This window comes from Solea senegalensis, linkage group LG1 (genome assembly GCF_019176455.1).
Source record: "Solea senegalensis isolate Sse05_10M linkage group LG1, IFAPA_SoseM_1, whole genome shotgun sequence".
Classification (NCBI taxonomy): domain Eukaryota; kingdom Metazoa; phylum Chordata; class Actinopteri; order Pleuronectiformes; family Soleidae; genus Solea; species Solea senegalensis.
In genome coordinates, this window is record NC_058021.1 from 42,202,633 (window position 1) to 42,313,007 (window position 110,375).

Genomic DNA, 110,375 nt, shown 5'->3' on the forward strand with positions numbered 1-110,375 from the left:
TGTGTCTATTTAAAAACTAGCAAAAAGCACAAAAATGTCAGTTAAAAACAGCATTTTATGGCTTATTTATTACGTTTAACCCGTTAAATAATTAAAAAAAGGAGGCACACCTATTACTTGAAAATTGAGTTCACGTTCATAAATGAAAGTAGAGTGAAAAACAGCTGTAACATGTCAACAGAAACAAGTACACCGTCTATACATTGTCTACACGTCATAGTTAACGTGAACATGAGGCTGAAATCAAAGTCAATCAGGCGCGCGCGTGTGCGTGTGTGTTTGTGTGTGCGTGCGTGCGTGCGCGCGCGCGGGTCACTTCGCTGCACGGCTGCCTGAATTCCCCTCTTTGTGTTTACACATCCGGGTATTTCCCGGGTCTGTGTGCAGCCCATTCCCCATTTAGAAGCCATTTTGGACACAGATCAGTAACATGCATGTAAACCCCGAGCGACCTCCCGACGCGGCGCCGCTGCTCTTCAAGTGAAACGTGCGTGAGACACAGCGTCGGGCCGTCGCCTCGGACCGTCGCCTCGGACGCTTCCGCGGGTTCGCCGCCTCGGACGCTTCCGCGGGTTCGCGTTCGACGTTTGGACTCAGTCTTCGATGCGAGACGCCGTTCTCAGGGGCGGACCAAGCGGCTGGCGGTCAATTCAGCGCTCCCGTCTTTTCTTGCAACATTGTTGCACCGTCGCGGCCACTGACACGCGCTGTGGTGGAGGAGGAAGAGGAAGAGGAGGTGAAGGTGGTGAAGGTGGTGCTTGTGGTTAGACGCTGCTGGAGGGACCGGAGGCCTGTGGTCGTTTTGATCCCGCGGACCGATGTTTCGGACAGGCTGAGTTTTCACGTCGTCGGCGGCGGAACGCGGGCTGGCGGAGGGACGTCTGTCTGTCTGTCTGTCTGTGTGTGCGCGTGTGTGTGTGTGTGGGAGAACATGTCTTTTTCATGGCTGACTTGTTCACTTCTTCTGGGAACTTTGTGCGCAGGTAAGCGGCTATTGTTGCCCCGCAAACAGCGACACTTTGAAGTTGCTTGTGCTGTTTTGTTATTGTGCTACACTTGAAACTTTGTTGGCAGGCTATGCTAACCGTTTAGCTACAGGGAGATTTCACTCCACTCGTGTTAATCCCCTTTTCTCCTCATAAACACGTCCATTTCCTCCTCGGACATTGTGTTTACGGCAGGAGCTGCGACTCTTTTTATTCTCGTGGTTTTAAATGTTTTCTCACAAAAACAACACGTTTAAAAGGATCAGGTGTAACACTGTTGCGTCCCCTCGCCCTCATTATTATTATTATTATTATTATTATTATTATGATTCTTGTCACAGTGGCAGGAATAGAAGCAGCAGCTGCATCAACATCGTGAAACCGTATCGTCTGCATGTTCACGTCTTGTTTAGTGACACCAGTTCACTTCACTTCCCTGTGTTTGTTCTTTAAATAAATCAATGGCGTGTGATTTGAAGAGACATCAGCTCGTTACTGTTACAACTCGGACTTCAAACGCTTGGACTTGGTACCACGTGAAATTTGAGCCTGAGACGGTTTTTCTTTTGTTTGGCTTTTTATTTTGTTATCCCCTGTAACTTATGGGATATTCATGCTGTGCCTCACACATTAGTGGACACTTACTTTTGCGTGTGGCTAATACAAATATCAATATTTCTATTTCTTTTCCTTCTTAGAACTGTAATAAAACTGAATTGAGGTACATTTGTGTGGCGAGCAGCAGCGCGGATGATTCCTTTATGGTTTATAGATCAGCACTCGGGAGTGAGGGCTATATATATATATATATATATATGTATATGTACAGTATATATATATATATATATACACACACAGATATATCTATATATATATGTGTGTGTGTTAAGCTGCTTCTCCTGGATCCATGTTGTTGTAGTGTAAGCCTCTCGCTTTAGTGACAGAGGGAGGGGGTGTGGGGGGTTGGGGAATGATCTTGTAGTAAAAGTCCTCCCAGATCACGTGACCACAGATATCAGAAATGCCATCTCGGCTCTCAATGGAGCATCGAACCCTGTGTGTGTGTGTGTGTGTGTGTGTGTGTCTTTATCACCTTCCTTTATTATTGAGCACGATATTTGGCCATTGCATATTCACTCACACACCTGTGTGTGTGTGTGTGTGTGTGTGTGTGTGTGTGTGTTGTTTTGTACGCAATAATGAAGTCCATTGTGCTCTGCTGGACAACCCAGTGCATGTATGTGAGGATGTGTGTAATGGGTTAGTGGGGGTAACACTGGGGGGATGGGCAGCCTCCTATAGGCATGGATTTAAAGAGACAGGCTCTATTTTTTCCCCGTGAACAAAGATTTCAGGCATGAATGTCCAGCAGGTTTTTTTGTGAATGACACACACATGTTATGTTGTTTGTCTGCTCCACTGTCTTTTAAATACTCGTCTCCTTTTTAATTTCACTGCGCTCCACGTTAATCCACAGATGAGGAGGAATAAATAATAATAATAATAATAAAACATTATGTCTGACAGATATATATATATATGTGTGTGTATATATATATGTACAGTATATATATATATTTTTTTTTTTTTTACTTCACCTTGGCTTGCTCTTAAAGAAAGAAAGTCTTATCTGTCTTTACAGATGTGTTGCACTCCAGGAGGATACGAGGGAATCTATTATCTATAGAAGTAGCACACAGTGTGTGAGGTGTCTCTAAACCAAAGGCACGGCAGATCATTGTTCAACTATTGCTAATTAAATTCAATTTTTTTTCCTCTGATAAGACTTTGTGGGGAATTATGTTCTCATGCCAAGCTGCTGTTTCTTAGCCCAGAGGAACTCCCTTTTTACTACAGAGACTTCTCAAACTTGGCCGTGTGCCACAGTGCTGCTCAGAGAATATTGTTCCACATGAACTTATCCACACTGAAACCAAAGGAAACGTAAACAATCGTGGAATATGCCAGGCCTTTATGTGGCACTGTAGTGTGGATGCACCAAAGCCCCACAGTGTGCTACGTGTTTTTTAATATTAGCAAAAATAACCAGCCCCTATGTTCAGTGTTTTTGGCACCTCCCCTTCGGACTTAGACTCTACTCTTCCGCACAGTAGATGTGGGATAAATCATCTATTTTTTTAACAATGCACGAATATAAATGGTCTCCATCTCGAACAACCTAAATAGAGATTTACTTAAATATGTATAAAATCACAGGAACAGAGGCAGAATGAAGAAAGCCAGGGTGACTGAGGAAAGAATATGGATGAAGGTGGGATTATGACATCATCGTTTTGTTTGTGAGAGTTTTCATCACGTCTGTTGAGATGGAACAGGACAGTGATGCAGAATCACAAGTAGAAGTTCACTGAGATGCTGGTGTAAGAAAGTGAAATGACGTGAGTCTCATTTGAGCCTTTAAGTAACGTGCTGTAAATGAACCTGAAAATCATTTTTCTAAACCTTGGATTGCAGATGTCATCTTTTTTGGGGAGAAAACACATTTCAAGATGATTTTTTTCCTTCATTCCCTCATGGTAGGGACGGGCATTTCAGACAAATGTTGTACTTTGAATATTCTACAGGATTATTTGTCAAATATTCTAAACTCCAGTGCACGAGAGCTAATGAAATTAATGTGGGGGTTAGTGCACGTTGAGCTACAAGGAGCAGCCGATGAGATGCTTTTAAAGACTCTAGACCAGGGGTGTCAAACATACGGCCCGGGGGCCAGAACCGGCCCACAGGATGAATTTGTTCAAATTTCACACTAATCTCAACGTAATGTCAAATGCTCCAGATACCCGTGACTAAATGTTTGTGCCTTTATAGATCCAGTGTGCTGTGTCAATAGTACATTTAGGCATGATAGTGTTGAAATTGCACTTAAATGTAAAACAAAGGAGAAAAAACAAAGGGGTTCTTGTTGTTCATAGTTTATTATGCTATTATTTTAAAATGAGTTTGACACCCCTGCTCTAGACTCTACTCTTCCTCACAGTAGAGGTGGGATAAATCATCTATTTTTTTAACAATACACTGTGATTCTCTCAAACGATTAAAACCGTAATGTCATCACACAGTGTTTCAAGTACAGGCGCCCACCGCGCGCATCACTGCGGCGTTATGTCCAATAAACGTGTTACCCGCCACACAGAGTAAACGTTCACGTCACTTCATAAACTAAAGCAGAGATGGCCGAGCGAGTGCTGTCACCCAAGTGTATAATGTGTGTGTCTGAGTTTCATGTCGTGACGTTGTGAGATGACTGCGGCGTTGTGTCCATCGCAGGGTACAGTCTGGGCGAGGCAGAGACCCGGGAGTGCATGTACTACAATGACAACTGGCGCACGGAGAAGACCAACCAGAGCGGCTTTGAGCGCTGTGAAGGGGAGAAGGACAAGAGACTGCACTGTTACGCCTCCTGGCTCAACTCCTCAGGGACCATCAAGTTGGTGAAGAAAGGCTGCTGGCTGGACGACTTCAACTGCTATGACAGGTGAGGTCGTCGTCACCACGATGCATTTATGTGTACAACAACCTCACGTGTGGTTCGGTGCACCGTCTCTTCTGCCCCCTGGGGACGTTGTGAGGGTTGAAATGGATATAAACGCTGAAACACTCGCTCCAACGTCACTGGTCGGTGCTTCTCAAATGTGGCGGACGGACATAGAAACAGAGAAAATATTCACTTTCTATTACTTTCCTGGTCAGATTAAATGAGCAAATTAAAATCTATGGAAACGTTTGTACATGACGTTGATGGACCAGCAATTGTAGAATATACTGTAGAAAAATACTTAACTCAGTTTCATCCTCAGTGCACTGTAGATAAACACTGACCAGCCATGTTTCCTGTGATATGATATAATACAATTTATATCCATTTATATCACAATATCAATCAAATCAAAAAGTTCTCCTTTACTCTAAAGTAAAATGTAAAGACTTTTTTTGTACTTTTCTTTGGTTTAAATATCTTTTATTTTTGTACAAGTTAAACATGACCACTGTGGCACTTTCTCCAAATGAATTTCAAATCAATAAAACAGGTTCATATTAACTAAAATATCAATACTGACAAGTTCAAAGCTGCAGCTTTACATGACAACAAAATAAATTCTCTAGTCAATCCTACATAAAGTCGCTATTTATACATAATATTGTGATATAAGACATCCAGATCTTGTTAAAGATCTATAACAAGATGATATGTACATAATATGATACCTTTTTATGAATGCATTAATAAGGTTTACATTTTTTCCAACATTTCTATGTTTTTAAACAATTAAAATGCAGCATCTGTGATTTGTGCATTGCATTGTTTTTAAATTCTGATTTTTAATTTGTTTTAATATATGGTTAAGAATGAACTCCCTCAACAACAGAGCCACATTTGTCTGCCACAACATTAAAAGCACTTAGTGGTTTTACTGTTGTGGTTGTTCTGTGTGCAGTTCTACTTGTAGTGCTTATTGCATGACATTTTATTCCTGGCTTCGTGCTATAAAATGATACAAGGCTTCAAATATTGATTGTTTTTGTCTTAAATTCACATATAAAATGTCAAAATAAAAAGCACATATTATTGCTGCTTGTTTTTCTAATCTAATCTCCGTAGCTCATTGATATTGACGTTGAAATCATATCAAACAATCTGTTTCTGAACATTTGACTCAGGGTCACATGGTCATGAACTTCCTTTACTCTCAAAACACTTAAAATGACTCAAAGCTTGCACGAACATCGCTGCTGGAAATCCTTTTCATGTTGTGTTTTCAAGGCTTGAAAAGTGCTTCAAAATTGGATAAACGGCTAAAAAATACTGACTGGATGGTTTGCGTAACAGATGGAGGTATAAATAATAAATAATATTAGTGTTATCAAAAATTGCAACGCGGCCTACTGCACGTTTCAAATCGCAGGAGGTGCATTTATTCTTAAAACCAAAATATGAGTCAAATTGACCATTTTCAGGTAAATATACTGTTTTCATATTCTACAGACTGAAGAAAACACTGCACTGATGCCACATGCTAATCATTTAAAACGAGAACAATTATGTAAAAAATACCTTTCCCCTGGTAACGAGAATCATGTTACAATCACAATTAGATATTTATTCAAAATCCCTAATTATCCCTGTTTATAGTGAAATGCCATCTCCTTTATTGGAGGCCTAAACGAGTGACTTAATCATGTATACGATGGACATATTCATATTCATTTACCGCAGCTGTAAAGTGCTGGGAAAGCATGAGAAATAACCTTCAAATTCAGTTTGACTGTGGAAATACCACAGCATTTAGAACCTAATAGTTAAAGGATGACAAAGCTGCACTAAACAAAGTTGAGAGAGAGCGAGAATCTCAATATCAAGGCTGCATTTGTTGAACGGCAGCTTTTTCTTGTACCACAGTGAGTAATTGTGAGTAATCCACATGTGACCGTATTAAACCCAAAAGCAGACTTTTCTTTTTTTCCTGCATGTTTTACATAGATTATAGGTTTAGACACGCCAGCAAATGTGATGACAGGTTACCAGGGAAATGACTTTGGGCCCCGAGTGCTGTTGGCTGTAATTACGGACACACAGGGAATATAATGGGACCTAGAAAAGTACATTTGCTCCTGGTCAAGTTAATCCAGGGCCAAAAGCTCCATAAAATGGTGGAACGACAATGGAAGGTGATTAAAAGGTGGGCGGTTTTGAGTTAAGAGACAATGTCAGGAGAGATTAATCATCTGCAGTTATGTGTGTGTGTGTGTGTGTGTGTTCATATAGTGTTAGAAATCCACATATTCTTTTGAATGTGGAGCCATAACTGATTTGACGTTTGGCGTTAAGGAAATTCTATATATCTATCATGAATAAATATATAGATATTTCCCATCACAAATGATGCACCCACTGTAAAAGTCTCAGCTGATACTGATCTTTAAAATTTAGCTGACGGTCAATAATTAAACCAACTTTAAATTAAACACTGGACAGATTTTCAGTCCCACTTTGAATAATAAAAGAAGCTACTTACTTACACTTTAATTATTCATTCATTCATTCAAATATAAATAACCCAGATAAACATCAGTGTCATATAACGTGTTGATTATTGGCTGTGTCCGTGTGCAGCTGATAACCTGTGCATCCCGTTTCATCTCGTATAAGATGATAAATGATTGATCTAATGTTTCAGTGAAGAACAGTGAATGCAACATTCACACACACACACACACACACACACACAAGCTATTGAAGCGTCCGTGGTGGATTTCATCCTCAAAACAAAGCAGCGTGGTTGGATTATCTCAATAGTTATCAGTGGTCACAGTTCAACAGGAGTTGATTCATTGCAACAAACACATTACTTACATTACTCATCAGTCGGTAGATTATCTTTCTTGTTTTAATTATCTGAATACGTTTGAAAATGTATTAGGACTGCAGTGAATCGTTACAAGCGAGCTGAAATCACAATTAAAATAAATCAATAAATCAATAATTGGATATATTGGTTATCAAAAGAGTTGGTGATGAATAATTTGTTGTTGCTGCACGGCTCACATCACCAGGGGTCGTTTGAGTTCAGGAAACGCTGTTTTGCTTTGTCATGGTGTTTTGATCCCCGTTGTTAATTATTAAAGCAGCTTTTAACGCGTGTTTTGTTTGAACACTTTGAGCTAACTGAGCTTCATCTGCTGTTTCAGGCAAGAGTGTGTTTCTATGGAGGAAAACCCTCAGGTCTTCTTCTGCTGCTGCGAGGGCAACTACTGCAATGAACGGTTCACTCACCTTCCTGACATCATCGGCACCGGCAACCGAGGTGAGCGCCACGTGGGTCCTGCATGGTTACATGTATGCACGCAGCAAGCAAACCTTTACTTTCCTCTCTAATTAGTGGGACGGTAAAGCTTAGTTGTGCAGTCGACCATACAAAACTAAAAGCTGGTGGTTGTGCTGTTACGATGCCACTTACGCTAAGTTAGATTTCATTTCCCCCTCAAATGTAGCTTCATTTCTTCTTCTTTCTTGTTGTGCGTGTGCGTGTTTTGCTTCATAGAACAAAGAAATCATTAAGATTGAACAGTTTTGTGGACATGAAAACATTAAACGGCATTAAAACCGTTTGAAGCTCAGCTTCAACTGTTCTCTGTGGGTTTCGCTGACGCTGAGCTTCTGCATGAGGATTGGAGGAAAAGTCTGAAAGGTGGAACCCGTTTTTGATTGACAGCGGTGCAGAAAGTTTTCTGCTGCGAGGGAAGTCTGTCGATGAATCAAAGAAGAATAAAAAGTGATTGATGCCTGAAATGAGTTTCCCCTCTTTCAAGGACCCACAACCGCCACTGATGTGGATGCACCTAAATCAAAGAATCAGGGCCACTATTGCAACCACTGCAAACATTTGGTCTGGAGCCCTGCTTGATGAAGTTTAAATGAGTGGTTACTGGACTCAGAGTTCCCATGGGTCCTTGAAAAAGGCCCTCGAAGGTTTTTGAAAATTGAGGTGGATAGACATGGGTCATTGAAAGTGCTAGAAAGAAATCAAGTTGATATGAAGGTAAATGTTTCCCTTGTTTGTTTGTCGGGTCCTTGCAGAGCAAATGTCGACTAGTAATTATTAGCGGTGTTGTGGGTGTTGTACACTGTCTGTCTGTCTCTCTCTCTCTCTCTCTCTCTGTCTCTGTCTGTCTCTCTCTCTCTCTCTCTCTGTCTCTCGCTCTGCTGTTGATGTGAGATTCCATGCAGAACAATGAGCGAGTAGAGATCAGTGACATGATGCCCACGGTCGGTCTGTGGTTCACCAAAGAAAATGACCAAGACTGGTAAACTTTGGCAAATTGATCCTGGAAAGTTCTTGAATATGACGTCAACCAAGATTTGGGAACGCTGTGGACTTTTACATTCAGTAAATCACTCACGTACAGCGTCCCTGACTCTGCTGGATGTTGACAGACTGAAATCATTTGTCAGTCAGGGGCGATCAAGGTTAGGCAGTTTTAGATTAAATCTTGCCTTGCTCTTACAAAACCAGGTCCTGGTTTGTGTCAGGCTGTGTGTGTGTGTGTGTGTGTGTGTGTGTGTGTGTGTGTGTGTGTGTGTGTGTGTGTGTGTGTGTGTGTGTGTGTGTGTGTGTGTGTGTGTGTGTGTGTGTGTGTGTGTGTGTGTGTGTGTGTGTGTGTGTGTGTGTGTGTGTGGGGGTAACATGAACGCCATAAAACATGACATAACTCTTCTGTTCCTCGACAGTGAAAATCCGACCTCCACCCCGAGTGCCGTCCCTGCTCAACGTGCTGGTGTACTCGCTGCTGCCTCTGTGCGTGCTGTCCCTGGCTCTGGTTCTGGCCTTGTGGATGTACCGCCACCGCAAACCTCCATACGGCCACGTAGACCTTAGTGAGGTGAGACACAAGATCATGGACTGCTGTTAAACTGCTGTTAAACTGCTCAGTCCTGTCGAGTTCTTCAGCTAAAATAGTGTCACATTTTGTTTCCCGTGATCCAGGATCCAGGACCCACTCCTCCATCCCCACTGGTGGGCCTGAAACCTCTGCAGCTGCTGGAAATCAAAGCTAGGGGGCGCTTTGGTTGTGTTTGGAAGGCCCAGTTAATGAGTGAATATGTTGCTGTGAAGGTGTTTCCTGTTCAGGTACGACGGCGATTAAGATCAGATTTGTATTTTTTTACTTGTAATCTTTGAAGCGTCCACAAAGAAAAGTCTGCGCTTCTTAATCTCTTGTTATTTTAGAGACAATAAAGTTTTCAAACTGTATTCAAAGTTTTAACACTAATGCTGCTCTAAACCACTTAGCAATGAAAGATATAGTAACACATTTATTTTGTATTTTCATTATAAGAAAAACATAGAAAACTCTTTTAAAACCGACAGCTATTGAATTCAAGGTTTTGGCAAAGATAGAATTTTATATGTAATGATATTTTCATGGATATATTTTCTACTAAAGGACGATTAGTGCTGTCACTGCAGTGTTAACACAGTGTGTGTGTATTTCTACAGGATAAGCAGTCGTGGCAGAATGAGCGGGACATCTTCTTGACTCCTGGAATGCATCATGAATGCATCTTGCACTACATCGGTGCCGAAAAACACGGAACCAACCTGGAGAGTGAGCTGTGGCTCATCACGGAGTTTCATGAGCGGGTGAGATTAGAGACAAATCTGACTTCAAAACTCTCATATTGCAAATTCATTGCACGGCATAAGGCGTCCGTGTTGACCCCCGACTGCTTTCCAATATCGACAGAAGCCTGCATTTACCCAAACACAACTTTTATTAAAGACAGGATTTTATTACCTATGGCAGGGCGTGCAGAGACAGCACTGTGTTGCTGGGGATATAGTCTGAAAATACTAATATTGGAAATGGTATTGACAATGCCTCAAGCCTTCCACGCCAATACCTGCCCACTGGAAATTGTGAGGGAATAAAACAACCGTTTGTGGTTTTACAAACATTTCACCCCTCTGTGGAAATAATTCAAAGCAATGCGTCATGATGTTAAAACTGAACCTTTGTGCTAGTGCTGCTCAAGTATGGCTGTAAATCATTTTAATTAGATCACACAGTTAATTCAATAAAAAACAATTAGTGCTTTTGCCAATTAAATGCAGAAAATGGTGAAAAAGAATCGTTTTCTAACCTCAAAACCATGTGTTCCATGGGTTTGGTTCACAAATCGAAGATGATTCGGTTTTTATTTGACAAAAAAATAAATAAATCCACTGTCACAATAGTTGCCCTCAGGTTTAACACACATTCAGTCAAGTGCAGCAATATTGATACTTGTGATTTATTGTTATTAGGGATGAGGATGATAAGATACCAGATGAGTCTGATACTGCTGAGGTTTTACAGTTTAAAGCTGATACAACCCAAAATTATCCATCTATCCATCCATCGATCTCTCTATCTATCTATCTATCTCTTTCTCTCTCTATCTCTCTCTCCATCTCTCTATCTATCTATCAGCAGTTGTCAGGGTCACTCTGACTGACGGTAAGAGATTTTCAGGCAGAGCTAAAGATGCTGAGATGTTTTTGTTGACCATGATCGACTGGTTTAGAAATGGACGTATTTGAGGGACAGCTCAGGTTGAAGATGTTTGAAGATGAAGTGAGAAAGTCAAGGCTGTGATGGAGGAGGGACAGTGAGGATGAAGATGGAGCTGTCAGGCAGGAGGACAAGGGGAAGACCACAGAGAAGGAGGACATGAGGACAGTTGGTGTAACAGAAGTGGACAAGATGGAGGCAGATTCAGGAGTTAATCCTCTGTCTGTGTGTGTGTGTGTGCAGGGCTCACTGACAGACCACCTGAAGGGAAACACTTTGTCCTGGAGTGAACTGTGTCACATCGCAGAGACCATGTCCCGTGGCCTGGCCTACCTTCATGAGGACATCCCCAGCTACAAGGGAGAGGGTCCAAAACCCACTATTGCTCACAGGTAAAGATGAACTGCTTTGTGCTCTGAAAACCAAATTACTCATTTGTTACATGTCAAAATAATGTCAGCATTGTACTGAATGTGAAACATGATTTTCTGCAGGGATTTCAAGAGTAAGAACGTGATGCTTCGTGATGATTTGACTGCTGTTGTTGGAGACTTTGGGCTCGCTGTGCGGTTTGAACCAGGAAAACCTCCAGGAGACACTCACGGCCAGGTATATAACGTCACAATCGCACCTTTTATTCATTTGTGTTTGTTTTGCTTTGATACAGAGTTCATAGAGCGTAGACAGTCTTTGCATTTCACATAAATAACCCACTTAAATGAGGAGAGACATCGCTGTGCTGTCCGTTTTGTAGTTTTTCGTGTTTCAGTATAAAACTTGAAAGTAGGGATGCATGATATCAGTATCGACCGATATTGGCTTCAAATTGTATGATCATATGTTCTGATATCTGATATCTAACTAATGACTAAAACAGTATGCTGAATAGGCTGCTGCCTTGACTTCTATGCTGGCGCCCTCTCCTGGTGCTGTAGTGCGTACGTCAAGAGAAAACTAAGAGTTGAACTATGTTTTCATGTTTATTTATTTTGCACAATGAAAAAAATGATGTATATTACTAAAACATAGCTGTTCAAGTAAAGAATGATGTCACCTGTGATTTCTGACCACGGTCTCTAACTCTTCTGTGTCGAGGCTCGTGCTGCTTCACAGACAGTGGGAGTTAGCCCCGCCCCCTGACGGAGACAAAAACGGCAACAATCTGTCATACAAACAGTGCTGATATTGTAGTGGTCTTAGTTATTTGCCCTCCCATTCCTGATATATAAGCAAAAAGCCCAGTGTTGTGCATCCCTACCTGAAAGAGAGAGGGCAGGAGTCTGTGGTAGGAGTCATGAATGAAGCACAGCAAGACTGTTCACTGTTGTTGGGGAAAAGATTGAAAGATGGAGCTGGTGATTCTCCATGAAGAGAACTTAAAGTGTCTGTTCAGGCAACAGTGTAACCAGAGAAGTTCTGAGACTGTAGCCTCGCTTTGAGCCACTCTCCCCAGCTGCCAACAAATTGAATTTTGTGTGACACTGACGCTTGTTTCTCATGGTTCCAACCATGTCAAGAGACCGTAAACAAAACTTAAAAAACAGACAACAGCCCAAACACGATATTAAAAAGAAGATACTCTTAAATATAACACAGAATAGTGGAGTTCCATTTCTCTCTCAATCGCCGACACGTTGTTTTAAATGTGTTTGTGGTCTCAGGTTGGTACGAGGCGATATATGGCCCCAGAAGTGCTGGAGGGAGCCATCAACTTCCAGCGGGACTCCTTCTTGAGGATAGACATGTATGCCATGGGCTTGGTGCTTTGGGAGCTGGTGTCCCGCTGCTTAGAGACCGACGGTAAGTCAAACATCAGGCTGACCTCATAAAACAAAGCATTCCTTTTCCCTCTGTGTTGTGATTTGAGTTCATGTTGGTTTTCGTTGTGTATGATTTCACAATGTTTTCCTTTCCGTGACCTCGCTGCTCCTCTTCTCTTCTCAGGTACAGTTGGCGAGTACATGCTGCCGTTCGAGGAAGAAATAGGCCAGCATCCCTCCCTGGAGGATCTGCAGGATGTGGTCGTGCATAAGAAGATGCGTCCAGCCATCAAGGAGTGCTGGCTCAAACATCCTGTGAGTAACAGTGGAAGAAACGCTCCTGCAGTTTTCAATCCCAGGATGTAGTGCATCCTTTTTTCCAGTAAATGCAGCGCGATCGCGAGGGAACATGGTTCCATGAATTACTTATGACGCTAAGTTGTTTGTGAAACTGGAGAAAGTGAGAGATTGTTTGACTTTATCTAACTTAATATGAATAGAATTGAATGTGTGTTATGTTCAAACATTGTCAAACAGTTTTTATTATGATAGCGTTGTTGTGTGTTTGTGTTGCCCAGTGATGTTCCACCACGCACAGGTAGTGATTTGTTTTGTCATGATGTCACCCATGAGAATTCTGAACTTCTGTTTGATTTGCATTTTAAACTTCTGACATTTCCCCTCATGTCTTCTGTTTTCCTCTAAACATGAACAGAATTTACAAAGCTGACATGATTTTCAGTGGAACTCTAGAAGTAGAGGCTGTTTTAGACTCAGATGCCCCCCTGGTGGCTATTTAGTATATTGTTACGTTGAAGTTGACCTCATCTGAAAGACCATGTCCAGTTTTTATACACATTTTTAAGCGCTTCTTTGTTATCTGGAGCAAAGAAACTAGAAAATCTTCACATTTTAATCAGAAATCTTGTTTTAAACTGATGAATCCATTATCAAAACTGTTGTCGATTCATTTAGTAATCGATTAATCGAGTAATTGTTTCAGCTCTACAATATTTATTTGAGCAGTATGATTTTTACAATATGATTTTGAGCAGTATTGGACTGATACCGAGTGTCATATCGGCTCATCCCTGTCTGCAAACCTCATCCAGATCATTGGTCAGACTGGTTGTAGATCTACTTGCATACAGAGCTATTTTGTTGATTAATGTTGATCTGTGTTCACCAAACCTGGAGATGATGATGTTCTTTGTCCACAAACCAAAAATGTTCAGTTATTTTCAGGATTTCTTTGTTGAACAGGAACACAAAGTCCTTTTTTTGGGTCCAACATTATGCAGACGATTAACTGCTTTAAAAAGAAAACCTCATAAGAATACGGATCCACAAACCTCACTAACTAACTACCATGTGATTTCTTGGTCATGCCCACAGGGTTTAAGCCAGATGTGCGAGACCATCGAGGAATGCTGGGACCACGACGCAGAGGCACGATTATCTGCCGGCTGCGTCGAGGAGCGCATCGGCCAAATCTCCAGAATCATCAGCAGCACTACCTCAGACATCCCCGTCTGCATCGTGACGTCTCTCACCAACGAGAACCTACCTCCCAAAGAGTCCAGCACCTGATCCGGGGGCGACACCATCCTTTGTCTGAACTCCTGACCTTTTTTCCCTCATTCTTTTAAACCCCAAACTCAGCGGATCTCCATGAATATTTAAAAAAATAAACACAAACAACTAGCAACTTGAATGCAGCTGCTATTTTATCCCAATACTGGTATATTTTTATTTTTATTTTTATTTTTTCCCCCCAGTGTTTTACATCAGATCTTACTAACACATCCGTCTGCTGTAGTTCTGTAGTAATAAGCTATGCGATGGACACATCTGATAACCCCCGTGTGTCAAATCTTAAATGTCATCATTACCTCATGTATTTCTTTGGCGTTAGTCCTTTTTTTAACGACCTCATTCGTTACCATGTTCTCGGTCATGATTGTCCGTGGCCAAATGTAAACAAACCTCGGAGGAACCCTTTTGAGACTGTTAGACAAAAATATCTATATTCATCTTCCTCAGGGGTCGAAGCTTCTCGACGTTAAAACTCAAATGTGCTCCCTTATTTTAAACTTGCAAACGCCTCAGAATGGTAACGAGAGAGAAGAGAAACCGGAGCACAGTTTGTTTTATCGTACGGGAAGGAGCTGAAATGGAAGTTGAACCGTTGCATTGGACGTTTTGAACTTTTTTGTTTGTTTGTTTTTGAAGATTGGGGACGACCGGGGAACTACCTCTCAGGTATCCAGTAGGTTTCTTTGGATCATCGTCTCAAAATGTTGAGAACCAAGCTATCGCGGACATATTCCTGGATTCTTTTGTTTTCAATCGAAGAAATTCAAGAGTTACTCCTTCACCAGTGCATTGATGGATGCTGTCTGGAGTTGCTATGTTACACATTTTTTTAAGATTTTTATGTGTGTGTGTGTGTGTGTGTGTGTGTGAGAGCGAGACGTTGAAAATGAAATGAGTTTGACGGAGAGTGTTTTTAAGTAAAAGTAGGATTTTTATCCTTGTGAGGGCCATACTTGAGTTAGCAACATGTCTTTTTTTTTTTTCTTCCTTCTCTAGTTTTCATGGGCGTTTGTTCACTAGACTCAGTTTGGACACCAGTCCCCCCCCCAGATACCTCAGTCTCACTGTACGTCATGCAAGGAGAGCTCAGATGGTTGCCTTTGTCTCAAAATGCAAATGCCATAGTTGTACCATAGTTGTACCATAACACCAACACCATACATTGAATGTCTGTTATGCTGCTGTGACTATTCCAGGATACTCAAGGATATGAAGATGTACATGTATTCTCTGTTAATATAACGCTAACATGTGATAACTATCCATGATATTATTATTTGAGGCTAATATTCAGTTGTTTTGTTTAGTTTTTTGTGCGTGTTTTTCTCGACTGGGTAAGCCCTGAGCTGCTTACTCCTCCAGACTGACCTCAGATATTCTGACAAGTACCTCAGGCTTTTTTCTACATGTATATCAAGTTGTGTTATGTATTTTATTGTGTTTTTAGTAGTTGATATATTTTATTGCCAGTGTTTGGCCTCTTTGTCTGTGGAGTTGCTTTTCTTTGAAATAGAGCCTGACCAGTCGGTGCAGTTTTAATGCTGTACACAACCTAAAACAAGAGAGAGGCAGAATCTTTGTAAATAGACATGTATACACACACACACACACAGTGATTTGTTTTATTATTATTAAAAATAAGATAAAAATCAGGGCATTACAGTTCTCAGAAAGGGATTTCTCAGTTCTACTAAAGTAGCCCTGTGATGTATACATTGGATTTTTAGCAGGAATGGTGGCTGTGTTGTTTTTTTGTTTTAGAATAATGAATAATGGTGTCAGTTCATATGGAACAGAAACTGTTTAGGTGGCAAAACAACAACAACAACAGAAGGATCCAATGAATCTGGATGAATAAGAGTGAGTGTAAATTGCCAGTATGAACAGTATTACCTCAATATTAACCTGCTGATAATGATTGATGTTCAGACCTGTTCAGTGTTCAGCCACGAGACAACACGCAGCCTCATCTGTTGTGCTGTGGAAAGATAATGCTTCTGTCATTTTCTTTCCATGTTTGAGCGTGGTGTGTGCGGAACACTTTGGGTCACGGACGCGTGGAAACACACATGTTTGTTTTTGTCAGTGTCTGTAACCACATGACTGACTGTTTTGTTTTTTTGATATGCAGCCCCATTAGGAATGATGTAAACGGTGGCATACGTGTGGTCCATGGTCCAGCAATATTTATTACACAGCAATAGTTATTTGAAAAAAAACAAAACTCTTTGTTCAAGTCATTCGACTCATCTGTGACCTCGCCGTTTTTTAGCCTGTGGATCAGTGAAATGCATCACATGTTCTGATGACGACACATGACTACGTGTCCTGATGAGTTGATTTTATTATTATTATAATAGTTTTTTGGGTTTTTTTTAAAGCTGAAAGTGACCCAGGGTGCTTTTTACGTATTGTGCCAGAAAAAAACTGATCTCGTAGGAAAAGTCTTGCAGTGACTTTTCTCTTCTGAACAGAAAAAACCACTTACCTCATGCAGTACCTCATTAGTAACACTAACACGGACTCGGTTTCATCTTCAAAAAGAAAAAAAGGACAAAAAAAAAGAGAAAAGTATCAGTTATTGTGTATATATTGACAAATGTAAAGGGTTTCTTCCTTTTCATGTGTGAATCCTGTGAAAGCAAAGTCTCTGTTTCTGAGTTACAGTCGACATATTCATTTCTTCTAGTGTGAACGGATGTTGGACTGAATCGTGAGACTTTCCCTGTTTATGTGAACTTGTGTGTGTGTGAGGGTGGAAGTGTCGTCAGTTTCACTAAAACAGTATGAATGGAAACTTATCTGTGAGTTGAAATGCGTAGAAATATAAAGTAGATGAGAATACGTTCATCTTTTTGTATAATAAAATAAAGACACACTGATTAACCATGAAAACAGAGTTTTGTGTATCTGTTTATCATTTAAGCAAGATGCAGCTGATATGAACTGTGAAAAGAGTTGGTATGTAATTAAAATACAAAAGAGCTTTAAAACGCTGCTTCTCAAACTTAATATACCAACAATCACATGAGAAAATACTGAACTCCTTTTCATAGGAGGCAGATTTATTTCATTATTTGCTCTCTCTTCCTCACAAATAATTCACACGTGAATTATGAGGAAGAGAGAGCCAAAGAAGATTAAGATGGAGCGAGAGTTAAGGTGTCTTTAATTATTATTTAATTTATATTCATCATTTTTGTTGTTGGTTTCATTTTCTTTGTCAAGATTCCTCAGCCCCTCTCTGATATCACATTTCCTGTTACACACAGTAGTCCAAGTATCACCTCAGGAAGCTTGCACACCACTGGTGGTACATGTACCACAGTTTGAGAACCATGGCTTTAAAACGTCAAAACAATATGTCTTTGAAAGAAAAATATTTGCTGTATTCTGTATAAAATGTATACACTCAACAAGATGTAATGTAAGGCTGTATGTCTGCATATGTGCACTAGATGGCAGCAGGGGCATCAGCAAATTTGGCTTTGCTTTTTTTAAAAAAAATGTTTTATTATTAATGTAAATATAATTATATACAGGTGCTTAAAATCCTTGAAAATGCTTGACTTAATGTTGTGTTTTCAAGGTTTGAAAAATGCTTGAATTTTTGGATGAAGGGCATAAAAATGCTTAAAATACTGACTGTATTTTCTTTCTTAAAAATAGCTTCTTGTTGAATGGTTTGCTTATTAGACAGAGGAATACATAAATTATCATTTTGAGTCTGTGTATATTAATATTGATTGACCACGTCTGCAAGGTGCTAGAAAAACATGGAAATGTAACCTTAAAAGTGCTTGAATTCGACCTTGGGAAAGTATATATGAATGTGTATGTACAGAGCAGAGATATGGGACTTATATTTATATTGGGCTATAGGAATCAAGAATATGTTGTGTAAAATACTATAAATGAGTATAAAAACAAGTCTGCATACTGCTTATAGTTCTAATTATTATAATAGGTTATAACATGAAATAAAATGAGCACAAAAGCATGGTAAGTGTAAATCTAAATGCCAAAAACAGTAAGCTACTTTTCCTGGTGTATGTAAAATCTATTTGACAGTAAAGGTTGTTATTTGAATGATGTTTCATCCATGAAATAATAACACAAATAATCCTTGACCTCATTTTCTCATTATTTATTAATTTGCAGGTCAATCTTTTCAATCCGACTGTATCGTGTCAGCCTTCCTTCTATGGCACGTTCACGTGTCGTCTGAACAGTCAGTTTCCAATTGACACAATGTGATAAATGACATTAAATGTGACAATGATGTTATATATCTATTTCTAAAATACAATGTTTATCATAAATGGTGTGCTACACGACAAAAGCAAGTCATGTCTAAAGCTACAACCAGTTCGAGTTCAGCTACTGGGAATTTAATTATAAACGCAAAACGTCCGTGGGCACTTGAAGGCATCACTTTAAAACCCCCTAATTCTCACCATCACAGGGGGCGTCTCGTGTGTGAAGTCGTGTCGCGAGTTGAGGGCGTGCCGTGAGCGCTGCAGGCTGTGGCCGGAAATCCTCGGGCCAATCAGAACGCGGCAGGGTGGTCACGTGACGAGTCAAACGGTGAATTACAATTGACTTGGGAGTTGGGAATAGTCGTCGACTCGTCGACGTACAGTGAGTGAAAGAGAAAAGAAGTGAGTTTGTAATGGAGGTGACGTCGAGCGTTCACATGCGCTGCTGAAGAAAGTCTACTTTGGATATTTGTGGACACGATGTCAGGAAACTGCCGAGCAGGTGAGTTTTAATGTCGGGTTTTTTGTGGCCAGTCAGCGCTAGCATCACTTTTCACTGTCAAACTGTCCAGCTAAAGCTAAACTAACGTTAAACTCTCGTTAAAGTTTCTCCTGTTGTTTTACTTCACGTCCTGTCGTTATTTGATATTTGACTTTGTATGTAAATCAGTGTTTAAAAGACTTCGAGCAGTGTTGTGATGTATTGACACACATATACCATTCAACTGGAGCGATAATAAAACTAACTAGGTTAAAACTAATAATTAACTAGGAACATTTAGATCAATTCTACCATATATATATATATATATATATATATATATATATATATATATATATATAGACATATATGTATATGTAAGGAATGTAAATGAAGGTGCAGAGGTGCTGGGATTTAGACGTTACCATAGATGACAAAAGGTTTAGTCTAGATTACATGTTTATTCTGATAATATTGATTTGTATAATCTATAATTAAATACAGATTTTATTTGAAGTGAAATTTAATCTAATTAAATGGGTTGTAACTTTGTGTAGGGAGCATCCCGAATGTTGGGGGCCCTATAGGTATTTGCCGATGATCAGCATCAGGATTTTATTTTGACATCATGATTCTGCTCTTACTGCTAATTAGAATCCATTGCCAAACACTCATATAACAGACAACAGGAAGAACCATAAAAACAAGGCTGGGGACATTAAAGATTAAAAAAATGTTTATAAAGATATTAATAATCATTTCAACAAAGTTTTCTGTCAATAAAATTAAAGATTTGGACAGACCTTGATGAATTAGAAATAATCAGATACCAGTTGACCCCTAGCTTTGTGTGTACCTAAACATACAAACTGAACTTTTCATCGTTAGTATTATTGTGGCTTGTGCGACGAACGATTGCCAGTTTCAGTCCCTGCCAGGTCAACAGCTGGGGTACCCATGAGCAAGGTACCTAATCCTCATTGTTAATTGGACATTAAAATGGGAGGAAGATCTAATGTACGGGTCATCTGCTGTGGTGACCCCGAGAGAGAGCGCAGCCGTAAGACAATGTTAAACAAGAAAAAGCTCTAATTATTGTCACTGCTTGATCTCAAGGCCCTTGTTTCAGTTTGATGGATGAATTCTCATCATGTTGTCTTTCAGCCGTCCAGCAACCTGGGCTGTCCTCCCTGTAAAGGGTGGCAGCCACAGCACTGGCTGCTGGGATGCTACGGAAGAGCAGCAGCAGCAGTGGTAGCAGTGGGACACTGCACACCAACCAGGGTCTGCCACGATACCTGTCCAAGACTCACACGGGGTCCCTGTCATCCAGGTCCACCAAGACTTTGGATACGGGCCGCGGCTCCAAGAATCCTAACCCTCTGAGCAGCATGGGCCTATTGTCCCGGCCAATGGGGGCCCCCGGAGTGGACCCCGAGTACGTAATGCAGCTAGTGAATGATGTGCGGTGGTTTGCTGATGTGCTGCTTAGCCTCAAGGATGCTTTCCACTGTAAAGGTGAGTTCAGCGAAATCAATAGAGTAATAGGAAGAATAGAAGTTTTTAATATTGTTTTATTATTTATTAATAAGTGATTTACATGTGTTGGTAGAGAACCCTCTCGCTCTGTGCTACATTGCTTTTATTCTTTGTGTATTGGCCCACCATTGCTTTAGGGATGTGTGATATGATTGGCACTATATCGGAATAGAGCTATGGAAGTATATACTAGACAACACATGAATCAATATTAGGCAATATGGCTGTTTAATCAAGTTAAGATGGTGGATAGATGTGCTGCCGTACTGTGAGTATGAAACATACTCACAGTACGGAAGCAAATGACTTTGTGGTTAACTCTTGGTAAATCATGGACTCAGACTAGATTCACCAAGAACTAGTCTGCACAGTCATTTTAACACAGCAATTAGTTTCATTACACTGCGTGTTGGTAATGCTAACACAATATAACAATATTTGACGAGTATGTATATAAAGTATTATGTTATTCTCACAACAGAAGAGACTGAATGACCTTTGACGTTTGATGTATCGGCAAAATGTTCAGTATCATGCATCCTCAGTAGTAACGATGCAGATAGCTGAAATTCTCTACTAGCAAATGGCATTCCACTGTAGATATAGTGAGAATGCATTGACAAGAAGTCAGTGTTGTTTGTCCAGCTGAACACAGGAATGACAAACATCAAAGTGTAAACATACCTTAAGCCCTTCAAACAGTGTTACAGTGAGCATTCAGGTGAACTCACAGTTTGTTTCTCATTGTTCTGCTGTTAGAAACCACACACACACATACAGAACGTACATTTGCACCACTTGCACTGTAAAGTCCTCGCTGTGTTTCTGTTACGTTACAGATAACTCAGACTCAGCGTTTGCTGGTGTCACAGCCAGCCAGAACCACCTGTGGAGTGTCACTTTCAAGTGTGATAGCAGCCTCACTGCTCACACACTGCAGCACTTTCAGCATCGTATTTAGCGTCCTGACAACCACACTCAGCCACATACTGTCGCACACAAGTGGTACAGACACCAGAGCAACCACAGGTTTGCTCACTGTCTGTCTGCGTGTCTCACTTGTGTTTAATGGCTTGGCTCTTGTAGGCAGATAAGCACTACACCCACACACACTGCTACACTGATGCCAACTCACTGCACGGTATCGTGGTCATTCCCAGAGACTGAGGATGGCACATCATTCTTTTCTTCTGATACAAATATCAGTATGTTACAGTAACTTTAAACCTTTTAAACTATAAAAGCTGTTAACAGAACCAGGTTGCGGAAGTGTACTTGCATATACTTTTATATTTAAATTTATATACATTTATATACGAGCTGCATATTCACAAACGCTGCGGATCAGATCATCTGAAATGAAAGGTAGTACCTGTGTGTGCAGCTTTATATCCCCATATATATTTGTTTTTATGTCTTACTTTGGGGATTTTCTTTCCCACTGTTACGTCTGGTGCTTCCTCTTCTGTGATCATTGAGAGACACGTTCTTACACACAAGCATGCCCTCAGGGTCCAGCTGCAGGTCTGGCAGTGGGAGCGAGTTGTTTGGCCATTCCTCTGGCTGTAGGAGTGAGACCCCCGTGAGCTGAGCCCGGGCGTGCGTCATGCTGAGTGTTGTTCTGAGCCATCACAAAAACATTTCAGATATTCGTCTCCCTGTTTAACAGCACCTCTCATTCAGCAGGTGGGATGAAATCATACCATATGACCCTATAATGTCACTTAGGTGTTGTCAGTTAGATTGATGTGTCAGAGACACTGGCACATAACTTTGTGCACGATGCTGCTACTATGCCGGGCAAAAGTAAAGTCCTTTTTTAAATGAGTAAATAAAGAAATAAAGAAAGGAGTTAAATGTACACTGTATTCTGAGGTTGCTGATAACAGCAAGAAACAAGTTTACATCCATGAGTGAATGTGATTAATGACTTGTTTTAGTGTGTGGGGCCAGGGAGGATACACAGTGTGGAAAAATCAACAGTGGAAGTTTTCTGTGCTCTTTTAGGTGGTTAGTTCTGATCAGTATTTGACTGTACTGTAACATTTGGGTCACAATGGTTTACTGTAGCGCTGCATTATCAATTTTCATTATCAAGTAATATGTAGATCATTTTCTCGTTGTTTTTTTGCTTAAAATGTCAGAAAATACAGAACAGTTTTGATCAGTGTTTCTCAAACCATGTTCTCAAATGTCTTGTTTTGTTGACAAAGCAAAATCTCTAGAAATTATTATTACATTATTCAAAATTATTGATTGATTTAATTACGGTTTTATGAGGCTATGAAAAATCAGAACATTTCTTTTAATCATTGAAAAACAACACTCAAACCAATTAATTGGGTCAAAATAGATAAGTAAAAATGTAATGATGTAATATAATGAATGTAATTTTAAAACAGTTAACCAAATGTTTGTTTTGCAAAGTTCTCTCTAAAGTAATCTTTATTTTCTTTAAAATTCAAATCCTGAAGCATTTTACCAACCAATCACAATATGGTGCATAAAAACTTCTTTTTAACATTATGGATGGTAAGACACCACTTGTTTGTCTCCAATACCGATGTCACACAGTCAATCATCGGCCTATCGTTCCAATACAGTCCTTGAAGCTGTCAGCGACACCTTTGTGCCATCAAGCCATTTCAATACAGTAATTCTCCAACTGAGTAACAAGTATTCTTCTCCCATGAAGAAGAAGAAATAAACAGCATGACTAACTAAAATGCTGTGACTGATTTTATTTACATGTTTACAATCTGTGCATTGTGAAGCGTGCAAAATATCTATAGGATAATGGATTGTATTTGTATCTGTCTGATGTCCGATGCAGTATTGGACTGATGCTGAGTATCGTATCGGCTCATCCCTACTTAACACTAAACATGTTTTAGATCAAATTCATTTGATTGCACCTCTGTTAATACATGCTCTCTTATTTAAAAGACTTTGCTGAGTTGTGTTTTTGGTGAATAACGTCTTGATCTTTCACATTAAAAGACGAGCAAAAGCTGCAGCAACAAGGTGGTGAGGAAAGTACGGAGGTGAGTGAGACACATGCCAACTCTCGTGTTGTTCTTTTCATATTTTGCAAAGCGCTGACACTGGAGTAGTGTGTGAAAACCCACAGAATGCTTTATTTTGCTGAGAGGCATGCGCCCTGTTGAGATTTGGGAGGCTTGTTTTCTTCCTGCTGAGAGGCAGGTTTGACTCAGTGAGTCACACAGTGAGTTTCTCATACATTCTAAACTTTGTGGAGGATGATTATTGTTGTTCTCCTGGGTAACCGCCAGTTCTTAGCCAGAGGCGGTGCATGCACGCAGCATGTTTAGTTATCGGGAGCCTGTTAGTTGTGTTAAGGAGAACCACTGCAGTCACCAGCACAGGCTGAAGATTCACTGGGCTCAGACTGTGGTGTAGATTTACACTTTCTATCGTCTCTGGACTCCACGTGTCACAGAATTGTCGTCTAACAATAGTAGAGCTGTCAAAGAATGTGAGGCTGTATGAGTTTTGATGGAGGGGCTCGTTCACCCCTGACCTCATGATGATCTCCGTCCTCTTACATGTCAACACACACTGTTGATCGCACAAGGTTCTGACACCAAAAATGTATCATTTGTATCAATTGCCCGATGTTGCTAGTTCAACTACTCTGTAACTGTTCTCAAATATTAAATTCAAAAATCTCAACTTAGCTCTTAACTTGGGCTGCAATGATTATTCGATTTAAATGTTGTTGTATTTTTATTCAAAAGTAAGAAACTTGTCATTTGCAGCCAAAGCATGAACTGAAGCACACAGTGGTGTGTGGTTACTATTGTGCATCTAATAATGACTTCATTTAAATGGCGTTTTGAAAAAGCAAAAGAAAGGATAAAAGGAAAGAAAGACTGATTCATAATAGTACCCAGTCACAAACAAGGAAACAAAACCACAACAGAAAATACAAAAAGTAGTTGAGGAATATTTAAGCTTATAATTGTAACTGTACAAGAGTAGCTCACCAGGGCCAACATAATAACACAAACAAATGTTATAAAACTGATATTTTCTTATTTATCCAGTTTTATTTTGGTCTGTTCAGCTTAAAACAGCTTGGTGAATGACTTTTATCACGATGAAAATAGTCCTTGACACGCTGCCGAGCCGCCGTCCCCCCTCCCATCCCCCAACCCTCCTGCATACTCTGCATTCCTTTAGAACAAATGTTCACTTGTAGCCTATGGTGCCTTCAATAGACTAATGTTAGGTGTGAGGCAGATTGACTACAAAAGACTCTGCTGAAATAAATCAAGTTCAGATTTGCAGTCATATCTGCAACTCTGGGGATTATCACCTTAAATCTGCATCACAGCTTGTTTGTGTTCATCATATGAAAATGTTTTGTTCTTCACAAAGTGCCAGTGTTGCACAAGGTTATGGACTAAGCACAAATTGTGTTACTTCACTTTTTCACATCTTTCATTTTTGTTCCCTCACAAGAACAAAGCAGCCTATCAGTGCGTTAGAAAAGTACATTGTCGCAACAACATCGGATGTTTTCCCTCATTATCAAGCCAAACATGTTTTGGAATATGCAGTGCTGAGAACTGCGCCGTTCCATTGAAGTTATTGATGGTGAACAGGACAAGGTTTCACCTCTGAATCCTTGAAGGTTTCTTTGATGAATCGTGTCTGGGTTATTTTTATTTCATCCATTAAGCCATGGGTGGAAAAGAAAAGAGAAGTGTGTCGTAGCAGTGGTGTTACAATAACACATTGGTGCAGAGCAGACATCTCAGAACAGAGCACAAGGTTGAGCAGCATGTTACCGTCCATCGTGCTGCAGAAAATGTTCTTCATATGTTGTAGTGTTCTCAGTAGAGGCATTTAACATGAGGGGGAACACACCTGCGTGATCCTTGTTTCACTTTGTTTCACAGTGTTGCCTTCTGTAGCTACACCAATACTTACGGTAAATAATTAAAACATCATCAAATGGAAACAATTTCCATCTAAATTAAGTGCCAAGAACTATGATATTTTTATTCTATTACAATGTCATTTATAAACTGCAGTAGCATGAATTATTGCAAATAATTATTCACTTTATTATAATATATACATTTTTAGAAATGATACATGTTTTATTTATAGCATAATAGTAATAGCCTCACAATTGGATCTGGATCCTGCAGCCCAGGAGTCACAGCTACTGGCAGATTAAGGACAGACACAGGCATTTTAGTGCTGTGTCACAGGTTATCTGCATTTTTACTAAGATGCCTGGAAATGTATGTCACATGACCATTTACAGATACTGGGCTGGTGCATGCAGGTGTCAACAGGAAGCAGATCTCCTTTTCTGAAGCTGCCAAGTTGTTGTGTTGTTTTGTTCAATTCCCAGCTCCGCTCATCTACAGGCCAATGTGTCCTTGGGCAAGACACCTATGCTGGCAGCATGTGACTGGGTACCGGCCGGGCTGTGCCACATTTGCTCCAAAGCTCGAGTTGAGGCCGATGACACTGGCGGCTCATTAGCAGCATTAGCTTTCAAGAAGTCAAGGCACATTCAAGGAATATATTAAATGTCTTCACTTCAGCAAACACACTTGAGATCCACCGACTAAATCCCTGCTGCTGCTACCACCTTGTGATAATAGACGCACCATGAATTGCGTATTTATAGATAAAAATCAAGGATAAAACACTAGTTTTGGATCTTTTTAATATGTTATGAATAGTCACAGTAACCGATCAACTTTTTACTCACTATTAGTGGGTGACAGTGGGGTCTTTTGGTCAATGTGGAAGGGGCTTAACTCTTCATTCATGGTACTTGATAAAAATCTTCCGGGTCCCCTTGATAGTAATTTTGAGCAAAGTGGATATAAATGGTAGTTGTAATCAAATGTTAGTCCATTCACACCAACTAAATGTGTGTCCTTTACAGGCTTATTAGTGTTAATGCTGTCTTCTCTCCTTATCATGTTATTGGAGTCCAATTTTATTCAATGTCCCTGATTGTTGCCCATAAAAACCGACACGACTCCAAAACAAATATCTCCTCTTGTCACATAATTGCCCCTGTGCCAGCTCAAGTGGCCACTTGTGGTGGTGCCTTCATTTGTGAGAGAAAAACTGAATTGTAGCACATAATGTTTTAATGGTCTGCTGCTCTTAGGAGACAGAAAGGACAGATTTGTTGGGCAGTTAGTTTCCCCTGTGATGCTAAAGGATGTTTTGTGCAAGCCTGTGGTCGGGGTGTGTTTCCTGGGGTGGGATTTATGGTTATGGGCTCTGGATGTTTGTGCAGGAGATTGGTCATGGCAAGGGGGTGGATTGGCCAGTGGAGCGGGGTCACTTGCCTGCGATTGGACAGACGTGCTGAAATTTACGACTGTTTTTTTTGTGTGTGTGTAGAAAACCAAAAGGCTAATGCTAAATGCTCAGCTTCTAATTAAGAGACACAACACAAAGACAGACATACTTGTCCCAACTTGTCTTAGAACTTTGATTTAGTAATTTCTCTGCCTGATATTTTCTAGATAATGTCATTAAATCAGATAAGTGAGGTGAGATTCATTCATAAAACCTTGTCCTGAAGTGAGTCATCCACAGATGATGCATATCTGGGTATCTAGTGAAAAAAGACTCAGTGACGATAAGGCTTTACCTGTTAACATTGCAAAATGTCTTTCTTTCTTTATTTCTTTCCTTCTTTCTTGTCATTTTGTCAAATAGTGATGGGACAATATAGGATATTATTGCTGTGACAAAAGACACTTCCAATAATGTCCATGAATGTCTTTTATTGTGATAATCATGAATGGAGAACATTTATATTTCACGTGAGTGATAACAGTCCTCATGTAAACCTGCGATGTTTCAGAGTTTTTAGTCTTTGGAATGTTTTTGTGAATCACAATTATTTTGGTTAGAATAATTGCATTTGGGGTTTTGTAGCTTGTTCCATGTCTGCTGGTCAATTGTGATTGTGCTCATTTCTGCTGATGTTTCATATCCAAACATAAGATGAAATACAGAGTGTATTTTATCTTTGTGTTCTTTAATGAGTTGGATATGAAGTTGTTTGTTAATGTGTTATGTGTAGTTGTTTTTATTCACTATGCTTTACCTGATTTCTTAATGTAGCTGACGCCTGATCCACTGTGTGTCTTGTCTTGCACCTGCTCTGAAGTCAGCCCCTCTTACGTGTAATGAACTGTTAAAGAATTAGCCTGACTGTGAAGTGCGGACCCCACAGAGTGTGTCCATCACTAATAGGCCGAGAACATGGAGCTGTTTATGGAGCGCCTGCTGTTTACTGTCTGTGTGATGTCTGCGGCCCTGCTCCGTCTCCAAACAAGGCATAGGAAAGACAGTGAGGCACCCAGGGATGCAGTGTTTGTTTGGGGGGGGGCAAACAATTCCACCTGTTGCAGATCTGGTTGCCGGCAGCTCAGCAATGCAAGCAGTACGTTCTTATTTCAGTGTTTTCTGACCTTGTGATTTGTTTGTGGTTAAATAGACTTTTTAATAATCTTGTTTTTCTTTTTTTTCCCATTTCCACTTTAGAGACATTTGACTGTACAGAAAACTATGTATCACCTGGAAGTAATGTAGACCGATATATATATGTTAAGATAGAAAATCATCTCACTCTGTGGGTGTTATATCCACCCACCTCCCTATTCCAGTAAAGACTAGACGGGGGGAGGGGATGCTGACGGGGAAATGTGGCCTCCTTGGCCTTTTAGTAAAGCCCTGTGGCTGTTTCCCAAGTAGCACTGTGTCACCAGAGCTGCCAAGGCTTGTTTCATGTCGAGCAGATCGCGTGTCCAGACAGGCCAGTTGATTGCCTGTTATCAGTGGGGGGAGCGGAGGCTGTAACCTCTGTCAGGCCACCTGAAGATTCGGATTAGAGTGGTCTTTCTCTGAACCAGACACACAATGAGCTTTGTCAAAGCACAATAGGACCTCCCACCCTCCCGCCCTCCCTCCCTCCCACACGCAGGACCATTTAAAGTGCAACATTCATTAAAAACAAAAATGTTTTTAGCTCCTCTCTTGTGTGAAACTGGAGTCTCAACTTAAACCTTCAATGTTTTGACAAAGACGATGGTTTTCGCAACATCGTCGTCAGCAGAGGAGCAGCTCACTCTGGATGATTTTCAAATTCAAATCATTATTGAATGAAAATGAAACTGTGTGGAGAAGCATCCTCAAAACAGTGGCGTAACATCTGCAGAGAGAAAGTAAATCTACTGTATTACCTCACTTCTATTCTTAATCTATTTAAGAAAATTAGGGTTAGAGGTAAACCCCGCTGTCTTCTTAATCATCAGTCTTTCTCTCTCTGTGAGTGTTATGTGACTGGGGAGAGAAAACTAGGTCATATAGACGTCCACAGGGGGTAATACTGGTTCAGCAAGCATTTGACTTTTCCCATGTCCCAAAGCATGAGTGTTCTTCTTCTTCTTTTTGTTACCTCATGTCTTCTGTCTATCATTAGATGGAAGTAAAAGAGCCAAACCACTGGAGACCAAAAGATCAATAGATTTCCATCTAGTTGGTGTTTGTAGTTGATCGTTGTTGTTCTACTTAATTAAATAAAAATTTCAGAGATGACATCTCAAAGAAGTCTAGTCTTGATGATCACTCAAAGCACAACAGGACTCAAACCCACAACCTTCCAGTTAAGAGACACCTTGCTCTACCACTGCTCCACCGTTGCCCTCTAAAAGAGCCATGCACCCTCAACGAAAGATGATGAGTCCTGACAACACCTTATCCTTAGCCTGGAACTAAATTCTATCACCGTCACAAATTTAGAATGAACATCTCACAGTGCGAGCGCTGCTATGACCCACGTCTACTAAAGAACCAATAGAAATGCAGCATAGGTCAACACGGTGCAAACTAAAGACAGCTAGAGACACTTTGTGCTTTGGCTTCATTGTTTGTCTCTAGTCTGGCACTATAGCGGCGTAGAGGGACGATGCACACTGATGTGGATGGTCTTGTGCTTCAGTTGTTGCACAGTCTGCGTACGTTTGTCAGAGGCTTAAGGAAAGTGAAAAGGTTGTGATGCAGACTTCAATGTATAAGTAGCATGACCTCTGGACCAAGCAACATGTCCATTACTGAGCGTAAACATCCTGTGTCATGCAGGCAGACTTAACAGTATTTTTCTTTGAATAAAGCTGGGCTCAGACTGCAGGGGTTTTCAAATCCCGACTGATTTAGAAAATGCTTAGCAGCACACACTTGAGGAGAAACTCCACCCATAATCTCTCTAATCTCAAACATGCACACACTACAAGATTAGAAAATAATGGCTCATCACACTACAATCAGAACAATCTCATATGAAGTCATCGTGGCAGCACATGTGAACAAAATGTATCTGTGGTCTAATCACATTTTGCAGACAAAAGAAAACAAAAGGTCTGAATGGAAGGGGTTGTGTTGTTTTGTGTGACATGTTTAAAATATATTTGAATATCAGGAGTTTGTGAACTCATTTCAGCCTCAGTGGCTGCTGTGACATAAACATCATTGTAGTTATTTGATTTCAAGTTCTAGATTTCAAACATGTTATTGATCGGGGTGACCCTAATCAGACTGATCTGTGTATAACTCTGATTCATTCATTTAGTCATTCATTGGTTGATTGATTGATCGATTGATCGATCTAAAAAAAAAAAAAGCCTTGCTTCAGTTCTGATTGCTATAGCTTGTTTCATTTCAAAGGACCCGCACTATTGCATCATAGTAGAAACCCAAGGCTTCAGTGCAGAATGTCACACCCTCACAGGATACTTGTGCAAGTTTAGCTGAAATAAATGTATTTTTTGGGGGTGGGGATTTGCTTGTGTTTACGTTTCCTTTTTCCAAATAGATTCAAGATTCAAGAGTTTGTTTGTCGCGTGCTCAGTTATACACATGTAACGTGCACTGAAATACTCCTTAGACCACAGGTGTCAAACTCAAGGCCTGCGGGCCACATCCGGCCCACCATGCAATTATATTCGGCCCACTAGATAATTTCTTTCTCTACTGACTCACGGATCAGTACCACACTTATCACGTTACCTCAGCCCCTCATTTGTATTTGGCCCCCTCTCTTTTAGCTTTATAAATCTAGTAATTATTATTATTAAGTGACGATACATGTGACTACAGGCCTGTAAGTGCTGTTCTACTGAAATACAGCAGTGGAAATCAGGCCGGACACATGGAAAACTATTGTGTGTGTAGAACGACAGCTGAGCCCATTGATGCAGCTCCATGTTTGGCTCTGATGTGGAGGAAACACAAGTTTTGAGCGAGTTTTCTTCTTCATTGTTGTCGTGTCGGACCTTTTTGAATAACGTATTTTTGATTATGTTTTGTTTTGATTCTGCACAACTGTCAGTGGGTGACAATAAACCACACTCCCTGATAAAATGCCCCGACTGTAGGCCAGCTGATTGGCACAGGACATCCTTCCTTTTTTGTTGCCACAATATCAGTCTTTTGTTTTTTTGTGTGTCGTTAGCTCCTCTTTAGAACAATTTAGTCTTAAATAAATTCTTTTCTTCTTAGAGGAAAGGGAAATGGGTGATCCCAAGTCACATTTACATCTGTGATGTGAATCCACCCTCTGTTATCTCCCACTTGTGTCATTCAAAGTGAAAATGTTCCATTGTGTTCCTGATTAGACCCTGGATTTCATATGCTAAGAGTCAGACCACTGATAATAAAATGTTCAAACAGCAGTGAAAAACAAAAATACCCCAACGACCACAACTGAGAAGGAGTGGTTGAAAGGGGCTGGGGCTGTATTTAATGATGGTCTATTGTCAGTGTGGGGAGGGAGGTGGACTTCAAAGTGTGTTTGGCTGGGTCAGGGTTTTCTCGCCTTGTGGGCAAAGACATGGCGTTAACTGAGGATTTGTTTGCTTTTGATGGATGCTGTTATATTTAAGATCATATTAACGATGTTACCACGTAAATCCCTTTTTCTCCTGATGTTCATAAAGCAACATCTCACATGGCCTTGCTTTATGTGTCAGGTGTGGATTAAGGCGAAGATAACGGAGCTTTCTCTTTACCGTCTTTTGCTTTGTTCCTCGTCAAAAAAGTGTTTTCCATAGACACGCGATCGTTTCACGAAATGTCTTCACACACGCGGAACCCCTCACAACAGCTCTGGTATACATGCAAGACCTGTATGTATGACAGTGTAATACTGTAATGCATCAAACACGCAGAACGCACATGCACAAACTACACAAATACAAAGTTTAAAAATAAAAAAAATAAAAAAAAAGTCAGCAAGGAAGTTGGACTAAGTTTTAGAATATTAATACTAATATTAATACGAATATAAATAATATTAATTTGTTTTTGTGGTGCTTGCGATGAAATCGACTGCACACAAAAAATGGCGCAAACAGATCAAAAAAACTCCAAAAACAAGAATGACATCATTGTTTCAGTGGAGTTTTGGAGATTTTTTACACTTTGGGACCCATTTTCCAAAAATAGCGTTTTAGGGCTCCCAAACACCAGCTCTGCATGAATAAAAAGCCCAAACGATGCAAAGATTTACAGATCCTCTTGAACCTGTTCTCATGGGCCCTATATGACTGTACTCTACCATGTTTTATAGCAGCCAGTTTAATTAGTGTCTATATAAATAGAAATCACAGAGGAGCAGCAAGGGTAACACACACATACACACCCAGGCCTCTGTAATTCCTTTTTAACATTCCAATAAAGTCAGTCTCTCATCTCACCCCAGCGCCTGGTTGGATGGCACTGATGAAAAGCAGACGGCCGTTACTTCCTTCAAAACAGTGACTTAGACATGAAATCACCTGTCGTCTGGTGCCAGCCTGCAGAGCTTCTGCTGATTAACCTGCATCATCACACCTTAGTGTTTGTCAGCTTTTATTTGGCCTTAAGCTTTATTGTCCTCTATTACACACAACTCACTGCCACAGCTGTGCCACAGAGAGGCCCTTCAAATGTTAAATGATGTACAGTAAATACAGGTAAATGGCACAGGAAATGCATGCCTCTCATAGCAACTCAGAGCAACTGATCGATAGAATGTGATAATGGTCAAAGTTCTAAGAAACTAACTTGAATGCATTTTGTACATTCTTGTCATCTCGTCACTGCAATAGCTGCATAATAATAAGACACTGTGTGTGTTATTTATTTCCTCATCATTAGCACCACTGCCTTTTCATTAGTAGTAACCATTTTTAAAAATTGCATCTCACAGAAAGTCACACTCGGCACAACAGTAGTATGAGTGTTAAGTCAGGGTGTCACACTCAAATCCATCGTGGGCCAATTTTAATAACTTTAGAGTGTTTATTAGAGTTTTAATAAACAAAGGTTTATTAAAAAACCTGTTTTAATTTGGCTTGTTTTTGTCTGTTCATTAGAAATCCGTAGTTTAGCTTTTCCATATGAAAAAAGACTATATTTTTGTATTAAAATTATTTCTGAAATAAATAGATTTTATAGATATAAGTTTATTATTTAAAAATTTAAAATGTTATTCAAACATTACCTCCAGTTGAAACATTTTGCGCTCGATTTAAATATTGTTAAAAAATAAATGTCCAAAAAATGAAAAATGTGTAAATGGTGTAAAGGTAGATTGTAATCTTTGATTGCGCCTCATACCACAAAAGAAATACCGTTTTTTTCTTAAAGCACAACATATTTCGCCTTTCCATTTCTCATGAAACCGTTTATTTATCTGCATCAGTCTTTTACCTCCTGAACATTTAAGGATCATTTGCGGACATTTCTCAATCTGCTTGATTCCACGAGCTAATCTGTGGCTTTTGTGTCAGGTCTGTTTTGTTTATTGATTTTAATCTCACGTCTTCTCCACCTTTACGGAAACATTACAACCACGTCAGAGACAGATGTTTATGATGCGCGCCTCTTCCGTTGTACGTGTCATCACTCTTCTGCCTGGAGGAAGTTGCACAACAGTAGTTTGGTACAACTGTCACTGTCTCTGAGCCACCGTCACCACCTGGATTTATAAAACTCAACAAAGCGTGTACTGTTTTTATTTGCCCGAGGGGGGAGTCGTCTGGTCCGGACAAAATACTGATGACAGCACAGTCTTGTTTTAAAATGACATGATATGACAAGTTGTGGCAATGACCGAAGGAATGCCAAGAATGAATTTGATGCCGTGACTCAAAAGACAATGACACAAGTGACGAAGACTAATATATGAAAGTGCATAACTGTCTGCTGCAGACTTTCCAATTTTCTGGATATGGAACTAAACCTTTGTGAATTTCTTGTGCTTCATTTGTTGGGTCCAGAAACTGTGGAAGGCCTCCAGAAGGTGGTGCAGGAGCGTTTGACAGAGTTACTCCGCGTCCTCAAGGCTGTCATCGGCAAACACCACACCCTCAACTCAGTGGACATCCTCGGAGCAGCCGGCACGGTCATCGCCAAGGTCAAAGGTCAGTAATTATTCACAGACGTACAGGTGATGATCAGAGTTCTTGCTGTGAAATGTGGCGTCACCGGTTTCATGCTGTGGCTGACGTCAGGAGAGTGAGGTTGTGAGGTCGTTGTGTGGATTACCACTCGGTTTGAATTTGCTGGCAGACGATGTCAGTGGTTATTATTCTGAAACGCAGCAGATCCGGATTTCTCAGCCCCAGAATGAAGTTGAGCTGCTGGAAATGTGATCCACCACAAGGGAAATTCTTCACTTGACTTGCACACAAGAATCTGCACACAAGAATCTCTGCAGAGGAGGCTGCACGGCTGTAATTTGCATTCCATATTGCAGCGAGTGCAGAGGCCGCTTCAGCCAAACACATCCGCGTCTCTTCATTCTTTTCCTCACGTCATGTCAAAGGTCAGCTGCTCTGTCGCTATGGCTGCGTTTTTCACTGACTTCACCACCGACTCCTGTAATAAACCTTTTTAGTTTTCCGTGCTGTGCAACTTAAACTGTTGAACTCAGGTTTCGGGTTTCGGTTGTTTTACGTATTTTCCCTCATGAATGTGTAAAGTGTCAGACTAAGAAATAAAGTTCTGTTCTATTCTATTAACACAGCCTGCAGTTGTCTGTTTACAAAATACAAATAATATTGAGATTACAAGACAGCTGCTGTAATTCTGTAATTCCTGTGTGGCAGCTGTAAGTTAGTTTAGTTCAGGGTTAAATCAGGTGGTTGATGCAAGATTTGACACTTGTTACAATGTCATTTATGAACAGTGGTCTTAAGCCTTTGATTCAATCAGATGATATGAACGTGGCTTTGTGGCCTTTCTGATGTTGTTTTGTTCTTTAGATAAAAGCTAACATGGACACTTTGATATCTTTGACAGTTATGATAGATTACTGAAAAATATCCAGCAGTCGGATGGATGTGTCTGTTTTAGAAGCTGTACTTTAAGTTTTGGTGTAACAAGGTTTTTTTTTTTTACGTGACATTAGGTTCAAGGTTCAAGGTTCAAGGTTTTTATTTGCCATTTGTGCTTAAACAGAAAGTCCAGGCACATTGGAAATCTTGTGCGGGTTCTACGAGTCAGTAGTACGAAACATAAACACACTTAAGGATAAATATAAATATAAGTATAAAAGTAATAATAAAAAAAATGTCGAAGATGTGGGGAAATAAAAATAAAGAAATATACAGTTATACAGCAGATTATTACATTAGGTCACGTTGTCTTAGTGTTGGAATCTGTAGATCGTCATTCACAAACTGAACATTTCTATGTTGTTGATCCTCGAGAAGCTTAGATACATGTGGATAGAAATGTAACTTGGATTTACGGCGAGTGGAAATAAATGTGCAAACCCTTCACACGACTCTCTGTCGCCTTCGTGATCGATGAATTACAACATTAGCTACGAGTCAAACCTGCTTACAGCTAATTAAGTTCAGGAGTTCAGGAGATAAAGGTACATTTAGTCAACAACTGGCATATTTTCTGTATTTGATAAAGGAATTCAGTCATTTCAGCTGTTTCAGGGAATCTGGTGGTTGATATTTTAAACAACTTTCTCCTCTTTCATTTATGCAGTTTAATGTATTTGTGCGTGTCACATGGTTTTAGTAGATATGTTTGAAGCCATGTGCGTGTGGCTTCTCTTGAGTCGAGGTGAATTCAACACTCTAAATTGACCGTAGGTGTGAATGTGAGAGTGAATAGTTGTTGTTGTTGTTGTTGTTGTTGTTGTTGATGGACTGGCGATCTGTCCCAGCTGTTCGCTGCCTGTCAGTCTGTGTCATCTCCCTCTGTGATCCTAATGAAGTGTTTTATGGTCTCTTAGACTCTCTTAGAGACATGTTACTAACATCTGAACATAAGACGGCACTAGTCATTACGTCCTCAACATAGTGCTGCTGTGCAAAACTGCCGTGATGTCGCTTTTATACGTGACACAAACACGTGGAGACGTCGGTTTATTTTTGTGGACAGTTTCCATGTTTGACTCTGTCCTAGAACTGTATCTGTGTCTTCAGAGTTTCTGCAGATCTGATCAAGGAACTTGTCCCCAGGACATGTTACGATCCGTCTCCTCAGCTCTGACCAATGAACCAATGAACATTTATTTTCGGCCGGTGCTTTAATATAAATACTGAGCACCACATGCTGTCTGTACAACAGCACACTGATAAAATCAACCTGACCACACTCTGCTCCAGCTCGCTATTCCTGCTCTCGCTGACATGCACACACACACACACACACACAGATATCGCAGACAGACACGTATGTGTGTGTGTGTGTGTGTGTATTATTTGGTCTTTGCAAACACACATGACATGCAGTTGTGTTTGCACACACATACACACATATGCACAAACTTAGCAGTGAGCTCTGATAACAGGTGGTTACTGAAGACTTCTCTAACCTAATCTCAATATTGGAGTTGTGACCTACTTTGGAAGAAATCTTAAGAATGCATCTCCATGTCAGCCGTGTTGAAACCTCTGACTCAAGCTTCAGTCTGCACAAAGGAAACTGGGGGGATCCAGAAAAGGTTCGTTGGTAGGGTTGTGAAGACTGACTGTAATGTCACTGACAGGAGGAAAACATGGCACCAACTAAAGGATTTTTCTGCCATTTATTCACATTTTCAAAGCAGATTGACTGATGTTTGTCAAAAAGAAAGAAAGAGGAGCATTTCTCTGCTTTTTCAGCCTCTTTAATGTGAATATGTAACGTTTCCTTTGTTCCATATGACAAAGAAAATATTCAAACTGATTGATTTTGCTTCATAGACCAAATGAGACGTAGTTTTGAGGTCTGACCAAAACAAGCACTTGATAAATGGAGGAAATAATCACCACAATCGATGTTGTCATGGTTTCTTTCATGAAGCAAATTCCAGTGTGAGTTTTGTGTCGTGATGTGGACAAGATGTTGGAAAAGAGGGACACACTTCAGCTGATTTTCTGCTGAGGTGAAGGTGAGGTAGTGAGACAGGTCAGTGTCTCACTACAGCAGTCTCACCCACACAACCATAGACATGATGTTATTACTTGCAGATTTAAATCTGCTGTAAATCATGTGTCCAGTTCACAAGTGTAAACTTGTCTTTCCACAAGGTGGCGCTTTACCTCACCACACTCCTCTGGCTGGACTGACCCTAGCGGTCAGCAGGTAACTCAGTCCTGACACAGCCAGCATGTGAGTGAGACGTCAAAGGTTTGCTTGATAACGTCTCTCGTCCTCGTCTGTCCTCGAGTGTGTCGTCCTTTCACTCGTGTTCGTCTCGCTTGTGACACTTGGGGCATTTGAACAGCTGCCAGAATTTACTGGAAAAAAAATATCCTGCTCCCGCCCTCCCTCTCCAAACACATAGTGGACTAACCTGTTTGAAATGACATTTGCATATTGCTGTTTAACCACCCACGCTGCTGTCTTTTAATTTGTCCCAGTGGACACAGAAACGTCCTCTGTTTGTGTCTCATTACAGATTTGATCTTTGCTGAAAAACTGCTGTGCACTGCAATAAAAGTGTCGACCGCTTCAAGTTATTGAGATTCTTTCTCTGCTCTGTCGCTCTCTCTGTGTGTGGAGAAGACACTGGCCTTTTTCTTTTATGATGATGACTCAGTAGGTTTCATTTAATTCATCTAAGAAAAGCTTTCTTTTCACTGATCCCTGGAAGTGAAGCTTGTATTCATCGGTAAACTTTGTGTCACTCTCTGTGATTTTATGGGTCAATTGTCCCAGTTGAGAAAACAATGGCCCCTGTACTCGAATGATGCAGTTTCCATATTTCAATTGTGACAAGTGGTGGTGGGGGCAGAGCTCTGGAATCATTGTTATGAGATCCACAGGATGTCCTGAGGAAGAAGAAGTCAGTGCAGAGTTGTACGCTAGCATTCAGGGCCAGGGAGGTGCACGGCAGGGAGGCTCGCACCACTGCGCCTCCTCTCTTTTTTTGTGGGGTTTGCCTCCCCAATGGAAAGATGCCGTGACCAGGAGTGTGCAATCATGAAGCCACCACTGATGTGGAGCGATTGTGCTTTTCTAAACGAGAGCGTAGAATCGAGAAAGCGGAACTGTTGTGAGCCGTTTTCTTCTAGTGACTGTTGAGGATTTCTGGTCCCACTGACTCAACAGTGACAAAAGGTAAGTGTGATCACAGCGATCTTTAACGTTGCATGTCACACACTGTGTGAGCGTTTCCTGTTGCGGGGCAGGCAGGAAGTAGTCGGATTTCTCTGTGGCTGTCTTTGGTTCCTCTGACTGCTCTCTGCAAATGTCTTGTTTTGTGAGAAGGAGAGCGCCCTGCACGTGTGTGCAGAACTCGCTCTGAAGTCACAGGACGTTGAAACCAGAGGAGAACGATTGTAGTTTTTTGCGTTCGACTTGTGGAGAAATGACCGACGATGGAAGTGACACGATTCTGTGGAGGAAAGGGAGGGACCATTTGGGATTGTTTCTGAATATTCTTTCTGTGGATAGTTGAAAGTTGTTGAAGCTGACCCTGAAGACATTTTTGATTTCATCCTCACAGAGGTGATAAATCAACAAGTCATTTACTTAACCATGTTTTCATAATGTCATACAGTCCCAATATTCTGCTGTTGTGATGTTAAATAACGTCTTATCTCACTCCACAGCTGTGAACTTCAAGGAAGTGAACTCAGAAAACACAAAAGCTATATTTGGAGAGATACACACATCCATTGACACCTTGGCTTTCACGTTTGGCAATGTGTGAGTACACTGTTTGTTTGCCTTTTCAACACCACTCCGCTTTTTATTACTGTTTTGTGTTACTAGTATGAATGGAATTGACAACTACAGCCAATAGGTGTGAATTGTTGCTTTGAATAACACTTGAACCACATGAAACCGACCCTGGTCTGCATCAACACATGTGCCACACAGAGTTTCTGACTTCCTTATGGGAGATGTGGATGGCGGCTCAGGGTTGGGGATCCCCCAGACCAGGAGAAGCAGGGTGAGGCACCATATTTCTTTCCATAGCTTTTTATTTATTGATTTTTTTATTTTTTCAAAGCATAGCAGTTTTCAAAAGGTTCCACTAAAGTGGTCATTTGACCGTTGCCTGTGTTTTGAAGACTCGCTCTGTGTTCTTAATTGGCGTGTTGAGAACACGGTCTGACTTTGATTGTACGTCTGCTTTTTCTTCTTAATCTAAAATTGCCTCTCTAGTCTTACGACAACCTCTCTGTGGATCCTGACGGATATGTTTCAGAGAAAAGTGACCTTGTGGGTGAGTGTTTTCGTCTCATTCTGTCATTTACGTCTGAGCGTGTGTGAATGAAAGTGTCATTCTGAAATATAATAGCTATTAACTTCTGCTTTAGAGAAGAAGAAATGAAATGACAGAGTGTTGGTTCTTAAATGCCTGAGGTAGACCCACCCTAAACCTCTGCTTCCACCCCTGTTATTTCATACTGGCTGCTGGTTTTTTCCCACTCTGTCCACATATCTGACATTCCGTCTGTACAGCTGTAGTGTTGAATTCATCATCAGTGGGTTTTACAGTTTAACCAATAATAACTAACTAATAATAATATTTTTTTTTACCTCATTGACGTTTTCTTTCTTTTGTCACTCACGTGTGTCTGAGACACAGCAATGAAGTATTTGGCAAATGAACTGATATCCTGTGTTTGGAATCTTCTTTTTTTCTTGCTCTGTTATCTCCACAGTGCCTGAGTTGCCGTTGTCGCGGGAGGAGGAGGTTGATCTGACCCTGCTGAAAAATGACAGCGGGGTGGAGTCTGCTCTGCTCTATGCCAAAGCCTGGTCCAAGTACATTAAAGACCTCCTGGCCTGGATGGAGAAGAGGATAACCATGGGTGAGACACATCAGTTACTGCATCATGACAGTGTACCAGATCATCTGAGAACTATTGTTAATAATAAATGCATATCAACTAGAGCGACGGCTGGGTGATATGGAGAATCACCATATCATCTTTTATATTTGGTATTGGATAAACTGTGTATATATAAATCAAATCACTATGTCTGTATGTCTGGGCGATGTGGCTCATCATAATGATATTTGTAGGTTTTATATAAAGCTGCACAAAATTGGTCTCTCTGGACACTAAATACACTCTAAAATCAAATATCGACTGTTGATGTTACATGATGTTTTATTTCTTGGGCTTTTTGATGTTAAAATATGGTCAAATTCACAAATAATTAAGCTTAAAATGAAAGAAGTGCTATCAAGTGACTTTTGTTGAAAATCCTTTTGTCAAATCTTTGTATTCTTTAATGAATATATAATATTTGATGTATTTGTGTTTACATTTTGCTTTTTTGTTCAGTGTAATGAATACATAGTGAGATAATGTTAAATTTGCTCTCTTGCAGATATTGAATATGCTAAAAGTTATGCCAAAGTGGCCGAGTCTGCAAAGGCGCTGGCCAGTCAACAGGTAACCAGTCTTATTTATTTTATTTTATTTAAGCTGCCTTAATTAATAACTGTGTATTATTATTATTATTATTATTATTATTGTTGATTACATTGAGGACATTTATTTCTTTATTTCATTCATTCCAAGGACTACATGCCGTTCAGTGAGATCTACATTTCCACATTCAAGAATGACATTGAGTACAACCAGCTGCTTATTCAAACTGCAATGGCTCTTCAGACCAATAAATTCATACAGGTAATTATTCATTTTTATTGAACCAAACCTCATTATTAGGGCTGCAACTCCCGATTATTTCCATTATCAATGAATCGAATAATCGTTTCAGAAAATGTTGAAACATGTTGATTGGTGTTTCTCAAACCTCCAAATGATGAAGTTCTCAAACGTCTAGTTTTGTCCACAAACCAAAATGATTCAGTTTTAATGATTTCTTTGTTTTATGGAGCAAAGAAACCAGGAAGTGATCCCATTTTTCATTTATTTCAACATGTACAATCATTTGGGAATACAACAGTCTTTAGTGAAAGGCACACAGTTATCAGTTCTTCTACACAACCAGGCTCTGGTAAGGATGCACAGATACCAGTGTTGGGTATCAGGTTGGATACTGCCTTCGTATTTGTATTCATCAAACGACTGTGACACTGCTGCACCTGATACCACTTTACATATGCAGCAATAAGAGCGGATATGTCGTAATGTCTGAAATACTTTAGGAAAAGCAATAACGACAGAAGTAGAGCAGATTGTAACCTGTGCTCTGCTGAATTGTCCAGAGGAGGAGAAAAGTAGCTCCTTCAAACTTCAGTTATTTGATAGAACATCTAAAGAACCAACGTGACGCACAGCAAAGGATTTGACACCAAATGTGTCGTATTATTCATTTAAATTCGTTTTCTATAAACAATTCTATACTTTTACTCTAAAAATGTGGCGTTCCATTGCAAACAAGGCCATCTTCTACGTTCTTTCACGTATCTGGATGTAAATGTTTGAAGCTGTGTTTCCATCATGGTACAGTTCGGTTAGGTACAGTATGGTCCAGACTGGAATGATGAAGTCCTGGTTCAGGCTTGCAGTTCCACTGAGAACACCACCTGTACTTGGTTGGTTGGTGTGTGCTGTACTTGACGGCTGCGCCAGTGAGATACGTGACGTGAAGACGCACCGGCGCGACGACAATGAACGACCAACACAAAAACCTCTCAACGGACACTAATGGAGGACGTCCAGCTGCTCGGTTTGTGGCTGAAGAGACGTTTTTCTGTCGTCCCACTGGCTGACTGTTGTGGGTGGAGCTGTGGAGCTAGCTCCACCCTGATCGTACCGTAACATTTTACCCTGGGACCCAAAGGGAGGTTGTGCCAAAGAATGGAACATTCGGGGCTGGTTATTTATTCCTAATGGAAACACAAGAAGATTTGTGTCGTACTGAACCAGATCGAAGCATCGAGTTGCCAGTTATATTCACTTTCAAATAATAATTGATAATGACAAAGACAAAGATAATGCCAGTGGACGTGAAGTGATTTTATTTTGAGTAAAGAGATTAAACTCAACTGCTGACTGCTGTCCTGTCCCGTCTTTCCTGTCTCAGCCTCTTCTGGCTCGCAAGAATGAACTCGACAAGCTGAGGAAAGATATCAAAGAGCAGTGGCAGCGGGAACTAAAGAAAATGGTACGTTAAGAAGTTCTATATTTCTTATTGTCTTACACTTGCATGAAAGGAAAGAGAGAGACTCTGCATTTTTACATTCCATTGTAAATGATCGTCACATATGTAAATGTCAACATCCATCCATCATCTACTGTCTATCTCCACCTGAGGGTCAATCTCAGCTGATGCAGTGCGACAGACGGGGTCACACTCTGGACAGCTCGCCCGTCCATCACAGACACAAACAACCATTCACTCTCTCATTCACACCTACGGCCAGTTTAGAGTAACCACTACACCACCGTGTGGCCCTAAATGTCAACATAATAATAACAAATCATTTCAAACAATCAAGCAAAAGCATTGTCAGTGTTTGGCGTCTCACACTCGAGGTTGATCATTCCCAAAGTTTCGTTGTATTTCATCTCACCCACAATTTAATGTCAGCGCTTCATGTTCGGCTGATGTTTGTGGTTTTTCCAGCAAGAGGCAGATGTGACCTTGCGTAAGGCTCAAGCATTTAAGTTCCAGAGGAGAGAGGAGTACCAGAGAGCCCGCTCGTCCAGCAGCCGCTCCCAGGAGGAGCTGTCGAACAACGCCGCTAACAAACAGCTGGAGAAGAAGAGGAGGCTGGAGGAGGAGGCACTGCAGAAGGTAGGCGAGGGGAAGGAGGCTTTCTATCACTATCAGTCTTTACTGCAGTGCTTCATCCACGTCCTCTCTTTATTCTTTGGTCAGGCGGAGGAGGCCCAGGACCAGTACCAGAGCTGTATGGCCGACGCAGGCTTCAGGAGGATGGATCTGGCTAATGTTAAGAGCACCTTCCTCACACAGATCAGAGAGATGGTCTTTCAGTGTGACCTCACCCTCAAAGCTGTGAGTGGACAGAACGGAAATGTCATTCATCTTTTCTCTTGATGTTTAAGTCAACAGATTTGTAGAACCTGAATTACAAATTGTTTAGTCTGTTGTTCTTGTCAGTTGTCACGTTATCTTTTAAATCCATGTCTATATTTATTTATTTTTCCATAGAATTAAAATAAAATGTCTTAATATCAGCTAAAGATTATGACACATTATTCCGTCATGATATCCCAAAATAAAACCACAGCACTTTCAAGAATATTGCATACTATATTTCTCTTTATATCTTTATATCCTTGTGCAATCTTTTGAATTATCCCTCCCTCCGTCCCTCCCTCTCTTTTCCAGGTGACAGTGAACTGGTTTCAGCTGCAGCAGACGCAGACTGTGTCTCTTCCTGCTCACCACCAGGCTTTGAGTGAAAGTGCTAAGTTGTACGAGCCGGGCGAATGCTACGCTGAGTTTGTCCGGAATCTGCCCAAAGAGCGGCTTCACTCTGACTCCTTTGACAACACCAGGTACAGAAGCCAGCGACCCTCAAAGTGTTCACACGCCGCGACATAATAATATAATAATATAAAAATCAAACTCCTGTCACTGTCAGCCCATGTTGACCTTGTGAGGTTACATATCAGTACGTTTGAGGTCATTTTGGACAAAAACGTTTTGAAATAGCTGGAAGTTGCTATTGAGAAGCTGCTTAGTTCTTCTTTTAGCAGTGGTAACAGTGAGTCAGAGGGGGAGGAAGTGAAAGAGAGACAGCGAGAGAGCGAAAAGAACCAAGGAGAGACGGAATGTGTGTTGAATTCGTTTCCCTTCCTCAGGAAATATCTGTGGTGCAGGCTGAATGCAGCGGGGGAGATTGTGAGCGTGAGAGTTTGGCTCGGGTTCAGGTCACTGCCATTGTAAGAAGACGCAGCGATTTATAATTTCAGTTTGTGTTTGTATGTTTATGGTGAGACGATTGATCTGGTACATACACATAACAAATCATAACAAATCATAATGACAGTTCCGCGTGTTAGGACTTGTGTTAGGACGTGGATTCACCAGTGACAGATTCAACCGGGACAGTTCTCAAGTAGAGTGTCGGGAAGCCGGTGATTATCTGAAACAGAGAGGTAACAGTGCAGTGGATATGTCTATAATATAGGGCTCTTCAATACATGGATATTATATCTGTGTTGTGACATGAGTCCAGCATTAGCTCAGAGGTACAGATTTTAGATATGAATTTCATTGAATTGATTAAAATCTGCTCTATTGCTCAATAAATTGAGTGGTATGTTTTAAAATAGATCAAGTGCTTGTTACATTAAACAGATGCATGCTAGAAAATAAATGAAAGTAGAGTAATGTCTGAGTGACTAGAGCAAACCTGCCACAGATAAACCCTGCGATTCTAATAATGTTGAGTTTTCACACTCTCAGGACAATTGAAAAATACGTCCTAGGTTATTTTATAACATAAGATTTTATTTCCCTCAGGTTTGTGTTCAACAAAAGGTCAGTGGGCAGCACTCACTCCTCCCACGGCAACCTGTCGCAGGCATCCATCACCTCCGACGTGCTGAGTGGAGATGAAGTGGACAGTCCCTTACACCGGCCACTGAAGATCAGCGAGCAGGGCTCACACAGCAGCACGGACATGCACGGTACACCATACAACCTGAGACTGACTGAAAAACACTTTTATGGACAACATAAAAAAATAATCAACAGATGAATCGATTATGAAAATAATCAATTAGACGCAGCCCAAAAAGCACGTTCACGTCTTTAAGTTCTCACCCTCGCATTTGAGTTGTATAAAGTAGGTCAGATTTCACCTGTTGTTTTCAATCTTTAACAGTGAATATTTCACTGAACTTTGGTACGAAACAAATCGCAGTTCAAATCATAAATGTTTCCTTGGTGACACAGAGAAGTAACCATGGAAACAATGGTGTGTCATGGGTTGGGCTTGAAGACTAATTGTCTGTCAGGTTTGGATCAGACCCGGGTCCGGTTCAGCCAGAAAAATGCAGTCGGAGCTGCGCTCAGAAATTCAGACACACACGGGTTATTGTACTTGTGGCATCATCATCATCATCATTATCATCATCATCGTCAGAAGCTAAACAAGGGAAGCCTTTGTATTCACAGCTGCTGTAATTATCAGTGGACTTTACAGGAGCTGTCATCCGATCCCTACTTTTACAGAACGAGTAATAACACGTGCACAAGCATATCATCAGACTCTGTCAGTAAATGATAGAATTGGGTGACTGTCTTGATGTTGTCCATTATTTTTGCTGCAAACCTGCCTGTCTTTATAAAATCTTCTCAAGGACTTGAACCTTCGATCTGCACCAAGAGACTTTTCTCAGGACTGAAGTCAAATCAGTGCGAGCCGCGTGTCGCTGAGTCATCATGTGTGACACTTTGTCCCTGAAAATAACATCGAAGAATTTGCCAAGAATATCACCAAGTGTGCAGCAGCACTTTACTACATGTCTGTTTCTTCATGTTTTCCCTCCTGCAGCGCTGAGAGGTCAGGCCCCGCTGAGAGCCTGGGCCTCCAGCAGTCAGGGGAGTCAGGGGAGTCAGGGGAGTCAGGGAGGGATGTGCAGTGACTCAGAGAGCGCTGGAGGCAGCAGCGAGTCCCGCTCCATGGACTCCCCCACTGCTAGTCCAGGTATGAGGATTTTCCAACAAGCTTTGATTTGTTCCTTAGTTTAGAAATAAACATGTATGTATATGTGTGTGTGTGTGTGTGTATATATACATAATCATCTTTTTTGTTAGGGACAAATTACATGGCACAGTACAGAAATACAGGGGTTGCCCTATTGTTTTTTGTTTTAACATAATAGGAACACGTAATCATCTTTTAATGAATGTTCCTCATCGTACACCAGACCACCAAGCTACTCCTGTCATACTGCACTTCCCTCCACAACTGAAACTCTGTGCCACACTCTGAACTGTATGACGTCGTGTGAATAATAAAAGAGAGCAGTAGATACCGTGTTTGTCTTCATGCCACATCACTGCATACTCGTCTCTGTTGTTGTTTCTATAAATATCAGTCACTTCTCTGTTATTTTTGCAGGTGACTTTAAACGTCGTCTGCCCAGGACTCCCTCGACTGGAACCATGTCCTCAGCTGATGACTTGGACGAGAGGGAGCCGCCGTCACCCTCAGATAATGGTTAGACATTTCTCACTCTAATAAATAAAGCTTTATTTATTTGCTGTGGTTTGCTACAGTCTGCAGTATTTATCATGCATCTATGACTCTGGTGGAGAATGAGGTCATGGCCTCAGGTTACACTTCCTGTGTCAATGAAGCTAGTGCACACACACTTAACACTTTTTTATGTAATTGTTTCTTACAGAATAAGATTGAATACGATAATATATAATACATTTATATATATATATATATATATATATGTGCACTAATATACGTATATACAGTATGTATTGTGTATCTGTTTTTTATTGTTGCTCTGATCACATGTCACTTCTGCCTCTGACTGACTGAAAAGTTCCGCTTTCACATGTCTAACACGTTTCCTCATGCCCTGATGTGATTTGCCAGGTCTGGCAGAGATGGTGACGGAGACGGCCAGTTCCCCCGGTCCTTTCCGAAATGCTCCCATGTCCAAAGCTGCTCAAACCCATAAGCTGAGAAAACTGCGAGCGCCATCCAAGTGCAGGGAGTGCGACAGTCTGGTGGTTTTCCATGGAGCCGAGTGTGAAGAGGTACAGTACAAATGTCAGTGTGTCTTCTTTTCTCACTTCAGTCAACCACGTTCTAAATGTTGCTACTCTTGCCAGTGCTCCTTGGCCTGCCATAAGAAATGTCTGGAGACGCTTGCTATCCAGTGTGGCCATAAAAAACTACAAGGCAAACTTCAGCTGTTTGGTATCGACTTTGCTCAAGCAGCCAAAAACAGCGTGGACGGCGTTCCCTTCATCATCAAGAAGTGCACGTCTGAGATTGAGAGTCGAGCGCTCAACATCAAGGTAAAGTGGAATTGTTTGAGACACTCTTTATAGCTTAGTTTAAAGCTAGTTAAACGATTATTTTATTTTGGTTTATAATAATAATAAAATATCAGAAAACCTTAACAAATGTTGAGCGGTGTTTGTCAAACCTGGAGATAATGATGTTCTCAAATGTCTTGTTTTGTCCACAAACCAAAATGATAAACTTTTAATGATTTCTTTGAACTATCGGAAATCTTGTATTAATCAATTAATCAATTGATTTAGCAATGCATTAATAATTGATGAATTGTTTCAGCTCGAATATTGTCTTAAATGTGTGTTTTTCTGTGAGTTTTGTGTCATCGTAATAACACATTTTAATTTCAGGGAATTTATCGTGTGAATGGCGCCAAATCCCGCGTTGAGAAGCTCTGTCAGGCATTTGAAAATGGGAAGGACTTGGTGGAACTGTCTGACCTTTCACCCCACGACATCAGCAATGTCCTCAAACTCTACCTGAGACAGGTACATGTCACATGCCTACATGTGTTAGGGGGAGTTAGGGTTAGCATGAAAAACATTTGTTTCCATAAAACCATGATATGAAGTGTTGGGCCGCATGTAATTGACTCAGGGACCGGATCTGGCCCGTGGGCCCTGAGTTTGACACCTGTGTCCTAAACCAAGGTTTTAATGTCTCCCACAGCTTCCAGAGCCATTGATCCTGTACAGATACTACAATGACATCATCGGCTTGTCCAAAGAGTGTCAGCGAGTGAAAGTAGACGAGGCCGATAAACCCCCGAGCCCTCAGACTGCAGAGAGGCGTGGCCCCAGCACACGGCTCAACAGAGTCATTTTGAAGATCCGAGATCTTCTGCGTCAACTGCCCACAGCCAACTACAGGACTCTGCGCTACCTTCTGGCTCACCTGAGCAGGTAAGAGCTCCGAGCAAAGACCCACACGTTGTCGTTTGTCTGTTGCTTTGTGAGCAAACACTGAAACGCAAACTTCCTCAAAAGACACAAAGGTAAATGGAAACTTCCCTAAAGCGGAGAGGAAGTTGTACGAAGAGCATCAAAGTCTTGCTTCATTTACGTAAAGTCTTCTTCTCTTGTTTTAGATATTTTTGAAATGAACCTTCTGTTTATTTCCAGGATGTTTGGACACAACATGACAGAAAGGTGTTTTTTATAGAAAGGAAAAACTGATTGATAATAAATCTCTCTCTCTCTTGGAGAAATACACCAATAATATCATTAATGAACTCACAGAGTGACGGAGCAGGCAGACGAGAACAAGATGACTGCCAGTAACCTGGGCATCATCTTCGGCCCCACGCTGGTCAAGCCCCGGCAGACGGACGCAGAGGTGTCCCTGTCCTCCCTGGTGGATTACCCCTACCAGGCCCTGATGGTGGAGCTGCTGGTGCGATACTTCCACATAGTCTTCGACGCATCACCTCTGTCCAGCTCTGACATCGTCTCCGCCGCTGGACACGGATCGCCCAGACTCAACACGCAAGACAAGGTGCAGCGGCTCAGCAGGAACTCAACCTCTCTGATGGACCTCAAAGAGGTGAGCAATGACTCAGGTTCTTGTTCTGAATGACGTGCTCATTAAGTGGCATGACCTCTGACCTCTTACTCAGGCATCTTCCACTTTATCCTCCAGCGCAGGGCCATTCACTCTCACACTCACACCTGTGGCCGTGTTCAATGATAAACAGGATGTTTACAGAATATACAGATATCTGCAGTGTTTTTCACGGTGACCCCCGACCTTTCACCCTGTATCCGCTGGGTTTGCTCCATCGCGCTCACAGAGAAAACTCTTCTTTCTGTTTTCACAGAGTGCCAAAGTGTACAAGAGATACTCGTCAGTCATCCCGTCCTCACACATCCTGGATGAGGTGCAGGAGGTCCAGCCAGGGACGGACAGAACCGACTGCAGCGCGTCCAGTGTCAACGGGACGTCCAGCGGAGGAGACGTCCAGAGTGCCAGCTCAGTGTCCGGCCATCCCAGCATCACCACTCACTCTGCCGCCGCCAACCTCGCACCGAAGGTCCAGCTCCGCGCCCAGCGCGTCAGACACGTCTCTCGCCCCATCAGCATGCCGCTGGAACGGCTGCCCGCGCCCGCCCAGATCAGCGAGAGGAATAACCGGAACGCCGACGCCACCGCGGCTGAAACTATCCAGGAGACGCCAGAGCCGCGGCAGAGCGGCTCGTCCAGGGTCAGCACCTACTACATCACGCCGTTCATCGACACGCAGACCATGCAGAGGAGGACGTGGGACAGGAAGTACAAGCACTATGACGTCACACCCAGAACTGCTATGATAGTGGCCAACCTGCCATCTGCCGGAGTGCAACCTCTGAAGGCGACGGTGCCCGTCTCTGTCAACCCGACTGTAACCACCGCCAGTGTGGTCTCCACCGCAGCCAGTCTGACCCCCGTGGTCTCCACCACCAGCTCGGCCCGGCCCGTCTGGACTTCTAAAAGGGAAAATAACTCAGACGATTCAGTGAGTGACTCGAGCAGCTCGCCAAACCTTCCACTGACGCTCAGGGCACCGAGGACGCTGCAGCCCCCTCCTGGAACTTTCTACAGGCCCCCGGTCTCTGTCAACAGCAGAGCTAGGACGCTTTCAAACTGGACTACTGCTGTCAGCACCATCACCACCACCTCCACACTTGCCCCCATCTCCTCTGGTGGTCAGATACTTGCCCCATCCCCTGCTCTTTCACGCCCCACACAGACACAGCTCCACAGCCAGGACTCCAGCGACTCCACGGCGGACTCGGGCGTCTCCGCCTCCCTGTCGCCCACTCAGCTGTCGAGCAGCCCCGACGACCTCTGCACCAACGAGACTAGACCTGTCAGCCAGAGACTGAGAGCTCGGCGGCTGCAGGAGTTTGAACACAGAGAGGCTCATTTTGTCTGATGCCAAAAAAAAACACATGTACATATTATTATATCTGTGCCATAGTGTACATGTGGGGAGGAGCGTGTGTGTGTGCGTGTGTGTGTGTGTGTGGCTGTGAGAATCAACCACGAAAGTGTTATAAGTACTAAAATATATATTTTAGTACTTATATATATGTATATATATATATGTATGTATATATATATATATGTATATATGTATGTATATATATATATATATATATATGTATGTACATATATATATATATATATATATATATATGTATATATATATATATATATATATATGTATATATATATGTGTGTATATATATATGTATATATACGTATATGATTCTACATGTTTGAGTCAGTGACTTGGTCTAAACATTCAAAACAAGCAAACACAAGAGCAGAGGCGCCAGCGTGAATGTTTACTGTCACATATTTTAAATATCAAATATATGAATCGTCTATTTTTATGTCAAAGAATTTGTTGTTGCCAACAATGACATGGATTTTTGTCTGTAAAGAGAATTCAGCCTCGTCATATATTATTAATATTATCACCCGATGCACTTAATACAGGTTCAAGTTGTAACGTGGCCTTTGTTGTTTCGATTTGTTGAGTCAGAAATACATCAAGGTTCTTCATGTGAAAGAAGTCAATGTGTAACCGTCGCCTGTGATTTCTCAGCATGTAAAGCTTCTATGTTTTTTATATTCATCCTTTCATAGCGCGTGTTTGTTCCAGCTGTTTTCATCTCATCGCAATCATGCAACGATCTTTGCTGCAAATTAAAAAAGGTTCTTTGTGTTATTTCTGTTCACTAATGCTGTCTTCTTTCTTTTTTTAAATGAAGCCTTGTGAGCATCTGCAGCATATGTTTATATTCCATGTTAAATTTCAGATGATTGTGTATCTCAGCCTTGTCTTGAGTTAACTTATTTACTTTTTTTGTGTTTTTTTGATCCAGGGTTGCAGCTATTGTTTATTGAAGATGAAAATAAGGTTAAGTTTTGTAAAATAGAAGCAGAACTGGTGACTAGTGAACAGTTTTTAATGAAACAGCAAAAAACCTGCAAACGCAGCGAGTTAAACGCGGTCCTTAGGATCCAGAGAGTGTTTGGTGACCGATGAGAGGATCCAGCGTTTGAATCACTTCAGTCAACAGTGACGTTCTCTCTCTCTCTCTCTGTGTCTGTGTAAAAGACTCAAAACTACCTTGTCGGCTGACGGTGACTGTGCAGGTGAACATGTGTCTAACCACCCGCCCACCTGTCTTTCTCACTTTTGGCTCAAAATGGAGGACTGTTGTCTTTTTTTCTGTCCTGCCCACGTTGAGCTGGAGATTAGAGCAATCAGATTAGGAGTTCTGCTGACCTGCAGGCACAAGAGAGACACAGAGAGAGAGAGACACACAGAGAGAGAGACAGACAGAGAGAGAGAGAAGGCAGTCAGTCTCACACACACACACACACACCTCCTCTACCTTGTCTAACGTCTTCCATTACTTCAGCTTGTTTGTGAATCTCTTTTTCTGTAGATGCCGCACAACCTGTGATATCACTCCATAAAAGGTAAGGATTTGTTTTTGTTCATATTCTGACAGAACACGTGTTGTCCACGCCTAGTTATTTATAGAATGTAAAATATATACGCCTTTAGAAATAGAAACAGTCCTAATTACAAATGTTAGTCCTGTCATGTGTAATAATAACCTTTTATTATGTGAATAATAATTTTAAAGCTCTTAGACACGTCATTAACAAAATCACATGACCTGCAGGAGCCGACATTTAAATCTGTTTGTTTATATCATAAATTCTAACTAATTCTTATTATACTGTAAAATAATGGTTGTTTATTGTGTATTATCCTCTCCACTTAGTGTATGTTGCCACATCATTTCTACACCTATCAATATTTCAAATGGAAGTCCTTTCATGTTCAATAATGACCTTTTTATTATGTGAACAATATTTTCGATTGATGGTAGAGCTCTCACACAAGTGTTTATGTCCCTGCGTCCATCTGTCTGTCTGAAAGTAATCTACTGTCCATGTCTCGCAAACAAATTACTCTTCATGTCCGAGGACACAATTTCCCTCCGAGTTGTTCCAGCGTCCACAACATTAATCTGCGAGTACTTAAATACTTAAACACCAACTATCGTTACAAGTTACAGTGTTTTAATGAAATACAATTCAACCTTTTTATTTGACTGAATAAAAACATTCAATTATATTGAATTAAAACAAAGAAACATTAAGGAAAAATGAAATGTTTATTCATTTAAAAGAAAAAGAAGAAGAAGAAAAGGGTAAAACAACAGAGAGTCAATATTAAATGGTCAATTAAAAGGTCAAGTAAGGTCAAGGTCACATCTCTGTAGCACAGTTCTTTACAGCAGGGCTGCAATCATTCATTCATTCATCGATTACTAAATTAATTGTCAACCCATTTTATAATTGGTTATTCAGTTTGAATGTTTTTATAATAATTAAAACAAGTTTTATAGGATATTTTGAGGAGATAATGTGGATATAAAGCTGCACACAGGTCGTTTCTCTGGACCAAATCATTCAACGATCAATTATGAAAATCTTCAGTAAATAAAAGATACCAAGATGTTACTGGTGTACATATACATATGTATGTGTATATATATATATATGTACAAACATTAATAAATACACTTTAAATAGATATTCCTCTCCTTCTTGTGGCTTCTTTCTTTAAGTGTCGTCACAGTGAATCATCTACCTGATCGATATTGTTCTTGTTTGACAATAAAAATAAAAACTCACAGAAACAAACGCAAGAACGCGTGAACGTCACCTGACACCATGATTACTCTGGACCATAATAATCTAATCGTATGACCAGAGTGGCCAATAACACATAAACAGTCAAGGGTAAGTAAGAGTTAGTGTAAATCCAGTTGGTCAATTAAAAGAAAATCTAAATCAGTGACAGTTCCATTGGAAACAAGAACAGTCTCAAGGAAAGAGGACATTTAAAAATAGATAAATGACTCCAGTCTCTTGAAGCATCTAAATGTGACAGTGGATGGTTGTTTGTCTCTGTGGACCTGTGAGGGAGTGGCCATGTGTCCACGCTGTACCCGCCTTTCACCACATGTCAGCTGGGATTGGCACCAGCGCTCCCCGCGACCCTCACGTGGAGGATAAAGCGGTAGAAGATGAAGTTAGACGTGGTCACTGTGTGCAGTGATGAGTGAGTGAGTGAGTGCTAAAGCAGGACAATGTGTCCATGTCTCTTCTGTTCTTAATTTGCATAAACGTGGCCTCATCGAATAATCGAATAATCGAATAATCGGTTTGAAGCTTTTTTCATGAATAAAACAAGATTTCCGATTGTTTAAGCTTCTTAAATGGGAATATTTTCTTCATTTCTTTGCTCTGGAAAACTAAGAAATCATCCAAAGTGAATCATTTTGGCTTGTGGACAAAACAAGACCTTTGAGAACATCATCATTTCCAGGTTTGACGAACACCGATCCACATTTTCTAAGGTTTTCTGATATTCACCCAACGATGAATCGATGAATCGAGAAAATAATCGACAGGTTAATCGATTAGTTGCAGCTGTAGTTTTTAACCGTGTCCTCTCCAGGGCTGCGTATGTTATACAAGCACATGTCCTTGTGGAGATGCAGTGTCAGGGCCGGCCCTAGCCTTCATGGGGCCCTGAGCAGACTTTGATCTGCTGTGAGATGCATTATTAATGCAAACAAATGAATGACACTTTTGACGCAGTGTTGCTCATCACTGATGAAGTGTTGTATGTGCAGCTTTGTCACAGACTGATGACCCCGTCCAGGGGTGGCGCTGTGGAGCAATAATGAAGACAGGCTCACAGATTCACTTGTTACTGTGGAAAAACTGGACTCTCCGCAAGAGACAGAAGGTAATTCAGCCCAGTCTGGTGTCGTGCTCGTCCACACACTCACATCACAGATATCTACAGCGGAATATGCTGCACCGGATTGTACGAGTGTTGCTATTTCTCTGGTGTTTTCCTCCAGATTCGCTTCGTGGTGGAGATCTTCTGGCCAGTGTTGTTATTTATTGGTCTGGTGTGGCTGAGGCGAGCCAACCCTCTGTACCAACAACATGAGTGTAAGAATGAACACATGAATGATGATAACTGATTACTTTTATCCATCTCACGTATCTGTTCCTCTGTCTCAGGTCATTTTCCTAACAAGGCCATGCCCTCGGCAGGAATTCTGCCCTGGGTCCAGGGCATCTTCTGCAACGTCAACAACCCCTGCTTCAGACATCCCACGAGAGGAGAGTCTCCGGGAGTCGTCTCCAATTACAACAACTCTGTGTAAGCCCTGATACATATGACAACAACATAAGAATAATAATAATGATGATACATTATGTAGGATTTTGTTCATATACTGTATTAGATTAATGTTGTGCCCCCCCCGCCCCTCCGCCCCAGATTGGCACGGTTCTATGTTGACGTCCAGGAGCTTCTGCTCAATGAGTCAGAGGTGCAGCAGCTTGGCCGACTTTGGAATGAAATGTCCTCGTTCTCCAAATTGATGGACACTTTAAGAAAGAACCCGTCTGTGGTGTCAGGTAAAGAAGAGTGTCATGTATGTCTGCCTCTCTCATTAAGTTTGATTTCTCATGACTCTTCATTTGTAATTTAAGTCTCTTCTAACTTATTTTGGCATCCGTGTTCACTGACAAGGGCTTGAAGGATATAACCAATAAGATGTTATTCTTCACATCAGGTCTTTGGTGCAGATCCACTCATCCCTTGAAGTCATTTCCTGTGAGCAGTCCAGAGCTGCTCAGGTCACTGTTGTCTTTAGTGTTTCAGACCTTTCGTTCTCTCTGTTTGTGATGTGTGCGTCCAGGCCGTGGGCTCAAGATCGATGACATCCTGAAGGATGATGAGGTTCTCACAGCCTTCCTGCTGCGAGACGGCAGCCTCTCAGAATCGACAGTCTACCAACTCGTCAATGCAGAAATCAGACTGGAGCAGGTGTGTTCGTCGCCTAAATTCCTTATTATGCAAACTTTTGGAAGGAACCGTGAATTCTATACAAGTTTATACTAGAAAATAATGATAATGGCTGAAATGTGGGAGGAGCCTGGGGTACACCACTGATGATGATATGTCCGGAAGTGAAGATCTATAGATGTCACAGAATATGCAGAATATGCACTAAATTCACCTCTTCAGCAGAATCATTACGACAGAATATGTACTTAAGTCAATGTAGGGTTAAATGTCTCGCCCGAGGACACATCGGGACATGATGGAGCTGTGCTAAGACGTCTGCCACATGTTTGTATTTTATTAGTTTCTTATCTTTACTGTTTTGTCCTGTCAGCCCGTTCACATGCTACTGTATTTCACGCCACATCTTCCACTTGTTCCCAAATGGCATCAAAACTACGTGAACACCTCTTCTCTCTTCTCTCTTCAATGGTATGCAGTTTGCCTCCGGCATCCCAGACCTGCAGCTAAAAGACATCGCGTGCAGTCAGGCTCTGCTGGAGCGCTTCATCATCTTCCCCAGCCGCATGGGCCTCCACGTCGTCCGCAACGCCATGTGTGCCCTCAGCCAGCAGAAGCTGCAGAGGATAGAGGACGTCCTCTACGACAACATGGACTTCTTCAAGATCTTCAGAAGGGTGAGTCGCCTTTTTAAAATCAACACCGAGAGCAGAGAGCAGAAGTCAGGACAGAAGACTGAAGTCTAAAAATACTGAGGATTGAACAGGCAAAAAAGAAGAGAACGATCAATGAACAAATAATAGTGTTACAGTAAATAAATGAAGTGAAATGAGCTAAGAGAGTAAACAAATAAAAATACAAAGATGTAAATAGACACACACATGAATAAAAACATGAAATAAACACTGATTTCACCGAATAAGATAAATTACAATTACTGTCAGCTGTTCATCATTTAAGGTTGTAGGTAGTAGCAAGTCAGCGGGAATATGTGTTTTATAATAATATAGAATAGAATATTCTATATTTCCAATGTCATTTTACTGGACAGTGATATGAAGATATGACTGTGGCTTTGATGTCACAGTGATTCTAGTGATACGTTACTATATCACCCAGGACAAAGATGTTGTTATTGTCACAAGGTGAATAATAGTAGAGAGTATGAACACGTTTTTTCTCTTTTTAATTACGACTTTCTTGCACTGAAACACACACACATGCTCCACTCACCTCAGAAGGTGCAGCAGAGTTGGTGTTGTGTTATTAGACTCTAACAGTCCTGGTTTGTGTTCAGTGGAGCACAGAACCAGCAGAACATGTGGGACCAGGTTTCTCTGCCAAACCGGTCCAATCAGTCACTGACTTCATTTCAGGCTGAGAATCAGAGCTCAGTCTCTTTTCCTTCCACAACAAACAGGAAACATGAAGGAATTTGCTGCAAGAAACTTTTCTTTGTTCTGTGAATGGCAACAACGTCGCCTTTTCATCAAAGGAAACATTTACTTGTTTAAATATATATTCATAAAATACTGTATATCCCATTTCTAAAGTGCTTTTCTTTACTGTATGTGTTCAGCCTATGTGAGTCAGGTGACAGGATCAGGCAACAGCATTATCCCTCTTGGCCTGTTTCCCTAATGGGCTTAGTGAGGCCCCGCCCACATCCTGTGAGGTAGACTGTAACATATAATGCTGCATCACTTATGAAGACTACATTTCAAAATGTACCGGTCTAATACGTGCTGATTATTATTGACATGTTTACAGTGTGTGCAAAGTAGTGATTTTTACCAATATCAGACCGATACACAAGTATCGTATCGGCTCATCCTTATCCATAACAGAACCATATGTCAAACTAAAGACTATTATATTATATAATATTATATTATATTATATTATGTTATATTATATTATATTATATAATATTATATTATGTTATATTATATTATATTATATTATATTATATTATATTATATTATATTATATTATATTATTTTATTTTATTTTATATTATATTATATTATATTATATTATATTATATTATATTATATTATGTTATATTATATTATATTATATTATGTTATGTTATATTATATTATATTATATTATATTATATTATGTTATGTTATATTATATTATATTATATTATATTATATTATATTATATTATATTATATTATGTTATGTTATGTGATGTTATATGATATGATATGATATGATATTATTACACTCATAAACTACAATTCTACTCTACAAAATATTTAGAGTAGAATTAACATGTATACGTATTGAAGATGGGCCACACGGTGGTGTAGTGGTTAGCACTCTCGCCTTGCAGCGAGAAGACCCGGGTTCGAGCCCCGGTTGGAACAAGGGCCTTTCTGCATGGAGTTTGCATGTTCTCCCCGTGTGTGCGTGGGTTCTCTCCGGGTTCTCCGGCTTCCTCCCACAGTCCAAAAACATGCAATGTGGGGATTAGGTGAACTGGACACTCTAAATTGACCATAGGAGTGAGTGTGAGTGTGAATGGTTGTTTGTCTCTAGCTGTGTGTGTGTGGCCCTGCGATGGACTGGCGAAGTGTCCAGGGTGTACCCCGCCTATCGCCCGATGTAGCTGAGATTGGCACAGCACCCCCCGCGACCCTCTGGTGGAGGATAAAGCGGTTAGATGATGACTGACTGACGTATTGAAGATATAGAGCGTGTATTCCTCATGTTTGTGAGGTATTGGTTGATTTTTATTGGTCCCACTAACACAGGAGCATCTTAGTGGTTTGAGCCTGTTTACATGTAAATTCCCACAGTGACTTGTAACAGCTTTGGTCCTCTCATTACTCTCTCAAACCGCCCCCCTCCCTTCCTATTCCCTGGCTTTCTCTTTCTCCACACACTGCACCTCCTGCCTCCTTCCTTCATTCATTGAAATGCGTGCAGGAGGAATGTGAGAGGAAGGATACCTCCCGTGCGTGTTTGTCTTGGCGTTCAGGCTTTTCCGTAGCTCTCAGCACTCGGCCGTGTCCTGGCGTTCTCCAACACACACACTGCTCATGAAGTCACCAATGTCAGCGTGTTTCCATGTCGATGGATTGAACGTTTGATAGAAGTTCACTGCAAGGCTTTTTCCTCTAAACGTGTGACTCGTGTGAAAGGGACACTGTGTTTTTAAGAAACTCTTATAAGCAGTTTTATTGTGTCAATTATAAAACCTACATATACATACACAGTCACATCTCATGAACTCATGTCTCCACAGATGCCACAGGTTCTGGACAGCAGGTCTCAGGGGATTGACCTGCACTTTTGGGCTGGAGTTCTGAAGGCCGTGTCAGAGAAGGTCCAGCTCGTAAGTTCTCAACCACATCAACATCAAACTCTTGTGTTCTATCTCAGGCCTGTAGGAGCAGAGGCGCCTGTATTTGTAGCCCTTCAGGAAACTCACGTCTAATGCTGCAGACAGACAGACAGACAGACAGACAGACAGACAGACAGACAGACAGAGCCAAACGGTTAAAATGAATTTGTCATTATCATTATTGTTAAAACTAGAAACTAAATAGTATAATATAAGTGTTAGTTGCAGGTCTTCTAGAATAGACATCCTGCCACAGAATACTTGGATAGAACACGTTTGAATAGAATGTAAAAAGTCACTTTTGAATGATGTCACATGACCTTTGTCACACATGTACATTCACAAAGGCAGATACAGTCACCGTGTGGTGTGTTCCGTCACGTTCACTCCATGTCCTGGGGGAGAGTGTATCCCATCATCACCTCAGCTGTGGGTGAGAGAGAGACATTCCTGTGAGGTGACACGTCCTGTAGGCGGGAACTTAGCATCACCGTGGTGACAGGAAGGCGAGCCAAATGCTCTCATTACCCACCTCTGTTTCCTTTCAGTTTGGTGACTGTGTGTAATAATAAATAAGAAAAGGGAGCAAAAGACAATCTGAGACTTGTGTGTGTGCGCGTGTGCGTGTGCGTGTGCGTGTGTGTGTGTGCGTGCATGTGTGTGAGTGAGGACAGGAGGACAGTGAGTTGTCACTGATTCTTATTTCTACGTCATGACAGTGGAGTTTTCCTGGTTCCATCAAATGTACATTTGGGATTGTAATCTGTGCGTTAGAGCTCTGTAGTTTCTAAAAGGCAGATTATTGGCAGCTTCCTCCACAGAGAGGAAATGATGCACTGGTGATAAACATGCACTTGGATGGAGCTATTTTTGTCTCATCAATCGGAGGATATTTAGTCGACCTTGGACTCTCCTCGTCGTGTGAGCAGAGCCGACGTGTTTGCTTCTCTCGATAGTTTATACGATGGAAACATGAAGAACATGCAGATTTCCACCTTGTGCACAATTATCAGAGAAAAAGGTCCAAATATTTATGGTCAGTGTTTATATACAGGTGACCACTCAAAGCTGCGTTACACTACAGGGTTTGCCATTCAGCCATTCACAGCCATTCATTCACACATTGATGCAGCACATTTTCTATCACACATCGTTGGGTTTAGAGTCGGGAATCTAACCCAAAACCTTCCAGTTGAAAGACGACTCGCTCGACCACCGATGTTAACGTTTACTTGTTTACTCGACAGATTATTGGATTATGAAGGTGAGGATTAGTCGCAGGTGCTTTGAGCGTCTTTGTAAGCATTTGGAGAGGTGTACCTAATTAATTGACCCTGAGTGTATTGTTCTTCATACTAACACGTGTACACACTTTAAACACCAGTAACTGTAGAGTAACTCCTGAATAGTGGAGGTTCATGTGGACCATGAATAGATTCATCATTTATAGCAGGAGCTTGATTCTTCTCCCCGTCTCGTGCAGCTGATGGAGCGACAGAGCTCTCAGGAGCTCCTGCAGGCAGTTTCCTCTCTGTTTCAAGCCGGAGGTCCTTCCTCCTTCACCCAGCTGATGTCCAGCGTGTCCGGCCTCTTCTGTGGATACCCAGAGGGAGGCGGCTCCAGGGTTCTGTCCTTCAACTGGTACGAGGACAACAACTACAAGGTGTTTCTGGGCGTCAACGGCACCAAGAGCCACAACTATGTCTACGATGAGTCTGCGAGTGAGTACAGAAAAGTGTTTTTCTGTTTGAACCATCGTACAAACCAAATATGTGGATCATCTGCTGTGGTGACTCTCCTGGGATTATAAATAACAGTTCATCCAATAATTCATTCAAAAAGTTACATGTTATACTTTCACATATTCAGCCTGTATTTTATTCTGAATTAAATAACTATGAAAAACAAGTCTTTCATAATCATCAGAACATAATACACGTCAGTGTGCTGATACTTGACTTTATTAATCATCTTCTGCTTCTTGATTTAGAATCATTTGAAAGTCTGTTAAACTGTGTCATCATTTGTATGATCAAATTCATCCCATAGATGATGGTTTTTTATTGACATTTCTTTTCTCTCTCTCTCTCTTTTGTAATTCTTCTCCCTGTAGCTCCATTTTGCAACTCCCTCATGGAAACCCTGGAGTCCAACCCCATCACAAAAATTGTATGGAATTCAGTCAAGCCCCTGCTGATGGGAAAGATCCTGTACACGCCAGACTCCCCTGCTGTCCACAAGATATTAAAAAGCGTAAGAGGGACCACCTCCAACCTGACCCTTCACCCCTCTCCCTCTCTTTCCCTCTCCTCCCTCTCTCTACTCACTCTCTCTCTCCATTTCCATTTGTCTCTGCACCCTCAGAATGTGTTTATATGTGTCCACCCTTCTCAGGAATGAGCTGACTGCAGAAGCAAAGGAGGGTGGAGGGAAAAAGACCGGGGGGGGGGAGTGTATGATCTACTTCAGCGTGAGGGGAATAGAAGAGGAGTGGAGAATGAAACAATGATTTACTGTATGACAGAGTGAAGAACAGAGCGCTGATTCTTTGTATTCTGTCGCATCACATTCATCATGTGAGACATCTCATCTGTCCTCAAACGACACAGCGCTCCACATCGTCAGTGTTCTCAGTGCTGTGTGTGTGTGTGTGTGTGTGCATGTGTGTGTGCGTGTGTGCATGTGTGTGTGTGTGTGTGTGTGTGCATGTGTGTGTGTGCATGTGTGTGTGTGTGTGCACGTGTCCAGGCCAACACGACCTTTGAGCAGCTGGAGCGGCTCCAGAACATGGCCAAGGCCTGGGAGGAGGTGGGACCTCAGCTGTGGGCGTTCTTCCACGACAGCGTCCAGATGAATATGATCAGGGTATGAAGCACATCCAAATACACAATCTGCACATTCCCATCAATAAGGTCATAAAGAGTGTGAAATCAAAAGCAGAAGAAAAAGTTCTATCACTTTCACAGAGGAGAGTGTGAGCATCAGTATTTGAAAGAGCAGTGTCACCCTGATATGGATCAGAGGAATCAAACAGATGAACGTATTCTGCTACATTCAAACATCATTCACTCATTCATTCATTATAAAGTCAGAAAATCATTCAACATCATTTTGTATCAGTAAATTCAAACATTCTGCTCATTTGTTTGAGGATCCAAAAAAATATCCTCCGTAACCCATCTGTGGGTCCCGAGCCAGACTTTGGGAACCACTGTATTTGAATGTTGATTCAGATACAGTGAATCAGAAGTGGTAGATGATGGATGGATGAATAAAAAGAGTTGTGAAAATGTATGATTTTGCTTTACAAAATAATATGAGATGCTGTAGAATATAAAATACACTAGAATAATCATCCAAGCAGTGAGGATGAAATGTAAACAATTCATGGATATTCTTTTGCACTTGAATGTTATTACACTTCAGTTACTGCAGGACTTTTATTATATGATGAGGAGAGAGATTTCTATTCATCTCTCGCTTACAGAAAAGAAAGAAAGTCCAATAATAAACAGTGTTTCAAGTTCATCCCATGGTTTATAGCTGTCTATAAACGTGACTGTTTCTTCTTATAACGACAGACAGATGTACAAACACTGTGTCGGCACCAAACAGCTGATTAACACTAACGCTAATGAAAAGCTAAGAAAACAAGGAAAAGCAAAACAAGTCAACAATAGAGTGAAATGAAGCAGAAGCACGACTGTTACAACACACTGCTGTTTAACAGTATAATCTATGGTTCATTAGTGTTTACATCTACTCACATGTTGACGTCCTCATTCTGTACCTGTGCCTCCATGACTGCAGGACACCCTGAGGAACCCAACAGTGATGCACTTCATGGACAACAGTCTGAGTGACACTGATTTTACCACCAAACACATCCTGAACTTCCTGTTCAACGGTCCAGAAGACGAGCACGAGACGGGAATGCCCACATTTGACTGGAGGAACATTTTTAACATCACTGACCAAATCATACGGACGTTCAACCAATATGGAGAGGTAAGAAACCGGTCTCTACCTCTGTGTTTTACTCTGCTTTAAACCCTCTGTCAGGATGTGTCACTGTGAGATTCACATAATCAGGAGCATCAGTCTTTCAGGTCTGTCCCCTGTAGATTAAACAGGCCACTTAGCACCGCTATAGAGCTGAAAGATGCTGAGAACAAGCCTCCTGTCACCGCCCTCCTTCATCTCCTTCATCTCCTTCATCTCCTTCATCTCCTTTGTGGAGCCAGTGATAAAGTAGAGTGTAGGTGGAAATGAGTCCCCGCCCCCCATTGAAACAGACCCTGTGCACTCTCTGCATCTTTCATGGCTCCCCTCTCTGCTCGCTCTTGGCACCCGGGGCGCCATCTACTGGAGGGGCCTCGGATGACAACAAAAAACAAAGAATGAAAATCCACCCACGAGTGCATTCACTTCACAAATGAACATATAACTTATGATTTAATAATAGTTTAGTTTAACAGTCATGAAGTGCAGAGTACTTCTTTACTGCTCGGTCTAATGATGACATGTAATCATCAAAACAGAATATAACACTAAATATGTTTTTGACATGAATAGATTTATTTTGCATCATAAATGTGTTTTTGTTATGGAGTGTTCATCATTCCATATCAAAACAAACACTTTTACTTTGAAATTCTGTGACACATTGTCATTTTAAGTGTGATATCGCAACGGAATATTGTGTTATTTCGTGTGTTGTGTTCCCACTAGGATATAAAAACATTTTTAAGGTTCAGACTAAGACGTGAATTGTTGTTCAATATATACAGTATATATACGTATATATATATATATATATATATACGTATATATATATATATATATATATATGTATATAATGGTTAGGTATCAACTATCAATTAGCAGCTGACGTCTCTTCTGCACAAAAACAGTGACGTTCACATGCTTTAGCCTCCAGAACTTAGGCTCTAATTATTGCGTCAGTGTCTGTGTGTGAGTATTATTACTTGTATGCAGCAGTTTGTATCACAGTATGAGTAAAATATAAAGATTCATTTATATTCTTTTATGCTTTGTAATGCTTGGTGTTGAATAAGCTTTAATCTGTGAAATACATTGAAAAAGGAATTGAAAGGTTTATTTATGTATTTACTTTATTTGTGCTTTACTTGTGCATCTCTCAATTATTAATATTGTTATTTTTATGTTATTCATATCACGTGTGTGCATGTTTTACCTATTTCATGGCAACAAATTAGTATTTGATGGCCACGAACACATCTTTATTTAGTCTGGGGCTTCGTACAAATGTGCAAAAAGAAACCAGATGAAAAGTCAACATTTATGCTCAGAACTCTGCTTGTGTGACTGCAGTGCATCAGTCTGGACAAGTTTGTGGCTCACACAGACGAGTCCCAGATGATCCACCAGGCCTTGCACCTGCTGGAGAAGAACAAGTTTTGGGCTGGTGTTGTTTTCATGGACATGTATCCCTGGACCACAAGTGTCCCGCCACACGTCAGGTACAAGATCCGCATGGACATCGACGCAGTGGAGCGCACCAACAAGATTAAAGACAGGTCAGTCCGAGCGGCCCAGAGGCTTCTGTCGGTGTCTGTCGGCCTTTGTTTGAACAATTCAAGTCATAATTCATCGTCGAGACATGAAATGAACATTTCTTTTTTATTCATTCATTGTCGTGTGACAGTCCTTTGAGTGCTTAGATTCACCGTTTCCTTTTTGTGGTGGTTTCAATATATCGTGTCCAGTGAAGGCCACATGGTGAGCAGTGGATAGGATTGTTGCCTTCATGCAGTTTTGGGAGTGTGTGTGTGGGTGTGTGTGTGTGTGTGTGTGTGTGTGTGGGTTCACTTCAGTTTCCTCCCACAGTCTGAAAACATGCAGATTAGATTCAGTGGACACTCAAAATTGACTGTAGGTGTGAATGATCGTGTCTCTGTGATGGTCATGTGATGCAGCCCAGAGGATAAACAGTTAATCCATCAGTCAATCCTGAGTATAATGTCATGACTTTATTTGATGACCACAAAGAAAATAGGGAAGATTTGTACTGTGCAAAAGTCTTGTCATTAGAATCGTAACAATGCTTAAATGACTCTACAGTATAATTATTCTTCATCACTTTATGAAAACAGTTTTAAAATAACATATTTGTCAACTTCTACAGATTCACATGTCAAGTGTTTGTTGTGACCTTTAAAAAAAAGCTCTGTTGAACCTGGAGATGGAAAAAAAAACAAAACAATATCAAAGCAAACGGATTTGTTCCATTCCTGTTTGTGTTAACAATCCCCGCCCCTTAATCCTCTCATACATTCATTTACACACAGTATATCAACAGTCTTCAACTGTTTGTAGTAAAGCAACAAACCCAGTGGGACTCGATTCAATTATCAGATTGTACCAGGGCTTTGCCTCGGACTTATCCGCTTAACTGAAAACAGTGTGCGTGTGTGTGTGTGTGTGTGCAGTGTGTGTGTGTGTGTGTGTGTGTGCGTGTGTGTGTGTGTGTGTGTGCATGCGTGTGTGTGTGTGTGTTGCTGCTTTACACACTTGAGGATGTTTTGACTCATGAAAATGCTGGAATGTTTCAGTTGTGATGTTGACACGTGTCACGGTGCGTCCTCTCTCAGGTACTGGGACCCCGGCCCCAGAGCTGACCCCATGGAGGACCAGAGGTACCTGTGGGGGGGCTTTGCCTACCTGCAGGACATGATCGAACACGGCATCATCAAGATTCACACGGGCAGGGACTGGCCACTCGGGGTCTACGTCCAGCAGATGCCTTATCCATGTTACGTGGATGACCTGTGAGTTTGTACAGAGCTTCACACGCAACTTTACAGAATAACATCAGAGCCAGACAATAATACAATGAGGACATGTCAACAAACGGCATGTAAACAAATACAAAGATAAAATGCTGATAAAATCCTAGAGAAAAAAAGACTTGTGCAAATATAAGCAGCGTGTGTCATAAAGCAGCACTGTCTGTTCTGACTTTAAAGTCTAATTACAATGTTGCCACAAGCAGACGTGTGAGTGTTCACAGCATGAATGTGTCAGACAAAGACCACTGAAAAGGATCATATGAAGAGATGCAGCGAGTGTTTCTCATCTCTGTCAGCGCTGGTGTTGTTGAGAGACCAGAGAGTAAAGTGTTACAGCATTACAAAGCATCATTCTATTCATGCAATAACTAGAGAGAAACACCAGAGAGCATCAGAAGCTTAACAAATCATTCAGTCATTATTTGATATGAGTCCTTTATTTTTGCTACTGTCGAGTGTTTGTTCTTAAGAAGCCAAAGTTCATGAATTCATCCTCATGAATACACACAATATTATTGGCTTTAAAATGTGTCCCCCAATATGATGCAAGACCATCTGCAACTATTCTATGTTTATTTATTTTACACACTAAATAAAATGTAAATCTACATTTGCTAAGTATGGAAGCCCATTTCCACCTGAAAAAAAGAGGTCAAACTTATAAACCTTGATAATAAAAATATCCTCAAAGTAAATTATGAGGCTTCACATCCCATAGTTTACATTGTATACTTTCTCCATCAACTTCCTTTTACACCTATATACGATATTTGGGTACACAACAGGGGCTACATTGATTAACATAGTGTTCAAAGCATTTACTAACTGTTAATTCATGTTTTAAGTAAATATTACATGATGTTATTCAGGTTAATGAAGGTATTATTCATTCATTAGAATTCAAAGGGTTTATAAAGATACCAGTAGTGTCAGTTAACACTGAATAAGCATTACTTAACTATAATGAAGCATTTGTTAACCTTTGTTAACCTTTGACCCTTATTGTGAAGTGTCAATAAGAAAAACATAAAGATGTTAAATTAGCCTTACATGAGCACCATGTGTTAACCATTGTTAACACTTTACAATAAGGATCACAATCAAAGGTAATAATGGTTAAAATAATGATTATTTAGTGCTATATTATACATCAATGAAGGGACTTAAACAGTTGCTGACATTATCAGTAGCTTTATAGACCCTTGAATGATTTGAACAACATTGATAAACGTTAATTAAATGCTTATGACATCATTAACGGATGTCAATGAATGTGTCCTTATTGTAAAGTGTGTTTAAGCACCGTGAGCATAAGGTATTTAAAAATACATGTCCTCCTCCTCCTCCTCCTCCTCCTCCTCCTCCTCCAGCTTCATGATCACACTGAACCGCTGCTTCCCCATGTTCATGGTCTTGGCCTGGATCTACTCCGTGTCCATGACGGTGAAGAGCATCGTGCTGGAGAAGGAGCTGCGCCTCAGGGAGACCCTCAAGGCCATGGGGGTGGACGGCAGGGCCATCTGGGCCACGTGGTTCATTGACAGCTTCATCATGATGACAGCGAGCACAGCACTGCTCACCTCCATCATCATGGTGAGGAGGAGAGAGAGATGGTGCCCCCTTGTGGGATATATATACATATACATATACAGTGTATATAAAACCACTTTTTAGTTTGCTTACTTTGACACGTTCAGACACTGACTGTCTCTTTTCCTCTCAGGGTGGGAAGGTGCTGAATTACAGTGACCCCGTCCTGGTTTTCCTCTTCCTGCTGACGTTCACTGTCACCACCATCATGCAGTGTTTCCTGATGAGCGTCTTCTTCAACAAGGCCAATCTGGCAGCTGCATGCAGCGGCATCATCTACTTCACCCTCTACCTGCCTCACATCCTGTGCTTTGCGTGGCAGGACCGCGTTACAACAAACATGAAGCTGGCTGCTGTGAGTCTACTCAACAGTACCAACAAAAAGGAGCTAATAGAAATACATATATATATATATGTATACAATTATTTCATACTACTGCATTTAACATCTGCAACGTCCGCACTTGTCCCCATTCCTTCAGAGCTTGTTGTCTCCAGTGGCTTTTGGCTTCGGGACAGAATACCTGTCACGCTACGAGGAGCAGGGTCTGGGTCTGCAGTGGGACAACATCCAGACCAGCCCGTTAGAGAAAGACACTTACTCCTTCCTCACCTCCATCCTCATGATGATGTTTGACGCTGTTCTCTATGCTGTGCTGGCCTGGTATCTGGACAACGTCTTCCCAGGTTGGCCTGTTAATATATCAACTCAACTCAACTCAACTTTATTCTATTCTATTCTATTCTATTCTATTCTATTCTATTCTATATGATATAGCACCAAGGGCAGAAACCATGTTACAATGTTATAGAGGGAAGAGAAACCTAAGAGTTGACACAATAAGTGAACACTAGACATCAGAACCAGACTGAAACATGTATATATCTGTATTTACACATAGCTGATGATGTATCTATCTTTGTGTCCCTCACAGGACAGTACGGCATCGGTCAGAAATTCTACTTCCCCTTTCAGCCGTCGTACTGGCACAGATCTGCTCCGTCTCACACCAAAATGGCTGAACCAGGTTCGTGTAGAGGTTGTCGCTCCTCGTGAAAGTGGCAGATAAAAGATTTGGGAGCCAGTTTGAGAGGAAAGATGAAGATATTTAAGTATTTAAACTGTTCTAGAAAGACGTTCATTCCCAGAGCAGGAACAACATCGGAGTCTTCTTCAGGGAAGTTTAGGAGGACGTCTCTTAACAGTTAAGATCTGAACCCTGAGTCCTTCCTCTGAAGAATGGTCCTTTTCACCATAATGTTGGAAGAATTAGACACATTATAATAATATAATAATTCTAATATAAACACAAATACAATATGCAGTAAACATACTATGTACTGCTGCATATTCTCCATATTTACATTTTATTTAAACTTCATTCTGATCAATTCAGTTGACATGTTTCCAGATGATCACATGTCATATCAGACTGGAGTCAAATGAAAACAAATGGAACATGTGACCGTCACACACACACACACACACATCCATGTTAATCCACTTATAAACTAAGACTTTTTATTCACACATATGTAAATCACCTTTTAGTTGTAGTCTATTGTGATATTATATATATGTATATATATACATATACATATATATATATATATATATATATATATATATATTTATATTTATATATATACAGTATATATAACAGTGTCATCTGGAGATGATGGAGGTCAGGATACATGTCGTCAGTGACCGTCAGTGACCGTCAGTGACCGTCAGTGACGTTTTCACGTGTGAGTGATCTGAAACCAGACGTTTCACTCTCCGCCTCCTCCAGATCCTGAGAAACTCGAGCCACAGAACGTGGAGAAGGACGCTGAGCGCAGGGCCACACCAGAGACGTACACCTGCAACGGCCCAGGCAGCAGGAAACACACCTGCAAACACCAGGAGAAGAGGGAGCAACTGGAGAGAGAGAAGGAGCTGCAGAGAAAACAACAACAACAACAACAACAGGAAAGTCCACATCAGGATGAGGAGCAGTGTCAGGACTCTGGGAAGGAAGGTGAGGAGGAAAAACTACAGAATAATACACAACTGAAGCCTGAAATCCACTGATACTGGACTGAGGTTGACATGAGGCCTCTGAGGACACCTGCTGGACAGGCAGGGTAACACACCACACCTGGAAAAAAAGGCAGTTTGATTTTCAGTTAACATGTAAACATCATCCAAAAACTTTCTTTAATTAGCCAGTCTTCTTTTCCAGAGCCAGGTAGAATGTATTTATTTATTTATTTGTTTGTTTGTTTATTAATGATTTATTGTTTTCTTTAACCATATTTGCTACCTGTAGGAGGTGATTATACTGTATGTTCTGAGTTGTTTGGTGTTTCTATATAAAACTAAATTATATGTGTGTGTGTGTGTGTGTGTGTGTCAACAAAAAAGCAAAACCAAACAAGAAAACAAAAAGGGGGAAACAATTTTTATTTAAAAGAGGTAAATAAAAAATGAAAACTTCAAAAATACGAAAAAAAGAAGAAAAGGGAAAGTTAAAAAGGTTAGTTTTAAAAATCATTAAAGACAAGATGTTTAAAAATGAATCTTCACGGTTTAGTTAAACGTAAGAACTGGACATTTTTAAGGGTTTAAGTGAAAGAAAGTTTAATAAAAGGACCCGAGATTGTTCAACCTTTTTCTATGTGTCTTCTAACGCAGGTCAGTTGTTCTATGAGCCCGAGCCCGTGGGTCTGACGATGGGAGTTCAGATCCAGGACCTGGTCCAAACGTATGAGGGAAGCTCTCGTCCAGCGGTGAACGGCCTCAACCTGAATTTCTATGAAGGTCAGATCACCTCCTTCCTCGGTCACAACGGCGCCGGAAAAACCACGACCATGTAAGTGGAAACGAGAGTTTCTGAAATAGTTGAACTCTTAGAACACAGAGCAACAGAACTTGTCTTATATCCTTTCTTTTCAGCACAATCCAGACAATATGATGATGATTATTACTATTTAAAGACACCTGAGCAAAAAGTACTCAACATGTTTCAAATCGGGTTGAATCTTTGGAACTACGTCACAGTTCAAAGTTCACTTGCTCTATTTTGTGACTTCTGCACAATTATTGTTACTTTATATCACTATTAAAATGAGTCCTAACTTTGACTGTAATAAATGTGATAATTACAAGTGAATATCTAGTTATTACTATTATAAAAACACCAATGTTTTCCATTTATAGTGTATCTTTAATTCTCTCTTTTCTATAGGAATATAAAAACGTTTTCATTGTCACACCAAACATGTGACCACGACTGTACTGTTGGACAGTACCAAACTAAAATTGTCTGTCGATGGATGAATCAGAGATTGACTTTGGCCACGCCTCTGTGTTTGCTTTTCTTTCTTAGGTCCGTCCTGACTGGACTGTTTCCTCCGACATCTGGCACAGCCTTCATCTATGGACGAGACATTAGGACGGACATGGACGTGGTCCGCTCCTCTCTGGGCATGTGTCCACAGTACAACATCCTCTTCAAACAGTAAGTTACACTGAAGATGCTTGAGGTTGACTTCAGCGTGACGACATTAGAAGACTCTCCTCACACATGTGACCATGGTGCTTTGCTTCTGTTGCAGTCTCACAGTGGAGGAGCACATCCTGTTCTACTCCCTGCTGAAGGGTCGCACCCAGGAGGAGGCAGAGCAGGAGGTGGAGGACATGCTGGAGGACCTGGGGCTGCCTCACAAGAGAGACGACGAGGCTCAGAACCTCTCAGGTCAGTTTACACTTCTGTGTGTGTGTGTGTGTGTGCGCTCTAGACGACTCCACATGTTTCATTACTTTACAGGAGGAATGCAGAGGAAACTGTCTGTTGCCATGGCGTTTGTCGGAGGGTCAAAGGTCGTCATCCTGGACGAGCCCACCTCGGGAGTAGACCCGTATTCCAGGAGATCAATTTGGGATCTTCTACTGAAGTACAGAAACGGTAACCAAACAAATATGAAAGGTTTAGCAGCGTTCACTAGTGAATGTGTTTGTTTCAGCTCAGTCTCCCTGACTTTATCAGAGAACATATGCAATCACCTACATATGTGACCATTGATATTTACATATTTATTTTAATTTTTCATTTATTTACAGCGCCCCCTCTCCCTCTTCATAGATATTTGTACATATTTTCTGTATTCTCTACGTTCTCTATTTGCTGTTGTACAAAAATATCTAAAACTTTGAATAAAATAGCAAAATAAAATAAACAGGTGGTAAAAAGAAAATGGAACAACAATAATAATCAGTCAGTGTTCAAAACATTCAAAGCAACACAAGACTGTACCTTACTGTTTTACACAAACACTAAATCATCAGAGTCATCTGAAGCTTTTGCAGCGTCTCTCTCTCTCTGTCTCTCCCCCTCTCTCTCTCTCCGTCTGTCTCTGTCTCTCTCTCTGTCTGTCTGTCTGTCTGTCTGTCTCTCTCCCCTGAGGCATTGAATTAAGCAGTGATGGGATCAAACAGAAAAATTCAGCTCCACAGTTACAACAAATGCAACACTATGTAGTCATAAAATCAATGTGTATTTTACAATCTGTTGAGAAAGACCCTTAAAGCTATGGCAATTTTTACTATAATCATTTTTATATTATATATTATATATATCCCAGCAGCAGGGCTTTTTGTCAGCATGTCACGAAGAACATTTCATTTTGTGAATACATAATATATTATATATTATTTTGAAATATAATATAGTGGTTCGTATTGTTGCCTCACAGCAGGACGGTCACTGGTTTGATGTACCGGGTTCTTCGGTTTCCTCTTAAAAGTCCAAAAGCGTGTCAACTGTACACTCTCCATTGACTGAGAGTGAATGTTTGATCATTTCTCTGATCATTGATCATCATAAAGCAGTAGACGACGCGTGATTGAGTGAAACTTGTTGTCATGCTGGTGCAGACCGCACAGTGATTCTGTCCACGCATCACATGGATGAGGCCGACCTGCTGAGTGACCGCATCGCCATCCTCTCCAAGGGACATCTGCACTGCTGTGGATCCCCGCTCTTCCTCAAGAACTGTTTCGGGGTGGGTTTCTATCTGACTTTGGTGCGACGCATGAAGGACCTGAAGAAGAAGGAGGTGAGGATTCATGACAAGTTGTTGCTGTTGTTGTTGTTGCCTCTGTTACCAACTTCCTGTTTACAGTTTGTGACGGAATTATCTGGAATGATCATATCTCATCACATCTCTGTCGATACTAATAAGATTTGATGTTAAAGATGTTATTTGTGACTCGGACACAGAAACAGTTCAAATGGTTCAGTCCATTCTAATCAGAAGTCTAAAGAACACAGGAAAAAAGCAGTCATTGAGGTAATCACAGGTACACGTGCAGGTACAGGAAGTGAAGACCCCTGAAATAAGAGAAAGGAAAACAGACAATGCACAAATAAAAATAAATGAACGAAGCCTATGGAAGCCCATTTCTGTCAGAAAAAAGAGCCTCAATAATAAAAATATCCTCAAAGTAAGTCGAAATTATGAGATAAAAAGTCAAAATTATGAGATTAATTCATAATTATGAGATAAAAAGTCTCTTTTTTTCTGGTGGAAATTGGCTTCCATAAAGCATGGATGTGACAGGTATGAACAGGTATTCTATTCTAATCCTAATCCAGATCACGGATTTGGTGGCAATGTACATTTATGTCATGTCTGAAAAGTTTAAGTCATGGTGGAGTGATGAAAACACTTTGTCTTCTCTCTCTGTCAGAATGACTGTGATTGTGCCTCCGACTGCTCCTGCGCCTGCTCCATATGCACCAGATACAAAGACCAGTCCCAGAACCAGAACCAGAACCAGCATCCCGACAGAGTCCTGGACGGTAAGAGTCTTCTCTGTAGTGGAGTACACACACACACAGAAACAACAAGACATTTTTAATGACTCCAGAGTCTTTTCTTGTCTTCCTTCTGCCCGAGGACTTGGAGTCTGAACTCCATGATGTTGTCTAACATTAATTACTCTATAATTCATGCTGTTACTTAATAATAGTGTTCGTTTTTGCATCATAAGCACTTTCTCTGTCGGTGATATTTGATATTTTGGGAAGACTTTGTTTTATTCTTTGATACTTCCTCCATTTGTGTTTTTTTTTGTTCTCTTTTCAGGGGACATAGACAACATCACCAGCCTCATTCACTACCATGTCCCAGACGCTAAACTGATTGAGACCATTGGACAGGAGCTGACCTACCTGCTCCCCAATAAAGGATTCAAGCATCGGGCGTATGCTAGTCTGTTCAGGGAGTTGGAGGAAACTCTCTCTGATTTGGGCCTCAGCAGCTTTGGCATCTCAGATACTTCATTAGAGGAGGTACACACACGCTTCTCCTCATTCACCTTAAATACTTGACTGTTGTCTACCGCCGTGGCTCTCACACTGTGCTATGTCAGCTTCCTCTGATGGAAACATTAGACAAATAACAAAATAATAATATTAAATGACATTAACTGTAATTAAATTCAATTATTCATAGATAAGTCACCTTATCTCCCACTTCATCTTCATCTAATTTCACGATCAGTTTGTGAAGTATATGTGAGGAAGAGGAGGAGGATGATGAGAGAGAAAATGATCTTAATGGGAATAAATCTGTAAGTAATGGCGTTACTTTGGTATAAAAGGTTTGACATCCACTGCTCTACTGCTTCGTTTATGTTGCCAGTGCTTTACTTGAGTTCAACTTTACAATATATCTGTTCAATATTTACCGTGTCATAAATTTGAAACAACACGGAGCATTACCAGTTAAGGTCAAATATGAAATACTCCATTTTACTGCAGTGATGAGAACCTAAACATACATAATTGTCTCTCATTTTGATGTATTGCATTTTTTATTAACTGTCATAGAATAAAACTCACAATCAAAATTCCAATTAGTCTTGATTAATCAGTTAGTAATTGATTACTAAATAATCACCAGCTGTTTTGATATTTGATCAACTGCACAAAATACTTTGTGTTTGCTCACTTCATGTTCCATGCTGCCTGGGTGCTACGTGGTTTGCAGTAACATGGGCCTTACATGGGAGCACATATGGGCAAACATGAGTGGGGTCACCATGGAAACCAAGGACAAACCTGCTTAGGAGCAATAATATCTTATGAGGGTTAGTAACTGCTCTGAAGCTTTAGTGTCGTTTCTCATTTCTCTGGACGAGAGCACGTACCCAAAGATTTACTCACCTTTTATTTATAACGTAGTTTTCACTCAGCTGTTGACCAGCATGTTTGATCATGACCATGTCTGTGTGTGTTGTTATATTTGAAGCTCGGGAGGGAGAGCACGTCGTCTTCTAACTGCAGACTCTGCACTTGAACTCAGTGTGACTGAAAACCTGCTGTATTATGTACAGTATTATATGTATGTATTTATAATCACACTGAGTGTAGAAAGGCAATTCTTATTGTTCAATGTTCATATTTCATAATAATAATAATAATAATATTAATATAAATCGGGCACCGCCATCTTAAACTAATAATAATAAATCAAATGAAATGCTGGAACTTCAGGATGTTATTTTTAATGTGTGAAAAACTTTTTCTCACCAGATTTTCATAAAGGTCACTGCAGATGGAGAAGCAGAGAATAATGCCACCACTCCTGGTAAATATCACCACTGATAATATTCTCCGTGGCCTTTTCCTGGAATGGAATCTCTGACCCGTTGTCTGTGACTGTCCTGTGTGTGTTTGTGATACATCTGCCTCACACCTTGTTGTTGTTGTTGTTGTTGTTGTTGTTGTTATGCTGCTGCCACTGTTGTGTGTGTCACCTTGGACGAACTTCACTTGTGCTGTGGTGCATGATTTGTCAGTGTTAACCCTTTAGTTTGTGTGTGTGTGTGTGTGTGTGTGTGTGTGTTGTGTGTGTCACACTCCAGAGCAGTGGATGTTACAGCGGAGAAAAAACAACAGCAGCGCTGCTGTAGAGGGAGATGAAGGTCAGAGACCCGAGAGTCTCTTTTGTTTTTCCTTCTTTTTCTTCCGTCTACTGGACCTGGTCACTTAGATGCTTTAATGTAGATGTATCACACCAGGGCACTTTCAAATATGTTTGAATTCTATGGCAATAAATCATTTAAAGGTCCAGTCGTGTAAGACGTAGCGCCATCTGATGGTGAGACTGCAGACTGTAATAAACAGAGGACTTTCCTCAGTGTTTCAGGGAACTACGGTGGCCTTTACATACCAAAATGGATGTTGACTTCTGCATCAAAATGCAAAATAAGCACACTGTGGTCGGAGATGGCGAAACAAAATGGCAGCGTGCGTAACGTAAATAGTCATTTTACACTTCTATATTAAATGTGTCTCTTATATGTCCCTTACTGGACCTTTACGGTCACATGCATGAGAGTGATCCAGGTCTGGGGAGATGAACATGTTCACGAAACCTTCAGCAATGTGTTGATGCTTCTGTGCACAGCTCTGCTTCACATTCTCATCCTCACTGGTTTAGATCTCGTTTAGAACTAATCAATAAACAACAATAATAACAATAACTTGTTAGTCGCTGAACCCAAACCTGCTTCTCCAGCTGTCTCTTTTGCAAATGTTGCTTTCCCTCCTTACTGAATAATACTTACTCTCTATCTGTTTTATTCTTCGACGCCAGAGCATAACGGTGTGAATGGTGCATCAGACAGCAGTGCAGGAAAGGGCTCCGTGCAGGTGAAAGGTGGCGCTCTGGTGTTGAAGCAGTTCCATGCACTGCTGGTGAAGAGGTTCCACCACGCCACGAGAAGCAAGAAAGACTTCCTGGCTCAGGTTTGTGTTGGTCACAGTGGACAGAAGTCCTGTAACGCGGCTGCAGCTTGTGTCCATGCGTGGACTGTAACTGTAGTGTTTTATGAAACTTTTTGATAGTTTGGCTTTCATCATAGACAAATGAAGGCTTCAGGTAACGGTTTATCTTCTCTGATGTCTGACTTTCTCCTGTCACTTGTTTCCAGATCGTCCTCCCTGCCAGTTTCATCCTGATCGCTCTGGTCTTCACCACGATTGTCCCTCCTTTTGGGGAATATCCCAGTCTCACTTTGACACCATGGATGTACGGACAGCAGCTCTTCTTCTTCAGGTTAGACCTTTTATACTTGACAGTATTACAGATTACAGATTATCAGATTAAAACTGATGAAATGTCTCGGTCTGATTTTGTTTCCTCTCATTTCCTCTTCTCTACATAGTAACGAGCGACCTTTTGACCCTAAAATGAAACACTTCACAGAGTCGCTGTTGGGCCGACCGGGCCTGGGGACTCGCTGCATGGAGGGAGAACCACTGGGGTAAGTGACCCACTGGGGTAAGTGACCCACTGGGGTAAGTGACCCACTGGGGTTAGAGAACCACTGGGGTAAGTGACCCACTGGGGTAAATCTCAGTTTGGTAGATTGAGATTTTATTATTGAATGAACCCTCCTAGAAAAAAAACATTTGCAATGTGAATGAATTATTATTATTAAAAACAGGATCGAGACAAGTGCTTATTATCCTCCATTTTGATCCATTTTGTGATTTGTTCTCTTTTGCATGTAAACACATAAAATGATGCCAGAAATAAATAAATTAAGAAATGTTGAAAAATATTAGAAATGGAATTATTTATCAATTAGTTATAACACAAATTATTAAAATGGATGATAAGCAAAAACCCAGAACATGATAATCATAAAAGGAAAATGTAATATATGATAAATAAATAAATATATATATATATATATAATATATATAGGTATTCAAATGAGAGGGTCACTGTACGTTGGCGCTGTAATCTGCCTCTTGTTACCTGTCACTTTTTCCTCTATGTGTAGAAAAGATGCTGTCAATTTATTAATTTTTCCTTATACAGTATTTTTATTCATACATCTACAGTTTTTTTGGACATTTAAAGGCAGCGATTTTGCTCGTATTCACACGTTTAACAGACTCAAACTTGCCAGTTTATTTATGGGATTTCTTCTCAGCAAATTGGTTTTTGCTTGTGAGAGCATCCCTAAATGTGGACGTGTGATTTTTAATGATTCAGTGACAATAAAGGCACTTTGAACTTTTGTGTTGTGGGGAAAGACAAATCATCTTTCATCATCCGTCGTACACTGACTTCAGATTTCTTTGGAGCAAAAATGCACATGATTATTTCTAAGACTCCACATTTAATTCAGCAGGAGTGCACACATGGAATCTCTGCTTCTGCTTCTTTCTCTTCTTATTGTGCGGTGTTTACTGCATCCATTGGCGTCCACAATGCTTCTGTGGTGTATTATGACCAACTCACATACATTCAGCACAGCTAAATGCTCCATCACATAACCAATAATAACCAACCCTTCCCAGAATGCCCTGCAGTAACGGCACATCAGAGTGGCTGTATCCTGACGTCTCCCCCGTGGTCAGCAACATCTTACAGAGTCCTGAGTGGAACCAGAGGAACCCGTCACCGTCCTGTCTTTGCAGCACCGGTAACAAGTTGACCATGATGCCGGTGTGTCCGGCCGGCGCCGGAGGACGTCCTCCTCGCCAGAGGACTGAAGCCACGGGAGACACAATTCTGGATCTGACAGACCGCAACATCTCGGACTACCTGGTGAAGACCTACCCCAGTCTCATCAGAACCAGGTTTATATTCTGATTCCATTTACATACAAATTTACATAATCAAGGTTTGTCACATGTGTTTGAAATAGAATGTTTACATTTTGATCTGGAAGACTCGTCCCCTCACGTGTCACATTTCAATGTTTTCAACGGACCCTCCGAACACGAGCCGTGGAGCCGTGGAGCCGTGTCCATGGTGGTTGCCATCCATTTTGCATGCTTCCATCTTTTCTCGGATATTTACTCCATTGTGGGAGACATCCCACAATCTCCCCGCAACAAACCATTTAACTATCGGCTTTTTACGACAGGAAGTTTCTAAATGATAAAAAGTGTTAAATCCCTCAACAAAGGAAAATGCTTCATAATCCAAAAAAAAAACTGCAGGTTATAACATTTCTCGGAACAGAACTATGACGTCTTTGATTATTAAACTTCTCCTTTTCTAATTCACAGTTTGAAGAGCAAATACTGGGTGAATGAACAGAGGTAATGGTTTTTGTTTATCTTCAGTCTTGTGCGAGACTGTACATGTGACTCATATCAGAACTTTAAAGAGAGTGTAAATCTTGCTGTGAACAGATATGGAGGTTTGTCAGTTGGAGGACAGCTGCCCGTCCTGACCCTGAACCCCCGAGACGTCCACAACGTTCTCCATCAGCTGGGACAGATGCTCAACATCACAGGGGTATTTCATGGATGTATATATTTGTTGTTTATCACATTAGTCAATATTTTTATTTATTTATTTATTTCTTTATTTATTTATTTCTTTACTTTCACAGGGCCCCTCCTCAGAACTGGCCCTGAGAGCGTTTGGTCCTTTCTTGCGATACATGGAAAGTGAATTTAATATAAAGGTTGGTGTGTTGGGAGCAGTTAACCACAAATAAACAAACATATGATGTGTTAAATGTACGTGCACTTTGCTTTCAGTTACAAACTTTTCAATTTCTAAAGCCTGACGCGTCTGTAAGTGCACGCTCTAATAGCTTTGCCTCCCACTTACAGTAATGAAGGTTTTATGGAACAGTCGACTGGCAGCTGTGTGTATTCTACATTAGGTTGTAATTATTGACTCAAAGGACAGTGAGGTGTATTTTAATTCACTCTGCTCTCCACTGTCAGGTTTGGTATAATAACAAAGGCTGGCACGCCATGGTGGCCTTCATGAATGTGGCCAATAATGCCATCCTGCGAGCCTTCCTACCCCCACCTGCCAATCCTGTGGCGTTTGGCATCACCGGCTTCAACCACCCTCTGAACCTCACCAAGGAGCAGCTCTCTGAAGTCACCGTGTGAGTGCAGATGCTCAACAATCAAAGATTACATCTCACACACACAAATCAAGCCGAACTGTAGATCAGTTAAATCTACTTAACAATCCTAAAAACGTGGCTTCAGGAGTCTGGTGTGTTCAGGGTCACCAGCACAGACTCCGCTGCTGTGTTTCAGACGGAGTCTGTGCTCCGCTCATGGAGGAAGAACTGAACTTTTTTTATAGTGCAGATGGAAACTAAACAAACGTGTCGTGCCGAGGCGAGTAGAGCCGCTGGAACTACGCCATCATTAATACAACAAAAAATGAACAGGATAATCAGAACAAGATGATTATGATTATATGATAAATAAAAACACACACATTAATCCCACTTTTCTTGATGACAGAGCAAAGCTGCTTCACACTGAAGTTCACCCTTTCACTCACACACTGCCAGCACAGCCATCAGCAGCAATGTGGGGTTAGGTGTGTTTGTGCATTAGACCAGCAGAGCCGGGAATCAAACCCACAACCTCACTCCACCACTGAACTACCGTCATCCCAAGTGTTTTTTCAACTTTCCTTTCCTTCAGTGATTGTCTCTGTTCCGCAGGTTGACCACCTCAGTGGACACCGTGGTGGCGATCTGTGTCATTTTTGCGATGTCCTTCATCCCCGCCAGCTTCGTCCTCTACCTCATCCAGGAGCGCGTCACCAAGGCCAAGCACCTGCAGTTTGTCAGTGGGGTCAGCCCTCTGGTTTACTGGGTGGCCAACTTCTTCTGGGATATGGTACAAATAATAATAAAGAGTGGATTCGACGCACAGTAAAAATGTGACTTAATGAAAGTGAATGTTCTCGTTTGTCTCTCAGATGAATTATTGTCTCAGCACTGCAATGGTGGTCGGCATTTTTGTGGCTTTTGACAAGAAGTGTTACACGTCAACATCCAACCTGCCAGCGCTCATTGCACTGCTTCTCCTCTATGGGTAAGAAATATTACTTTATTGATTGATTGATTGATTGATTGATTGACAGCTTTCTTCATCCCCAAACTGGAGAATTGTTGTGTTAAAGCATCATTTCATCATTTCAGCTGCACTTTGCAAACTATTCACATATATGAGGTAAAATATCGGGTGACAAGTGCGAGCAAACGACGTGATGATGGAGATTTCAAGTTAAAAGTCTCACATTAGCACTGTTTTAATCAGAAAATTGTCAAACGTGAGTTGCAAATAAAGTTCTGGAACAGACTGACGAGCTTGTACCTTCTACAGTATGACTACTAGCATACTGGAAATCAGACATTTTAACTGCACAGTTTTAGTCGTAATTTCAAGTTAAAAGTCCCACATCATTTCAAGATAATTGTCAAATTTGAGATGCACTAAATAAATAAAAACAAACATTTCTATCACTTCTGACCAGGACTGATGTTGTGTTCAGGACATCTATGGCTGCTGAATTGTTTTGACTTTAGTTTTACAGAAGTGTCCAGTTAAATCTGCCACATTAATAAACTTTTTCAACAATAACATGTTTTATTTATATATAGATTTATACTGAGCTGCCTCACCTGAAAACTACCTGTGAATCAGTCTGTAAAGTCTGTATGATGCTGAGTCGCTTTAGGTTTACAATATACTCACGGTGTGTAGTATTAAAGAATATGTAAATGTATATTAGTGAGTAGCAAGGAGGACATTAACACAGGATCTGTGTCTGTCTGTCTGTCTGTCTGTCTGTCTTCCCTTGCAGATGGTCAGTGACGCCCATGATGTATCCTCTGTCCTACGTCTTCAACATCCCAAGTACAGCGTACATCACTCTGTCCTGCATCAACCTGTTCATAGGCATCAACAGCAGCGCCGTCACCTTTGTCCTGGAGCTTTTTGAAAACAATCGGGTGACGACTTGTCATCAATATTATTATAGAATAGTTAAATGTTCACTCATCTTATATCAAATTTGACAAAGTGAAACTTAAACTTCATCCTGGCTTCGTCTGCAGCATGAACATCAGGAATATATAAGAATAAAAACAACAGTGAATTACACGTCATCACGTAACATTTTAAATCACCACGGTAACGTCGCCACTGCTTTCATGCAAACAACTTGAGGTTAAGTTCAGCCGGGATAACTGACAAAGCCCGGCTTCCTGACAGGATTCAGTCCATGTGAGAATTATTATACATGATTAACTGATTCTTCTTTATTATTCTGTCATACATGAAGAATATGTCTGAACAAGACGTGATTATTAAAACATACAGAGCAGCAAAAACACACAGTAAACAAATATCAAATAATCCTTTAATTCTAATCCCCAGGCTTTACAAACAAAGGAAGCCTACATTTAAACATCCATTCTCTTCTATTCTGTTGTCATCAGTGCACCAGAATATGTCAGTTATAGTGTTCTTAGAACATCACAGTAAGGACAATACAGCCATTTCACCTAAATCTCTTTTCTTCATTCAACATTTAAAATCTGCAAAACTTCAAGGTCGAGGAGACGGATTCTCGTTGTCCCTTTAACAGCGAACGTGTCGCAGACGACACGTTCGCGTAAACACACTTTACGTCAGCAAAAATTACAACAGTTTCTAAAAAGCTGACAAGTTGCAAGTGAAGGACGGAAGCCTGTGAATCAGTGTCTTTGTCACCACAGAGGAGAGAGTTGGAAAAGTTTCTATTTTCTGGCCTGTTTTTGAGACAAAGAATCAATCTAATGTTTTTTATCTCAATCTTATCTTTTACATTACATTACATTACATGTCATTTAACAGACGCTTCTATCCAAAGCGACTTACAAAAGTGCATTTAAACATTTGGGTACATATAAGAGCTAGAAGTAAGTAAGAGCTTCAAGTAGAACAAGCTATGAAGTGCTAGTCATAAGTGCGATGTACAAGTTTTTTTTTTGTTTTTTTGTTTTTTTTTTGTTTATCTTCATTTTAAATAGTTAATACACTATTTTAACATGCAGTACAATGTAAATAACTGCCAGATATTTGAAGATATTCTGAAAAAAATGGGCAAAAACACATTTTATGGTTAAAATAAGCAAAAAAAGGTGCAGACGGACATTTTGAGGTTTAGGTGTTAAAGGGTTATTTACTGAGAAACTAAGAACCACTGACTTCTTAATATATTTACTTTAACATAAGGCTCAACTCAATAATTATGCTTAATTTGAATGTATGTTCTTATTTGGGTTTTAACATAAATATGTTTGCCATTTTTCTTCAAACTTAGCCAGTAATTAGCTTGTAGTTGTGTTCTCGCTGCACAGTAGGTTATTAATGCCAATGTTTTATCACAGATGGTGTTTTTACTGTGTTTTTGCAACACTTTGAAAATGACATGATTGAAGTTAGTTCAGACAGTAACAGATTGATATTTATATGAACATGTCGTATCATTTCTGCTCTGTGGGGAAATGTGAATGTTTGAGTGTGAACAATTGTGTTTCCAGTCTTTGCTGATGATCAACGAGTGGCTGAAGAAACTCCTGCTGGTGTTTCCTCACTTCTGTCTGGGTCGAGGACTCATAGACATGGCCATGAACCAGGCTGTTACTGACGTTTATGCCAGGTTTGGTGAGTATCATCATTCCAGTGGAAACAATGGTTGACCTGTTACTCCTTTATACCCCATTTACATCTGTTTTACATCTGTTTTACGTCTGTTTTACGTCTGTTTTACGTCTGTTTTACATCTGTTTTACGCCCGCTTACGCCTGTTTTACGCCTGTTTTACGCCCGCTTTTACGCCTGTTTTACATCTGTTTTACGCCTGTTTTACATCCGCTTTACGCCTGTTTTACGTTTTACGCCCCGCTTTCGCCGCTTTTACGCTTGTTTTACATCTGTTTTACGCCTGTTTTATCTGTTTTACGCCTGTTTTACATCCGCTTTTACGCCTATTTTACGTCTGTTTTACATCCGCTTTACGTCTGTTTTACGTCTGTTTTACATCCGCTTTACATCTGTTTTACGTCTGGGTTACATCTGTTTTACATCTGTTTTACGTCGGTTTTACATCTGTTTTACATCTGTTTTACGTCCGTGCATCCCAAACATTATCTCTGTCACGACACTACATACCTATGTGTGTCTTTTGCATTGAAATGGATGTTACGCAATACTTCCTCTAGAGGGCAGTGCACTCGCAACTAGTGCTCGGTCCAAGAACAGAGAGAAATTAAAGTGGATTCACTTAAGACCACTGAATGTAAGTCGTCCTATTAATGCAATAGAACATGTCTGCAGTACTGGAGACTGCAGTTTCTAAATGTTTTTTTTGTTTAATTTCTTATGTACAGTACAATATAACGTATGAAGGTAAGACAGTTACAAAAAAGTAAAACAAAAAAATAACCCACATTATATTAATCAATCAATAATTAATATAAAATGATATCAAAATAAAAGGGTTCACAGTATCTAATGCATTATCAAGTTGAGGGTTATCTCACCTAATTACCACATTGCTCAATACTTTAAAGCTTTATTCCAGCAAAACACTAGAGTTGCATGTGGGGCAATTTCCTAATTAGCATAATTAGCTCATTATCAGGAAAATATAGATGGAATGATAATGAAAATGTGCAAATACTACATCTCAACTAGACTTTGTAACAGCTGCAGAGAGAAAAAGGATCATGTTTGTTTTATATCATTTTTCAACCTTATTTCTGCCACAACATAATCGACATTGAGAGAAAACCAAAAAGAAACTTCCACATCAAAGTTTTCATTCTTCATCTTATTATATAAGTAATATAAACTTATATAATAAGGTCAAAAACACACTGCGTCTTGATTGTGGAGAAAAACACAAACCAAATGTTTTAAAGATGAAACACCACAGGCAACAACCTGAACCCTGAGCCTGTTCAAGACTTTTATGTGACAGCTTGACTTGGAGTCATTTGATTAGTCAAACTTAAATTAAAATTCAGGTTTGACTTAATACTCATTCCAAACAAAATGTCCCCTGAGTTTAAAAAACCTGAACAGAACTGAAACAAACAAACAAACAAACAAACACTGAGTCCATGAGCAAAGACAGCGAATGATTTAGTCATTTAACAGCTGTACAAAGTCGTTCCTCATAGACAGGCTGAACAAACACTGGAGTCTCAGTTTAAACAGAAAAACACAAAGTTACAAAGATACAAAAGAGGTGAAAAGGCTTCGAGCAACTGATCTTAAATACACACAAGGAGGAAACGTGCAGGCTAAATACACAGGGATAATAATGATAAACAGCTGAAACACATCATGGTATGAAGTGGTCGAGAAGGAAGGAATGAACTATTCCGGTTTTTTCTCTTCACTTTCAAAATAAAAGGGTTCATTTCATCTCTGTTTCCAGGTGAGGCGTACACAGCAGACCCTTTCCTGTGGAACTTTGTGGGGAAAAACCTGACTTTCATGGCAGTGGAAGGCTTTGTCTACTTCATTCTCAATCTTCTCATCCAGTACCGTTTCTTCTCAGGCCTCTGGTATGAGACTGGCATAACACAAATGTTATTTACTGCTTAGAAAGTGCATCTGTCTTGTACTGGAGGACGTTCTCGTGTCCCTCAGGTCGTCACACGACAACCAGACTCACATTCAAGATGAAGACGATGATGTGGCCACAGAGAGGCAGAGAATTCTTGACGGAGGGAGCAAAACAGACATCCTGCAGATCAGAGACCTGTCCAAGGTAAAAACATGTGAAAGATCATTTTCACTCCAGGTACCAAGGGGCAGAAAAGGAGGAATATGCTAGAATATGCTGGAATATGCTAGAATATGCTGGAATATGCTGGAATATGCTGGAATATGTCAAACCAATATCAAACCAACAAACATCATCCTCGGTGGAGGTAATGAAACTGAACTGCAGCCGAACATTAGAATTAAAAAACAACCGAGGAAATTACAAAATCCATTTTCCTGGCCTGATGTCACGTAGCAGCATGAACACTGTTTATTAAGTTTTGTAGAATTGAATTTATAGCTGATTTTTAATCAATGAAAATGAAATATTTATGTGCTAGAGAAGCTTAGAGAACCTTCTGCCTGAGCTCACGTCAGTCTTGCCTGGTGTGAATGAATGAGAGAAGATGAAATGTTGACTTTGACTTTCAAAATGAACGTCTAAATGATTAGAAGAAGGTAAAACAGTCCGTGTTCACTGCACCTTCCTAAAGGTTTGGCAGAAGATTCCGTCAGACTTGGCTGAGAATCTGTCACAACTCAGAGCTTGTGTAAGTCGCTGTGCGTTAGTCGTCACGTTGTTTGAAACACATTTGTCTACGTTGAATGTATGAAGAGTGAAATGTTTGCACTGGAGAACAACCATCGACAATAGGCTGAAATTGTCGTGATTTTTCTAACTGTAAAAACAAATGTGAAGGTCGTGTGAAAGTCTTGAATTAAAGGGGATGAAAGTTCCACTTTTGCTGAACATTTTGAAATTTTAATGAAATTACAGTAACCAGTGAGTCGTCTGCAGTTCATATGAGATTCAAAAAAAGTTCAGTATTTCAGAAAATATGAAATATTGAAACATTCTGAATGGACTGAATAGTGTCCTTATTGTGCTGGACATGTTGGACGTTTGAATGAAATGTCTTTGTTTAAGAAGCTGAAAATGTGTGTTTTTGAAGAAGTTTTCAATTCATTTAAAAATAGATATGGATATATATTCATTTCTAACATTCTGAATGGACTGAATAATGTCCTGATTGAGCCGAACATTTTAACTAGTTCCTGAAATGTCAGGAACTAGTTAAGGGACATAATGTCTATGTTGTGGAGTTGTAAATATCTATGACACAAACAAAGTTGTGAGTGGTTGTTCTCTGGCTCTCTCTGCACAGACGTATGTGGGCAGGAAGAGGGCAGCTGTGGACCGGGTTTGTGTGGGAGTCCCTGCAGGAGAGGTAACGTCACTGAGTTCAGTGAGAGCTGCTAATACATATGTATATATATATATATATATATATGTATGTACACACAAATGTTCACACACTGATGTATTTATTTCTGTTTTGTGCTGGTGTAACGCGACACTCTGACTCGGTTAGAGTTGTTGACATTTACCGTCAGCATGAAGACACGCGTCTCTGGTTTTGTCTCTGGTGTGTTTGACAAAGTGAAGGAGGAAGAACTACAAACGGACAAACTAATACAAAAACTGACTTAAATTAAAGTAATTAACATTTGAAGTGCCAGTTCTCCCCTTATACATATGAGGTGTCAGTGAATATAAGATAAGATAAGACAGAACATTAGCTATGTTCAAAAAAAAATCACTAAAAACCGATATTTCTCATTTTACTAATTTATATATTAAGATTATCTTTTAACATTTTCAGCAATATTTCAAGTTAAAGCACATTTAAGTCCATTTTATTTATATTTATTTATATATGTGAATAAAAGTAAACATGAGTGGACATTTTTAAACACTTCTAGTAGATATTGTTCTTGTTTAACAATAAACATAAATCCTCTGGACACTAGTCACAAACAATAGACTCTCATGGGATAATGAATTTGAAAGATAAGCTAAGTAGAGCTCTGACATCTCGTGAGAAGTGCAGGTCATTGTACAGTACAGGACGACACTGAACTTATGATAGGTCGTTGTTTTTAGTGTGGCCTAATCAATATTACATTACATTACATTAATCAATTAATCAATAATCCAACAGTCTGTTAAACATGTTATTATTGTGATCATATCCATCGAATCTGTCAATGAACGTTTCTCAAACCTAATTAAAATGGGAGGAGCCACTTTTTTGAATATGACAAAAATCACTGCACATTTTCTGCAGAACATTTCTATAACATTTCATATTCTTCTTTTAAATATGGCTGTGTCTTTGGATCAGTCGACCACTTGACTCATTACTTTTTACACATATGTCATATAAAGTAAGTACTTGCTGATAGAAGTCGTGGTGAAAGAGTTTTTCAGTACATTGTTGTCTGAGAGGCTGCAGAGGATGTCAGTGTTTGTGTGTCTGAGTCTCAGCTGACTTTGTTCTTGTGTCAGGAGACGATTGCTTTTTGTCCCCTCAGTGCTTCGGACTCTTGGGAGTTAATGGAGCCGGAAAGACGACGACCTTCAAAATGCTGACTGGCGACACTGATGTTGGCTCCGGGGAGGCAACTGTCGCTGGTTACAGGTACATGGAGATCAGTCATCGTCAGTCCTGTAGAATACAACACCCACCATTTTCAAGTGTCATAAACTTCATCATGGAGACCAAAACACAACAGGCAGAACCTCAGGTTTACGACTAATTTGAATTGGTGGTTATTATGTTAAGGTTAGGGTAACTAACCGTTACTGGTTATGGTTAAAGTTAGCGATGATGACCATATAAATGGAAGTGATTGTAGTGTTGTAAGGTATGACTCATTAAATCTGTTCACACAGTCACATTCTGCAGTCAACAAGCAACACCCCATAATGCAAATGAGTACATTTTAGGGTGAAGACATGTTCTCTGAAGTCGTGTGTGTGTGTGTGTGTGTGTGTGTGTGTGTATTTATATCTTTGTGAGGTCCAAAATAACGTTTTTGTCTGGGCTTTTTCAGGGTTAAGATCTGGTTTGAGGGCTAGAATTAGGGTTAGGTTAAGGGTTAGGGTGAGGTGGTTAAGGTAAGGGTAAGGGGCTAGGGAATGTGTTATGCCTATGAGGTCCTCACTAAGACATAAAAACATGTTTGTGTGAGTGTGAGTGTGTGTGCATGTGAGATTTATCCTGTCCACATTTCCAGGTGGGTAAACAATGGAACCAGTCCAATAAAATAGAAATTATAAAGACACAGAAGGTCATTAAAATGTAATCCACTGCCTGAATTAGAATCATTCTGTAATAAAACCCATGTGTTTCTCTAAATAGGCCAAGAAATAAATGAAAATGTAAGCCGGGGCTTAAATGACAATTCATTTTTTGAAGGCCCAAACGAAGGGGAGTCATGGAACAGTTATAATCATCATAATTATAATAATAAAAAACTTCCTTTATCTTTTATGCACACACAGTTGTATGTTGGTGATACGGCCCATTTCTATTAGTACATAGACATACTATAAAGTAGCAGTTTTACATAATTACCCTGTAGTTTAGTTAAGTTGCTTGTCTTACTGACATTCCCTAGTCTAACCCTAAATCCAGTCACAAAAAGCCTGTTCCAGATGTGAGGACTGGACCAAATGTACATTTGTTTGGTCCTCACAAAGACACACATACAAGAACACACACACACATCAGGCATTTGGTTTGTATCTCACCTCCATGAGTCACATGATCAGGCTGACATATCACAACAATCTTGCTGGGGTGGAAGTGACGCTCTGAATGGCATGTTGTGTCTTTTTCTCTCTTTTCTTTTGAACAGCATCCTGACAGAGATTCTCCACGTACACCAGAACATGGGCTACTGCCCTCAGTTCGATGCCATCGATGAGCTCCTCACCGGCAGGGAGCATCTCTACCTCTATGCTCGTCTCAGAGGAGTTCCTGAGTCTGAGATTCCCAGAGTGAGTCTGACTCCAGCTGTTTTTACACCTCTCACCGTCTCAGCTCGTCACACAGAGTGAACACAGAGCGTAATGTTGTTATTGGGGTGAGCAGATTTGAGTCTCCGTGTCAGTGTCAGTCCAAAGTCCAATAAAACGACTTGAACTCTGAGAGACTTGAACATGTCCCCCAGGAGGTAAATGTATTATTAATCATGAACATGCCAGGAAGACAAAGCACTCATCTCAGTCCTTCATTCCTCCTGAGCTGCTGAATGCACTGACACTTGAGAAACATCAGATTGTTAACTGTATTTGCACTTGTTATTTATTTATTATCATATTTTTTTACTCATTCTTACTAACGTGTTTTATCGTAGCTTAAGTTATCTTTCTGCTTTGCGCCTTTCCAGTGACTCCTGAAACTATGTCGTATTTATCTTGTACAATTGTGGTATATGTGATTTTGGAGCGCAGGGATTTATAAAGTTTTCTGTATCTTATAAAATCACTGGATTTGATGTCAAAAAGGTCTGTAAACCTTATATTTGACCTTATGAAAGTTTTATGTTTTTGAAATGGCTTTTTATAGCTCGGTGGTTTGTTATCAGCTCACTAAAAGATAGGTTAGAAAAAAAAGTACATTCTATGACTTCAGTTATTAATAAATAATTTCTTATTAATACATCAATAAATAATGATTTCGTAAGTCTAAAACAAACTATTATGTAACATTCATCAAAGTCATTTTTGTCATTATTGTATAGAATATAAAAAGTGGTATTAGTTGTTATGAAGCTCTCAGTCAACAGCAGAATTTCCCCTCGTCCTTCAACATTTCAGCAGTGAGACACTTTTGGTAAGAAATTAACGTTTAAAACACATGTTTCTGCTCCTGCTCCTGCTCCTGTCCCTGTCCCCTGCCCTGTCCCTGTCCCTGCCCCTGTCCCCTGTCCCTGTCCCTGTCCTGATCCTGATCCTGATCCTGCTCCTGCCCTGCCTGTCCCCTGTCCCTGCCCCTGCTCCTGCTCTCCTGTCCCTGCTCCTGCTCCTGCTCCTGCTCCTGTTGCCCTCCAGGTGGCAGAGTGGGGCATCCAGAAGCTGGGGCTCACAGAGTATGCTGGCTGCTGCGCGGGAACCTACAGTGGAGGCAACAAACGTAAACTCTCCACAGCGATCGCAATGATTGGCTGTCCAGCTCTGGTGCTGCTGGTGAGTTAGCCAGGAGCTCATGAGCCCCATATTTTGTTTTCAAGGGTTTTAGGCAGAGTTTTATCAATAAAATGGCTCCAATGGATCCAGATGGGAAGCCATATGGGTTGAGTCAAGCTTGGCCTCAAATGTTTAACACATTGGCAGGAAAAAGCTCCATTTAATTCAAGCTGGCAGGAATGTAAGATCTCGGCCATATGCTGAGCGAGATAAGGAGTTGGTCCCCGTTCATGTCGAATGACGGCGTGTGAGCGGAGAGTCAAGTTTGTTTGTGTTTGTGTGTTTAGGACGAGCCCACGACGGGCATGGACCCACACTCACGTCGCTTCCTGTGGAATGCCATCATGAGTGTCATTCAGGACGGCCGGGCCGTGGTGCTGACGTCACACAGGTTCACACACACACACACACACACACACACCAGCTCTGCCAGTGAAATCAGCACCAATTTGCTGTTTTGTTTGTTGTTAACATGAAAACAAAATGATGATTGTTGTTTTCCACCAGCATGGAGGAGTGTGAGGCTCTCTGTACCCGACTGGCTATCATGGTTAATGGGACTTTCAAGTGTTTGGGGACAATTCAGCATCTCAAATACAAGTAAGAGGCTCTGGATGCTCTTCAAGCTCTTCTTCAGTTACATCACAACATTGGCAGTGATGTCACCGTGGACTGAGAAGTCGTAAAAAAATCGTGGGCTAGCCTTGGTTAGCATACAATGCTAAGCGCAGTGTTTGTATAATGACAAATCAGATCTTGATGGACGTTAATATCAGGTGTAAATGCACAGATCTGATCACTGAAGATGAACCCTGATGGAGCCTTCTGTTCACATCAAAACATGTGAAGCTTGTCCATTGTGGGCTACTGTAAAAACACGGCGGTCCAAAGTAGAGCTGATGCTTAAAAATAAAGTATAGTTATTTTAATTTAATTTCCCTTAAGTTGAACACACTGGATCTTTGTGACTTACAGATTTCCTTCAGTCTAATCTGTATGTCATTTCCCTTGTCCAGATTTGGTGATGGCTACATAGTGACCATGAAAATCAAGGCAGCTAAAGTCGGCTCGTCCCCGGAGCTGCAGCCTGTGGAGAGTTTTATGGAGAGCAGTTTCCCTGGCTGTGTTCAGCGGGAGAAGCACTACAACACGCTGCAGTATGAGATCGCCTCCTCCTCCCTCGCCAGGATATTTCAGCTGGTGGTGGCCAACAAAGAGAGGCTGAGCGTGGAGCACTACTCTGTCTCACAGACAACACTAGACCAGGTAAGAACACCACTGTGTTTAATGGTTAGTATATATCACAAAACAAACTGACCGACTGAATATGTGATGCCTCTTCTGCCCACTGGTGATTTTACAAGCATGGAAACAGTCAGCGTGGACATTATTCTTGAACTGCAGCTGCAGGAGCTCTGTTAGTTTATTCTCACTGCTTCAGGACATTCAGACGTGCACGTGTGTACTTTTGCTAACTATTCCTAGTGACTAGTACTTTTTTATGCTGTGTATTTTATTAGTTTTACAAACAAGTATATTTGAGATTGAGGTGAGGCGCGGTATATGCGCAGAAGTATACGATAAAGCATGTGTGTTGTTCTGCGCCAGTTCTATCTCATCCATCTTCTACCGCGTCATCCTCCACTTTTAACTGAATGAGTTTGTCTGTCGTTCAGGTGTTTGTCAACTTTGCCAAGCAACAGACAGCGGAGGACGAGGATGTTGCGTTGTGTAGACGAGGAGGAAGGAAGGACGTCAAGATTTCACCAGCGAAGAGGAAAACCTAAGACACATAAATGCACCTAAACACACATGTGTAAATCAGTTAACTTGAGCCTGACACGTGCTATCTTAACTTGAATTCCTCATCTGAAAAATGGGAAAGGGAATATTACTATTCATACATGTATGAATATGTACATATTGTATGTTGTTAAATGAATAATTAAGCACCTTAGCAGTATTAACTTTGTTCAACATTTTATTATCAGTGTTTAATGTTACAATCCAAAACACGTGCTTTCATTTGTTGTAAAGGTTAAGTATTTATTTATCTGTCTGCCATGTTTCATACATCGCCATCTGTGTCAGTACAAATGCTTCCTCTTAAAGGATTACACTGATGAATGGAGCTGTAAATAAAAAGAGAAATTCTGTTTTGTATCCGGCAAAATAAACTTTCAACATGCTTTCTACTCTGTGGCTCTTTGCCTTGGTTTTTTGCTGATTTGTATTACACTGACCTGGATGAAACAGTTCTCCAGGTATATTTGAAGTGCTGGCTTTCTCATTAAATATTTCAGAGCTGCCTTGCTCCTGTTATATAAAGCATGAAGCGACTGTGGGTTATTTGGAGTTGAAAGGATTTTCACTCTGCTGACCTACAATAATTCCTCTGACCTCCACTGAAAAGCTCCGTAAGCTAACTGCGGGTCAGTGGAGTGGCTTTGCTCTGGGAGTGAAGGCAACACTGAGTGGCTTATCAAAACCTGCATTTATCAGAACCATTGTCCAATTACTGCTGCTAGTGAAGGCTTCATTACCTCAGGCTGCCCACGAGCCTGAATTTCACTGACGACCTCAAGGATGATGTGGTTTACGTACAAGTCGGAGGTAAATGTCCCTTTTTCTCTCCGTCTGGACAAAGCTGAGTGTAAATAAAAATATAAATCATGTCAAAAGCTAATTTGTGCATAATGTAGCGCCTCATTTACAGCCACATCTGTAACACCTGATATCATTTTGAATTGGTTAACAAATCATTTTCAAGAGATGTTTGGAATATTAATTACAACGTCATGTTATGCATGTTATTTTAAACATATACACAGAAATCTTGACAGAAAGGTCAGAAAATGAATCTTGTTCATTTGTTAGGGGACCACTGATCTATGACAATGACAATACATATGAGGATTCTATTAATATATGGTATTAAAGTTGTGTCGATAGACCCCCCTTACATTCTACACACTAAAACTTTAAATAGCACTATTCTGTGACAGCTAATGTCTATCACTGATCTGAAGTCAAATAAATCACTGTCAATCAAAGTCAACGAGGGCAGCAGAGACTCCAGCACGATGAGAGTTTCCAAACATCCAGAACATCACCATCATCATGTGTCATCAGTGCTGTTTTAGGTCACTGAAAATGATTGTTTGGCCAAAGGGGAGATTTTGTAAAGCTGGGTTTTCATGTGTACAGGAGAACATGACGCTGTGCTGTCACTGCAGGTCTGACATGGTCGTGATGGCCCTCGATGGCTTATTTATGCAGGTTTTAAGCCCTTCTTAAATGACAGTAAACTGACATGGGACTGTGATCCCTTTGTAATTGTAAAAGACATTTCTCACTGGTTAAAACAACATTCACCCAATTAGTTGTGTAAAATCATTCAAAACAACTTTCACCTCAACCATCTGCAAGCAAAGGCTTCATTAGCTGACTCCCTGCTGCCGTGACAGACAGTTATGAAATGATAGGAGGAGATGAGAAGTGTCATGGACATGAATTTGGATCAGGTCAGTGATCGAGTCGTGTCATACATCCAAGCACGGATGTTACCCTCATTAAAGCCTCCTCTGGTGCAACATGTCCGTCTAGCAGAAGACCAAGGTCGTTGCTTTAACTGTTTTTGTTTTTTTCAATACTTGAAATTTGAATTGACTTAAGGTTAATTTACGTTTATTGGTTTGTAGTCAAATCTACTGACAAATGGAAATGCAAAACAGCTACTTAAGTAAAGTGTATATGACCTTTGAATTTTATACATGCAAATGTCATTCATTTGCTGACGGCTAAATAGTTGCTATTAACTGAACTATAACTCATATTACCTTGAAATCTTAAACTTAATGGTTCACTGATAACAGTTAGCTGTCACATTGTGTAGAATGTAATGTGACCAGCATGAAAAATCAGGTTACTAACCATGTTATTTAGACACCCTCAGTATAGCTCCTGTAGGGGGCAGTGTTCCCCAAGACTGTGCGTGTTTTCCCTGAGCCTAATCACGTAAAGTCTGCACCCGTGTGTGCAACGGCATTTCCGGTCAGAGAGGAGGAGAGAGGAGCAAACACGCGGGGAGGCGATTAAAAAACAAACAAACAAACAAACAAACAAACACAAACAAACAAAACATACAGTAGCAAGCAGCCGCAGATACATGCAGACCTGCAGGGATCAGACCTGCAGGGATCAGACCTGCAGGGATCAGACCTGCAGGGATCAGACCCCGGTAGTCACAGACAGATCCTGGTTTCATCTCGATAAGCTGTTAGCCGAGGAGGATAAGGAATTCATGCTCGATGGAATCTCCAGTGAGTTAGCACATTGTTTAAAAAACTGCATATATTGTGCTGTTAGCTTGGTAAAATGTAATCTACGTTGCTCAATAGATGTCATAAGATGGTTTCCAATGTTTTTCCATGACTTTTGTGTACTTCACATTGTAATTTAGATCGCTAGCTTAATGCTAATCGCTAGCCTAATGCTAATCGCTGGCACACGTTGCTAATACCTTAGTGTTGTTATGCTTAGCTCATGTTAATGGGTCAGTTAAGACCAAGTTACATGTTTTACAATGAGAAGTTGTATTTCATTTCGTTTTTATGCCATTTGAATCATTCATTTTGTGTTATTAGCCACTGCAATGGGTAATAGTTGGCTGCCATTTACTGCTCTGTAAATAGCTAGAGTTAAGGTGTGCTATATTTCATTTGTCATAGATATTGCACTATTGTGTATAAACATTGTACATATGAGAACTGAGAAAATGTTGACATCTCATAAAGAAAGTGAGACAGAATCAGATGAAGAATCTTACAACTTTGCACTTTGTGTTGGTTGGTTGTTTTTTTGGTTCCTCTTTGCTAGTCTGAACAACTGTCAGAGAAATGGAGAGAGACGACTTAGATGGCGAGTCCAGCCCAGTGAGTCCGAGAGGGAGAGAGTTGGAGATGCGGGTGTGGTCAGCTGCAGGACCTACTTTGAAGACTCCACATCATCTGAGTCACTCATTCTGAAGACAGATAAGATACACTCACTCACTCACTCACTCCTCACCGAACCGGGTAGTAGACGTAGAAATTGAGTGGACATAGATATAGAATACACACACACACACACATTGGGGATCCCTCTTTTCTTTGATTTATTTTTCTTTTATTTTGTGGCGCCTTATCTTTTGTAATTAAATGCATAACAGCTGTCACTGTTAATGAATTAAGTGTCACCTGTTCAAATCATAGTAGCACCCACTCAAATTCTTATAGAAACACTTCCAAGTGTGTTGTAGTTGCAAAAGGAGAACCAAGTCTATATTAAAGTACTGTATATGTATTTGAATATGTCATTACAGTCCCTGTTGGTGTAATGTCAAGTGTCTGAATACTTTTGTCCATGTAGTGTATCAACAAACATTGAATACAATATTTAAAATGTCGTTTTCACTCATTTATCAGCTGATAATTAAGAATTGTCATGTTATCGTTACCTTAGAATGGACTCTTTAGATCAGTTGTTCCCAAAAAAGAATCGGTGACTAGTCGATTATTGAAATAATGGTTTGTGGCAGCCCTAGTAGATATTGAACACATACTAGCCATAAGTATGTTTGTAAGTGTATAATCACTTTAGAATAAGAATAGTTTGGTTATTATAACCACAAAATAAGCCTTTCTTAACAGAGGCCAAACCAAAGTATTTCACTTTCAGCTGTGTTAATTAACCCAAGAACACTATCATACAATTTGTATTTCAAATATTACAATTGTTCATATAGATTGTGAGAGGATGTTATATTTGTTGTACAAACATACTGGTTTAATGAAGAAAACATGGTCAGACCTTATCTGAGTATTGCCACAAACCCCCAATGATGAAAAATTGAATATGACATTATCTTTTAATGCTGTATCAGCGTCTGTGTTCCTTTCATATTGACAGATATCCTTTCACAGACTTCTCTTGTTTTGCCGATGGTCCAGTGCAGTCTTACTTTTGCACAGTTTTTTTTGTTGAGGTCAGACAAACCTCATACAATTGTGGAGAAAGAGTCCCTTCTGCTAAGAAAATTGACCTGAGGGCAGTTGACACAGCACCTGCAGGTTAATAAGCACTTACCCTCCAAATCACTCTGTAGAGCAGTGCTAGAGAATAAAATTTTTTGAGCGATCTGGAGATGACCTTGAAAATTCTGAGTTACAATACAAATGAAACACACCATCTGACCTTCAGCGATGTAGACACTCTGCATCCAGTGTGGCCCCAATTAACTGATATGGCTGGCTGAATGCTGGTATTGTGCAGCAGTTAAAATTAGGGCATTATTTTATTTATTCTTTTTAATTAATCAATTCACTAAGTTCCTTCCCATAACCAAAATGGCACGAAAAGTCTAAGGCCATGTTTAGAAAGCAGCCCAAATGAGATTTGTAAGCATATCCAATTAGAAACTGATTTTCCTCTCCAACTCTTCACATTATCATCTTGTGTTCTCCTCCTGCCAGTCCCAAGTCCAGATAAATGGACAAATCAAATCAAATATGCATTTCATCTGCTGTAGCGACCCCGAGACAGAAGAAAAAATAATGTTTGTGCTCATATAGTAACAATGAGCTTTCTTCCCATCTTAATATATATTAACATAATCATAAACAAAGCTTCCATGTACAAAAACTCCTGGATGCTGCCAGGAAAGGGCAGAAATATTGCACACAGACATTCAATTATGCATTTACTTGATAATTTTTCCCTGTTCCATTATATCAAGATAAGGCTGCGGCTAACGATTATTATACATAATAGAATAATCTGTCGATTATTTTCTGAGTACTTATTTCTCCATAAAATACCACGAAATGTTTTGTCAGTCTTCAATGATTTCTTTGTTAGATAGAGCAAAGAAAAGGAACATTTTCACATTTAAGAAGCTGGAAAAAACAAAAAAATGATCATTGCAATCCTATATGATATACAGTGTTTTACGCATTGCGCATATCCCAGAATCACGGTATCGTCAACAAAATTGTATTGTATTGAGTCGTGTGTCCTCCTATTTGGTGCTATAGAAATGGCCACCATACCTATGAGGTCTATATACAAAGCAAGTCTGGCTGTTATGTTCGATGCCAAACTCTCCCTGAGACGTTCAGTCTAAACCTAAGATTTTAATTCTAAATAATTAGAACTAAAGCCCTATTTGATGGGATTAGTTTTACATGGAGAGGTTGTGTAAAGTAGTTACCAGAGCTTCTAAAAGAGCTTATTTTAGTCCCATCCAAATATTCCATGTCTGTAATCATTACCTGATGATGTCAGTAAAGATTACAGTATATTTAACCTTGTGTAAAATGGTCTGGAAAAAATACCCAAAGTACTACTTATCCAATGCAAATAGACCAGCAGTAAATACTGTATGTTCAAAGATATTCCGTCATATCCTGTTTACAAGTAGGTTTCCGCAGACTTTCAATCGTGGAGGTGCTTGAAGAAGCATTCAGTTTTGCACTAGGCAGTCGGACAAGTCTGTGTCAACCCTTGGGTGTTTCCAGCAAACGACGAACACTGTGAACCAAATGAAGGTCCAATGCACATGTCAGAGGCACGAGAGTTCTGAGTGCCTTCGATAAGTTACATATGCACCTCACCAGTAGAATAGTCCCTGGTCCAGTTTTGTTGATGATATTAGAGAGCAGCGTTATACGCACATAAAAGGAGGCGGCGTTAATCAATTTGACTCCCTAGATTGCTTGTGTTTTATGCATTAATATTACAGATGTCCTGTGGTAAAATTACATTACTCCACCTACCCATGTAAAACTAATCCCGTCCAAATAGTTGAAATAACGTATTCCTCCTTTCAATTTGTCATGCATTTTAATTTTTTTTTTTAATTACAACACTACACAATTATGTGTTTAATGTTATCAATCATGATTAATCACAGCCTATTATTATAATTGACTTTCAAATCGATTGAAAGCACTCGCTAATGCTCCGTCAAAATGTGGCAGTTATCAATGATTTATGGAAATAGGTCTGGGACCAGATCTAGTCCATCCAGGATCCATCTGTGAGTGACCCCGACAGTAGAGCATTAATCTCTACTAATCATATCAACAGTGCAGTAATTCAAGGCTTCCTGCCTTTGATCAATTCATATGAAGTTAGTTATGTTATAAAAAGACTTGAATTCATTCTACACTAGAGAGTCCAGGAATAAAGAATGTTGAATTTTCAAACAAAGCTGAACATCTATAAGAAATCTACGACTCCCATTGCAGCTGATTTGATGCTGTTTGGAGAACTATGTATGAATGAGAATCTAAAAAGATAGACAGATGACTTTATTTAACCTCAAGGGGGAAATGTGTGAACACAGCTGTTGTGTCAAGGGGGCATTCATCCAGTTTTAGTCTGTTTACTAGTCATTGGCAGAATTGAGCAGCCAGGGAAAACAATGTTAATGTGGCTCTGGATGACCTTTTTTCAGTTTGTACTCAGTCTGAGGTGAAAACAAAAACTCATTAACAGTAATTGTTTAAAAGTTACAATAAAAGGGTCTATATGTTTCACTTTTAGTCTGATTTAAAATAGTAAAAATCACTGTTCAGATGTTAGGAGTTCAGGACCTGTACTTATATTATATATTTATTATATTTTGCTTTTTATCATTTAACATTTTTCCATTGGTTTGTGGTTGATGGGTCAAATGTGATGGAATCTATGAATAAACGGGTTTATAATATTCATATAGAATTTATTAAGCACTATTGTTTAAAATAATTGACTAATTCAAGGAAGCTACATAAATGTTCAGCTGTGATCGGTGATGTGAACCAATATTTGTCATGCATGAAATAACAGTATGTAATTCTTATGTTATTATTTGCTAGTTGTTGTGTTCTTTTACAAAGAAGCTTAAGTAAAGCTGTTAATTCTATTGTGAGACGCAGTGTGTGAGTCTTTCTTGAGTAGCAACATAGCAGATTAGCTTTTGAGTTATTTTTTTGGGTCGTAAGTTTAATTGTTGGCAAGGCTGAAGGACAGAGTGAGGGAGAAGAAAAAGTCCTCGATGAGAGACAAAGCTGCTGTCGAACTATGAGCCAAAGCAGGAGAATTATTGTTCACAGTGGGTGTGAGTTGTTCTGTATTCTGTCTGCATTGTGTGAGGGAGTGAGTCAGAGGTGGACAAAAGAGGTGAGCGATACAGATTCACATGATGGGAAAAGATCCTGATTGTCCTGCGCAAGACAGACAAGAGACACTCCGCATTCAATCACCGTGCATTCAGACAGCTTTCTTTAAGGATGTCTGCAGCATAAGATATAAGTGACCGGCAGCACAATCATCTAATGCACCAGGAGACAGCTGATGAGAGTTTGGACTTTTGAAAAATCATTCTCTCCGTTTTGCGAAACCTGTATTTAAAATAGTTTGAGGTTCCTTGGGACTGGCACTAGGAACACACTGAATGTGCACGCCCATGGCTGGCAATTTAGAGTGTCCAATTAACCTGGTGGGGATTGGAACTGGCACCCCTCTGGTTACTGGCCAAGTTCCCTTTCAACTTGGCCATGGACTGCACTCAATCAATAATAATGGTGACTGGTCTGTAGTTGCATGACCACTCAAAGCTGAAGGCACTATATTTTTTTTACCACTCACACATTCATACAGTGCATCTATGTGCAGAGTTTTTACACATCTTTCATTCCCATTCATACGCTGTCGTCAGGAGCAGTGTGGGCTAAGTGTCTTGCCCAAGGACATATCGGCATGTAGATTATGGAGCTAGGAATCATACCCTCGACCTTCCAGTTGAATGGCGAATAGTGTCAATATTGTGTTTAATATGGACATGACATACCGCGTATCATTCAAATGTGACTGAAAATGGTGAAACAGTTTGGTCTTGGTTTAGCAGTATGAGTCATCTTGGTTTACTTTCCCCCTCACTCATTTGTGTGTATATTGGTTGCCATGGTTTCAGTTCCGGTAATCATTGAGGCGAGCCGGTACAGAAGCCGCAGTCCACTCTTCGGCTCTTCCTCTGCTCTCATTGTCACCTGTGTCACTTCCGGGTTAGAGGTCACATCCCCGACAGGTATGTCCGCACGTTGTTTCACCTCGCTGGTCGTTTAGTTTAGTCATGATGCTCAAGGCCTTGGTGTTGTGTTGTCGGCCGCCTGCTTGTGTGCTGCTCCGTGCTCCCTGTGCGCGCTGCTGTGGTTCAGTCGGCGGGTGTAAGTGTCATCTCTCTCTGGTCGCTGGTTGGTGCTAATGCTAGTGTGGACTCAGGTAAATGCTGGCGGCTGCCTGGAGCCCTTTTTCTCCTCCTCTTGTGAGTGTGAGTGTCTGTTGCTGCTGCTGCTGCAAAAAAGGTATGTACGTATATTAAAATGCAACTGCATTAATTGTAACGTACTTGGCAGTTTCTAATGTTCTTCTTGAGTAAGTGTTATTGTTAAGCACCTCTTTGGGCTGCTGCTGCTTTGTATTCGCTGTGTTTGGTGTTTGTGTTTGCTGCTGCTGCTGCTGCTGCTTTGTGTTCACTGTGTTTGCTGCTGCTGCTGCTACGTGCCTGTCCGGCCGACTTCCATCCCTAATACACGCTGCACAGGACGATTGTTCGGCCGCAGGCGGGCACGAGTGTGTTTGAATGGGGACTGTTCCCCCTTATATGGAATGAATGAGTGTGTGAATGTGTGAAACATTATTTTTTTGGTAATGTGTCTGGGTTAAATGGAGATTTTGCTGATGTAATTTAGTAATGGGTTTTCTTTCATTTTCTCTTTTGTTATCTATTCAGTGGTTGATATATTGGTTCTCTCAGCCTGTGACCGGCCCATTTTTATACATTTGTTAGGCTTTGGAGTTGTCTTTTTCTACTGTTTTGAATGTGTAACCCCACTAATTTGTTTTTCGTCACTGAGCGTGTGCTCGTGATTTTGTGGTGGTTTTCTTTGGTGGATCCCTTCCCTGCCCTAGCCTTTGTCCATCCACTTTGGCCTCAGCCCTGGTTAGGTTTTTTGGTTAGGTTTTTTTCCCCCCTTTTTGTTGGTATGAATGAGTTTTATTGAGATTTCAGAATTAATGTTTAATAAAAATGACATGTTAACTTGGAACCACGTCTCCTGCCCCCTGAGTGACCTGAACCTGTGTGCCTTGTGTCCAACACATGACACTGCCATCTCTCCCATGATGAAAGTCTCTGAGTAGTGAAAGAGTGGATCAGTTTTTTTAACACGGTTACTCTCTTCCATGTAGGCTACTGCGCTTTATTTTAATTGAAACAACACAACATACACATAGGGTATATCCTCTGGTATGTAGGACACCATGGCCAAAAATGCCAGGGCCATTTTTTGGTCCCAGTCCAGCCCTGTGTTCAGGGGTTGTTCAAAACATTTAAATCAATTATTGATGGATTAGGACATTATTGTACTGGGTGGTAACATCATGTTACATTTAAATGTGATGGAAGGTATTTTTTTGTATTTTGAAAACAAAAATACATTATTTTACTTTGATACATGGTGTGGCTTCTGTAATTTGTAGTTTATGTTGATACATCTATTAGTTTAGTATTTTATTTTAAAACACATTTCGATGTCCTTTTGCCCTTATCTGATTGTAGAGAGAGTATGTTGATACAAATCCTCACAGTTAGGGCATCTAAAGTTTCCAGAAGGTCAGAGAGGAACAATCACACATCAATACTGAGAAAAAGCTCAGCTGTTTCTTTTTAATCACTCCAATCATGGCAATTTCCCCGAGAAAGCTGGATCATCAGTTGTTGGTCGGCCATTGATTGGCTCCTGTGTTGAGTGAATCCAGGTCGGGGATGTACAGTGAACTGCATGATGCAGCAGGTGATGAGTATTCTGAAGCCTCATCAACTGTCATCATAGTTTTAGGTTGTTTTGAAAATGTTTCTGTCCTGTTTCTGACTCAGAGCCTTCAATGTAACGGCGGCAGGTGTATAAAAACAGCCCCAAATAATGTCAACCAAAATAAGGCATCGCAGTGAAGGCATCCCACCGACTCCGCTCTGTGCCCTGAACCTTCACAAGGTGCCATTTGAAGACTAGGAGATGTGTGAGCTCATAGAAAGAATTGCTGATCAAGTGTGATTTTTAAAGTGCATCAGAGCCGTGCAGCCGACAGCCTCAACCTCTCTGACTCGTGTGTGTGTGTGTGTGTTTTATCTATGCAGAAGCTGTAGGAGACACCCTTGAGACACCTAGAACAAATATTTTTCTCTCCTCTCTCACATCCATAAAAAAAAACATTATTCATGCTACATGAAATGTACAAGTGAAACTCCAACAAGAGCATTCAAATGAAATATGCTTTCTGCTAAACTTTCATTGTTCATACTTCATCACGCGTACTATCAATAACTCATGTTTGCTACCACCAATTTGGTGGAAAATTGGTGGTGTTTTATGGGCTGTGTCTTGGTAACACTTTACAATAAGTGTACATCCATTTCCGGTTAGTAACGGCTGTACTGATGCTTTTGAATAAGCATTACTGAACTATAATTAAGCATTTACACTATATGGACAAACGTATTTGGCCGCACCTTTGGCCATACCAAGAAATTTTGATCAATGCTATGCTTCCAATTTTGTGCCAACAGTTTGAGGAAGGCCCTTTTCTATTCCAACATGACTGTGCCCCACTACACAAAGCAAAGACTATAAAGACATGTGTGACTTTGAGTTTAGTGTGGAAGAAGTTGACTGAGGCACAGAGACCTGACCTCAACCCCATCGAGCACCTTTGGGATGAACTGGAGCAGAGATTGTGAGCCAGACCCTCTCGTCCAACATCACTGCCTGACCTCATATATACTCTACACACAGATTCCCATAGAAAAACTTCAAATCTTGAGGAAAGTCGTCCAAGAAGTGTGTTGTAGCTGCAAAAGAGAAACCAACTCCATATTTAAGTACTGGGATATTTTGAACCTTTACTAATACTCCTTGTGGCCCTTATTTACACAAAGAGCCACACTTAACAAAGATGTCACAAATACATAACACAGTACTACACATATTAACCATTGTTAATCTTCATTAATGCTCCTACCACATAGGTATTAAACATTTGTTGGACATGTTTCCCACTGTACATTAACGATCACCCTAATAAAGGGTAATAATGATTAATAAATGCTTCATTATAGTTAAGTAATGCTTGTATGAAGTCACATTTTTTCACTTACTATTTCACTATACTTCTGCACACGGCACATAGACCCAACCTGCATCATGGGCATGATACGATATGCGTCATCAAGCAACAGAAGAATTAGTCACCCAGGATAGTCATCCGAGCCTCGACTATTGTTGTTATTATTACTTAGACTTGTATCTGTCACTTCAGTAATTCCAATCCTGTTTTTATCACAGTACTGAGAGACCCAGGCTCCAATTGTATATTTATTCTTATGTATCTTTCTATTTTAATTGTAATTGTAATTGCAATCTTACGTATTGTGTGTTTGGTTTCGTACCTAATGTCCAGGCTGCTACAAAAACTTCATTTTCCTTTAGGGGTCGATTACATCTATTCATCTATCCATCTATCAATATATCGATTATTGCTGTCATACAGAAATGAAGTGACACAAACGGGGACACTAAATTTATTTCACATTTCACTAAGCACAGAAACCTTGAATAAGTGTTAACTAAAGACATTTAGAGTTATTTAAAGCTTTTAATGGGATTTTTTTAACTGTGAGTTCACAGTTATTAATGACATTAATAGTAGCTTTATACACCCTTGAGTTGTACATGAATGAATAACTTTGTATAACAATGGTTTGTTCAAACATGAATTAGCTGTTAGTAAATGCTAATAACAGCATTAAGTAGTGTTACAATCATAATTTAAAGAGCATATATGTGACAACATTTACAATTAGACCACTTTGCTGTGATACATTTTGCTGTGAATTTGCTTTTGTCAGCCTTAAAAGGAAAAAGTAAGAGAAAGTTTTGTGCAGAAAAATCTCCAGTGCCATCACTTTAATGTCCCCTCAAGGTGTCTCATCAGTGCAGCCTGCTGTCCAGAAACGTGACGTCCTCGGACATTACTGTATGCACTTGCGTCTCTGCAGCCATGGTTACCATGAAGCTCAAGTCAAGATGCTGTAGTGAGATTAACTGTATGACAGATAATTCACCAGCTTCATCACAGCACCTCAGCTCCACACTTTTGCTCCCTGGGGAAAAAGTGTGAAGAACTTTGCAACCTGTTAGTTAGTGCTGACACGGAACCAGGGGGAAATAAAGAATGTCAAAGACTGATCAATATGTCAAGGTTTGTTTTGTTCTTGTTCCACGTTTCAGCCTGTTTTTGGACTCTGTGTGCCAAAGTTGACTCGACTCTTGTCGATGAAATCAGCATGTATCAATGTATGAGGGATCACCAGTGCCCACGGCATTGGTGATCTGCATAGACGTGAAGGAACCAGTCATGTGAAGGCTTGTACTGGAATTCTGGAGAAACCTATGCTCCTGTCAAGATCCTGTCTTTGCCCAGAAATTCTGTCTCTGACAATGCCAAGTCTCCTCCTGCATGAGTTACAACAGTGAGGCTTTGTGGACTTGCCTACAGTCCAGATCTGTCTCACTATGAGGACGAGAATCACACAGTGTCTTGTGTAAAGTAAGAATGGACAAACATGTGCGTCTATATAGCCCCAAACATGACGTGACATGTGGCCACAGTTTATTTATTGATTTCAATTAATGTGAGTTTAAATATGGAGATTGACATGTTAATTAGCATTGGGTTCACCATTCAAATGCCTTACGAATGCTAACCTTGACTAACCCCATAGAACTGGATAGAGCACCACCCCTTTGACACCGTTCATTCCTATGGAGTTGCTCACTCACAAAAGTTTCTGACTTCCGGGTTTATTTCTGGGTTGTGCGGCCCATAGAGAAGTAGTTCACAGTAGTGTTACTCCCATAATGACTCTTGGTTACGTGAACGATCACCTTGTTGACTTGCTTGGCGCGTCCATGCGAAAGGCATGATGGGAGTAGCTACTGAGGATTTCATAAATACAGATGGCACATTTGCTTCAGGCTTTAAACCATGGATTTGTAAATGAATGTCAAAAGCAACGAGAGTGAATACAGTAAACTGAAAAGTATAATGACTTAATTGTCAATTTAATGGTTCATTTAATTGACCGTGGCTATTAGTTTATATGTTGTTACAGGAATCATGATTTCCTGAAATCAAATGTTGATTTTCCATTCACTGATAATAATGCCAATAATCATAAATGTTGTAAAATACAGAATTTTGCTGTCACAGAACTCATGGATTTTATAAATTATTTTCTTAATTAAGAAAATTAAGTACTTTTATGGTGATTAAAAAAACAATTCAATTGAATACTTGTGTTTTTTTGGTTTAAATTTCATAGTTAAAATGTCTAACTGTTTTTGTTTAGGTGGTTTACAAATAAAGCTAAATTATTGTTATAATGCCGATTTATGGTTAATATAATAATCATAAAATATTAAAAATAAAGTCAGGCCAGAAAACCTGCTGACTCATGATCATATTATTAGGAACAATAACAATGTGTTAAAAGTAGTTTTATAACTCATTCTTTCACTCAACAGGTTTATCTTCAACTCAATTCATGTGTTCATCACATTTATCAGTAACTTTATGAACTGACAAGCAACCTCCCTGGGAATCAGTGTTGCGGTGAATGCAGGTCTCAGTGCGTCGCATAGTCACAGCTCCACAGTCCACGCCGTCATCTGTATCACGATGTCCTCTCGTCAGTCAATCCACACAGCAGCTGGTTAATACATCGATAATAGGTTTGAAAGTAAATGCTAATGAGCGATGAATAAATAACTAAAACCTGCTTTTTTTGAAAAATGTAAAAGAAAACTCCTCATTGCCTTCATTTATTCACATTTGTCAAAAAGTTTTCACATCGTACGGTTCAAACCAGCGTCAAAGACGTTCACACAATGCTGATCAAGCCACCATCACCTGCACATGACATTTTGCTTTTGTGTCTGTGGTGACAAAGCGATGCATTTTACGTCAGGGCTAATTCATGGAAGGTGATAGAATGACAGCAACCTGAGTAAACTGGCACACCAATAAACCTCTTTGAAACATACATGAGTGACGAGAAACAAATGGGCTAGAGTGGCTCATTGGTTAAGACCGGTACCCTGTGTGTGAAAGACATCATGGTCGCAAGTTCAACTCCACCCCTGGCTGATTGTACTCAACTCCGTTGTAAGTCACTTTGGATAAAAGCGTCTGCTTAATGACATGTAATGTAATGTAATGTAATGTAAACAAATGTTGAAAGAGAACTTTAGGTCAAGGAATGAACCCTGCTTCTCTGAAACATGAGGGAGGCACTCATGTTTACATGCACAGTCGAACCAAACTAAAGCCGTAGTTCAACTACGACAGGCAGTCGGACAACTTGCCGAGTGCTGTGGTTCTGTATGTTTTATACCTGCTGTACATCGTGTACATGTAATTGGGATATAGATTAGACCGAGCATGGCTCTTGTGGTTGCCGTGACACCACCGCAGCATGTCGCCGCTGGCAACAGTACTGTGGTTTATATGTTGTCTCCTTCCACTTCAGGGTCAAAGACCGGGGAGGAAATGTTGGTGCATGTGCAGAACGCATCCATGTGATCAACAAATATCAAATGAATAAAATATGCAAAGAAACTCAAACTAACATGTGATTATTTAAATAAATGTAAGCAAACTTATAAATGCTATATAAATACATTTTCTTTCATACACCTTCAGAGCAATGTGGGGTCAACGGTGTGTCCTTTGACAAGGCAGAATTTAACCCACAACCTTCAAATTGAAAGGCAACTCACCCTTCCACTTCCATCACTCCACAAAGCTAATAAAATGTATTTGAAAATATTGTAGTGCAAGCACAGTTTAGCTCTATTATTGTTTCTATGTCTTACACCATGTTTTTTGGCACTGAATAACAGTCACAGTAAAAGGCTCTTATGGAAATGTGACCTTCATGCTGCCACAGCTGTGTAGCTCAAAGTTAAGTTCTCACTGGTGCCATGTTGTTGTTGTTGTTGTTGTTGTTGTGCTGCATGTCTGCAGTGGTGATCGTTCCCTGGCTCTGATGTGAACTTGAACTTGTTTAAAAAGTAAACAAAGGTAAATGTTATATTCCATCTACCGAAGCAACTAACAATATTAAAATATTTCCATTGCTATTCATTGTGTATCTCTCGGGTTAGGTTAGCACACAGTACAACAAGACTGCTGACCTGACACTTGTTCAGAGGATGATCAGCAATACCGTTCACAACAAGAGTTAAAGAGAAGTCATAGCTGCAGGGGTTGGCTGTTTGTGGACTGCTGTGTCAGCACATATTCACTGAAAGTTGAGAGCGAGGGAAAAGGCTGCATTCAGATTACCAGGCTGAAGTCACTCCTGTCTGGTTTTCTCTTTTCAGTGCTGAGTGCACATGACTGTCAATTTCGATTTCAAAGTCAGATTTGTGTCACTTCAGGATGTGACCCTAGATCAGATATAGATGAGCATGATACAGTTCCGCCACGCCACGCCACGGCACGGTTTGGTTTACCATTACTATGGGGTGATGGTAGCTCAGTGGTAGCTGTGCCGGCAGTGTGTGAGTGATACAAAATGTGTTGCACATACTGTAGCTGTATGTAAGTGTGAGTGAAAGGGTGAATGGCAAACTGTATCGTACAGCAGCTTTGAAAGGTCATCAAGACCAGAAAAGTGCTAAATACTGTAAAATTTAATTCATTTATTTGACAATAACGTAAACCTTGGCGCGTCGTGCAGCACTGAGGCGAGTAGAGCCGGAGAAGCTGGAGCCCACATTTTTAACATAACGTTTGTTTTTAAAACATTTAATAGAATTTCACACACAGGTGTATCCAAGTGTATTAATGTATTTATTTTCAGGATTTTAATCATAATATGTTTCCATTGTTTAGATGACAAATACCTTTTAACCATTTAACCAAAGTCTTTCCATCAATTTTTTACTTGACACAATGATGAATTTTCCAAAAACCCAGAAATTAATTTTAACCATAACTGTACAATTTTCCAAAAAACAAAAATAAAATATATAATTAGTGTGGCTGTGTAAGTTTTTTTTTTTTTTAAATATCTGTTGTGATGGAGATGACACAGATGGTCATCGGATGGTTTAGATGGTTTAAACTTAAACCATTAATGTACATTCAATCAGATGGCAGACAGTTGCTTCTGTCCTGCTGCTCTATCTACTGAAATCTACAAGCAAGTTCCAAAGGTTGGACTTGCTGTTGGAAACAATCAAAACAACTGAAAATGTAACAAATTAAAACTTAGATTCATTTAATAGTTCTGAAGTGAGTGCTTTGAACTTGAAAATAAAATTAAATTGAAACTTCATTTAAAGTTGCAACAGCAACAGCAAAGCCAAACAATAATGATGGAGAGAATCGTCCTCTGGGGCGAAATGTAACCCACACATTCACAGTTGTAGTTTCCATTTCTCTAAATTCAATAGTGACTGCTCCTTCAAATATGACATGGTCTGTTTTATATAAATAGTTACCAACATGTGCATGCGTGCCATTTGAGAGAACAGTCATAATCACACAAAAATCAGATAAAGAATGTAATACTTTTAATCTCATCCGTGATGAATTGGAATTGATCATCTGAATGTAGCCCCAAAAGTTCACAAGCAACAAGAGTTTGATAAGACTGTCGCGCAAAACCAATTCAAGAGCTTGAGAGAGCTTCACAATCACTGAGTCACGCACACACACACACACACTGTCGTGTTACCATGCACTTGCTATGTTGTAAGCTGTATTTGACACAGGAAATGCAAATATGTCAACTGAACCATGAAGATAAGAAACATTGATTTTATTTCACACCATTAGGAAAAAAAAGACGTTTAGAGTGAAGTCAGAGCACGACGTCACGGAGGTATTTATACAAACAAACACACGTACCTCTACGTCGCACAAGCTGATTAGAGAGGCTGCAGCAGTCAAACGAGATCCACAATAGATGCTGAGTGACAGCTTTTAGAAATAGCCGTCCACACTCCGCTTCAATCTGTCTTAATGTGGAGCGAGCTGACAGCAGATTTGTCCCACCTAACCAGCAGCAAGAGCTGAGTGTGACGGAGGGAGAGAATCTATGTTTCCAGGTTCTCTGTTCCACAGCTCCACATTCTGTTAACTTGTATTCTGGTCAAATTTAATCAGGTAATAATACATGAAATATTTCAAATGATCATACATTTAACCCCAAAATTCAAGAAATAGGGAACATCTTTTTTTTCTGGTTCACATTATGGTATAATGGTGTAATGTAATGGAGGGTAACAGTTAGTAACTGACCAGTAACAGTTAGCCGAGCACTGTTGGAAGACTATATCTCTCTCATTATAGTAACAATGACATAACAAGATTGTAAACTTGGAGAGAGTTAAAATGTTCATCTTTGATGATGTCACGTACCTGCCAGTGGCCACACTGGAGGGAAAATAATTATCAAGTGTGGACACCCAGAGCTCTGTGACACAAGTTCCATCTTTTGTGGAAACGTGTGCACGTGTGAAACGTGTGGTTTTCAACAGCACCACCCGTCAACTGGAATCAGACAGTAGGCGATCTTCACCGTATACTTTGGGAGCGCTGTATGGATGTTTCCATGTGGAAACAGCTAATTTGACGAATTGCGAGCTCGTATCATGGCCAGGACAGAATTTCCTGAAGTGATACAACCACAGGTGTTTCATCCCAGCTGCGGGGCGTCTGTCTGTCATGCAAAATTATGGAAGTGGTGCTCATCCATACAGAGCTCCCAAAGACAACAGAGAAACTCACCCAGTAGTGTCCAGCTCTGGACGGTCCACACACCACAGCGGTTTCTTCTCTGCAGAGAACAACAATGCAACAATGCTTTGCCATGGTTGATGGTGAAAATGTCCATTTGTTCTATCTTTAGGCCAAAATATGACGACTTCCGTCCCTCGCATTACTGAAATATACAAAGTGACCAGTGTTGAACGCTTTTAGAACTTTTCCCGAAGTTCAGTCTGCCCAATGCCTGAAAAATGCCAACAAGTGGGCTGAGAGCTGAGTGAGGGAAAGAAGGAGGAAGGGGGCATAATCTGGACCTAGAACTGGGACCTAGAACTGGGCCCAACATTTCCCTGCTCGCATACACTCATAAATGATTCATCCCTGTTGACACCGTTGTCATGAAGACAGATTGCTTTGTGTTTTTTATCAAGAACTTGATCATGAAATATGCTTGTTTTAGGAAGGCAAACCTTTATTTACATTATCTGGAGGATAATAAATCATAGATGTTTGTTTCTGGCTGTCACAGAGCATAAGTAATATATGGCTACTATGACCAGTCTGACATCTGGATCAGTAAGAATACAGTATAAGAATCTCAATTTAAACCAGAAATCCAGAAATGTCAGTGACCGATGCAGCAAAAAAAACCCGACAAGATGTTTTCTGCAGGACCGTCACACACATACAAATGCATCACACCTCCAGAGTTCAGTTCAGTTAGTGTCAAGTGCTCTCAAAACAACAAGTAGATTTAACATTTAGGTGAAAGTCCTGAAAGGGTACTTGAATACGTCCATAATGGATTTTACAGTCGGACACCAAGGACTTCAAGGCACCAATCGCTGTCCAAGGCTTGAGCTGTGGAAAGTAAATGTGGAAGAGGAACCTGTTCATCTATGCTGCGGCATGCTCAGCTGTCAGACTCACATCCTGGTGTTTACCTGTCCTGACAGCTGTGGG

At 40.5% G+C, this 110,375-nt stretch overlaps 3 protein-coding genes across 6 annotated transcripts; all 3 read left to right on the plus strand.

The window, feature by feature from the left end:
- The first annotated feature begins 373 nt into the window (after positions 1 to 373).
- On the plus strand, positions 374 to 17,311 carry LOC122771008 (activin receptor type-2B-like). The gene is made up of 11 exons (XM_044028274.1): positions 374 to 983; positions 4,278 to 4,485; positions 7,698 to 7,813; positions 9,238 to 9,389; positions 9,494 to 9,637; positions 10,007 to 10,150; positions 11,304 to 11,452; positions 11,555 to 11,669; positions 12,722 to 12,860; positions 13,005 to 13,135; positions 14,216 to 17,311. Exons 1-11 carry the CDS (start codon positions 932 to 934, stop codon positions 14,408 to 14,410), a joined length of 1,545 nt encoding a protein of 514 aa, XP_043884209.1. The 5' UTR covers positions 374 to 931; the 3' UTR covers positions 14,411 to 17,311.
- A 1,720-nt stretch (positions 17,312 to 19,031) lies between these two features.
- On the plus strand, positions 19,032 to 50,231 carry LOC122779942 (rho GTPase-activating protein 29-like). 3 transcript variants are annotated; one of them, XM_044042648.1, is made up of 22 exons: positions 19,032 to 19,177; positions 20,321 to 20,674; positions 34,030 to 34,173; positions 38,815 to 38,911; positions 39,086 to 39,158; positions 39,374 to 39,434; positions 39,877 to 40,026; positions 40,553 to 40,617; positions 40,747 to 40,857; positions 42,221 to 42,301; positions 42,764 to 42,934; positions 43,019 to 43,156; positions 43,493 to 43,662; positions 44,633 to 44,799; positions 45,669 to 45,821; positions 46,239 to 46,337; positions 46,731 to 46,894; positions 46,970 to 47,158; positions 47,510 to 47,647; positions 47,829 to 48,061; positions 48,398 to 48,701; positions 48,976 to 50,231. In XM_044042648.1, exons 2-22 carry the CDS (start codon positions 20,383 to 20,385, stop codon positions 50,068 to 50,070), a joined length of 4,095 nt encoding a protein of 1,364 aa, XP_043898583.1. In that variant the 5' UTR covers positions 19,032 to 19,177; positions 20,321 to 20,382; the 3' UTR covers positions 50,071 to 50,231. The 3 variants fall into 3 exon arrangements, with proteins under 3 accessions (XP_043898583.1, XP_043898599.1, XP_043898591.1); XM_044042664.1 differs by lacking the exons at positions 19,032 to 19,177; positions 20,321 to 20,674; positions 34,030 to 34,173 and adding an exon at positions 38,055 to 38,320 and having other exon boundaries at positions 48,976 to 50,229; XM_044042656.1 differs by lacking the exons at positions 19,032 to 19,177; positions 20,321 to 20,674; positions 34,030 to 34,173 and adding an exon at positions 38,351 to 38,710 and having other exon boundaries at positions 48,976 to 50,229.
- Positions 50,232 to 51,488: 1,257 nt separating this feature from the next.
- On the plus strand, positions 51,489 to 91,684 carry LOC122779934 (retinal-specific phospholipid-transporting ATPase ABCA4-like). 2 transcript variants are annotated; one of them, XM_044042624.1, is made up of 51 exons: positions 51,489 to 51,508; positions 51,599 to 51,632; positions 53,870 to 53,985; positions 54,104 to 54,197; positions 54,270 to 54,411; positions 54,532 to 54,671; positions 54,956 to 55,083; positions 55,542 to 55,739; positions 58,321 to 58,410; positions 59,903 to 60,140; positions 60,533 to 60,672; positions 61,168 to 61,284; positions 62,230 to 62,427; positions 63,775 to 63,980; positions 65,055 to 65,231; positions 66,623 to 66,845; positions 66,976 to 67,197; positions 67,325 to 67,529; positions 67,778 to 67,870; positions 68,636 to 68,863; positions 69,520 to 69,697; positions 70,214 to 70,345; positions 70,443 to 70,582; positions 70,655 to 70,792; positions 71,761 to 71,942; positions 72,577 to 72,688; positions 72,975 to 73,180; positions 74,426 to 74,480; positions 74,758 to 74,817; positions 75,492 to 75,643; positions 75,829 to 75,953; positions 76,063 to 76,161; positions 77,210 to 77,491; positions 77,927 to 77,959; positions 78,053 to 78,158; positions 78,256 to 78,330; positions 78,599 to 78,768; positions 79,345 to 79,522; positions 79,605 to 79,720; positions 80,493 to 80,640; positions 82,216 to 82,339; positions 84,120 to 84,249; positions 84,335 to 84,455; positions 85,618 to 85,680; positions 86,828 to 86,934; positions 88,157 to 88,298; positions 89,355 to 89,489; positions 89,777 to 89,880; positions 89,997 to 90,089; positions 90,506 to 90,755; positions 91,166 to 91,684. In XM_044042624.1, the coding sequence occupies exons 3-51, from the start codon at positions 53,920 to 53,922 to the stop codon at positions 91,274 to 91,276; spliced, it is 6,972 nt and encodes a 2,323-aa protein (XP_043898559.1). In that variant the 5' UTR covers positions 51,489 to 51,508; positions 51,599 to 51,632; positions 53,870 to 53,919; the 3' UTR covers positions 91,277 to 91,684. The 2 variants fall into 2 exon arrangements, with proteins under 2 accessions (XP_043898559.1, XP_043898571.1); XM_044042636.1 differs by lacking the exons at positions 51,489 to 51,508; positions 74,758 to 74,817 and having other exon boundaries at positions 51,515 to 51,632.
- Positions 91,685 to 110,375: the final 18,691 nt, after the last annotated feature.

Bases quoted from the DNA above. Each gene is read 5' to 3' on its own strand.
- LOC122771008 (XM_044028274.1), top strand. From the start codon at position 932: ATGTCTTTTTCATGGCTGACTTGTTCACTTCTTCTGGGAACTTTGTGC. The intron at 4,486-7,697 runs GTGAGGTCGTCG...CTGCTGTTTCAG, and splicing joins GACTTCAACTGCTATGACAG to GCAAGAGTGTGTTTCTATGG. The intron at 12,861-13,004 runs GTAAGTCAAACA...TTCTCTTCTCAG, and splicing joins CCGCTGCTTAGAGACCGACG to GTACAGTTGGCGAGTACATG.
- LOC122779942 (XM_044042648.1), top strand. From the start codon at position 20,383: ATGCTACGGAAGAGCAGCAGCAGCAGTGGTAGCAGTGGGACACTGCAC. The intron at 39,435-39,876 runs GTGAGTGTTTTC...TTATCTCCACAG, and splicing joins AGAGAAAAGTGACCTTGTGG to TGCCTGAGTTGCCGTTGTCG. The intron at 45,822-46,238 runs GTATGAGGATTT...TTATTTTTGCAG, and splicing joins CTCCCCCACTGCTAGTCCAG to GTGACTTTAAACGTCGTCTG.
- LOC122779934 (XM_044042624.1), top strand. From the start codon at position 53,920: ATGAAGACAGGCTCACAGATTCACTTGTTACTGTGGAAAAACTGGACT. The intron at 53,986-54,103 runs GTAATTCAGCCC...GTTTTCCTCCAG, and splicing joins CTCTCCGCAAGAGACAGAAG to ATTCGCTTCGTGGTGGAGAT. The intron at 71,943-72,576 runs GTGAGGATTCAT...TCTCTCTGTCAG, and splicing joins AGGACCTGAAGAAGAAGGAG to AATGACTGTGATTGTGCCTC.